This window comes from Heloderma suspectum, chromosome 2, assembly GCF_057233095.1.
Source record: "Heloderma suspectum isolate Gila_16-S chromosome 2, 16-S_ref, whole genome shotgun sequence".
Classification (NCBI taxonomy): domain Eukaryota; kingdom Metazoa; phylum Chordata; class Lepidosauria; order Squamata; family Helodermatidae; genus Heloderma; species Heloderma suspectum.
In genome coordinates, this window is record NC_139459.1 from 23,756,500 (window position 1) to 23,884,949 (window position 128,450).

Below are 128,450 nucleotides of genomic sequence, written 5' to 3' on the forward strand. Positions count from 1 at the left end.
TAAAGTGTCAGTGTAATTTAGGGCTAAAATCTTATTTGGTTTTGCCTGGCTGGGGCTGCTTTGTCAATAGCTTGGGAGCAATGACTCACTGCTAGGTTATTTTATATTTGTGTGTGTGTGTCTCCATTTTTCAGTTGTTATAAACACAAAAACTAATATTAAATGTGTTTGTTGCACAGACTACCCCGCTTTACCATTTACCAGATCAAATCAATATTCATTGACCAACCAATTTTTGTGTAGTTCAATGGTAAGCGTCACAGAGGACAGTCCTCTTATTTGAAGGTGTCCTCTGTCTGATGGGCTGTCCAAGTCCAGTATAAAGATAAAAAAAGCATGAGAAAGCAGAGCAGAGGCCTTGAAGTTACTAATCAACAGAGAGCACCTGGACAACAGACTGAGCGAGGCATACAGGCCAACAGGTCACAGTCTTGCCCACTATGGTGAAATGCATTGTGTTTCTATTTAAATTATACTCATTTTTTCTAAATTTGCATGTATACATATAAATTAGCAAATGCAAATTGTATGAAAACCTGTGGCCACTCTAGTAATAGGCTGTCCTGTCCTGGCTTCTGAGGCAAATGTTAGTAAGATGACTGTAACCATTCCTTTTTCTAAAAATTTAAGAATGTTTAATAGACCTCTTAATCCCAGAATGGATCTAATTGTACTATTACAGAATAGTTGCAACCCAGGTAGGATCTACACTGAAGACCCTTTCATTTGTAAGGCAATGCTGTACCAGTTGTTTAAGCAGTTGCTGAATGGTGGACACACGTTAATGAATACAGTGCAGTATCTGCTGTGTTTATAACACAATCAAGTGTCACACACCAATGCACAGTGTTATAATTACAGGAGAAGTAGGAGGAATTTGAAAGGCCACATGGGTAGCCATATCACTTTGTAACACGAATTTGTATCACATTAGAAATGGGAGGGAGGAATGTTGCCTCAGGGCTTTAAAAATTGATTTACATTGTTTAATGCAGGAGCCTTGGACTTCTTTCAGCCCAAGGGCTGAATTCCATTTTGGAGAAGCTCTTGAGGGCCTACACTCCAGTGGTGGGTGGGGCCTTAGGCAAAGGGGAGGGGCAAAACCACCAGCATATTGTAGCTTGAAGCTCTTCCTGCCAGTCACTAAGCCTTAGGAGAGGCATTTCAACCTTTTAGAATGGGAGAAAAACTGCACAAAAGCTGGGAACCCCACCCCCCAATGATTGGTAGATTGGCATTCTCTAGCCTCCTCTGCAAAACAGCACAAAAGCCAATACACCCATCCCCAGTGTGACCCCTATCGCTATGTCTCAAGCACAGTTTCCTCTTGCCTGGCTTGCAGCCCTCCTTGCCCAGGAGTAAAGAGCAGTAAAATCAATGTGACTTACTTCTGAGTAGACATGTATATCATTGTGTTGTCAGGTAGCAGTTTTTTTGAAGCAAAGGAATAAAAAGAAAAAGGGGGATAACTGCAAAGGCTAGAAAAGACATTCCAGACATTCCAGACATTTCCAGGGGCATGGGGTACAGCAGCACTGATTTCACTCCTAATTTCACTGAGCAAGGTGCAGAGAGAGAGAGAGTGCGCATGCGAGCGGGAGCCTTTAAGAGTGAGGGAGGTGGGAAAGCTGTCAAGAAAGGCTGATCTCTACAATTCTCCTTTTCAGAGCTGCTGCTGATTTGCTTGTGGGACTGCAGAGGTGCATGGTCAGTCTTTTAAATATATATATATATATATATATATATATATATATTTCAATGCATACAAAGCTCTGTAGCTGCGCAAAAATGATTTAATAGGAAAAGTTTATTATTTGTAGCTGCAAAGTTCTGTAGGTGTCCATTGGCAAATACTGTTAAAAATAATTAAATGACTGATGATGTTCCCCTGTTGATAATGGTCAGCAAATGGAGCACAGACCCCCTGCTACTTCCTGCCCACAGAGCCACTTCCTCCCACCAAAGGTGAAAGTGGGAAGAAAGGTTGCTGAAGCCACTGCCATCAGGATAAGTTACAGTACTACGAGGTTAGCACGCACTGGAAGTTACACCACACAGAAACTGCAAGACATTAAAAAAATCTTAGAAGTAGTCTGAAGAAATCCAGGATATAAGAGCAGAAACAGCATAAGGAGAATGGTCTGGGAAGTGTGTGGTGTGCTGCATGAGTGAGCCAGACATTACAGTGATGGGGAAAAACCCTCATGTAGATTGGCCCCCAAACACATTCAGCAACTAGTGATGCAGCTAGGGCTGGGCCAGGTCTTCCAAGTGACCACCCAGAGAGCAGCAGGTGATGGGGGCAGTGGTAAACAGGCCCAGCAACAGTATCTAAGCCAACATGGGCATGCCAGGGACCACAGAGGGTGATGGTGCTTGCTGAAGCATCCTTTCTTCTTTTAAAAAAAAAATTCATAGCCAGGGAGTGGTAAGATGGGTATGCACATAGTTATACTCATTTTATTATTTTTACTTTAAACATATGTTATGCTTTTCTACAACCAAATGGTGCTTATTCCCACATAAATATGTTTAGCAGCAGGGCAGCAGAAACAAACTCCATTTTATTCCGGTAGTCCTGATGGTGCTATAATTTAAGTTAGTTTACAGTGCTTAACTGCACATGCTCAGAATACTTCTCTTTTTTATATCAGGATTGGCAAACAGTTTTTTGGTTTTGCTCTAACGGATCAGGAATGTAGAAGCAGTTGTAAAGCATGGAAAGGCAGGGGATATGTGGGCAGGGGAAGAAGAGAAATATTAATTGTATGCTTAAGAATGAGGTAATACCCCACCCCCCAATGACCATTAAATCCAAGGTCTAAAACTACCTAGCAGCTGCACTGCTGCCAGCAACGTGTGCTGTCTTGAGAGGCAATTATGGAGTGTGTTTTGTAGTAATGGTAGGGAAGCTAGTGCTTATGTACACACTGACAAAAAAGCACCTTCAAAATATTCCAGAGAAGCAAAACAAAAAATAGGGTCTGTCCCTGATAAATAGGAAAATTTGGAGGCGCAAATGAAGTGTAGCTTTGCTCAGCCTTTAAAAACCTTATAGCAAGTGAGCAGGACTTTAAAACAAAGTCCTCCACCCGCAGCAAACAGCCAAGGAATTCCTTCGTAGAATTTCCTGCTAAGATTTTGGCCAGGGCTGGAAGACGAAAACTGGTGAACTTCCCATTGCCGGTTGCAAAGTAAATTGTTTTGAGGCACTCCCTATTTCCCCAAACAGCAGAACTTTTCAGGGCGGCAGAAGGGTCACAAAACTAGTTCTTTACACACAAAGAAGCTTTGGGCTTGTTGGTTTTGTATAGGTGCTCCCCCCTTCCCCCACCACATACAAATACATATATGTCAATTGGCAAGCCACTTGTGAAAGTACATTGTGTTTGATAGCAGTGTGTGATACATGGCAGCTGTTCAAACAAAATATAATCCCTCTGGATGTGCAAACCTCTGGGGTACCTCTAAAGTAGCTCTTTGGAACCTAGCCACAAGGACAGCTCTGGAGGAAATGGACTGCAGAGCTGCAGCTTCAGAGCCTTAAGGGCTTCAATTTGTAGTGAAGTTGTGCCCGTTCATATCCCATTTGTGGTGTCAGATTTTAAAAGCTGCAAGCATAAACCTCTGTTCTTCACATGCAGATGGGAACTCTGCAGGACTAGTTAGAATGTTCCTCATCTCTCCCAGGACACCCCTCTGTGTATGCGTTGCTACTGTGTCAAGTGTGTTGCGATGAATGTGGATATTCACAGGGAATGGAGCCCCACTGTGCCTCATTTAGCTGCATCACAAAGCATGCTGCTCTCCAGCACTCTCCTGTTTAATTCCAGTTTTAAGATAATGAACCATAAGAACTATTGCCCATCAAGAGTTAGCACCTGGACAGCAGACTGAACAGGCAGGCAGGCACACAGGTCACCTGGTCAGTCTTCCACAGTATGGTGAGATGTACTGTATTTCTACTTAAGTTATAATAATACGTTCTGAATTTGCCTCTACACATATGAATTAGCATTTGTAAATTTTATACAAATAATTGTCTTCTTTTTTTGATGATGCATTTCCTGGCAATTCATAAATGGCCACCCTAAGCTACTTACAACAGGAGCATTAATGGTATATGCGCCAAAGGTCTAAAAATAAGTGGGACCTTGAATATAGCAAGGTAAGGGACTCTGTTCCCCATGAACAGCCAGGGACATTGCTATAGGACTGGCAGAGCAGCAGCAAATGCACACAGCGGGGGCCAAGTAAGGGATATGACTGTTCTAATATTCTCCAGAGGCACTCCTGGTGAGTACTCCTTTCCGTGCACGGAGTGGAGACAATTGTGCTCGTTTTTAAAATGTACCACTTTGTGTACAGAAACCTTGATGAAGGCATAGTATGAAGTGTTGTCCAGAGAATAGAGAAATCTCAGCAACAATTTAAAAAAATCTATCTGTGTTCAGACGCTGATTAGTCCTTTTTGTTGGAGAATCCTATAATAAGGCTTATTATACAAATGAACAGCAACATTGGCAATGATAAAAAAGGCAATGATAAAAACCCCTTATAATTTTTAACAAAGTGATAACTCTTTTAAAATAAATTAACATTTGCTCCAGAGTATTTTCCTAGAGATGAATGAACAAACAGGTAAATTAAGTGCATAGATATAATTATTCTACTTTGCATGAAGAAGCATTCAGACTTGATTGCAAAAGGCTGAGGGTAGTTTTTCTCTGCTTTTTCCTCTGCTGCAAACAAAAGGCAATCAAAACAGCTACTTGCATTTAAATTGCTCTGGTTATTTTCTTCTTAAAGGCACTTCAGTTGTTATCTAATCTTTTAAAATATCACATAACCTCTCAAAATACTAAGGACTAGGCTAGGGTTGTGGGAAAGTGGCATTTAGAAGTTGCAGCTGTCAGAGGGTCATTTGGGGCCCTCCCAGACTTCAGAGCCCCAGACTGGTGCCCCGTGGTCCAGGCCTGGCAGCACCACAGAGCAGTCCCTGAGCTCCCCTGGCTGCAAAGTCTCCCACTCCTCTGCCTTGCCATCTCCATAGTGCCACTTTCTGCTCATTTACCAAACGTGAATTCCTCCAAACCTTTTCTTTCTCTCTCTGTGTGTTAGGCCTACTGGAACTAGTATACTGGTCCATGTGCCAGGGGGCTGCTTTACTAACCAAGATGTTTTTGCAGATGAAAGGAAGGGAGGGGGAAAAGAGGCAAGACACAAGTATATGATATAATACTCGGGCCACATTTATTGAAATCTGCAAAGGGCGAAGACCTGGGCGGGCAGCTCATCGATGCTGGCAACTTGTTGTTGTTCAGTCGTTAAGTCGTGTCCGACTCTTCGTGACCCCATGGACCACAGCACACCAGGCCTTCCTGTCCTCCGCTCTCTACCGGAGCAATATATCAGGCAAAATATTCTGTGCCTGCTGAGTGGCATCTGCATGACTGCCACCCCTCAGGGAGGCCTTCCCCTGTCACCCCCTCCCAGGCTGCAAAACACTGAGAGGGTGAGGTGAGTTGGCCTCACAGGTAATCCTTGTCTCCCCACTGGGGCTGCAAAACCCTGAGCAGCAAGCCTCAGGCATCACCTGTCACCAAAAGGGTGCCTCAGGATGCTCACCATCCCTGTCCCCACTAACGATGGCCGCCCATACCTGCCTACCTGCCAAACGAAATGTGACCAAATTGACCTAACTGTCGAATTGTAACTGGATTTACCTATACAACACTCCTGCCCCACTTACAGTATGAACAAGGCAAAAAGACACATAGCCTTGGCCAATCAGACTATGAGCCAAAAAATCCTACTCGGCCCTCAAAAGGGCAACCAGCAGAGCCCACACGGCATCCAGGGAGGGAGGGAGCCGCACCTCAAAGAGGCTGAAGGGAGGGGCCCCATAGGCTAAAACATCTCGTAAGCCCCTCCTCCAGCAGGTGGCACCATACAGCAAACGCCCATGGCATCATTCTCGCTCCTTTCTTCCCCCACCCCCCAATGACTTCCACATGGCCTGGCAAGCCGGATGCGGGGTAAGGCATTTCTCTTCTGTAATGCGGGTCTTTGTCTGTTAAGGACAAAATCTGTAAAAAAAAAAATAAAGTCTATGCTTTTGGATTTCAATGAGTGTTTGAGCTAATTTCCCCAGTTTAGAAGTAGCTGTTACCCATTCTGTTGGAGCATAGTGCACCACACCTATGGTAAAGGTCTCCTTCGCCTTGCACCTGTTGTTACACATGAAAACATGCAATTTCACATGTGCATATAAACTGGGACATGCAGCAACACCACAATAGCAACTTCATATTCAGGGGCAGTACATCTCTGAATGATAGAGATGGACAACAGGGGAGAGCTATTGTCTTCATGTCCTGTATGTGAGCTTCTCAGAGGCACCTTGCTGACCCCTGTTGGAAACAGGATGCTGGATTAGCTGGGCCTCTGGTCTGATCCAGCAGAGCGATTCTTTGGTTTGTATCCAACAGTGTCTTTCCATTCACAGAAAGCTCTTTGATCCAGTGGAGGCTTCAGTGAATGGAAGGTGGTATGATTTCATTGATTCCCCCTTTCCTCTGCTGCTGCTGCTGCACTCACACACCTAAAAATCGGTTCCAGGGTGTTGGGAGGCCCTCTGGAACTCTGTGTGAGGTACCACTAGTGGGATGCAAGAGAAAGGAGGAATCTGTGGAAATCGACTTTCTCCCATTTCCATTCAAGAAGCTTCTGCAGGATCAAAGAACAAAAGGACACATTGGATACAATCAGAAATGTTCTAATAGACAAGGATTGCTGCATCATCTAATGATTTGTGGGATTTTACTGGTCATGAGCTACCGAAGGCTGTGCACCTCTGCATCAGTGTAAGTCAATGCTGCTATTGAATCAGGAGTAGCCATTATCATAATCAGGTCCATGTTAATAATAGGGAGTAGCACACAGACCTCTGTGTGGCAGAAGAATGTATTAAAAGCAGTACAGGGCAGGGGTGAACTGATATCAACAGTAGCATTTTCCAAACAAACAGAGGCAACATCCCATGTAACAGAATTATTGTGATCACAGCAGGGAAAAGATGTGAGGAGAAATGATGTGGGATAAATAACCACCTTTGAAAAGATATTTGAATTAAGTATTACGCCTCATAAGGAACGTGGATATGGTCTCTGGAGTAAAGAAAGTAATTTCCAAAATATAAGAAAATGCAAGGATAGGATGAAGATGGTCAACAATTGAGCTGAATTAGATTTTGTTGAAGAAATTAAAAAGAAAAAGTGAATGCAGAATAAGGATGTTTTAAAAGGGCTAACTATACACGCAATGTGCAATGAAACCCCAAGAGTTTTTAAAAAATGAAAACTGCCAAGGTAGGCTGCAATTTTGAGTGCAGCAGCAGCAAAGCACTCTGACTTGGGAGGGTTTTACCCTTAAAGGCAGCATAAAAATAATATAAATAAATAAAAGATGCACAGGGAGAAGAGTGGTTGCTTAGCCTTTTCCCTGCCATCCCTTTTTTGTTCAAAAGACCCTACACCTAGGGTGGCCACGTGTGAAGAATAAAAAAAGGAAATGCATCACCAAAAAAGAGGACAAAAGAAGACACCTATTTGCATATGCTAATTCATATGTATAGATGCAAATTTAGAATTATAATTTACAGTACATCTTACCATACTGTGGAAGACCAGGCGACTTGTATTTCATGCTCAGTTGACTGTCCAGGTGCTGTTGATGGGCAACTTCAGGGCCCAACTTTTCCTTCTGATAGTTCTTCATCTTTAAACCAGACTTGGACTGGACAGCCCTTCAAACAGAGGACACCTTCAAAATAGAGGACAGTCCTCTGGCAGCCATTCAAATAGAGGACTGTCCTCTGTAAAAGAGGACACATGACCACACTCCCCCCACCCACTCCAGGCTTTCTGATGCATAGTTAACCTTAAAAACATGCTTAGGGAATGCTGGGTGGGGAGTGAGAAGGTATGTGGTGAAAATCTTGAGCAAAAAAGACAGCAGGGAAAGGATTAAGTATTCACCCACATGCACTCTTCCGCACAAAATAACTGCCTCCCTAGATTGCTTTTCATTTAAAAACTACTACTAGTAGTACTAATCACCTAATGCGAAGAGAAAACTCCCTGGAAAAGACCCTGATGCTGGGAAAGACTGAAGGCAAAAGGAGAAGGGGACGGCAGAGGATGAGATGGCTAGATAGCACCACGGATGCAATGAATATGAACTTGAGCACGCTTCGGGAGAGAGCGCAGGACAGGAAGGCCTGGCGTGCTACGGTCCATGGGGTCACGAAGAGTCGGACACGACTGAACGACTGAACAACAACTAGTAGTACTACTACAACTACATCTGCCAGGCCTTTGTACATAATGTGTAGCTGGTTTCAGTAATAACTCAGGCCCAATTATGCAGTTTTTCAGTATGGTGATGGATGGTATTAGGAAAGCCATGAAGATCAAATTGAATGGCTAGTGCAAATGAATGCATTGCAGTAAAAATGACCACATTTGGGATTGAAGGAATTTTCAAATCAGTGAATGTTTCCATGTGGGAACACTAAGGAACAGTCACATTCAGATACGAAAAGAATAGCTCTCTCTCTTCACTCTGCGATGACAGTTCTTGCATCAGAATGGCTAACACCATATTTAAGAAGGGGGAAAATGACAGTAACCCAGGCAACCACAGTCCTTAGCAGAAGGACACAGGGGCTGTTATAACACAGCTATGTAATGACTTTAATCCATGCAGGTGGTGCACAGAAAGCAGGGCCCAATTGGATTCTGGAGCCCAGGAAACAAAGAGAAAAGAGAGTGACATCATGCATGATATTTGTCCTAGTTTCTACCACCTGCTGTTTTAAGCTCTGGCAGCTGCACCCAATCATTTAAATGTATTTTACATGCTCACTGGTGCTGGGGATGGGTGCTTTGCATATATTCTAGTCTCTCACGGACATGAGCTTGGAAGAGAGGAGCCTGACCCAAAGGCTGAGAAAAGGGGTATGACAGTTTTCCTTCTGAGTACAACTTCCACAGCAATTCATAATGATACATTAGGGTTGGATCCAATGCTTCCATCAGCAGAACCAGGGAGCAATTCCCCCTCCCCACAACTTCTGGTGTTCCCTCAAAAATTGCTCCGGAGGTCTGTGAAACCCTCTGGAGCAGTTTTTTGGGTAGTGTAGAGGGCTGTAGGGTGGAGGAGAGAAGGAGAAAGCCCCACTGCGCTAGCAGACTTCCACGAGCACGATGCTGGATTTAACCCTTAGTATTTATGTATTGTTCTTCTTTTGTGCTCAGAGCTCATCTCATGCAGAATCTCAGTAATTTTCAACAGCCTGTAAAATATGTCAGTATGATTACCACCCCCTCCCATGTTACAGATGGGGGGTGGGGAGTATTAAGAACCTGAGGCTGGGAGATAGTGGCTTGCCCAAGAAGACCACCTAATGAGTTCATGTCTGGGTGAAATTTGAATCATGGATGTCTTGGTGCATAGCTCAGCCTGGTGCCCTCCAGATGTTTTGAATGAAAACTCCCAGGATTCCTGACCACTGGCCATGCTGACTGAGGCTGATGTGAGTTAAAGTCCAAAACTTCTGGAGAGTACCTGGTTGGGAAAGTCTGCATTATACTTTTGGTCCCAGCAGTATGGCTTCTAAAAGGTCAATCATGCTTACTTGCAAGTTCTCTTTTTCTCCAGATACTTTAGTTTGGTGCATGGAAGCAGCTGCATACTATGGTTGTATGTGAGTCAGGATATAACTGAATGAAAACCAGCAAAGTCAGCTGGAGAAGCATCACATAGCAGGAAACGACCAGTTTTAATATTATAATACGTTTAAAAGAAAAGACACTCCACATGGGCTCTCCCTCACCCAAGTTAGAGTACGTTGGGTGTGTATGCCAGGAAGGCTCATACCCAATGGAGCAGTAATTCTGGCTTGTAAAGGAAAATTGGGTAATGTTGTTCTCAACATAATAAAAAAATTCTGTTTGCATACAGATGATCATTTCTGAAAGGGAATGAAAATGATTTCCCCTAGGGTGGCCACTTATGAATCACCAAAAAAGAGGACAGAAGAGTATAATGATTTGAATATTTGCATATGCTAATTTGTATGTATAGATGCAAAGTTAGAATTTGTTATAAGTAGAAATACAGTACATACCACTATACTATGGAAGACTGTGACCAGATGCCCTGTGTGTTTGCTTGTTCAGCCTGCTGTCCAGGTGCTAACTCTGGATGAACAACAGCTTTTATGGCTCATTAACTTAAAACTGGAATTAGATAGGTTGGCCCTTCAAAGACAGGACACCTTCAAAGAGAGGATGGCCCTCTGTAAAGGAGGGCACCTGGCCACTCTAAGTCCCCTTCAAGTTATGATAGCACTGGCCCTAATTCCACATCAGTAGTTTGAAAACTGTCAAATGTAATGGAGGCTAATGAGCCTACAAACGCCCATCATAATCCCTAATTGCAGGCATTTCCTCTAATCCTGTAGAAGCAGTGGTGAAGTGGATCCAAGGCTCTCAGGCATGCAGTTCTGACTGTTTTTGATCATCGGCTATCCCCCTCAGGATTCCCTGTTCCCTCTGAGCTTAGCTGCAATCCTCTGAGTAGCTGAGGGGAAATGAAGTTTCCCATCAACAATACATTATTCCCTGGGGTAATGTAGTGGCTTAGTCCTGAATGGGCAATTAAGGCCCATTGACCTGGTTCATACCTAACAACAATCCATTGGTTTAAAAACTGATGGGTTGTCGGGGATGAGCAGGGACAAGTGGGTATGCTGCCTGTTACTTGCTCGCCTCTTCTGCTTTTACTGGGCAACCCATCATCAGCACTTTCGAAGATTGTGGAGTGTGACATGTGGAGTGTGACATGTGAACCTGGACCGCTGGGTTCTTTTGGGGCTAAACAACCCAGCAGTTAACCCAACAACAAACCATGGGTTCACATGTCATGCTCCACAACCTACAAAGGAGCCAAAAAGGGGAAGAAGGAGGTGCACTGCAGGCATTGTCCATTTGTGCATGACAACCCATCAGTTTTTAAACCAATAGGTTGTCGTTACATGTGAACAGCGATACAAAAGACTGGTGGAGATGATAACTACTAGAACTGCTTTATTGATATGGATCAAGATAGTTGCCTACATTTTTTAACCCTCCTTGCAGTGTGTCTATGGAGACTGTAATGATGAGCACCTGCACTTCAAAATTTACCACTCCACCACTGTATAGTGCATGCATGCTATTATGGGCACCTTCGAAGGAGGCTGGGATGAAAACCTAGACATATGCATGCATAACAGTGCTGGATGCAGAGAAAATGTAGGTGGAAGAGTGACTTCCCCATCCTTCCTTCCTCTTGGCAGCTCACCCCTGCAAAAGCCTGTCCTGAGGGTTGAGAGACCATGCTGAATCACCACCCCTCAACCCCCATGCCAACAGCAACTCCCATTCAGTAGGGTCCCCAACCTTCAGGAGAGGCATTTGGGGGGCTGCTGGGAAGAGGGGCACCTCTTGCCCACCCCCTTCCAGCAGCATTTCTCTTCACCCAACCTAACTATTTGCAGGACAGGAATTACAATATATTACTTATTTATTTCATTTCTATACCGCCCAATAGCCGAAGCTGTCTGGGCAGTTCACAAAAATTCTATATAAATCAGGAAATACATTTCCAATGAGCTACTATTTCTTTCATTATCACTGTAATTCTGTAAGCAGTTTGGGCCAAGCTAGGTTAGACACAAGAGACTCAGGAGCTGAAATGCAACTTCAGGGGCTGTGAATTTAATGTAACAATGGTGGGGAGGGGGGCTTATGGGAAGGGGAGATTAATCCTTTCCTCATAGGCCATTTCCCCAATCAAAATTATCCGGAGCAACATTTCTCTATGTAGGGGAAAAGATGCAGGGATCAAACTGGGAGAACCACAACTATATTTCACCATATAAATAGATGAACTGGTAAACTGCTTTAACGTTTTCCTCATCTCATCTAGTTTGGCCCTTACTATGGACAGAAATGGGACATATTTAGGACTCGTGTCTTAATTAATCAAGTCAATGGTCCCTTTTGAGCAAACCTTTACTATAGCATCTAGTTTAAACTTCGTATTTTCCTCCCAAACATCTTGGTAAATTATCATAATTGCGGATCATTCTAAACAGGAGAAATCTTGCCTATGCATATTTTAATTTAAGAGGAGCTAATTAAATCCAATCAATCATGACACATGCTGATCCTGTCTTAATCTATTATTAACCGTTCATGACGTAACTGTATCTGATATATTCAACATGTGCAGTTTCTTTGACCTACATTTTCAATATGTATACATTCTATATATTAGACATGTGTACACACACACTAAGAAAGATCCATGTTAATTCCTCAGATATTTCATATATATAAATATAAAGTATGTTTTCAATGTTATTATGAATACTTATAATTATAGAGATTGTAGTCATTGTTCATGCATGAACAAGGTCTGATGATTTTATTTCAATCTTCCTTTCCTACAGAAATCTGGCACTCAACCTAAGTAAACACTTAAGGGATATTATTTGAGGACACCTTAGAATATTCCAAACCCCCCACCCCCGATGAGCAGACAGTAAAGCCTAGTAAGGCAAATGTGAATTATTTATCACGGGTATATAATGAATAGCAGTGCTGGTTAATCATGAGGTTTAGGGTGCTCCAGAAATATGAAAAGGGAAAGTTTGAGCCATTTGAGTTTTCTTGTAGTAAAACAGAGAAAGAAAATACAACTGTAAAATGGACTACAATCACTCTGCTAAGTGAAATGGTAAACGTGCACACTTACATTGGAATGTTCTTTATGGAAGGGCTTGTGTGACACGGAAAGACAGGTGATTTGTTCCTCTGCTGTACTGGTTCTCTTTGACAAAACCAGATTGTAAGTAATTCCCGCTTGTGGCAAGGGAGGCTGAAAATATCGATGTTGTTTTGCTGAGTCTGATCATATCACAGTGTATCTGTTAAGGGTGGAATATTTCATTACATGGAAGCAGGTGACTCTTGGTGGGAGAGCATGGGCCAGGCCCTTCAGGTCACATCTTCCCCTTGTTAGCATATATAAAAAGAATCCCTTTGCTTTTTCATGGAAAGACAGACGGGCATTAGGTTTATTAACTTTTTGAGCCAAGTAACCTAGGATTAGTTCATAGACATGTTCTTCATTACACATCTGCTTTCCTGAGTAGAAATTAAAAGCCATTAATCCCCTTAGCGTCTCCAGTTGCTTGTTACAGGTTCAATGGAGGCTTTGGCAAAAATTTGAGACAGGTGGGAATAAATGAGAAACATGATTAACTCAGGATATTAGGGAGACTTAACTGTAACCAGTAGTGGAAGACAGTACACTTTGTAAAAGTTTATAAAGATTAACATGAAAATCAATGCAAGTGCCTGGAGAATACAATGAGCATTGAAGAAGACATTAAGGGCGCAATCCTATCAAGATGGGCGGCCGCCTCTGAACTTGGGAGGTGACCACCTATCCAAAGCACGGCAGGAGAGGCACAGGGGGGATTGTTCCCTCCACACCTCTCCTTCCCTGCTATTTTCCACTAGACAGCCGTTTCCAGCTGTCTAGCCACGGGGGTGCTGACCAGGAGAAGAGGATGTGTCATACACGCAGCTCTGCTCTTCCAACCCCAGAACGCCCCCAGCCCCACCCCTTTTCAGTTGCTCCGCGCTCCTCTTCCACGTGCAGAGGACGGGGCTTCTCCGCGCTGCCTCGGAGTCAGCACGGACGTGCGGGGAGGTCGGTTACCGGAAAAGAGCATATCCTATGGCCATCTAGACAGTGTCAGTGGCCATAGGATTGCTCCCTAAGCCATTCTAGTGAAATCAGGTATGAGAGGTATAAAAGATAGAGAGAAAGAGAGAATGTATATAACAACACAGCTACTCATGAGGATGGAAGCCAAAATGTTCAGTTCTAAATATATTTTGAAACTACTCTGTTGTTAATCTATCTTTATAATGGGACAAATGAAATGAATTATTTTGTTTTTTTAATTGTTAACTTTGCATTGAAACTTGCACACTTGGAGCCAGACCCATCCTGAAATGGGAGATGACAGTTTCAGTTTTGCTAATTAGCAGCCCCAGCAGACTGTTTTAAAAATGAGGAAGCAGTGCTCTGGGAGAAGGTGTTTAGCTCATTCTTACCATGCCCTCTGTCTGAAGTTGCTATTACAGGGATGTTTAACCTCTTTTTGCCCATGGGCCGATTTCCATTTCAGAGAAGCTATCGGGGGCGGGGGGCACAGACAAAAGAGGGCTGGGCCAAAAGGACCAATAACACCAGAATATTTTAGCTAAAGGAAGCAATCCTATGGCCCTTATACAACATCCAAGGGGCCATAGGGTCTTTTCAGATTCCCAGGTCTGAGGTCAGAGTCAGTGCTTCTTTCCCCTCTCAGTTGCAGCTGGCACAGAAAGCACAGAAAGAATCGTGCCTGCTGAGGTCAGGAACCCAACCTCGGATGAGGAAAGGGGGCGTTTCAGTAGGCGGGGAGGGGAGGGGAGGGGAAGAGACGGGAGAGGCCAGGATACGGCTATCCTGAGGCCTCTCCAGTCTCTTTTCTTCCCCCTCTGAAACCACACAGCTAGACAGGCAAAAAAACCCATCTAGCGAAAATGCAGAGCAGGAAGATGGGGAGGTGAAGAACACCTCCATCGCACCTTCCACTCTGCACTGGATGATTGTAAACTTTCGAGTTCAGAGGCTTATCATCATCAAGTGCAAAAACAACAGGATTGCATCCTAAAGCTCTTACTGACAGTAACTAAGCCTTAGGAGACAGATTTGAACCTTTCAAAATGGGCAAAATTACACAAAAGCTACAAAACCACTAAACAATCAACCGTCAGGGGAAAGAACTCTGGCCATCTGGGGAACTGCCTGGAGGGCCAGACACAGGCAGGCCAGATTTGGTCTCCAGGCCTGAGGTTCTGCACCCCCGTGCTATTAGCTTTGTTGGGGGTGGGGGTGGATGGGAAAAGCATCTGTAGCTGCCTCTTCCCTCACACTGAGAGACCTGATAGTATCTTCAGTGTGTGCGTGTGCATGGGAGGCAACATAGGGAAAAGTCATGGGAGAGAAGGGTTAAACACCACCTCATAGAGCCCTGCTTCTCCAGTCTTCAAATCAGCCCCATGGGGTTTGTAATTAGCAAAATAAAAACCCTGAGAGATCCTAATCACTGAGGAACTGGTTTGGACACCAGTTGCATACTCAGACTACTACGCAGATTGACAATGATCCATCCATCCAAAGTTATGAACTTTTAAAACCCATTTAAAAACCTATTCGTGTAACCCCTCCAACTGAAATCAAGACAGCCCAGTGTCTGCAAACTATACTTTCTATGAGTAAGTAATACACGTGAATGCACGTGTCACCCCCCCCCCCCCAGTCCCATAAACTCAAAGCTAGATTTTGGAATCTTACCATTCACAGGTCTGTATTACTCATTCATATCTAAGGAATGTCTAGTTGGACTCATTATCTGCAAAAAAAGAGAAAACAGTGACCCTTTATTGCCCATGCAATTGTGAAAACTCAGTTGTGTAATAAAGAAACCTACTCTCCTGAAGAGCCCAATCTCTAACCTTATAACAATTTTGCATGTTATGAAAGTCTCAGCCCACATATAGTTAGTTAATTGCAAGACTAAGTGCCAGTTTGGGAAAGATATGTTGCAGGGCACCTGCAGCACTGCCAAGAAAACTCCTACCCACACAGAAGCTCTATGCAGAAGCTCCATCATCCTATTGAAAAGATTTTACCCTATGCGTTCACTCATACACATTCATTGTTTGCCTGCCAGCAATTCTTTGTCCAAGTGGATGCTGCACTGGTCGTAGTAGGTGCAGGTGTAAAAACCTTTAAAGCGTGAAGGAACTCCTACATGAGAAAGGACTTTTTGGCAGCACTGCAGCCAGCATCGTATCTAACTCAATCCTTTCCTCTCTCTTTATCCCTCCCTCCCTACAAGGAAGCATAACATAAGAGTCCCCAGCTTATAGAAGGAAGAAAACCAAATAGGGATTAATTGCTTTAATTACAGTATGTGGATAAATCAGAACCCAAGTGCTTCCCAGGGATATATCACTTGGCACAGGATCAGATTTAAGTACTTCTGTGAGTATGTGTGTGGGAGGATAAACACCAGGGTAGCTAACCTTATTTTTCCCTGGCACGGCTCTTGTGCCTTTAATGGCTGCATCATTGGCAGAAATCAACATATGAACTCTCCCCATGCAGGGAAAGGTGGTCCTTCCTTCCCTGGGCCAATTCAGTTAGGGACTGGAAAGAAAGTCCAGTATTGCATCTTGTATTGCAGCTTTCCCCAACCTGATGTGCTCCTGTTTTGGACTAGAACTGCCAACATTCCTGACCGCTGGCCTTGCTAGCTGATGGGAGTTGAAGTCCAAACTATCTGGAGGGCACCAGGTTAGGGTAGGCTGGCATAATGGTTAACCACATGAGCTCAGTTGCAAGGCCTCAGTACAAATCAGTACTGGCTCCAGATTTCTGAGGGCCCTTGGGCAAGGCAAGATACCCTCAATCAGTCCCTCCCCTCTCTGTGAGTCTACCTTCTTGCTGTCACTGTCACCAGCTGCTATTGCTCTTTCCCATCATTGCTACCACTTGCTCCCTTCTCTCCCCCACTTCCCCTTATACAAATCTATGGCGAGACCACACTTAGAATACTGTGTACAATTCTGGTCACTGCACCTAAAAAGGATATTGTAGAGTTGGAAAAAGGGCAGAAAAGGGCAACTAAAATGATAAAGGGGATGGAGCAACTCCCCTGTGAGGAAATGTTACAGCAGCTGGAATTGTTATACAAAACTATGCTAGGTACATTAAAAAAACAAAGGAAGCTGTGCTGGTCCATGAGAAAAAAAATCCAAAATCCACAGTTGGGCAATATCTTTATTAGGATCCACCAAACTTCCACAAAATTGTGCAAGCTTCTGAATTCCCTAGACCTCTTCATCAGGCAAAAACAACAACGGGGGAATAAACAAAGTCCCCCAAATTGGCCAGGTGTTATGGCCGTGAGGTCTGCAGTTTAGATAGACGTAGTCTCAAAATGGAGATTTGCAGTCTGAATGAATTAACCAGTGCTAGGTGTTGCAGGTGTCAGATTACATCTAGCAATGCATTTTGGGAAGCAGTAGCAATGGTTGATCTCTGTTTCTAAAAACACAAAGGCTGGCTGCAACTCTGAGCTTCCTCTTTCCTTGGGCAGGGGATGCTGGGAGTTGTAGTGGAGGGTGCCAGGTTGGGGAAAGCTCTCCAAGTGGAACACCATCTTCCACTTTTAGCCTGGAATCAAAAGTCTCTAAAGCCCCCTTCACAGTCACATGAAGGGGTCTTCTTGAGAACAAGGAACTGTGTGGCGTGCCATTGGCCCCACTCCTGATGGCATGCGGCTTCCCTGGTACCACATCTGGTGTACACACACTGAATATAGGGAAAGCCTACACATCTGCATGTAAGTGGCTGAGTTATAAACCAAAGACTGAGGTTTTATTGAAAGGGTTTGGAACGCCACCCAGCCCATTTCCGGTCAGTGAGCTCTGAGTGGCATAATTCTCCCTTATGCCTGGAATACACATGAGTAGTAAATTCAGAGGAGGGAGAGCACTCCCCATTAAGACATGGCAGAAACAAAGTACAATGCTGTAAGAATTACCATATACAAAATGTTTTGGAGGCGCAACTAGAACACTAGTCCTGTGACTGTGGGCCCTGGGCTGCAGCCCAGTTAGGACATGCCTTAATCTAGCCTTGGGAGGCAGGGGAATATTACACCCTCTGTCTCTATGAAGGGAGGGGAGATGGATAAAGGGGGGACCAGAGCGATTTCGTCTTGTGGAGCTAGGACATTTGGAGGGAAAGCAGGTAACAGAGCAGAACAGGTTATAATATGGTGTGTGAAAAATAGGTGTGTGACTCCCACAAACGTGACAGTTAAGCTCTGTAGATGGAGAGATGAAGTAGTGCATAGAGCAGGAGTAGGCAACATGGTGCCTTCTGGCACAAGTGTGTCCCTGGATACCTTTCTTGGCACCTGGCAAAGCACCCAACCCCTCCCACTTTTAAAAACAAATTTAACTCATTTTCCTACTAGCAGCTGGGATTGCTATGAAATTGATTTCTGTTGATGCTGAAAACTACAGGTTTAAAGGAGTTTAGCGTATTGGGGCTCAGACCACACTTCTCCCTTGTACTCAGTCTTTTTGACAGGTTACTTGTCCTTTGCCATGCCTCCCATGGCAGCCATTTTGTGGTGGTGTCCAGCACAGTTTATCAAATTGCCAAATGTGCCCATGCCCCCAAAAGGTTGCCTAGCCATAGAGGGTTAAAATTAATCTGGGAACCCTCAAGGTAGCACATAAGAATCAACTGAGGCATGGGCAAGGTTTAACATGAGCAAGGACTCACAGGGATTGAGTCCAGTAATACATTTCCCCCTGCTTTGTTGTTGTTCAGTCGTTCAGTCGTGTCCGACTCTTCGTGACCCCATGGACCATAGCACGCCAGGCCTTCCTGTCCTGCCCTCTCTCCCGGAGCGTGCTCAAGTTCATATTCATTGCATCGGTGATGCTATCTAGCCATCTCATCCTCTGCCGTCCCCTTCTCCTTTTGCCTTCAGTCTTTCCCAGCATCAGGGTCTTTTCCAGAGAGTTTTCTCTTCGCATTAGGTGGCCAAAATATTGGAGCTTCAGCTTCAGTATCTGTCCTTCCAATGAGCACTACTACATGTTAATTTGGTCCTGTTTAACTTCAGAACCCCAAAAGGGACCTAAGCAACACTGCAGTGCAGTACTGGGACATACTAAGTAACAGAAGAGAACCTCTGAGCATGTGAAATGTACATTTCCTTTGCAACTGAGTAACTTCAGCTAGTCCCCTCACTTCTAGGATACCTAAAAGGGATTCCAGGCCAGAAAGCTGGGCCCAGGCCAGTTTAAGCTGCAGCACATCTAATTTTAGAATGAAGTATTGGATAGGGAGTGAAGCTGGAACAGGTTGTGAGGAAAATAGCAGAGTTACAACTGTATGTCTTTTTCAATGTGATATTTGAAAAACAGATGGCAAGCAGTAGACAAAGCTTCTATTTGCACTGAACAAGTGAGATGGAATGAGAGCCTGGGCAGGAGAACCTACCAAGGTCCTGAGCAGTGGTGGTGGCATGTATAATTTTGAGCAGGTGAACAGAGTCATTCTGTGGTCTGAGAGACCTTATGAAGATGGGGAAGGACACTGAGGAGGAGAAGAACATAAGAAGAGCCATGCTGGATCAGACCAAGGGTCTATCTAGTCCAGCATTCTGTTCACACAATGGCCAACCAGCTGTCAACCAGGAATCCACAAGCAGGACATGAGCACAACAGCACCCTCCCACCCATATTCCCACGCATAATTTTGTAGACCTCTATCATGTCTCCCCTTACCCTCCTAAACAATCCCAGTTGTTGTAACCTTCTCTCATAGGGGAGATGCTCCAGCCCCTTGATCATTTTAGTTGCCCTTCTCTACACTTTTTCCAGCTCCACAATACCTTTTTTTGGGTGTGGTAACTGTACACAGTATTCCAAGTGTGGTCGCACCATAGATTTGTATAAGAGCAGTATGATGTTGGCAGTTTTATTCTCAATTCCTTTTCTAATTATACCTAACATGGAGTATGCCTTTTTTTTTTTACAGCAGCTGCACACTGGGTTGACATTTTCATTGAGCTGTTCACCACAACTCCAAGATCTCTTCCTTGGTCAGTCACTGCTAGCTCAGATCCCATCAGCTTGAAGTTAGGATTCTTTGTCCCACTGTATGTCACTTTACACTTGCTTACACTGAACCGCATATGCCATTTGGATGCCCATTATCTCAGTTTGGTGAGATCCTCTGGAGCGCCTCACAATCCCCTTTTGTTTTAACTACCCTAAATAATTTGGTATCATCAACAAACTTGGCCACTTCCCTGCTCACTCCTAATTACAGATCATTTATGAACAGGTTGAAAAGCAAAGGAGATCCCTGTGGGACCCCACTATTTACTTCCCTTGACTGGGAGAATTTACCATTTATTCCTCTCTGCTTTCTGTTCTTTAACCAGTTACTGATCATTAATAGGGCCTCTCCTCTTGTTCCATGACTGCTACATTTGCTCAGGAGTCTTTGGTGACAGACTTTGTCAAAAGCCTTTTGGAAGTCCAAGTAAACAATGTCTACCGGATCACCCTTGTCTGCATGTTTATTGACACTCTCAAACAACTCTAAAAGGTTAGTGAGACAGGACTTACCTCTGCAGAAGCTGTGTTGATTCTTTTTCAGCCGGGCTTGTCCTTCTATATGTTTACTAATTTTATCTTTAACAATGCCTTCAACCAATTTATCCAGGACAGATGTTAAACTAACCAGCCTGTAATTTCCCGGGTCCCCCCGGATCCCTTTTTGAAAATTGGTGCTACATTTGGAAACAGGGCATCTAAATCCTACAAGGGTCCGCAGTGTTGAGAGAAGAAATGTATGACGGGAAAGTTCTGACCATAGTGAAACACTCAGGATGCTCTGAGAGCTGCTTCATGTATTGCATTTTAGAGCAGGGCTGTCAAACCTCAAGCTCACCGGCCAAATCCAGCCTGCCTAGGGTCCTAATCTGGCCTTCCAAGATGGCCATGCCCCCTTCCCCCAACGGTTTGGTGGTTTCCTTGTTTTTCTCTGTTTTCCCCCTCCCTTTATTGTAAAAGGTTGAAATGCTTTTCCTAAGGCTTACTGGCAGTAAGAGCTTTCAACTTAAACATGCCGTTATTTCCCCCTCACCCCCCACCCCCCTTGCTCTGCCACTACTGGAATTCAACCCCTGAGAGCTTCTCCAAAACTGAATACCGCCCTCAGGTTGGAAGAGGTTTGACACCCTTATTTTAGTGGGTACATCTGAAGTATACTAAAATGAATGACAAGAATGCCCATCTGGGAACAACTAGGGATGGACGAAAGTCTCTTACCTGATCCCGAAGCTTGCTTTGCGGTGAAGGGGAGGCGCTCCGTTTCTCCCCCCGAAATTCTGGGCGGGGGGGAGGCGCCCCGTCCCTCCCCGCCAAAATTCTGGCCGGGGGGAGGCGCCCCATCCCTCCCCGCCAAAATTCTGGCCGGGGGGGGGAGTGCCCCGCCTCTCCGGCTGCGAACCTCGTCTCTTGCTGGGACGCAAATGGCGGCGGCCGTAGCCGCCGCCCTTTGCATCCCTGGCCTGCAGTCAGCCGTGATAGGCTACGTAAATGTTTACATAGCCTATCACAGCTGACTTTGGGGGGGGGGAAGCGTGTATGCAAATGGCGGCGCCCATGGGCGCCGCCATTTGCGTTCCTTATTTTGGCACGGGTAGTCTACGTAAATATTTACGTAGACTACAGCGAAAATAAGGGCAACGCAAATAGTAAGATTGATGGTGAGCGAGATGGCAGGAAAATTGAACAGAGGATTTGGACCCAGAAGATCTGTGCTCAAGCCCCACCCAGCCACAATGTTCACTGGGTGATCTTGAGCAACCACTCTCCTTCAGCCTAACCTACCTCACTAGGTTGTAAGGATTAAATAAGAACTTCATGCAAGTCCCTTGGGGAATTAAAATGTAATAAATGAATCCTGAGCGGGATAGGTATGACACTGATGAGAAACTAAGAAAAGGATATAAAAACCGCACTGCTGGATCAGGCCAAAATCCATGGCTAGCCCAAGACATTTGTGTGACGAACATCCCTGCCCCTGTATATGGATCTGCCCATTATCTTACAATATACATTTGACCTGTTGCCAACATGCCCTTCATTCAACATCACCTGCATCTGACTTTTTAAGTCAGTGAAAACTACCTACTTGATAGGAATCTAGGCATCTTGAATTTAGGATTTTAGAGTGCTGCTGCAAGGTTGCCTCAGGCAAACAGGAGCTGTAATGCAGTTTGTGACCTGTGGATCAAACGACAGTAGTTACACATTTTATGGCTCATAAAGCAAAGCACTGTGTAACTTCAAAAACCGACCTGAGCGCTTTTGCAATATTGTGGGATATATTTATCTGTAAGGAATGACTGATCATTATTTCATTTATGTTCTCTAGATGAAGCCATCGGAATCAAGCGAACAGAGATGTTTGTTTCAAAACATCTGTCTCTACCTTTCTGTCTGCCTGTATATTTTATCTTCCAAAGAGGGAGTTTGGTGTTATATCGGTAGTCCCCCATCCAAGACTGTACAATTTGAAAATTGCATCTGAAAACGTTCCAATGCAAACTGAAAAATTTCCAATGCAAATTGCCCTATGCAAATGTTCACTTTAAAATTTTCCAGAAAACACGCATCACTTGTATGATTTACTCCTAAGTAAATGTTCCAAGTAAATCCCACTAGGATTTATGTCCCATTAAACTTCATGGCATTAACTGTAAATAGAATGGTATAAACAAGGTAACTGAGCGTCCATTGGTCTTCAAAGGGTTAGGTTGTAACTTGACTTAAGATGGTTTGCAAAGTTGTGCTACTATTTTTTTTAAACCTTCCCCCTTCTTTTTTTGAGAGAAGACACAAAGGTGCAAACACTTTTAGCCATGCTAGTGGCCATACAAGACTTGAAGGCGGGGGGGGGGGGGCAGAAAGATAACCCAATGAGGACTGACCATGATACAGAACTGTCTGCGTTTTTTTTATACCTTGTCTTCCTTTCTCTTCAGCAAAGGAGATCATTACCTTGTCGTGGTGCTGGAGCTTGAGCACCTCAATGACGTCGTGAGCTAAACCGTGAAGGGACACCCAAGATGGGAAGGTCATGGCAGAGAGGTCAGACTAAATACGATCCCTGGGGAAGGAAATGGCAACCCACCCCAGTATTCTTGCCATGAAAACTAAATGGATCAGTACAACCAGAGATATGTTGGTATACCATCGGAAGATGGGACTCCTAGGTCGGAAGATGGTCAAAAAGCTACTGGGGAGGAACAGAGGATAAGTTCAACTAGCCCCAGATGTGATGACGCAGCTAGCTCAAAGCCGAAAGGACGGCTAGCAGCTGATGGTGCTGGTGGTGAACAATGAATCCGATGTTCTAAAGATCAACACGCCATAGGAACCTGGAATGTAAGATCTATGAGTCAGGGCAAATTATGTCAAGTTTAAATATAGACATTTTGGGTGTCAGTGAACTGAAATGGGCTGGAATGGGCCACTTCACATCAAATGGTCACCAGATCTACTACTGTCGACAAGAGGACCACAGAAGAAATGGAGTAGCCTTCATAATTAATAATAAAGTGGCTAAAGCAGTGCTTGGATACAATCCAAAAAATGACAGAATGATCTCAATTCAAATTCAGGGTAAGCCATTTAACATCACAGTGATCCAAATATACACCCCAACCACAGATGCTGAAGAAGCAAAAGTAGATCAGTTCTATGAGGATCTGCAGCACCTACTGGATAGTACACCAAAAAAAGATGTTATTTTCATTACAGGAGACTGGAATGCTCAGGTGGGTAGTCAAACGACACCTGGAATTACAGGCAAGCATGGTCTGGGAGAACAAAATGAAGCAGGACATAGGCTGACAGAATTTTGCCAAGACAACTCACTGTGCATAACAAACACTCTCTTCCAACAACCTAAGAGACGACTTTATACATGGACTTCACCAGATGGTCGACACTGAAATCAGATTGACTACATCCTTTGTAGCCAAAGGTGGCGGACATCTATGCGGTCAGTAAAAACAAGACCTGGAGCTGATTGTAGTTCAGATCGCGACCTTCTTATTGCACAATTTAGAATCCGACTAAAGAGAATAGGGAAGACCCACAGATCAGTTAGATATGAGCTCATGAATATTCCTCATGAATATGCAGTGGAGGTGAATAATAGATTTAAGGGACTAGATTTAGTAGATAGGGTCCCGGAAGAACTATGGACAGAAGTTCGCAACATTGTTCAGGAGGCGGCAACAAAAAAGTCCCAAAGAAAAAGAAAACCAAGAAGGCAAGACGGCTGTCTGCTGAGACACTGGAAGCAGCCCAAGAAAGAAGGAAAGCAAAAGGCAACAGCGATAGGGGGAGATATGCCCCATTAAATGCAAAATTCCAGAGGTTAGCCAGAAGAGATAAGGAATTATTTTTAAACAAGCAATGTGCGGAAGCGGAAGAAGATAACAGAATAGGAAGGACAAGAGACCTCTTCCAGAAAATTAGAAACATGGGAGGTAAATTCCAGGCAAAAATGGGTATGATCAAAAACAAAGATGGCAAGGACCTAACAGAAGCAGAAGAGAGCAAGAAAAGGTGGCAAGAATATACGGAAGATCTGTATAGGAAGGATAATAATATCGAGGATAGATTTGACGGTGTGGTCAGTGAGCTAGAGCCAGACATCCTGAAGAGTGAGGTTGAATGGGCCTTAAGAAGCATTGCTAATAACAAGGCAGCAGGAGATGATGGTATCCCAGTTGAACTGTTCAAAATCTTGCAAGATGATGCTGTCAAGGTGATGCATGCCATATGCCAGCAAATTTGGAAAACACAAGAATGGCCAACAGATTAGAAAAAATCAACCTATATCCCCATACCAAAAAAGGGAAGCACCAAAGAATGTTCAAACTATCGAACAGTGGCACTTATTTCACATGCCAGTAAGGCAATGCTCAAGGTCTTGCAAGGTAGACTCCAGCAATTAATGGAACGAGAATTGCCAGATGTACAAGCTGGGTTTCGAAAAGGCAGAGGAACTAGAGACTAAATTGCCAATATCTGCTGGATAATGGAGAAAGCCAGGGAGTTTCAGAAAAACATCTATTTCTGTTTTATTGACTATTCTAAAGCCTTTGACTATGTGGATCATAACAAATTGTGGCAAATTCTTGGTGGTATGGGGATACCAAGTCATCTTGTCTGCCTCCTGAGGAATCTGTATAACAACCAAGTAGCAACGGTAAGAACAGACCACGGAACAACGGACTGGTTTAATATTGGGGAAGGAGTACAGCAGGGTTGTATACTCTCACCCTACCTATTCAACCTGTATGCAGAACACATCATGCGACGTGCTGGGCTTGATGAAGCCAAGGCTGGAGTTAAAATCGCTGGAAGAAACATTAACAGTCTCAGATATGCAGATGATACCACTTTGATGGCTGAAAGCGAGGAGGAGCTGAGGAACCTCATGACGAAGGTGAAAGAAGAAAGTGCAAAAGCTGGGTTGCAGTTAAACCTCAAAAAAACCAAGATTATGGCAACCAGCTTGATTGATAACTGGCAAACAGAGGGAGAAAATGTGGAGGCAGTGACAGACTTTGTCTTTCTAAGCACAAAGATTACTGCAGACGCTGACTGCAGCCAGGAAATCAGAAGACGTTTACTCCTTGGGAGGACAGCAATGACAGATCTTGATAAAATAGTGAAGAGCAGAGACATCACACTGACAACAAAGGTCTGCATAGTTCAAGCAATGGTATTCCCCGTAGTAACCTGTGGCTGCGAGAGCTGGACCATAAGGAAGGCTGAGCGAAGGAAGATAGATGCTTTTGAACTGTGGTGCTGGAGGAAAATGCTGACAGTGCCTTGGACTGCAAGAAGATCAAACCAGTCCATACTCCAGGAAATAAAGCCAGACTGCTCACTTGAGGGAATGATATTCAAGGCAAAACTGAAGTACTTTGGCCACATAATGAGAAGACAGGATACCCTGGAGAAGATGCTGATGCTAGGGAAAGTGGAAGGCCAAAGGAAGAGGGGCCGACCAAGAGCAAGGTGGATGGATGATATTCTGGAGGTGATGGGCTCGACTTTGGGGGATCTGGGGGCGGCGACAGCTGACAGGAAGCTCTGGCGTGGGCTGGTCCATGAAGTCATGAAGAGTCGGAAGCCACTGACTGAATAAACAACAACAACTTCCTTTCTACACATTCCTATTCTATACATTCTCTATGTGACTACCCCTCCATCCTTTGTTACACTTGCCTCTCCCACCTCTACTGTTGAAACTTTGACTGTAGTCTCCTTAAGACACATGCCTTTACTTATGGTGAACACGCACATGGTATATATGCTGCATTGTATGCCTCTGGCAATTCCATGTTCCAGGCCCAGTCTTTCTCATTTGGAGAGAGAAAAAAATCTGGCCTGCCCTTAATTCCACCTTGCCCCACCCGCTGGTGGAAAGGGCTAAGGAATCAAGAGAGGGCAAACAAATCATTTTGTAGGGTTGGCTCTCTCTTCTTCATTTCCCAGACCTGAGGGCTTTGATACCTCTTGAAGCAGCACCGGTTTACTCAGGTTTTCCCTGTCGTGTGATTGCACTGCTCTGTTTTACTGTTTCTGTAATGTTTTACTGTTTATTTTATATTGACTTATATTTTTATCTTATGCATGTCATCTGTAAATCACTTAGCAAGCTTATGACATCGAGCGGTATATAAGTCATTTAAACAAATAAATAATAAATAACGGTCAGCTGGCTGGCCCACTACGCAGGAGCACCGGGTGCCACACTGCTAAATGTAGCAACGGCAGTAATGACAATGACTACTGCACATGTAGTGTTGTTGTTGTTTATTCAGTCAGTCGCTTCCGACTCTTCGTGACTTCATGGACCAGCCCACGCCACAGCTTCCTCTCGGCCGTCGCCACCTCCAGCTCCCCCAAGGCCGAGTCCGTCACCTCCAGAATATCATCCATCCACCTTGCCCTTGGTCGGCCCCTCTTCCTTCGGCCTTCCACTGTCCCTAGCACCAGCATCTTCTCCAGGGTATCCTGCCTTCTCATTACGTGGCCAAAGTACTTCAGTTTTGCCTTTAAGATCATTCCCTCAAGCGAGCAGTCTGGCTTTATTTCCTGGAGGATGGACTGATTTGATCCTCATGCAGTCCGAGGCACTCTCAGCATTTTCCTCCAGCACTTGTACGATGAGCACTTGTAGTAGTAATGACAAAACCCTCCAGCCACAGCCCTGAGAAGGTTACATATTGGAGACAACCCACCGCTATGGGAGGGCCCAGGCTGAGTCTGGAAAACATGGGTAGTATCCAGTGTTATCCCCTTCATGGATCACTGCCTTGTTGTGGCGAAGGGGCTTGCGTAACTCAGTGAAGCCATAAGCTATGCCGTGCAGGGCCACCCAAGACGGACAGGTCATGGCAGAGAGTTCTGACAAAATGTGGTCCACTGGAGAAGGAAATGGCAACCCACTCCAGTATTCTTGCCAAGAAAACCCCATGGAACATATCACAAGGCTAAAAGATATGATGCTGGAAGATGAGCCCCTCAGGTCGGAAGGTGTCCAAGATACTACTGGGGAAGAGCAGAGGGTATTTCCAAGTAGCGCCAGAAAGAGTGAAGCGGCTGGGCCAAAGCCGAAAGGACACTCAGCTGTGGATGTGTCTGGTGGTGAAAAGAAAATCCGATGCTGTAAAGAACAATATTGTTTAGGAACCTGGAATGTCAGATCAATGAATCAAGGTAAGCTGGAGGTGGTCAAACATGAGATGGCAAGATTGAACATCGACATCTTGGGAATCAGTGAACTAAAATGGACAGGAATGGGCGAATTTAATTCAGGTGACCATCATATCTACTATTGTGGGCAAGAATCCCTTAGAAGAAATGGAGTAGCACTCATAGTCAACAAAAGGGTGGGAAAAGCAGTACTGGGGTACAATCTTAAAAATGATAGAATGATCTCAGTACGAATCCAAGGCAAACCATTCCACATCACAGTAATTGAAGTCTATGCCCCAACCACTGAGGCCGAAGAAGCTGAGGTTGATCGGTTCTATGAAGACCTACAACACCTTCTAGAACTAACACCAAAAAAAGATGTCCTCTTCATCATAGGGGATTGGAATGCTAAAGTAGGAAGTCAAGAAATCACTGGGATAACAGGCAGGCATGGCCTTGGTGTACAAAATGAAGCAGGACAAAAGCTAATAGAGTTTTGCCAAGAGAACACGCTGATCATAGCAAACACTCTTTTCCAACAGCACAAGAGACGACTCTACACATGGACATCACCAGATGGTCAATATCGAAATCAGATTGATTATGTACTTTGCAGCCAATGATGGAGAAGCTCTATACAGTCAGTCAAAACAAGACCTGGAGCTGACTGTGGCTCAGATCATGAGCTTCTTGTTGCAAAATTTCGGCTTAAATTGAAGAACGTAGGGAAAACCACTAAACCATTCAGGTATGACCTAAATCATATCCCTTATGAATATACAGTGGAGGTGAGGAATAGATTTCAGGGATTAGACCTGATAGACAGAGTGCCTGAGGAACTATGGATGGAGGTCCGTAACATTGTTCAGCAGGCAGCAACTCAATCCATCCCAAAGAAAAAGAAATGCAAGAAAGCCAAGTGGCTGTCTGATGAGGCTTTACAAGTAGCTGAGGAAAGAAGGGAAGTGAAAAGCAAGGGAGAAAGGGGAAGATATATCCAACTGAATGCAGATTTCCAGAAAATAGCAAGGAGAGACAAGAAGGCCTTCTTAAATGAACAATGCAAAGAAATCGAGGAAAACAACAGAATGGGAAAGACTAGAGATCTCTTCAAGAAAATTGGAGATCTCAAGGGAACGTTTTGTGCAAAGACGGGCATGATAAAGGACAAAGAAGGCAGGGACCTAACAGATGCAGATGAGATTAAGAAGAGGTGGAAAGAATACACAGAAGAACTATACAGGAAAGATCTTAATGTCCCTGATAGCCATGATAGTGTGGTCACTGAACTTGAGCCGGACATCCTCAAGAGTGAAGTCAAGTGGGCCTTAGGAAGCATTACTAACAACAAAGCTAGCGGAGATGACAGTATTCCAGCTGAGCTATTTAAAATCCTAAAAGATGATGCTGTTAAAGTGCTGCATTCAATATGCCAACAAATCTGAAACACTCAACAGTGGCCACAAGACTGGAAAAGGTCAGTTTACATTCCAATTCCAAAGAAGGGCAATGCCAAAGAGTGTTCAAACTACCGCACAATTGCGCTCATTTCACATGCCAGCAAGGTGATGCTCAAAATCCTACAAGCTAGGCTTCAGCAGTATGTGAACCGAGAACTACCGGAAGTACAAGCTGGGTTTTGAAGAGGCAGAGGAACTAGAGATCAAATCGCCAACATTCGCTGCATCATGGAGAAAGCAAGAGAATTCCAGAAAAACGTCTATTTCTGCTTCATTGACTACGCTAAAGCCTTTGATTGTGTGGATCACAACAAACTGTGGCAAATTCTTAAAGTGATGGGAGTACCAGACCACCTTACCTGTCTCCTGAGAAACCTGTACGAGGGTCAAGAAGCAACAGTAAGAACCAGACATGGAACAACCGAGTGGTTCAAAATTGGGAAAGGAGTACGACAAGGCTGCATATTGTCACCCTGCTTATTTAACTTATATGCAGAGTACATCATGAGAAATGCTGGGTTGGATGAATCGGAGGTTGGAATTAAGATTGCTGGGAGAATTATCAACAACCTCCGATATGCAGACGATACCACCCTAATGGCAGAAAGCGAAGAGGATCTCAAGAGCCTCTTGTTGAGGGTGAAAGAGGAGAGTGCAAAAGCTGGTTTGAAACTCAACATTAAGAAAACTAAGATCATGGCATCTGGCCCTATCACTTCCTGGCATATAGAAGGGGAAGTAATGGAAGCAGTGACAGATTTTACTTTCTTGGGCTCCAAGATCACCGCAGACGGTGACTGTAGCCATGAAATTAAGACACTTGCTCCTTGGGAGGAAAGCTATGGCAAACCTAGACAGCATAGTAAGAAGCAGAGACATCACCTTACTGACAAAGGTCCGTCTAATCAAAGTTATGGTTTTCCCAGTAGTAATGTATGGCTGTGAGAGCTGGACTATAAGGAAGGCTGAGTGCCGAAGAATTGATGCTTTCGAACTGTGGTGCTGGAGAAGACTCTTACGAGTGCCCTGGACTGCAAGGAGGTCAAATCAGTCCATCCTAAAGGAAATCAACCCTGACTGCTCATTGGAAGGACAGATACTGAAGCTGAAGCTCCAATATTTTGGCCACCTAATGCGAAGAGAAAACTCTCTGGAAAAGACCCTGATGCTGGGAAAGACTGAAGGCAAAAGGAGAAGGGGACGGCAGAGGATGAGATGGCTAGATAGCATCACGGATGCAATGAATATGAACTTGAGCACGCTCCGGGAGAGAGCGCAGGACAGGAAGGCCTGGCGTGCTATGGTCCATGGGGTCACGAAGAGTCGGACACGACTGAACAACAACAATAACAACATCCAGTGTTATTCCTACTTAGAGTAGACCCACTGAAATGAACAGAGCCTCCGTTCCTCACGGCTACCTTAAATCCCATTCATTTCAACGGGTCTACTCTAAGTAGGAATAACACTGGCGACGGCTCCAGGAAGCCCCGTGGAGGCGGTGGGTTCGGCGGAGTTCCTGCAGCGGCGGCCGCGACGGGAAGCCTCGGCCTTCGCCCGCCATTTCGGCAGGCCGGCCTGCCGCCTCCCTCGCCGGCTGAGGCGAAGCAAGGCGGGGCGCCGCCGAGCCCCTCCTGGCTTCCTGCCACGAAGGGGATTCCCCGCCTGGCTCCTCTTCCTGAGCCCAGCGCGGCCGCGACGCCTCCCCGCGGCCCGCCCTCGACGCGGCCGGCGGAGCTTCTTCCTTTCAGTTTCTCCGCGGTCTCGTTGGCGCTGGAACAGCTCGGCAAATCCGAGCGCGGCGGGGGGCGTTTTCGGCGAGGGAAGCCTCCTTCCCGCGGGATGGCGGGGCCGCTGCCGGCCGCCCCCCTGCCCATAAGCCGCCTGGCCGAGCCCCTGCTGAGGAAACTCAGCGACTCGCTGGACCGGGCGGCTCCAGGCAAAGGCTGGAGGGACTTGGCGCAGCTAGCTGGAAGCCAAGGCGGGGTCAGGCTGAGGTGAGGGGCTACCTACGGGTGGGCCGGAGGGGGGTGGGGGGTATGTTTGTGAAGTTGTTTCGCCTCAAGTTGGGGAAGGGGATCGCTCTGCCTTCTTTGAGGAGCGGGGGGGCGTGTTGTTGAGCCATCTGGGGGCAGCCTCGAGGGATAGTGGGAATCTTTCAGGCGCCACAGGGCTCCTCGATGTTTGGGCCGCAGCAGAGACTGCACATGGCGTTTGTAGGAGCGATGGCCTAGCAAGCTGGGTGGGGGGAGTCACCTAGGGTGGCCACTTAGGAATCTCCCCAAAAGAGGAACTGCTTCACCCCCAAATGCATATTTCAGTTGTAATTTTATATCCCATCGGTCCGCCCCCAAAACGGCAATCAAGGTGTCCAAAAAAGAGGACAGTGACTTGCGTAACATTTGCACACACTAATTTATATGCATAGATACGCATTTAGAAGTATTATAATTTAATAGAAGTAGAGTACATCTCACTAGGAGTGTGGAAGACTTGCTACCCGTGGATGGGCAGCAGTTCTTATGGTCATGATCTTTAAACTGATCATTTGAAGGGAGAGGACAGCCCTTCAAATAGAGGATGACTTCAAAATAGAGGGCTGTCTCGGGCAGCCCTTCATCTAGGGGACAGGCCTCTGTAAATGAGGACACCTGGCAACCCTGGTTCATTGGATGAAGTTAAATGGTGGAAAATTCAGGACGGACAATATGAACTACTTGATAGCCCAGCACATAGTTAGATTGTGGAATTCGCTGCCACAAGAAGTGGTGTTGGCCACCAGTTTAGGGTGGCTTTGGGCGGGGAGGGATAGACAAATTCATGGAAGACAAGGCTATCAGTGGCTGCTAGTCGTGATGGCAATATGCTTTCTTAGTGCTGATACACAGCATTTATTTTGTGTGTGGTGAAGATTCCATAAGTTGAGTTGACAAACCATCAAGTTTGGCTTGTCCTCAGATTGCTAGAGGTCTTCCACTGTTAGCTGCGTGATTCTGTCCCACACTGTACTTCTCAGTTTGTGTTGAAATATATTTATTTACTCATTCATTCATTCATTCATTTCATTTCTATACCGCCCAATAGCCGAAGCTTTAATATTCATTAAAGGCTCCTGTGAATCCCAAATTGCAGAGCTCTGTGCTCTGGCCTTGCCTCTCCTGGGGATGAGTAATCTTGCTATGTTTTTGCATTGAGTAAGATCTAATTATACAATCACTCCTAACTGGTACAGGCAGATAGCAAAATTACCTGCCATTAGAGGAAGCTCCCCTTCGTGTGTTGGCATGAGTCGCTACTCTGGGCATGTCCATGTAAGTGACTCATGCAGAAACACAGGAGGTGGGCTTCTCCAAGAACTGCTTAATTATTTCTTTTCCACACTCTAAAAGTAAAACTTTTCAGATGTAAGAGTGAAATGTCTCCAATTTTAATTTGGGGGTGGGGTGGGGAAGTGTATTGCAGGTATTAGAAGTCTGGGGAACCCTGGCCTAACTGGCACATAGTGCTAAAGAACAAGGTCTTCCCATTATGCCCCCATGATGAATGCGTGTGCAGTTTTGAATATACCTCCACACATCCTGTTTATCTTATTTTATTACACAGTGATCTCTAAAGTGGGTTTAAGGTGCTCTCTTCTGTTTTGTCAGAGGTGGAGCCAGCAGACAGATTAGGCTCCTCATCAGGAGGGGCCAAGGGCCAAAACTAGCGATGCAAGGCGAAAACCTTTTGGAACTTGAACATTTTCTGCAAAATTTTCCACTCCTATATTTTCACTCCTATATTTTTTCCTGTGGAAAAATTTCCCTGTTTGTAAATGCATTGTTCCATAAAATTAATTTGTAACAATGAACGGACACAACAATACAAGTCAATGTGAGCAACTGGAATGGATGTGCTTCGGGCACTTTTTGTGGAAAAACAGGGTATAAATTAGATGATGATGTAACACTAGTCAAATCTAAAATCAAACCTATAATTAGCTATTTTTCAGGTGAGTATACCTAGGAAACTATATATTTATATGCACAGCTCTTCAGGCACGCTAAAATTAGTATGTTAATAGCTTTCATTGCCTTCATTTCCCCTTCAAAATCTAAATAATGCAAGAGAAGTATGTGTTATTGAATTGTTATGTTTTCAAATATTTACAAGTATTCCTGTAGAAATTTCCAAGTAAAGCTTTGAATTTGGTTGAATAAACCACATGAAATGTGTTTTATTGATTCCCCCCACCCTCCATATAAAATATTCCAGGTTCACACTTAATTTTGGCTATTGGGAGGGTGGAATCAGATATTGAAACAGCAGGTAAAATTAATACTTTATACTTTTTAAGCTATGTTTACAAAATTTAAGTCAAGTAGCCATGCTAAATTGTATATCCACTGAGTTAGGGCAACAGCAAATTTCCTGGATTTTTTTCTTATTCAGTGTTTTCAAGAAAACCCACATTACTGGGCAAAGCCTCTACAGATCAGACTTAGCCCAATACTGGGCCAGATCAGTATCCCTGTAGGTTCTCTGGACAGCCATTCCAAGAGCATGGAGATTGCTCTGTGGTCTTTCCAACCTCATAATATTATTTTATATTTGTATGCCACTTTTCATCTGGTTATAAAATCAGATGTATAGACAGATCATATTGCCCTCACAATGATAGATCTGGAGTACCAGGTGCAGTCGATGGTGTCATGTGGCTCCTTGCTTTGCTGCCTTCAGAGATGTGGCAAGTCTGTACTGCTTCTGCTTGTTCCAAAACACTAACATAGTATGAGATCCCCTCTGTCATCAATCCTGAGTCCCCTACAGGGCGAGCATCAAGGGTAGGCATAATTGGGCACCTGCCAAGGGCCCACTGACAAGAGACTCCTGGACTTGCTCCTCTTCTTCATCACTGCAGCCTGCTTGTTCACCTATCTCTCACTCTGGCCCAGACAATGGTGGTGGTGAGGAAGAGCAGCAGATGACGCTGCCTACTTGCTCACTGGCTCTCTGCCTGTCAACTAAGCAAGCAGGTGGTAGCAATGATGAGAGAGGAGGAGGAGCGATAGTAGCTGGTGACACTGGCAGTGAGAAGGTAGACTTATTCAGGAAGGGAACTCATTGAGGAAGTCTTGCCCGGGGGCCCTCAGAAATCTGGAGCTGGCATTGGTCCTCTACTATGTGCAGAGGACTTGGCTGAGACAAAGGAGTCAATGGCAACCACCAATCATGGATGGCTAGTAATCCAATCCAAATTTTGTAGATGCCTCCTGAACTGGTACTTTGTGTTATGTGTCGGCTAATGACAGTTGCCCACTTTATTTTTTCTATTGTCTAAGAAGAAAACATTGATCTGGTGCTGAGCAATCAGCTGACATCAGAATTTTGCATGAAGGCTTGGCCTGGTGAGGAATCCATCACTTGGTTGAGCCGTTACAGTAAATCTACCCTGTGTAGAAAGGTGGCTAAAGGTAAGCCAGAATGGCCGGATTCACATGTCACAACGGAGCACTGTGCTGGTGCATGCTAAACAACCAGTGACTCTGTGTCCCTGGGTTGTTTAGCGTGACATGAACCAGGGACTCTGGCTTGTCAGGGAAGAGACAAGCCTGAGTTCCAACTCTGGCTTGCCTCTCTCCTAACATGCCAGAGTTCCTGGTTCGCACATAACACTAAACAACCCAGGGATGGAGTGTCCCTCTTGTAGCAGGAGTGATAGCACGCTCGCTCATTCACAACAGTCCAGGGTTTAAAAAAACCTTGGGTTGTCATCCCATGTGAAACAGGCCATTGTTATAGACAAGGTTCTACTATTAAGCCACCTTGGGCATCACTGTAACTGGGGAGTAATATTTACTTGATCTGTCATGTGGGTATGTCTTTAGTAAAAGGAATCGAGAAGTAATACTGAGGAAGTACTTTGCACTGATAGCGGTGAAGTCCACATTCATATACCGGGTTCTAGTGGCATTTCTTGGGAAGAGTACCATTTTGGTACTAGAGGGTTATTTTTATTCCCTATGCATATATAGGCGTATTTTCCAGCATGATTTATTTTTTTACATGTTGCAATTCTTTGCAGTTCTTTGGAATTGGAACAGTGTTCTCTCCAAGTACTGGAGCCTGAAGGAAGTCCAAGCAGGAGTCTTCTTCAACTAATGGGCGAAAGAGGCTGTACTGTGCAGGAACTGACAGAATTGCTACAGACCCTAGAACATAGTGAGGCATTACAGTGTCTCAATCCTCCAAGTGAGTTTTGGTTCTCAAAATATATTGCCTCCCTGTGATTTTTGCTGAACGCTCTCTTGAAGATGGTTTACACCATATGCTTAAAGCATGAAAAGCCACTTGGCTCTGCCTGTTAAGAACTTTCAAGACTTCCTTCCAACAGGGGAAAAAATCCAAAGGAGCTTGAAATCATAGTGGCAGGGATGGAGGAGACGCTGGCCAATTTTTTCCTTCTCTTGTTCATCTCCAGTTGTCTGTTTTGTTTGCATTTGTCCATGCCTCTTCAGTTTTCTCTGGAGAGAGTCCTTAAAGCAGGGGTACACAACCTTTTTGGCCCCAAGGGCTGTGTGTGATACTGGGTTGGGGTTCGGGGGTGCAGATACACGTACATACACATATACATGCACACACACATATTCCAGCAATCCTGATACAGATTGTTCTTTTCCTACTGCTGACAGGGGCAAGAAAAAGCAATCTATATCAGGATCTCTGGGGGAGGGAGTGTAGAGTACAGGCAACAGGAAATTGGCACAGTGGGATTTGGCGGTGGTCAGGGTACTCTAGTGGAGCAAAGTAAAGGCCTTGAAGGGCCACATGCGGCCCCCAGGCTGCAGGTTGTGCACCCCTGTTTTAAAGTTCTGAATGTGCCGAGTCAGGCTGCTTTTCATGTATGACATGTAATATGTAGCCTAGCTCTTACTGACCATATGTAGTTACAGTTATAGATAGCCCAAAGATAAAATATAACGAGGCTTTCAAAAATCGGGCTGTTATGCAGTGGGCAGCTGAACAGGCAAATAAGTATTTAGGGTGGATTGGAACAACAGCTACACCAGCGTATAGTCTTGTCTTAATGTGCTGGGCTGGCATTGCAAGCAGTCAGTCGTGTAGCCTGGATCTCTTGTGTGGGTTCCAGTCATCCTGATTAGAGGCACTGTGCAAACCTCTTGTTTTAGTACCAAATTACTACGGGCAGTCATGATGGGCTGAAGGACTTGAGAGAGCTCTTTTCTTTCCTCTTTGCACGCCTGTTTGGTATTAACCTTTTACATTTGGAAGTAGCCTCTTAGAAAGGAATTGTGACTGACAACAGAATAAGTGCCTGACGTGCCATGCAGGATGGCTGTAACTATGGCAGCACATCTATGGATACACAACGGTAGGGGTTACTTATCAGCCAGAGACCATTCAGGTGAATGTGGCTGACATGTTGCCAGTTGCCACCTTGTTTGTGATGGTGCTGTACAAGAATAGGTATTTTCTTTTGCTTGATATTTATGAGAATTGTGCAGAATAAAAATTCTATCAAAGCAATTAGCTAGTTGATGTGTGTGAGAACTGTAACTAATACCAGACCATGTGAGTTCTGAGAGAGCAAAGGGAGCTGAATTACCACCTGCTAATGCAGACTAAATGTAGAGGGTCAAAGTCTTTATTATTGTAATGTTGCTGTGTTGGCTTAAGGTACAGGCAATGTTCTCTCACAGGATTTATAATGGCATCTAAAGAGGAATAACATAGTTATTTTCCATTGGTTCTTGAGTTTATAGGTAGTTTATATGGATGTTTTAATGAAATTGTGTCAAAGCTCCAATATTTTTACAACGGGAACTGACTTTTGTAAATAGTGACTGCAGCCGTCTGTATTAAATAAATGCACAATAATAAAAGCTTAGCGATATAAAAGATATAAGAACAGCGTTACTGGGACTACTGTGAAGTCAGGCAAATCCCATGTAAAATTATATACAGGACAGCCAGGTTTGAATGTTGTGGGGGGGGGGGGGGGAGGCTGTGCCCAAGATATGCTTCTGTTGTTACCCCATTTATTGTGTTCTTAGCAAAACAACATCTGATTTTGTTTTGTTGGTTACTTAATGTTTGTGGTAGTGTTTGATTTTTACTATGCTGGACTATTGAAGGGGAACTTGCTTGCACATTTCTGAATAATTTCCAATAATAGTGCTTCTGTTTACATCCTGCTGCTTGGAGAAGCTAGTTAAATTATTATTGTGTTCCTGTCTTGAGGCATGCTCCTTATCGTTTGGATGTGGGAGGAGAGGGGGTTTGAATTTGGCTTAATGTGCATGCAGTCAGGCATAATGTGCCCTGGAATAAAATATTCATCCCCTAAATTAACATGAATATTGAGTTATAAATATTGAAAATAACTTGCTGAATGAGAGGGAGGTAGAAATTTTTTTCCCATGATTGACTTTGTGTATTCAAAATTCGTAAATTAACATTTTTTTAATGTTTACGTCTTAATCTTCCAGTATTGTAAACATCTGTGCTCTTGAACATATGAAGCTGCCTTATACTGAGTCAGGCGCTTGGTCCATCTACTCTAGTATTTTTTACTACTCTGACTGGCAGCTCCTTTCCAAGGTCTCAGACATGCAAAATATTATTTAGAGCATGTAGTGATTTGTTTTGAAAAAATAAGTTGATGTGTTGCATTCCGTCATCTGGATCATTGTAAAACTTCCTGATAACTTTTGATGTAGATGGTTATTCTGTATTGATTTTGATTTTAAAAATTCAGATTAAATGTCTAGATTTGCATTATTATTAATGAACAAGTGGCAGAGCCCATGTGTTTTTGTTGTGCATATTTTGTACTTTATTCTCAATATTTATGTTCTCTTAGTTTTATTATGGTTTATGAGTGAAATAAATCACGCTGAACTTTTAGATAAGTTGATGTGTTATGTTTACTTTATAAAGACACATCAAGTGTAAATGACATAATATTCTACATTAATCATGACTTGTGCAATGCTTTCTCTTTTTTACAGGTATAAAGATAGTTGTAGAACCAGAATCTCAGGCAGTGTTATCTGGCCAGATGGTGATGCTGAGCTGCTGGGCAGCTGGTTACCCACTTCTATATTATCAGTGGTTTAAAGGGGGCAAAATGGTAAATAAACATACTAAGAATACTGGGAGTAGTGATAGGTACAGTATGAAGCAAAGTAGTACCTTCCAAAGTGGGGAAGATCCTGAGAATGGACTGAAGATGCAGTTTATTCCTCTTCAAATGTACACCAGGGGTAGACAGTGTAAGACTCGTGGACATTTCTGTGATCTCCATGTGGGATTGTTGGGCTCCTCAGAATCCCAGCTTTCACTTAAAAATAACTTCCCAGTCCTTATGGTTGCAATTATTTTGAAACTGTGATGATGGTAAAATAAGTATTAGAAACAGACATGTTTCTTAAGGCCATAGAGATTATTTCTGAGTTCCTATAGTTTTTAAAATAAGTTTTGATTCCCATTTTGAGGGTCGTAATTACAGAATAGCAGCAGCGAAAAAAATGTAGAATTTGTTAGTAGCATGCAACTAAAATATGAATATTAATTGTTGCCTTCCAGCCCAAGATATTTCCATTATGACAAGTAGTGCTGTATCACTGCTTTATGATCTTATTGCTGACAACCATTTATTTCAGACAAAACTTTAAATGATTTATTATTGATGTCAGTGACTAAGTACTCTTCATTTTTAATGTTGAGACCTTATTTTGATTGATACAAATGTGTGTATAAATAGCGCACTATACAATTTTTCCCTTTTTATGTTTACTCTGTTTTTGGGAAACACTCAGAATTGCCTGCTCTAAATTGCCTGCAGCCTAGAATTTAATAATCATTTCACCCATGTTGCATGGAGACTTATGACCACCTTTAGGCTGCAATCCTATGCATTCAAGTCCCAGTAGAAATTTTAAATTTTATTTATTTATTTATTTATTTATTATTGTTTATACACTGGCTTATTTGCTAAAGAGCCATCAAGGCAGTGAATAACAATTTAAAACAATATAATCCTTCAACAATAAAACAAGAACATTGAAAACAAGTTCAGATTTTAAAAGGCTAAATTAAAAAGATGTGTCATTATACCCTTTCTAAAGACTAAGGGAATGGGGGCCAATCATAATTCTTGAGGAACACATTCCATATTTTGGGGGTAACCCAGGGTAAAGCTCTTCCAGACGTGCCAGACAAACAGGCCTGTGTGGGTAATGGTGCCTTCAAAAGTGCCTCTCCTGCAGATCTTAATACTTGAGCAGGTTCATAGCAAAACAGATGGTTCCTTAGATAGCCAGGTAAAACAGTGCAGTTTTAACATGAAGTATATCTGCTTATTAAGTGACTGAGCCTGCCACCCCAAGCCCCTAAGTCCACCAAGGAGTGGTTACAAGGTACTGGGGTCCAGTTGCTGTGGTAGTTCCACAAATTGTAATGTGTCATTCAGTAAGTTAAGGCTTAAAGAAAGCAGTCACATTATATTCAGCATGACCGAAAAAATCTGATTGTTTGATTTTTTGGGGTCATTGTCAATGTCTGAGGTACCACTATTCTGTTTTGGGTGCTGCTGTGTCCATTTCCTCCTCCTTTTATCCAAGGGCTATTGTTCTGTAATATGACTGCCCTTTTTTTCATAGATGACAGCAATTTTAAAGGAAATTGTGAAATGAGTTTAAATCAGTGTTGATCTTAAGGTGATATGCTAAATTACCTTTTTACCTAGTTTCTGAAAAATTTGTAGGAAATGTTGATGGGTATCATGCAAAAATACCGTTTTCTGAATTAATGTGGGGTCTTTCACAAGTAATAGATAATTACCAATGTTTCATGTCTGATTCACTTTATTGATCATGGTTAGTATAAATCCTTGGGAATGTTAGAAAACACCAAGAATATCCTGAAATAGTTTGAGGCCAAGTTAAAAATGAGTGTAGAGATTATTATTTCTATAGCACTCTTTAAATCTGATGCCAGGACTGGTTAAACCAGCACATAATTGCTTAGAGTGAAGCATATAGATCAGTGATCAGCAACGTTGTGCCCGCCAGGACCCCCACATACACCCACCAGACTCCTGCTACCACCACTGCCAATGGCCTCTTCCCCTGCTGTTGATTTCCTCCCCACACTGCTGCCACCGCCAATTTCCTCCCCTGTCTCCACCTACCTCCACACTCAGATCAGCAACCCTAACAAGGATGGAGGAAGCAGAAGGAGGTGAGTGTGGTGGCAGCGGGGAAGGAAATCACAGGAGGAAGAGGAGGAGGAAATGAGTGCAGCAGCAGGGAAAGAAATCAATCGGACAGGTGGAATAGAAACAGCGTGGGGGCAGAGGAGGAGGAGGTGAGTACAACAGAGAGGAGAAAAGAAGAAAGAGGTGTGGGAAGGAAATCCCTAGTGGGGAGGAGGAGGGGTGGGCAGAAAAGAGTGAATCCATGGAGGGGGCAGAAAAGAGAGACTCCGGGGGAGGGGTGGAAATGACAGATATGCTCACGGGCCCAAAAAGGTTGCCTGCCCCTGATACAGATGGTACAACCTCAATAGACATGTTGTTAAGCTGGTGACTCATGGAAGATAGGCCTGGGTTATAGGTAAATACACCGTTGCAAATGTTTGGTAGTAAAGTAAAAATGTGAAAAGTGACTCTAATACCACCTATAAACTCAGCTATGCCATTTTACTGATGGGAAACTTATCGTGATTTGCTTGTGGCTAACAAATTTTTGCCTGACCAGGAATATAACTTCTCATCCATTCAAAGCCCCAGCACCTATTTAGCAGTAAAATGGCAAAGCTATGAGGATGAATGATGTTACTGTTACTTCTAACATGCTTGCTTTGTTGAACACTTGTGCGTTTGCCTATAATTCTGTCCTAATATTCCTATCTCACCACATTAAATCTTAAGAGTTTTTTAGAGTTGCATCTCTTCATTCTTAACCATTGTGATGTAGTGAATAGAATGTTGTACCTGAACTGGAAAGACTTTGACGTGGTTCGCAAGATCGCAGAGGGGTTAATAATCCATGATGGCTTGTTAACCTCTGTGCATGTGCCGGTTGCATGCTGGGGGATTAGCATAATTACCCTAAGCAGCACGTCATGTTGTGCAAACCTGGCCAGGGTGGCTTGTTGCTGTGGGTAACAAGCCATCCAGAACCTTACAACAGCCCATGGGCGTTCCACTTTATAATTACTCTAATCCCCCTGGCATGTGACTGACACGTGTAGAGCAGGAAATAAGCCACTGTGGTTTATTTCCCAAGCTGTGATCATACGAACCAGGGGCTTCTTTCAAATCCCTGCTCCTTGGAAGATGGATGAAATACAAATGTATTAAATTAATTTGAAAATCTTGAGAGTTTCAAGGTGTTATTTTTCTTAGCTGGCTAGTTCAAATAGGTAATGTATTTGATTGTAGTTCTTACATGGAAAACAAACACTCTTGTGTTTTATCCTCCACTGTTGCAATTTGTGCTAAGCTATTTTTTTTAATCCAACTCAACTCAGGTTCCACATGGGAATTCCCCAGAACTGGTGATCAACCAAGTGAGTGCAGATGATGCTGGGTTTTACATATGTCGAGTGAACAGTGACTCTTCCTATGAGTTCAGTCAGTGGGCACAACTAGATGTTTGTGATATCCAAGGAGCTTGCCAGGGTGAGTTACAAAAGCTTTGCAAAGTGGGAACGATCAGTGGGCAGATCTTGGAAAATAATAACGATAAGCTTCAAATGTACACAGTACAATAAATGTAATCTGTTGTGATGATAATGCTTGTATCTCTGCAGCAGAGTGTTCATGGATGTTCTACATGATATGTCATTATAATGAGTGTCATGATTGTGAAGAATGGCTCAGACCACAGAGCCGTAAGCCATTGATGATATAATTTCCCCCTTTTCTATGTTTCTGCTCCCACCAAGTACAGGTACTTCTGGCCCTTTGTTCTGCATGCTTCCATGTCTAGGACAAAATTGTTACCACCAGAGCACCTGCCTTTCCTTTTTTTTGAGTTGATCCAAAGTTGGTCGTATTAGACCCATTGAAATCATTGGGACTTAAGTTGGTGATTAACTTAAGCCCACTGATGTCAATGGGTCTATTTCAAGCCTATCTTAGCCTTTGTTTTGGCTTACAGACTCTTCAAAATAGAATGAAATGGTGATGTTTTTTCTTGAAGCATATCCTGTAGGTGCAGGATAATATATTTCCCCTCAAATAAATATCCTGCACAATAAAAAGTCACATGTCATGAGCCTAGCTTTCCCTTGATGTCCTCCTAGCTTTCTCTGTGGAAGGGGTTGAGTGTTTTTTAGTTCACTTTTCACTTAAAAAAAAAAACAAAACTAACACGCAGGGTAAATGCGTGCTCCAATTCTGAATGAACGGGTTCAGAAATTTTCTCTCCCTGAATTGGTACCTGTATATGTGGATGACATGGTATTAATATCCTTAACTCATATAGAATTAAGAAGATTTTTGTCAAGGCATAGTGAATATTGTCTTCAAGAAAAATCAGAGACTTCAACAATGTTGATGGTCAATTCGTGGCCATCAAATAGAACAATGTAAATAATTTAAATATCTTGGGGTACTTTTTGGGGAGGCACTTTCCTGGAATGCCCAACGAGTTGCTGTTAGATCCATGGCCCTATGTACAGTGGGTGCCATTTTGAATTCTACTATATGAAGGGGAGCTTTCTGACTGATCCAGTTTTAAAATAATTTCAAGGTACAGCTATTGCTGATATCTAATAATGGTATTTTAGGTTGGGGCTGGGATTATTTTCAAGACGCCAGATTGGAAACAATTCAAAATGATTTCCTTCGGAAAATATTGGCACTACTTTCAGGCACCCCTGCAGCATTGGTCTAGATGGAAGTGGGTCCAGATGGAAGAAGAAGTCACCTGATAAGTTTTTAAAAAAAATCTAAGTTATGTTTTAGCCTTCAGTCTTGCATGCTATGGGTATCTAGATTCAAAGATCTTCAATCATACTCCATTTCTGAGGACCTCTTGTTTGAATTTCTTACAGAGAGCTGTGGAAATGGGGTTTTGATCAAAAGATTATGTTGGATCAGCAGTTCATTTTATCTTCTAAATTTTTGAATTTTTATGGATTTTATAAAAGTAACCATTTGAGAGCCTCATAGATTTGACCTTTTCCAGACTTAGACAAGCTTTTCAAGCTTTACAGTTTTGAACCATGCTGATGGCAGCATCCCTTATTTTATTTATTTATTCGTTTATTTTCTATACTGCCCAACAGCTGAAATGACCAATGCCAATGTATTTGGAGATCCTCAGAAACTGAAGTTCTGCTACACTATGTATGGGTGCGTCCTTTATATGCATTACTACATTCAAAATTTCTTGGTAATACTATATATGGGTTGCAACCTGAATCTACCTTAAGAAATACCTGTTACCTCTTTGTCTGATCAAGATAGTAGATGGTGCAATCCAATGGGGATAGTCAGCCACCTCTGAACTTGGAGACGATTGACTATCCAGTGCAGTGGGGGGTGCGCCCTACATTAGTGGCTAGATGGCCGATTTCGGCTGTCTAGCCAGAGCAGGGCAGGGAGGCCGGATGCACATAGGAAGTGTCAGAATGATGCTTCTGCCATCCCCACCCCAGAACGCCCCCTTTACCCCTGCTCTGACGAGCGCGGAGCTGGGGATGGATCGCACCTCTTATGAGACGGCAGGGGCGGGGAGGCGGTTTTCTGGGAACCAACTTCGGAGCACTAGCTCCAAGGTCGTTTCCCATAAACCAAAAAATCCTGTGGCCATCTAGCCACTGTCCAGCAGCCATAGGATTGTGCCCTATGTGACTCAGCAGGTTGTGCTTCTTGGCTTAGTGATTTCAAAAATTTGTGCTAAAGCTCTAACTGCTAACAGTAGGTATGATTCTTTGGTGTAAAGGTCTAGGTGTAGTTTAGCTCAGATTCACTGAGCTCTCCTTGAATTGTTTAATTTCTCCATGGTTTTATTTTTGTTACTCATTTTGTAATGTTGTACAGGTTGTACAATGACCTTTGACTTGCAAATAAATGACTGGGAGGAAGGAGAGGTGGAGAGAAACTTGCTCCTAGTGACAAAATCATAGCTGAGTGGGGATTTGAGCCTGGATTTTTCACGTGCAAATGCAACAACTGCATTTATTGCTCCAAAAGCTGCTTGTTTGTAGAGGCCCCTAGAATGGCTTTCTGTGACTAATATCTCTGTATTTCTAAAGCTTGTAGGAACATCAATAACCGTAGCATACATTTTCTTTGGCCAGCTTCTCCTTTTTCACCAAAACCAGACTGTATTTCTATTTTTTTCTGTCAAGCTACTTCCCAGTTTAAAGTACTTTGGAAATGTTATGTTGAATTTGTTGGCATACCATAATGTCTAATGTGAAATGTCAAGTGTTTTGTAACTCCTGACTTAGTGAGACATGAAATTCTGATGGTGTGTAATGGAGTTTCCAGTGGCCAAAGGTCACTAAGCCATCTTGAAATCCACAAAAGAAGAATATTTATTACATTAGAAGTTAGTACATTATGGTATTTTTGTAGAAGACTGCAGTAGCCTGAAATTTGACCGAGGAAGTAAGCATACAGGAAAAACAGACTGATATGTGCAATAACAAGGAAAAACAGACTGATATGTGCAATAACAAGGACAAAGACTATGACACTTGAAATATTCTGTTATGCCTGCACCTATGTTTCCATTAGCAAAAAAAGATATTTATATTATTGTCTTCGCTCCTCTTGTACTACTAGCTATACAAGAAATTCTCCCTAGTCTTAAGCTGCTGTGACTGGAACACTAGTTCTTAAAAGTGGATATTATAACCTTGCCTGAATATACTATCTCATATAGTATTCATACTATCTGAATATAACATCTCACTGATTTGCATTTATGCATGTTCAAATGTTAATGTTGCCCCACTATTCCCTGATTTTTAGTATAAGACAGAGTATGTTCCAGGAGAATTCACATGCTATAAGGTTTCCCTTTTCTCTCTGTCACTTTGGCAAAAAGTGATGTGCATCTTTATAAACTGTCTCTATTAACTTTACATTTCTGTCTGATAATTTAAATTAAATACTTACATTTCCAGAGGCTCATTTCAATTGAAAGAGGTCGCTTTAGTGTTATATGTTACATTAGCCATATTCACAAGGTTGTTTGGCTTTCTTAAGCAGGAAACCAAAATGCATTTGTAGACTGGGTTTGGACATGACGATAACCCACGGTGGGTTAAAATAAGCCACAATGGCATATTTAACCCATGGTGGTTTATCATGTCATCTGTCAGGGATTTTTTAACCCACGATGACTTATTTAGCCAAAATTACCTACTCTGGGTTATTTTGTGACCATGTCTGCAGTGTCGGGGGGGGGGGGGGATTTCCTATTGGGAACAAGTTAAAGCAACTAAGGCAGCACGTGGGATTGTTGCTCTTTTCAGAGTTAGTATGCAGGGTTTTGATGGTGCATCGGGTGCCCCCTTACTAGAGGAGGCAGGGTATAAGGTTTGGTCCCGATCCTTCTAACCCCCAAGGTGTTATAGTTGCTGTTGTATAGTGACAACAAAGCACAAGACTAGCTAACAATAACCAGACTTTAATAATTGTCCAACAAATAAACAGTAGTTAACCTTAAGTCCTTAGGAGACATCTAGGCCTTGCTGAGGCCTGGTCCTGCCTGTCAGGAGGAAAGCTGTTGTCTGCTTAGCTGCTTGCTCTGAACTGAACCCTACCCCAGAAGTCATGTGATAAGCCTCTAACAACTGTAGGAGGGGAAAATCATTTAAAGGGGCAGTACACACTCAAATACACAACAGTCGCCATCCCCTTTTTGATGCACCTGGGATTTTCTCTCCTTTCAGAATTAGTGCGCAGGCTTTTGTCAATGGGTAAAATGGTGCCACTGCTTGGGTGGGAGGACTGCAGAGGGACAAGGGGTCAGGGGATGACTCAGATGATGCACAGTAGCTTAATGAGCTACTCACAGCTTATTAGCCTGCTCGTGTGGCAGGGGATCATGGATTATTAAAAAAAATAAGCTACTGTGAGTAGCTTATTAAGCCACCATGGTTTAAAGTGATGTCCGAGCATGTTCTTAGACTGATGCAGACATAACATTATCCAGACTCTTAAGGAGATCAAAGCCCAGCTCTAAATCTCTCCTGTATGAATTCTTCCCACATGCTGTTTCCGTGTTAACCAAGGCTAGCTTTAACATCAGCACCAAGATTAATGCTAGGTATGGTTAGCTTTTAAGCTGGGTTTGTAAACCTGCTTATAACCCTGGTTCTACAGTGGAAGGAGTGGATGGAGGTATGCAGGCCTTGAGGGTTAAAAGACTGGGAAATGTTACATCTGCACCAGACCTTAGGGTTACACGTGAAAGTTGGTTTAGTTGAGTGATCAGTGAATTAAAGTGGTAAAGATATAACTAGTATAGAAGTGAATGACTAATGGATATCCATCTAGGAAGCAACACATTATACCTAGGAACCCAGTATCTTGGCTACCTGGCTATTCAGTACACTTGCAGCAGAAAGAGGTGGGCATGGAATTTCTGTTTCTAATATTTCTGATTTCTAATATTTAAATATATCATGTCAAATCATTACATATACAGTGCAAATAAATTATTTAGGTGTCTCATATGAAAGCAGCCTGGGTGTTGAATACATCAGCTGTTCTTTGACCCTATTAAACATTGTCTGCTGGTCCTACATGACCTATAAAATGAGAGTCTGGGACAGTGGAAAGACCAAAGGGCTTCAAGGCATGCAATACATGTTGTTGTTGAACATTTAATCACAAGTCAAGACAGATTAGGTGGCACTTGCAGTAGTGTCTGCATTGTCCAGATCTTTTAACTGATGCACACTGACATGATTGGCCACAACAACTGAGTTAAAAACTTCTGAAGATCTTTTCCAGAGAACCTGCTTTAACTGTACTATCTGTGCATTTAGTAGTGCCACACATTCCATGCATGCCTGAAAACTTTCTGGCATATGAATGTACATATGAACTATTTAGCCTCAGTGGCTCAGTATTTTTATTGTTATTATTTAAAGACTCTTAGGAACATGCAGTCATTGATTTCAAGAATTAGTTAGCAGGAGGGGAAAACACTGCTCTGGTACTGAGCATTCCTTCAGCTCATTGTCCCTTGTAAAATGGAGATCTTTTCAAACAAATATGTAGTGTGGGAGTTATGTATCGGACGCGACTTAACGACTGAACAACAACAAATCTAGGTAGGCCCACTTTATGCAGTCCTCCTCAAAAACGAGGGAAGAAAATTGAGCAGATTGAGGGAATAAATGCATATATCATATATCTCTTCATGTGTGCAAGGACCTGCTTCATTTTCGTGCATGCCTGCTCCTTCATTTTTGTGATAATCCCTCTCTAGATTTCAACCCTTCAGAGTTCTCTCAGCCTCGTTACACCAGAGGGCAGGGGTGGAACTAGGGCTGTGCAGGGACCTCCCGATCTGACTTGGAAGCCGCTTCATGGCTTCGAAGGAAGGCCTGATTTGGCTTGGGCTGATGTGGGGGGCCTGACCCGACTCAGCCCCAAGCCTGAAGCGGGATTCAGCCATCCGAATCCCACCTCAGGCACCCCTGACGCCCCCGTGCAAATTCCCAGGTCCTTACCTGGGCTGCTGCCTCTGCCTCCTCCGCCAGCTCCGCCGCCACTATCACTGCCAGCTCCTGAGCCCTGGACGCACATTAGCTCTTGTTGCAGGGAGTTGCCATTTTAAAAATGGCGACTCCCGCCAAAAAGAGCTGGCACACGTCCAGGGCTCAGGAGCTGGTGGCGATGGCGGAGGAGGAGGCGGAAGCAGCGGCCCAGGTAAGGAGATAGGGAACTGCTCAGGGGCATCGGGGGGGGGGGGGGCACAGCTGGGCCAGGATGACGAAGCTCCGAAGCACACCGAACACTTCGGAGAACCCCCAAGCTGCTTCGAGTCACTTCATGCCCCCCCACTTCACCTCGAAAGGGGCCCGAAATGGTCCGAAGTATCCTGCTTCAACTCGGAGTTTGGGCCGAAGCGGTGCACAGCCCTACTGGAACTGCTCCAGGTCTCAGTTCTTGGACCTAGGAGCCCCATCTCATCATAGGGGAGGATTGTGGATTGACCGTCCCATCTACAAAACAGTTAATTATAGCCAGGAGTCCAACAGTTCCTTTGATGCTTCCTTGCTGTCTTCTTTTGTTTTGTCAGTCCTCTTCCTTTTCTCTCCCATCCTCCAACTTTTCTGGAGTTTATAAAGTTGCTTTCTTTCCTTTGACTTTTCTGATTTCACAGCTCCAGTGGTTCTTGATTTCAGCCAGCTCGTATGAGCAGGAAGCCCCTTTTCAAATCACCCCTTTTCCTGGGCACATCACAATTTTATTTATTAAAATATTTATAGACCACCTTTCAGCCATAAGGGTCTCAAGGCAACATATAGAACAAATGTTAAAACAATTTAGATAATAGTGAAGATTAAGAACAGAGTAATGAAACCCTTCTGAAAAGTAAAAGCAGCTGCAGCACCTCTTTAAAAACCAGCATATGCTGAGCAGAAAAGAAAAGTATTTATAGTTCACTGGAAACTGAGCAATGAAGGGGCTAATTTAGCCTCTCTAGGGTGTGAGTTCCACTGTCAGGGTCCTGCCAAAGAAAAGGCCCTGTCTCATGTTCTTACCAGCCTAACCTCGTTCAGTGCTGGACATACAACAGGGCCTCCAGTGAAGATTCTAAATTACAGCCAGTTTCCAATGAAGATTTTAAATTTCATATGGGAGGAACCGGTCTTTCAGATATCCTGGGCCAATGCTGCTTAGGGCTTTATAGGTAAGAACCAGCATCTTAAATTGGAGCCAGAAACAAATTGAGAGCCAATGCAGTTGATAGAAAACCAAAGTAATATGGTCTGTAAAGTGCATACCAGAAAGCAATCTGGCTACTGCATTTTATACTAGCTGCAGTTTCTGAGCACTCTTCAATGGCAACCCTATATAGAGAAAGTTGCAACCATCTAAATGGCAAGTGACTAAAAGAGCAATCCTATTGTCCCTAGAGAGTGTCCTAGGGACCATAGGATTGTGTTCTGTCCCCCCCCCCAGCTGTAGATACTGCTACGACTTCACGAGCGAGGACTTAAAGTCCAATCCTTCCCTCCGCCTCCTTGCAGCCACCATGGAAAGAACCATGGCACCTGCTTTCTGAAATCATGAAAGCCTCCTCAGATGACCTCATACCCGTTTAAAAAAAAAAAAAGGTGTTCTGGTGGGCAACGTGGGGAGAGGCCAGGATACAAAAAATCCTATGGCCTCTCCAGCCCCCAGCCCTGCCCCTGCTAGATGGGCTCAGAGGCCCATCTAGAGGAAAACTTACAAAAAGAGGATGGAGAGGTGAAAATCATCTCTGTCACTCCTCCTGCCCTGCTGGCAGCAGCTGAGCAGGGCATTAAATACTCGGAGGCCTCCAAGATTGGAGGCTTCCTTCTAACGGGTGGCAGTCCAATAGGGTTGCACCTTAAGACATTACACAAATTAGATCCCAGTGAGGGAGCACGTGAATCAATCCTGAGTCTTTGGCAATTCTTCTGAGAACTTGCTTGATCAGCAACATGCACTTGACCCTTTCTGTTGCAGTTATGGTAATGTTAATTAACATTAGGAAGGTTTATATGACCAAGCCTTACAACGGTTACTAACACTTTTTGTTAACTATTGTAGTACATGAAATAGCATTGTAGCCTGGTTTGTAATGCAGTAGCAGCATATATACAATTACATCCCTCTGGAAATAACCCCAGTAAGGGAGAGTGATCACATCCTGTGATAAATCTCATTCCTGTGTCTCAAATGGAACTCTTTCAATGTGCTCCTCTGGAAATTCATACACTGCAGTGGAGAAAAAGCAATGCTGGTACTATTTCCTTATTGTCAATGGTATTCAGTTGTGTATAAAGAGCCAGAGTCTGCATATTTATGAGGGTTACTTTTGGTAATACTTCAGCTTTAATGGGGAGCAAAATGCAATAACCCAAAGAGAATCTCCCAGAATACCTTGGAGAAAGGTGGGATACAAATATGACAAATATCATAAACTTGGATCAAACCACTTGCTGTATGATGTCATGTTCAGAACATTAAAAAAAGTAAACCTTAAGGTGGGCTTACCTATTAGTGTGAGATATTCAGTGGCAAACACAGGAGGGGCTGTAGCTCAGTGGTAGAGCACATGCTTTGTATGCAAAACGTTCCAGGTTCAATCCCTGGCATCTCCAGATAGGGCCTGGAAAAATTTGTGTCTGAAACCCTGGACAGATGGGTGTCAAGGGATGGGTGTCAGGAGATGTCAACAATACTGGGCTAGATGGGTCTGACTCGGTGTAAGGCAGTTTCCTACGTCCATAACCTAGGCTGTTGCTTTTCTTCAGCAAAATAGCAGAAGACCCCTTCTCTTATCTGCTGCTTTCTCCTGAAAACCCACCCACCCCAACCTCTTTTCCACACTTACTATGGCAAGTAGATATTTGGGAACCCAGGCTATTGGAAAAGTGGCTGGGGAGAAGGGAAGTGTGTGCGCATGGAGGAAAGGCAGTGAGTAGGGGAAGGATGAAGCGCTCACCTGCTTGCTGCTTCTCCTCTGTAAATCTTGCATTTCTCCCCTTGTGGGTTTGCTGCAGAGAAGAGGCAGCCTGGACTTCAAACTTTCGTTTGCTATAGAATGTCTACTTTCACCAGCAGCTAAAACATCTCAAATTCTTTTTTTTTTTAATCTTCAATTTAAGGAAACTCTCTGGAAGTGCCTGAAAAGAAAATACACATTTGCATCCATCCACAGTCTCAAAACCTGATAGTAGGAGAAATCTTGGTTCTACAGTGTGGAGCTATAGGAATCCCTATGCCCCAGTACCAGTGGTACAGAAATGGGTCTCCGCTGATGAATGGGGATAAAAAGGTCTATATGGTGAGTGTTATTTTTCTTTTCTTTTTCTTTAGCTATACTGATGATGATTTGAGTCGTAAATAATATCAAATTTAAATTCAAAACCTCCTGGAAATAAGTTCTTTTTTAAAGTGGAACTTTGAAATTCTATATATAAAGTAACATGTTCTTTAGCTTCCTAGTGCTCTGTCATTAGCATGTTGATAATGTTTGCATGATTCTCTTTGGAGTACTGAACTCTGAAGTGAGTTTAATTGCTTGTATCCTATTTCCAAAAGTATTAACTTGGTGGGCAGAGAGACAGTACACAAGGGCTTTAAGTGTCTGTAGTTATAGCTAGATACATACAACCCTCCAACGCAATGACCTCTGTTCCTTTATTACTAGCTTCATGAAATTTTTGCAACAGTTTTGTTCTCAGACACTGTCTTATTTTTGAACATTCTTTCCCCCTTAAATTCATGTAACATGTAGAGCAGCTTTTTCCTTTTGCACCTGTACAGTGAACTCGGCAGTCCTGGTGAGAGGACATTTCAGGAAAGGTGGATTCAAAATCTGCAGCTATGATTATAGTTAAGATGGACAAAGCCTGGTTTTTGAACTTATGAGTGTGGGGGACATAGAAATAAATGCCAATTTTCTATGTTCAGGGATAAGAGTAGGCTAGAACCCTTCTTCCTGGCCTCTTGTTTTTTATGTGAAAAGATTTGTTTTGTATGGAGGAGCATCCCAATCATGGCAGCATCCCACCTGCATTCTGAAATAGTACAGCCCAGACACTGGCTTACCATCTCAGGAAGAACTATGTTATAGATTTTAGGCTGGAGAATTTGGGACTTCAAATTCATTCTTCTGGAGCACTTTGGTGGGCTGTGGTGTTGCTAGTCTTAATCTTTATTCAAATGCGTGCCATACTATTGATGGAATGACTGAGGATGCACTTTTAAGTATATCTTATTAGAAGATGTTCTGATATTCTTTAAGGTATCTTGTGTGGACACTGAACATCAAGGCATGTATTGGTGCCGTGTTTACAATGATCAAGACAATCAAGAAAGCAAGAAGGTAAAAGTCATTATAGGTAAGAAGTCTGTTAATGAGTGTAATAGTAAACTAGACCTGGCATATAGTTCAGTTCAGCATATAAACATCAAGTTGGAATAAATATGGTTCAGATGACACTTTTTATGGGACTTCCTGTGTTACTTTTTGTGCATCTCAAGAACTTGACTAAAAGGAAGTTACCATCGGAACCTTTTTAGATTTTACCTCTTGATGCTGGACACCAGTATCCCCCCAGCAGCCATTCTTGTAACTATAATAGTGATTTGTGGCATAGACCAGGGGTGGGCAAGATCTGCTTCAGGCTTGTGGGATCTACTTCATTTTTTACTTGAACTCCAAGACCCACCAACCAAAGCCAGGTACAAAAAGACATACACTTGAAAGTACACAGAGGATACATTATTTGAGCCTAGGAAATTGTTTTCAGTACCAGAACTGAACTGAGCTCACAACCCTTTCATGCAAAGACCACTCCTGGTTACCCCAATCTTTCTTTAGCCTAATTTAGGTGGGAAAAGTCATTTTGTTGTTGCTATTGTTAAACATGTAGGAGTCAAAAACACTTGCCTATCTATCGTAAATCACCCAGAGAACTACCAGGACATCCCAGTCTACCTTCTGCCCATCCCTAGCATAGATCTCTTTCACTTGCATAAGTTTATGACCTTGTCTAAATGGTTTAACCTCTGTGTTCCCCTGAGCTTAGTCATTTCTGGAACAGACTTGCCAACAACATCATGTGCATGTGAGAAACTTGACACTTTAGATTAGCTGATAGGATCGCTTCACCACTAATCAAGTTTCTAAACATGCTACCATAAAATGGAAGCTAACGAGTTCCTAAGGCTTACTCACATACAGGAAGGGGGGGGGGTCGGTCCCCATGGTGTTACTTCCTCTTTGGCATTTTTTGGCAATAAATTATCCAAATAGGGACATTCTTAAAAACTAGTTTGTAGTTTGTTGAATTAAAACCATTTTGCCATTTTTGTTTTCATTTACCATTAACCATGAAGGAATACATATAGTGCAGTGTAATGTGTGTCTGAGTGCAATGTGCATGCAAAATGTACATGGAATATTACTCCTGGGGTTAGGAGTAAGTGGTTATGAACAAGAACTTTAAATCAAGGTAGTGTCAAGGGCTCCTTGGAGGCCTCTCTCAGTCTAATCCAGTAGCCAAGTCCAGACACAGACAAAGGGATTCCTTTCAAAGCTTTATTCTTCTTTTACAACTTAACAACTCTACCGTTTGCAACTAGATCTGAGCAGCACAGTACCTATGCCCTAAGTTGGAACAGTTGGTCCCCATTTGAAAGGGAATTACTGGCAGACCCCTGAACTTAAGGACTAGGGAGAGTCCCTCCCCTTTTCCCTTGGATCCCTTGGGCGCAGCCGTTGTTCGCGCGCCAACCGGGCACTACACCTCCTTTCTGCGCCCTCCATTTGGCGCCGCTCTCTGCGTCGGCATCGCGCGTCCACCAAGTCTGCTATCTGCGCTGTGTCACTCCCTGGACTGCTATCTAAGCTAGGAATGCTGGTGGGAGGAATCTCCGTCAGCTGTTGGCCCTGGGAAAGAGGAGCGTGCTCCTCTCCCAGGAGCGACTGCTCTTCCTCAGAATCAGAACTACTCTGGGATTCTATGGGCTCAGTGTCCACCCTGACAGGTAGAGCAGATTGATGCAGCTTTTGTATTGTGTCATCTATTGTAATTTGCCCCTAGCAGTGCAAAGGAGGCTGGAAACACAAGGCCCTGAGCAGCGTAAAGTGGACTGGAATTCCAGTAGGGGATGAGTAATGCATTTGCTATAAACAAGTTGTTTTGTCCTCCCCTGCAGCAAGTGTCTGGCCTGTCTTGCATCATCTGTGGTTAATTGCTCTGCAGGTTCCTTTCTGCTTGTGGCATGTGGTGGGCTGAACTAATCATCTGTAGGGTACCAGTGGGTTGTATCCAATGTTAGTCTAACTTACTTCCTATTCATTTCGATGAGTCTACTCTAAGTAGGACTAACATTGGATACAATCCAGCGGATGGCTGTTTCTGCCTTTTGACAGAGGTTTTAGAGCACATCACTTTTAAAATTGACCAATTATATGATTCCATACAGCATACTTTGGCAGCATAGTGTCTTGTGTATGATGATGACAAGGTTCAGAATGCTGTACAGCAACAACCATAAAAATAGAAAACATCCGCTGTCAACTACAGGCACTACACACACTACACATTTGTAGGTGTATGCCGAAGGAACGATAATGTTACCATAACATTATGTTACACACTACACATTTGTAGGTGTATGCCGAAGGAACGATAATGTTACCATAACTACAGTGCTACAATACTGGAATTCTGTGTTGGTTGGGGGCACTTACTATGGGTAACCCCCCTCTCACCACATACACATTTTCAAAGCTGAATGTCCAGGTAGCTACTGTACCCTATAGGAAAAGTTTCTATGGTTCTGTGGCTAAGCTAAACCACTAGCCTAGTTGATCTGGCTAAAGTTGGGCACTTTCAAGTCCCATTAATATCAATGGAAGATATAATATCCCCTTCCTGTGAAAAGCAGTGGCACTTGGACAGAGTTTAATTTTGGCTGAATCATGCGTAAGACGTTTGACACTCACACCTAGAAATGCCAATACAGCAAATGTAAATCAGTATGGTACACGTGTCAAACAGCTATGATTGGCTGCAGCCCCCTTTTGAGTTTATGCTTGCTGGCATACCTGGGTTTGCTTTTGTATAATGTGTAAATGGGCCTGGTACCAAATCTTTGGAAAAATAAAACTCTCTTGATAGCAATCTCTCAAATTTTTATTCCTCATGTGTTTTGGCTGAAAAGTCTTTTCTCCAGTAATTCATGAATTTCAGATGTAAAAATCACACAAATAGCTTTTCAATGTGGTGGTTCTGATTCCCAAATTTGAGATTTTAAACACACTCATGAGACTACTAAATAGCATCAGACCCAAGATGTTTTCTTATGAGAAAATCAATTTGGTGTCTTTTGTCAGTTTGACAATGGCCCAGGTTGCACATCACAACAATCCATGGTTTGTTAAACCGTGGGTAGCTGTGAATGAAGCAGGAGCAAGCGTGCTAGCTCCTGGCCAGCTGACGGCTTCTGTTGAGCCAAACAATGCAGAGATGCTCCGTTCCTGGGTTGTTGTCTACGATATCACAGAGAACAACCCAGGAACAGAGCATGCCTGGGTTGTTTAGCTCAGCAGGGGTGGCCAGGTGGCTGGGAGCAAGCATGCTTACTCACTCCCACGCATTCATGGCTACCCAGGATTTATTTAAACCCTGGGTAGCCATGATAGGTTAACCAGGTCAATACCAAACTGAATGGAGGGCTGGATGTTAATGTACTGGCACATCATAGGTTCTCCACTCAGTGCCTAAACCAGGTGTGGGCAACTGCAGGAGGTCTGGGAATCATTTTCGTCATCACAGACACCCTTCTTTGTGGGTTGTGCTGTTTCCCTGTCAGGTACTGAATTTATGTATATGGTTACCCCATTATATCCTGTTGTGCTCATTTAACGGAAACCATTAATTCCCCACCATGCATCACGTTCAGAAAACCATCCAATCTGCGTAAATTGTTGGTTAAAGCTGCACTTAAACAAGTTACTTGCAACCCAGGATCATACCACTGTAAATCAACGCAGTGTATTACCTACAGTTACCTCCAAGAAACCACTTCTTTCAGGATCACAATTACTAACAAAACTTATTGCATTAGGCAGTCGTTAACATGCACTTCTACTAATGTAGTTTATTTAATAGAATGTTAAAAAAAAGGCTGTCGTATGCAATATGTAGGGAAAACGACAATGGACATAAGAACGAGATTCCGTAACCACGTATCTGCAATTCTTACCAAAAACTGTAGCAGCCTGTTGCAAGACATTTCAGCTCACCTTCACATAGTCTCTCAGATTTACAGTTGCTTCCAACAGAGCAAACAAAAGACAATGACATGCTTGACAAAAGGGACAATTTCCAGATCTATAGTCTGAGAACTCTTAGTCCCAGTGGCCTTAATCTGGAGGCAATTCGTAGGCATTACACCAATCATACCCTTTTTCTCCTAAGGAACTTTCATCTCCAGGCATTCCAAACTGCCAACTCCTGATATCCATTATTTTTTTAATACTCTGTTGTTAGTCTTTCTATCTTTCATATATAATAGTGTCCATAGTGGTTACAGAGCATCCCAAAGTGTCAAATTTAGCTTGCAAATGAACTAATGTTGACCCTTCGGGTGCTCTGTACCCGCTACTGACCCCATTTCCCCGTGAAAAACATTTTTCCCGATTTGTGGAGGTGGTGGGCCACATGCAGGCTGCGTGTTGCCCACCCCTGACCTAAACTGTGTTGTTGAATCATAATGAATTATGCTGTACTGCTTACTTCCAACCTTTTAAATCTATGCTTATAAAACATGAGCAGCAGTCTTACTTCCCACTTGTATTCATTACCTGCCACTTCATTCCAGCATTCTTTCTTTTTCTTGAAACCCAAGGTGGAAAATCTATTGCAGTAGAGTGCACTGAAGGTAATGTCAGCTGGATGCTGTAGAGCTTTAAAATGGATCCTGCATGCTGGGAATTTGTGTGATTCTGGGATCTGTCGCTAAAATAGAATTTTGTGCTATGTTAAGCCATTGTGCTATATAGCATGCTTATTTTATATTTATGCATGAGCCTTTCATTTCTTTTTTACATCTTCCAGTAATGATACAAAAGAAGTCCTTTTCTGCAAAGTGGAGCTGCTTTATCTGTGTATCATATTTAAGAGAGCATCATAAAACGTAACCACTAAACATGATCTTCCTCTCACCTTTAGCTTTCTTTTAGATACAGAAAAATCCTGCTCGTGAATCCCTTTAGTTTGTTTCTCTAATAGATGTGTGTTTATTTTTCTGTATTCTGTTTTAGAGGACTTAAGTGGCCTTGGAAGGCCTGGTAAGTATCATTTACTTTTTAATTCTGTATATTGGATAGTATACATTATAAGCTATGAAGGGTCTTTGCTGCTGAAGAAACAATTTGCCGCCATTCTTTTTTTTCTCAGACAAGGTCTTTTTTCCAGTCTATAAAAGTACCAAACATTTGCAAAGCAATTTTCTATATCATCCACATGTCTTAATCAAGACTGTCCTGTACCATTCTGCATATTGTAGGAACATAAAATTAAAAAGCACTTCAGAGCTAAAGAGGGACAGGCCAAGCAACCAAATATGTATTTGGATTATACTAACTGTTGCCCAGTCAGAATGTTATTAGCAGCCATTGTAATGCACATTAGCCATACTTTGTTCATTCATAAGACTATCCAGCAAATAACTGGGAAAGATGGAATGGAACGGAATCTATCTCTTTGCTGGTTATCCTAGAGCCAGCATGGAGTTACAATTTAGCTTTGACTGGACAACTGTAAAATAGTTACAAAGATAATTCCAACACCTATCAGGTGTTTGGTAAATCTGTGGTATCAAAGTCCATTAGGGATTGTGCCAAGCACTTGGTTACCTAAAATGTCCATTTGAAAGTCATGTCAATCCTTCGCTGGCTACAGGGAGTACATATTTGCTTTTGGCCAGATGCTACTGTAGGTTCCAAAGTAGTCTATCATGCCTTTCCCAACCTGGTGCTCTCCAGATATGCTGGCTGGGGATGCTGGGACTTGTAGTCCAACACATTTGAAAAGTACCAGGTTGGGGAAGGCTGATATATATAAAAAAATGCGTTGGATCCAGATTTAGGCATACTCAGAACAGACCCATTGAAATCATTGGACTATATTTACTCTTGAGTGATCTGTTTTTACAGCAGATGTCTTATAGAAATGGCCCAGTCATAGGAAAAGCAACTCCAGCAAGGCTCTCCTCCTGTGGGGTGGGCATTATTATGCTAGAAAATTGCAAGGATGGTTTGAATTGGAGAGTGAAAACATTGCTTTATAATCTGCATAATGCAGACCTGGTGGGACATTCTTGTTGATATGCCAGAAATTTGAATTGTATTGAATCATCTGAGCAAGTGTCATAAGTGGTGCTGAGCCTCAGTGGCATAGTTACCTAGCCCAGTGCTTTACCTGGATAAGAGGGTGGTATCTTGGGTGAGAAAGGCGTGATTTGCCTTGCAGGAGCTGGGAAAGGAACAAGTTGTTGACTATTGCTTGTGTCTGTGTCATTGTTATGAAACCTACATTGTTTTATACCTTTGCTGGTTTGCCTGTTGAAAGTGTACCTATTTTATTAATCTCCAGGTTGGACGTTGAATAGCCTCTTAATAACCTATTGCAATCTATTTTTATGTAGGCCATCAAAATCTTGAGAGCTAATAACTTTTAACCTTAAAATTGTGTTTCCTAACTTTCTTTACAACATTACATTAACTAGAGGCAGTGTGTTTTTAGAATTAGTGAAAATATTGAGGGTGGTATCCAACTAGTATCTACCTCTGATGGAACAGCATCAGTCAGTGGAACAGATTCCCCCTCCTCCTTGCCGCCTCTGAAAATCTGCTCTGGAGGATTGGAGGACTGACCCTCTGCAGTAAGATGGAGGGAGGCTTCACAGGGAGGAGAGGAAGGGAAAGTTCTGTTCCATGAGTGGGCATCCACTCATCCAGTGTTGGATGTCACCCTTAGGCCATAGCATTTACAACTGCTCTTGAACACTATATTTGGTTTTAATTTTTATTTTTTACTCCCGGTATTTTGAACATAACCTATTTTAGGGTGCATCCGAAGGCTTCCATATGCCTAGCAAGCCTTCTCATTTCCACCGCCCCACCCCCCCTTTGAACAGAAGCCGTCCTTCCTCCCCAGTGTTAAATTCCAAACTAACTACCTTTTGAAAGTCCCCATAATTTTAAAAGCATTATACTATAATGATTACACCCTGCAACATTGGTGGACGTAGGAGGATTCCATGTTCTAGGGATTATAGCCTCCTTAGTTTTAAATTGTCTTAGAAATGGGAATAAATGTCCTCCTACATACAAAAAAAGCTGCAAACTATGTTGTAGATGGGGGGAAGATCCAAAGACATTTAAAATGTAAACAAAAGCTGGAGGATCCAAGTTGGAGAATTTTTTAATGTCTCTAATGTTTGTAAATTATATTGAGAGTATTGAATTCAGAACTTTTCTCATTCTTTCTTTAAAAAAACAACAGATTTTAAAGAACAGTCAACTGAAAGGCAATTTGGTGAGTAGTTTAATGCTTCTTTAGAAACATGGATACAGTTTAAAGAAAGCTGGCCACAACCAAGGCCATTTGAAATCAACAGGTTTTTCAGTATTTAACGGTATAAATACACCGATGGCAACAAGATGACTCACCAACATTTTGTTTGGATTGCTCCCTATATTTCTTAACACATACTCCAATGTTCTCTTAACACATACTCTAATGTACTGTGTACTAGGGCTAGAAAGTTCTGTGAACAAAAAGAGAAAACAATACTGCAAACTGTAAAAATTCTTGAATACCACTTTGATACTGGATATTGTTCAGATCTGCATTTCTGCACACTTAGCCAGTATCTACTGTACCCCAACCAAAATCTCTGTTGTCACTGCCTGTTTTTTTGTGATGCTGCAGGAACCTTTATATCCCCATACTTTGGACTGTCCCCTCTTCTCCCCCCACCCCTTTTCCACTTGTATGCAGACACTTGCTTAACAATAGTAAATAGTAATCCAATAATGTCGTGTTATTGACCAGTTAAAATAGTGTTGCCCCATTGAGCAATGCATTAATGTCTTATTATGCTGATACCTTCATAATTCTTTGAAGGCATCTATAAAGACATTGGAAATTAGGTTTAAATATACCAGTGAGTTTTTACTGCTTTGTTTTAACTGTAGAACTCATAATGGCTAAATTAAGTAATGTTTCTTAAGTTTCTTTCAGACAAGGTTAATTTCTTACTTCATTGCCCATTGTGAAATTTGGCCTTCTGCAGAGGGTGTTTGAACTCATTCTGGGAAAGGTTCCACTGGAATTAGATTATTTCTTTGGCAAAGCACATTCTTTATCAAAGGGATTAAAGTATAGACCTAAACAACAAAAGGTCAGTGCATTCTGTTAGCACAGCAAAATGCAAACCATTTGCATTTTGACAGGATTTTCATGCTATATGAAAGGTCAGTGCAGTGGGAAGTATATTGAACTTCTTACTGGGCTTCTTCAATTCTTCTAAACAAGGTTGACTAGGTTGTTACTACAGATTAAATATTAGTACCTCATCAATTGCCTGTGTTCTTCTTGTTAACATACCTTCAACACTTTCGTCTGGGCTGGTCCACTTTGTAGATAAATGGGAACATTCAACTTGGGTTTTGGTTCTGCAAGGGTCACCCAGCAAGTCCACCTGCTGAGTACCCAACTTGCATGATTGACATCTTAATTTTTAGACTGGCCATTTTTCTGATGTGGAACAAGGGGGACGAGAATACCTGCTGGGCAACTGTGTTAACTTCTTCCCTCCACCTTCCCCACTCTCCTCCCTCCAGTTAAGCCCTGGGATGAAAGGAATAAGGTATGCTGGGAAGAGACAGTTGCACAGAGATTGTGGAATAACTAAGACCAGTCTACACAGACTAGCGGTTCATGTGATAAAGGACCGTATCATTTTAGTCTGGTGGGAATGCTGGTCTCATAATTACATGCTGCTGTGTATTAAAGCACAGAGAGAGAGGGAGAGAACACTAGCATGCTGTGAAGAAATGTTCTAACATAGTCTGGGTGTTGTTTTTTCATGAGGACCATACAAGTGGAAGAGTCCAGGAAATATTTATATACTGCCTTTCATAATATTTATGCTAAGATGATTTACAATGTAATTTTAGGTAAAACAATAATAAAATATACAATAAATAAGAAGGGGCTGTATCCAAGGCTGCCCAAGTGCCAGTAGGACTCACAGTTTGTGCAATGGGAATTTAGCGCTTTGGATAGGAACAGGAAACAAATGAAACTCTCATTTCCAGAACAGAGCAGGTCAGTAGAGTTTGCATAATGGAACTCTGCTGACCTGTCCCTCTGCTGACCTGTCCACTCATTTCAGGGCTCATTTTGAGACTTGCTTTATGAAGAGCTAAGTCCCTGTTGCACAAGTGGTGAGTCTCACTTGAATACTACCCATGGTTGGCACAATACACAGTTAAAACTGTAAATAAAATAGTAAAATGAAAGCTTCAATCCCAGTGATTTAAACTATGGTATCCTCCCAATACTGTTTTAAAGGACAAACCATGAAAATGCTGGAGAGAATAAAAATGTCTTACCCGGCGTCTTAAAAATCATGAGGTAGGCACCAGGTGAGCCTCCTTGGGGAGGGAGTTCCAAAACCTTGAATTGAGTTTCCAGGTCAGAGTCCATCAGTTTACTGGCATCTACTGTACTGAAACTGTATCTATCAACATTGTTATTAAAAAGTGTTTGAGAAGGCAAGGCCTTAATGCTTCCTAGTCTAAAGTGGAGCTTAGAGTTTGGAATTTGAGTTCAAGATTTTGATAAACAATGCAAGAATTAAAGCATAGTATGTTTCAGTAACAAGATTAGTTTGTACGTTCTCAAATGGAAGTATAATTCACGCTCCCTTTTGTTTATATTAAGCCTGGCAGTTTGCAGATTGTTTTATTAATTTACAGTTTCTCTTGGGATAAGAGCAGCTCGAAGATACTATGCTGTCACTGTAAATAGGCATGTATTAATGACTCAGTGTTCTACTAATCCCACAAACAGGTGGTCATTGAAACCTTGAGAGTGTCTAATCATTTGTAAATGTCTCTCTAAAACGGCTTTCATTGTGATGAAGCCTGACAGATTGTATGTCATCTATAAATGATACGTTTATCTCTAAAGCTGCAAGTATAAACAGTTAATTAAGTCCAAGGCAAAGAAATCAACTCATGATTGTTCCAGGAAAACTGTCAGATATTATTGTTATACTGGAATAAAGTAGGTGGTTCTTTTTAAAGAAAAAAAATCTTTATTTCAAACCGAATAGCTAGATGTACAATGTTAAAGGAGCTACAGTTATGAAATGTCAAAAAACACACACAACCCACTATATATCTCAGTTCAGATAACATGGTAGACCATAGTGGAGGAAGCTTAGCTATCATTTAGTGTGCTATTTTAATTGGCAAACCATAGTTTAGAAACCATGGTTTCAAGTGGGTTTGCAAACTATGGTTTGTGCTAATCATGATGTGGCATGATGTCTGAATTGACAAACCATAGCTATGGCCATTGCTTCATCTTTAGGAGCCATTGCACTTAGAGTGTGCTAAGCAGCTCTAAACCATGGTTTGCCTATACATTTGGAAGCTCAAATCATGAGCTGGACACTAAATTACGGTTAATGCAAACCATTATTTGGTGTGATGACTGAATGTAATCTAAAACTCCTTGCCTTCCACTAGTCCTGTACATCCCATAATTTTCACTAATGAAAACAACAAGGTACTAAAGCAGTGCAGAGGGCTAGTGCAGATGTAATGCTCCCACAGTTAAGAGATTGCCGCACAAAGCTAGGTACAGGGACTGTTGGCTCCTTCCTTCTACCTACTCTATTCCAGGGTTCCTGTTTAACCAGGATTCAAATCCTGGTTAATGAGAATGCTGTGTGGGTAACTAGGAAGTAGCATTACATCTGCACTGGCCCTAAGTGAAGAAAAGATGAGAGGGAGGGTCGAGAATCCGTACATATTCTGTGATTTTAAAAAACCCTGCCAGTTTAAGACAGAGTAAAGCTATTTCATGTTAGCTCAAGCTCTACAAAAGCTTCCAGAAAACTGAAAGCTAAGACTCATGCCTTAACAGACATACTCCGTGATCAGTAATGATGTTGTGCAATATCAGAAATTGTGCTTGCTTACAACATACCCCCCTTGCACCCACACTTTTCTTTGGTCTTTCAGGCCCAAATCCAGATGGGAAGGATGGAGTCCGTGGGACCAGGGAAGGTGACCCACTGGTCCTGTATTGCCTTATGAAGCATCTGAGCCTTACTTTGTTGCAGAAGGCACTAGGTTCAGGAAGACTGGATTAGCCCATCCTGCCAGCTGCTGATTGAAGCAACAAGCAGGCATGGGTCAATTCACAGGAGAATTCCTCTAGCGATACTGTAAGGCTCAGATGCTTCATAAGGCAAAACAGGACCAGGACAATGTGAGGCAGAGGAAGAAGAAAGACCAGAAATAAGTCTGAAAAGTACCCATTGGCCTGTTTTGCACATAATGCTAAGCCATGGTGTAATTTGTTGAAATCTGGCCTGTTGTTGTATCTGAGCCCCCGCTAGAAAGAAACCATGCCTTGCTAACCAGCTACAAACCACAAATAGAAGTCATGTTTCTTTATGGACTTACAAAGTCTGACTTGTTTAAACCATGGCTTGTTGTGATGTCTGAACCCAGAAGCGTGGCTCATCCCTGGTTTGTTTGTTTGTGCTGCTGTCTGCCCTGAAACAGAGGTGCCCAGCAAAAGTAGCCTGAAAACTAAGCCGCTATAATGGCTGGCAAATGGGTGGGAGAGAAACAAACTAGAAATTGGGAAAACAAGCCATGTTTTGTTTGCTTGTCTGCAAGACAATTCATGGCTGGAAAAAAACATGGTTAACATAAACCATGGCTTACCATTGCATCCAAATGCAGCCATTATGGTTAAATAGGTAGGAGGGGGGAGCCATGTCCAGATCTCTTTAAAAAGATTTCGCTTTACCCAACTGTTCCAAATACAGTTTTCTCTCTTATGACTAATACTGACAGTTCTTCTAACCAAACGTGCACACCTGGGAAAGAGTGCAATTTCCATTTGTGTCGCACAATACCATCCATGTTGTTAAAACAGTGGCAAAGTGCAGGAATAAAAAAACCTGGATACTACGTAGGTCAGTACTGTCTGCTCTAACCAGCAGCAGCTCTCTGCAGTCTCGGACAAAGGTCTTCCTTCCAAAAGTTCTTCCTTACAAAAAGTTTCTGCTATACAGCGATCAAATAAGGAATGAGTTACTTTGAGGAGAATGGGGGGTGAGTGGTGGTCATTATGGAAAGTTGATAATAAGTAGTCACCCATAGCTAAAAGCCCCTGAATGGTTACAGTGTAACTTTCATAGTGTTTGCTAGGATGTTACTGGAGAAAAAGTAGGCTACATGAGCATAAGAGGTGGATTGCTGGTATTACCTGCCCACAGCTACCATTTGAGAAATTTCCTTCTGTTACCCTGTATCCTCAGGTGTACCAAGGTAACTTGCTACTGTGAAAGCTGCTAGCACTAACCATGCAGGAACTGACATTGTCCAAGCCACACTTTATATCATCTCATTTCATATTTCTCTAACAGTGCAATCCGATACATATCTCCTCATTGACCGATTCAGGTCAATGAGGCTTACGTCCAGGTTAATGTGTATAGGATTGCACCCTAAGTGTGTGTGTGTGTGTGTGTGTGTGTCCAGAGAGAGAGAGTGAGTGAGTAAGAGTATAGCACAACAATATTCCATTTCACCACAGACTGCATAACAGGACTTTCTTCAGAATATTTTATGTCTTTTGTTGTTGTTGTTAAAATATGCAGTCTTAGAAGATTAAAATAACTTTATGACTATATGGACTGAAAATGGATTTAAACAAAACTGGAGCAACTATGGTTTGTAGCTCTTGGGATTTCAGGAGCCCAAGGACAGCTGTCATTGATAGCCTTCCCTCTTTACCTGTGTTTGTAGACCTAAGATGTTCCTAGGCCTGTTGCTGTGCCTAGGAACTTTTAGATATATTTTTCAGCATCAGTGAGAAGACTGGAGTGCTTTTCTCTCTGATGTATATAATGTTTCATTTGTTTGTAACCTCAGTGATAGGACTTTTATCATGCCCTCCAAGGACTGCGTCACAGGCTATATGTTTCCCGCATGGGAAGTACTGAGTATGGACGATCATGTGTGTGACTTGCTGTGCACATGCTTGTGAAAATGCTGCCCTACACAAAAATGCACCATGTGTTGTTCTTGTCTTTGCAGCGGTGGACAAAGTGGCGCTGCTGATGGGCAACATGAGCTATGGTAACCACCCCAAGCTCAAGGCTCCATTGGTGGATGTTTATGAACTGACCAACTTGCTGAGGCAGCTGGACTTCAAAGTGGTTTCCTTGCTGGATCTTACTGAACCTGAGATGCGGAATGCAGTAGACGAATTCTTACTGCTCCTGGACAAAGGAGTGTACGGTAAGAGCTAGTAGAATGACTGTTGATCAAGTTGAACATCTGTTTGATTGGGAGAATGCAGCTTGTTAATCACCTGTTCCAGATGACCTTGTCCTATACAATTGCCCTGTTCACACATCACGACAAGCCACCATGGGCTTATCCACAGGGCTTGTCTTCATACACCGGCCGACATTTTTAAAATGGGGCATGCGAACCTGGCCAGAGTGGGTTGTTGGAGTGGTTAACAAACCACCCGCAACCCTAAAACTACCCATGGGTTCTAGGGGGCTTGTTAACCATGCCAACAACCCACCGTGGCTGGGTTCACACGACACAGCAAGCCACAGCATGGTGGCCTGGTGTGATATGTGAACAAGTTCAATGAGTAGACCAGGGGTGGGGAACCTCTTTCAGCCGAAGGGCCGAATTCAGTTTCAGAGAAGCTCTGTGGAGCCACATTCCAGTGATGGGCTGGGCTAAAGGCAAAAGGGATGGGGCCAAAAATACCATCATATTGGAACTCTCACTGCCAGTAACTAAGCCTTAGGAGAGGCATTTCAGCCTTTTAGAATGGGGAAAACTGCACAAAAGCTGTTTAAAGACACCAAAATACTGGTGATTGGGGGAAGGGGGCATGGGCATCTGGGGAACCTTAGAGGGCCAGATTGGACCCCAGGAGGGCCAGATGTGGTCTCCAACCCTGGGGTTCCCCACCCATGGAGAAGACCAAAGCTCACACATATAAAGATTACTTTTCTTGGGTTTCAGGGCCCTAAAGTCTGAGAAATTCATGTTACATTAATTTTAGTTGCAATCATCATTTTTTAAAAAACACAGTTCCTGGGGGATTCAGGAAGCTGCCATATACTGAGTCAGATCACTGGGCCATCTAGCCCAGTGCTGTCTACTCCAACAGGCTCTCCATAGTTTCAGGAGGGGGTCTTTCCCAGTCCTATCTGAGATTAAACTACATGGCCTCTAATATGAAGCTGATTTATACAGAATCCATGTAGCCAAATATTGTCTATTTTGATTCATAGCAGTTCTCTGCGTTTCTTTCCCATCACTTGATACTTGTAACTGTAGATGCTGTGGATTGATTCTGGGACTTCTATGTGCATTCTCAGTCACTGATCTCCGCACCTTGACCTGTCAATCATCTTTTTCTCTAAGCTAAAAAACTGTGTTTTAATTCGCACAGTATTTATTTTTCATAAGCTCTCATTCCAGGTATGGGTAGGGGTGCCCTGCTCCCGATGCTCCTATTGAAGTGGATAAGTAGGGGCAAGCGATGGTTGTAATTGGATGTGTCCCTGCAACAGGTGCCAGCGCAAGGTGAAGTTATTGCATAGTGCAACTTTCCCTTTGATTGGATACCTGATGTTTGATTCATTTAGTGCTCGCTGATCTGGCATTCAGAATGCCTTTTGCCCTGTATATGCCTGAGCCAAGGGTCACAATGACAGAAAGATTTATTGGAACAGCAAAAGCTCCCACAGACTTTCTGACGGCAGTGTACTTTGCCATTCCCTTTTCTTTGCAGTAGCTTGTCAGGCACATTTGGGTCAGCTGCAGTTGTACACTTGCGGCTGCTCACGTATCAGGCTTTGAAAAGTATGTGGCATTTACCTTTGTTTTATTGATTTCTTTTTCCATTGTAACAAAATATTTTAAAAGTTCCTAATGATGACACATGAGAATCCACACATTCTTTCCACATCTAAAACTGCAGTGACATATCCATTTATGGACTCTTTGGAGTCAATAAAATGCTGCCATCTTTCCCTGGGAGTGACAGAAAATAGCCTTGTATTGCCCCTGCAGTAGGCTTCGAACTCTTAATTTAGAGGTGCCAAGATAGTGATAAATCAGATCCAGGTTTACTTACAAGGAGTACTTTATTGAGTACAATCAGCACACAGGCGTACCCAATGGTTGGATCAGACAGCTTCTCTGAACCCAGAGCCATGGGGTAAAATGGGTTTTATACCATACATGTCAGCAGTGAGGCAGCATGACAGCAGCAAGCATTAATTCGCGTTCATTCCTAGCATAGACTAACAGTGCTTGTTCAGAAGGAAAACAGTCGGCGCTTTCTCAGCATAGACACCTGCAGCTTGGCATAAACATAGCCTCACTTCCCAGGCACATACTAGGCCCTGATAAGATACTAGCCTTCGTTAGTATGGAATGTGCTGAGGCCGCACTATCGACCTTTGACTCATCTCACATGCTCAGAGGCCCACTAGCAAGGAAATTGCACCAATAATGCACTAAAGCAAAGCATTATGGGTCTCTAGGCCCCTCTAGAACTACAGTTGACTTGGTTACAGGCCTGGGGCCAATACAAGCCTTCACCTGTTAAAAAAAAATGATTAAGGGTCTAATCCTATGCATGATTAGACAGAAAAAAGTCCCATAACTCCCAACATTCCCCAGCCAGCATGCTGGGAAATTATAGGACTTTTTTGCAGGGGGAATGCTGGGAGTTATAGGACTTTTTTCTGTGTAAACATGCATGGGATTGCACCCTAAAGAGCTTTCTTATCAGTTGCTTCAAAGTTATATTGTTCAGTGGAGAAGCAGAGACACACTGGCTGGATTCAGACAACACAATAACGTGAGTTATCGTGTTGTCTGAACCCAGCCGCCCTAACAAACCATGGTTTTATACCATACATGTCAGCAACTAACAAACCATGGTTTGTTAACTACAAACAACCCATATTTCACAACCAAACCACAAACTATGGGTTCTCTTCATTGGTTGTTCGTGGTTAACAAACCATGGTTTGTTAGCGCAGCTGGGTTCAGACAACACGATAACCCATGGTTCAGCAACAATCCATAGTTCAACAACAACCCATACTCAACCCTTGAGGGTGGGTTATTGTGTTGTGTGAGCCCAGCAGTATGTCTGTGTGTGTGGTTGTGCTTCCTTTACTTGTTTAAATAGATGAACATCAGTGCAGAAGACTGAAGGGCATCAAGGGGAGAAAGAGTAGCCTTCCCCAACCTGGTGCTCTCCAGATGTTTTGGACCAACTCCCATCAGCCTCAGCCAGCATGGCCAATGGTCAGGAATGCTGGGAGTTGTGATCTAGATAAAACATCTGGGGTGCACCACGTTGGGCCAGACTACATTAGAGCAGGGAATACTTTGCCACCTGCAGAGGTAGTGCTAGCTGCTCATCCTGAGCCTCTGTGATGGCATTTTTGGAGCAGGACTCGATTATCTATGGGTATATATAACCTGTATCTTCAGGCCTGAGTCTGTGCTGTAACACTGGGAATGATGCTCATTCACAGTGCTAGAACTCCCCAGTTGCATTCTTATAGCCCAAAATGGACCAGCTCTTAGTTGTTTTACATTGTCTTATCTTGAAATTTCATTTGTTGCTTGTTACTATATTGTATATTTTTCTTTTTATTATATTTTTCTTTTTATCAATATAATTACGGGAATTCGTTGTGGCTGAAGGGTGGTTTATACATTTTAAAAATAAATAAAATTGTCAGTTTCTGGGTAGCACCTTGTGAATGTTGGTGGAATGTGTAGAAGATGCTATTTGTGTACAAATCACTAGCGATTTATAACATTTTGTGGGCTCAGTTCCAAATCCAAGAGGGCTTGCAGCAGTCCCTGTTCCAGATACTCATGATGCTTAGCATGATGTTGTGTAAGCTTGTTGCTGCCAGGAAAATAATATTTCAAATACAAAGTGCAAAATAACAAATTTGCTGCTGTCTCTGTCTCTTCATTTTAGTGTGTACAGAAAGAGTGTAGCTAAGGCACCAGGCTTTCCCCACTTGTGACAAGTGTGGTTATAAAAACATAGGAAACTGCCTTATACCAAGCCAGACTATTGGTCCATCTGACTCAGTATTGTATACTCTGACTGACTGCTTGTTAGTTTTGTAACTTAGATTATTGATTTGGCTTAGTATCATTGCTAAATTCTGTTTTAAATGTGTGTTTTATTTCCTCCCCAGGCTTATTATATTATGCTGGCCATGGCTATGAAAACTATGGTAACAGTTTTATGGTTCCTATTGATGCCCCAAATCCTTACCGAGCTGCAAACTGTCTGTGTGTACAAAACATTCTCAAACTGATGCAAGAAAAGGATACTGGCCTAAATGTGTTTTTACTGGATATGTGCAGGAAAAGGTATGAAACTGCTCTCATCACTTTAAAGAATCACTCCCTGGTAGATCAAAGCTCAAGATACACAGCTCTATTGGCGCTACAAAAATAAACCCATTGAACAGCTGAAAGATGATCTTTTATTAAGTCAACTCGATGTACGCAAGTGTCACACAACCTTTCAGTCTTTTTAGGATTCTTCTCCAGATTTGGGAGTTCAAAGCAAAAGCAAAATAATATGGAATGAAATAAACTTGCTGCGTAGTCATGTTTGACTGTTGAATCAATCTGCAGGAGCTGTGAGAGGAAAGGAGAATGTCCCTGTCCAGACAATGTTGATTCAAATAAGAATTATTTTCTTCCTGCCCAGGGATTTGTGCCTCTTACTTCAAAATTATGCAGCAAATATAATACTGTTTTGATTACCATACACAACCAGAGCTGGGCTGCTTGTGCAGAACATTGAAAGCCCCCTTTCAACAGATGAAAGCTTGAGATCATATTGACAGGGAAGGCAGAGTGACAGGCTGACATTTTTTGTAGGTGATCTCTTGTCTCAACTAATTTTCCCTCGGCCCCCCACCCCCAATTGCTAGGGAAGTCTAGCTGCAAAGAGAGGAGACGTTTTCTCCTTATTTATTTATTACATTTATATCCTGCCTTTTCCTCTGTTTGTGTGTGACTTCCACTACCACTTCCACCACCCCAGCTTTCCTTGCCTATGGGTCTAGTCTTTAAAATTGTGAGCAGGCAGAGCCCAGCTTCTTTTCATGTGATAAGTATAAGATGTAGTCCAGTTCTGACTTGTTCTACAGGATAGATAGGCCACAACAAACAGTTTTAAAGACCTTGTGTGCCAGAGTCCAAGCCATCTGGCTTTGAGTGATTTGTAATAGCATCACCACTTTTAGCCTAATTTAGATTAACTCCAAAATCCATAGCCCAACCATAATCTTAACATTCATGTTGCTGTATCCAAGTCTCACAAAAAAAACTGGATTTTTTCTCATGGTTAACATGGTTACCTTTGCTTTTTTAAAGACTAACAAATCTATTGTGGCATAAGCTTTTCAGTGGGTCTACTCTAAGCATAGCTAAGCTGGGATCCAACCCCCTGAGTACCAAGAGGAGGAGGAGAAAAAAAGTGTGTTACACGAAGTGAGTTGAAATATCAAGCAATGCAAGAGATAGCAGCAGGCATGTTACAATACCATTACAGGCACAAATGAAATAAACCACTTACTTAATGTCAGTGCTATGACTCAGTATTGGGAAACTCCCTTCTGCACTAGCTTGAAGAGGGCTTTGGATCTTCATACCAAGCGGCTCTCATGACTGGGTCTCAGGTTCTAGTCCTGCATCCCTGACAATGTTTTAGGATAGTGATGGGGAGTGTGTGGCCCTCCGATTTTGCTGAGCTGCAGCTCCCACCATCCCTCACCATTGGCTATGCTAACTTGGTTAATTGAAGTTGCAGTCCAGCAACATCTGGAGGTCCACGTGTTCCCCACCAGTGCTTTAGGACTAGACTCTTCGTCTCCCTCTGTCCTTTCATAGAAATGTGGTGTGTAAGTGGCTCATGAATGTGATAGAATCAGTTTGCAATTCTGTTTAACTATCCATTGATGGGTTGTGTCAAGGAAGTGACAGAATAAATAGAAGGATTTTGAAAATAAATAATGTTTGGATATTTAAAAACACTGATTTTTAATCAGTATCTTCGTCTTGCCCCAGATTCACACTATTCTTCTGATTTTGATTCTTGTGTTTATTGAAGGAATGAATACGACAATACTGTTCTCATCTTGGATGCCCTGAAGGTTACAGCTAACATTGTTTTTGGATATGCCACGTAAGAATAATAATTTTAAATGTGTAGATTTGAATTATTTGTCTTTAAAACACACACTGAAAAAATGTAGTAACTTCTAATGAACTAATCCATTGTCCATGTATTATCTCTTTTTCTAAGGACAACAACTGCTTGTGGCTCCAGCCACATGTAGCTTCAAGGGTTCGTTAGACTCATGAATATCCATACTTTCATTTTTTTTTATAAAATAACTTTCTTTCTTCACCATGATCATTTCAGTCTTGTACACAGACAATAGGTATTTTTTTCAGGCACTGACCCTGGATAGGACTTTCAGCCTGGTATGAGTCTCAGGTATATGTGCGTCTCTCTGCTTACTTTTCACCACAGGAGAAAGTAAAAGAATTGAGCTGTGTCATGTTTATCTGAGTGCAGTGATCTCCTTGGCCACCTATTCAAAAACCCAATTCTAAAGGCAGATTGGGTGATGAGGAAAATACTGCACTTAGATAAATTTGGTATGCCTCACTTCATTAGTTGTCTTCTCCCTCTTGTGCAGAGAAGAGCACATGCTAGGTTGATAATTCTCACTTGAGTATAACCCTTGAACAGGGCCTATCATTCCTATTTTACAGAAGGAAAATTGAGGAGAAAGAATGGGGATTTTTCTCAAGGCCACACAGTGAATCCACAGCAGAGACAGAACCGGCAACTAGGCCAAACTCTATCCGCTGAAGCTACTGGTTCTCAAAACCCTCATTGTTCCACCTCTGCTGTCGACACACTCTGCACCCATGCCCCCTGCTGTCTGTGCCTTTGGCACACATACCATCCTACACATATAGAGCTCCTCCATGCGAGGGGGAATCCTGATTGGCCCAGGATTCCTCTGTGGGGATAAGCTCTATGCATGTACGTTGGCACACACATAAAGACCCTTTTCACGTGCACAGCCACCAGAAGTGGCAGGGGTGCACACCCCAGCAACCCTTCACGCGTTCGTTGAATGCATGAGGGGTTGTGTGTGAGCCCCTTTATGTATTTTCTGACCACATGCTTTCTAAGACTCACTGATAACATTGAGCACTTGTGATCAGTTGCGCCGATATTCTTGCAGCACGGTCCTAAGCGTGCGCTCAAAAGCAAAACCTCTGGTTTCAGTGAGCCTGACTGCCACGTAAGCGTACACAGGATTTCAGCCACATTTACTCTACTGACTGGAAGTGTCACTTTGGGAAATGTAAGGAGTTTCCTTTAACAATCTGTAAAGATTTGCTTCCAGACAAATTGAGTTTCCTGGCAAACTGACCTTATTTTAGATTTGTGAATGAACATTAATATTTCTAGACCTCAAATGTATGTAAATAGAGACCTTGAATTATAATGGTAACACTTACCAAATGGGTAAAAAAATCTTGTATACATATACTTTATGTGTACACTTTACTGTGAAGTCTGAACTGAATTTTCAGTGTCTTCTAACTAAAAAAAAATACAGCAGCTTTTTCATATTTGTATTTATTCTGGTGAGCTATAATGATACTTCTCCACCCACCTTACACTTCTGTTCTGTTGTTGTTTATGTATTTTAAAGGTGCCAAGGAGCAGAAGCTTTTGAAATTCAACAGTCTGGATTAGCCAATGGGATTTTCATGAAGTTTTTGAAGGAACGTTTATTAGAGGACAAGAAGATTACTGTGCTGCTTGATGGTGTAGCTGAAGGTAAGAGAGCCCCTGGTTCACACATAATGTAGCTCATGGTTTATTTAACCCATGATTTGTTGCCCAACCCAGAGTTTGTCTGGCAGACGACTATGGTTTGTTTTCTCTATCCCTGGGTTGTTCATTTCCCTCCTCCTTCACCCTCTCCCTTCCTGTACCCCAAATGCCTTTGTAGCGCTGTAGTACTCACATGTAGAGAGGCTGGATTTTTTGACTGCTCTTGCCTGCCGCCTCTGTAGCCTGACAAAACAACCCATGTTTGGGGTTCATATGTAATGACAACCCATGGTGTAAACAACCCAGAGTGCACAACCCAACAACAAACCATGGGTTCTCTTTCTGTTGTTCATGGTTAACAAACCAGGGTTTCTTAGCAAGGCCATGTTCAGACACTGCAGCAACCCAGAATTCAACCACCCATACTGTGGGTTAGTGATATGTGCGAACCAGGCCTATGAGAAGTAAAATATCTGCTCCTTGGCATAAACATACCTGAGCCACTGGGGAACTGCAATTGATAAGGGACAGTAGCTCAATGTAGAATACTCACTTTGCACTGCTCTGCTTGCTGTTTCATTTTAAGCAACTGAAAAGCAGCCCTGGCAAGCTGAGATTTTGAAGAGCAGCTGTACAGAAGGGGTATATGTGTCCATGTGTGCTTAACCCTTTCTTTACCAGTTATTTTCCTGCTGAGAATTGCCCCCCAAGCTGCTTTTTACCACATGGGCATACAGATACACATTTTAAATAAGCATCTGGAACCCCAGGGGTGAAAACTGAACTGACTGAACAAGGAAATTGCAGTGGGAAAATGCTGGTGGGGAGAGGATTAAATGGGCATGTCACAACCTGTCACTCCTGCTCAAAATCACAGCCAATTTTTCAGGTTAAAAAACCAAAACAGTTGGGGCATTATTATTATTAGTGCCATGTTGGATTTTTATGAGCTTCCATTTTTTGACACCAAGGTTGCTGTTTCGGAGGGAGGAAGGGTTTATGTGGGGGTGGGGGAACCCTACATTTGGTATTTTGTGCATTTTTTGCACCCATTCACAGCCTTTGCTTCCCCTGGTCTGCTGCTACTTCGGTGCCATTTCTTCTTTCCTTTTTTATTTGCTTGAAAGGGCTTCTTCACTGCATAATCTCAGAAAATCGGTGATTGTGTAGAGAACATGATGTCAGTGTCATGTCACCAGTCAGATCTGGAGCCGAGTCAAAGCTCTCCCAGTGCTCTTCCTCTGAAGAGGAAATGCACCCCCTCAGTCATCCCCATGCACTGTGTTTCTTTCAGCGGAAGTTGCATTTAGCTGCACATCTGTTTTCTGTTGCAACTAGTTAAGTATGCATGACTGAATCAGGTGAGAAAGCCTCTGCTACGGGGACATATTCTCTCTTCTCCCCTGTAACCCTGGGAACTGGAGCGTTCTGGTGGAATGCTTCGAGTTCAACCCTTTTGGACCCTGAGGAGCTGTGGTAGAAGGGTTGGTTCTGAGAGGAGAGAGTGATTCTGTGAGGACTGTGAAAAGAGAGGAGAAAAAGGTTCTGAGGATACTTCTGAGGAGAGAAGAGGAGAAAGATCTGTTGAAGAAAGGTTCTAAAGCAACTGAAGAGAGACAGAAAAGGGAGGTCCTGAGGAGGCTGAGAAAAGACCAGGAAAGAGAGCAACAGTCACAGGATTCTGCTCTCGACCCCCCAGTTACCAGTCAGCAGCAGCCCCATAAGCAACTGTCAGTAAGTCAGTGAGGCCTACAGTTAACTCTGCATCCTGAACTGCACAGCTAGAGACTGGTCTTAAAAAACAATCTATATACTGTAGGTGATATATAACTATAATTATTGGACTTCATTTTTATTGTTTTAGAGACTTTAAATTGTTTATTCATTTGAAAGTTTGCTTTCATTTGTGCAGTCACTTGGGGATGGGACTGTGCTTTCTGGGAAATGGTGATGTTTCTTGGATTCCCTCCCCACTCCACCGACTGTCAGATATAGTGCAGCCTGATCAGGTAGCCTCAGTACATCCTTATTCCCTCGAAGTGGGGCAGAGAGTGTGGATCGATGCATCATGTTGGCTCCAGTTTCCACAGCATGATGGGTGCATCCAAAATGGTGGCATTTTCTTTCAAGGTGCACTTCATTTCCTTCCACAACCCTAGAAAGCTGCTTCCACTCAGGACAGATGGAACTAGAGAAGGTGGACCATTGGTCTAACTAAGGCAGTGTCTTATATAGTAGCCAAGTATATCTTTTTTTTTAAAGTCGTTATAGCAGGAACCATGCTTAAGAAATACCTACTGCCGCAGAATTTCCTTACAAAAAAGACAGCTATGTAAAAAGGAAGGTGCTTGTTCCGAAAACACTGAAACTAAATTTTAAAAGCATCTGGAATACAAAACTTCACAAAAATGCATTGGTACTATTTAACAATATCAGTTCTGAGGCTGAAGATATATGGATAATCTAAAGAAAAAGAAAAAAGACTACTATTGTAAAAGAATACCCGTAAAATTTAGCTGTGGAGTAAAACAGTGGAAATGTACAGTCTTGCAAATAAAATGTGGGGCTAAAAATACATGTCTGTGCAAGGGCAGGATTTTGATGAACAGAGAAGGTGGGCTGGTTTGCATGAACAGCGCAGCCCACCGTGGCAAAAACCATGGCTTATTTGAGGTTTGTTTATTGCTCAAACAACTCCTGCCACCCAGGTTCAGATGACGCAATAAACCATGGCAACCCCTGCCATGGGTTGAATATTTAAAATGGCCGCCAGCACGCACCACAACCCACCATGGCTTAAATGAATACGTTACAGTGGGCTGCAGTGATTGTGCAAACCTGGTGAGTTTGTCTGTGTGCATATGGGAGAAAAATGATGAAAAATATTGAGCAAGAAACTTGTCGTGATGCTTAAGAAATGTTTAAGCCATACTGAGTGCTAAGGGTGTGTGTGTGTTGGCGGTGGGGAGTGGGGGTAGTTCTCATGCAAAAGAACTTGCACAGTATGTTCCAGACTGTACTGAATTTTGAACAGCCAGGCTTAAATGCTCCTTTGAAATTGAGTTTGTCATGGAAACACTGACACAGTTATAACCATAGCAACGTGATAGCACTGCTAGAATGTAGGTGCTTTAATTAGAATTTTCAGCAGCTTTGATTCCTAGAAAATGATTTGTATCTTTTATTTTTAGATATGGGCAAGTGTCACCTTACCAAAGGCAAGCAGGCTTTGGAGATTCGCAGCAGTTTATCTGAGAAGAGAGCATTAACTGATCCTATTCAGCAAACAGTAACCTCAGCAGAGTCATTGGCACGGAATCTACAGTGGGCAAAAGCTCATGGTACAGTAAATACAGAATTACCTTGTTGTAGTTAATTAATCTGTAGCCCCTCATGACCCACGATGCATATATTGAAATAATAGAGCTAGCTGTCTCAAATGTATCTGAATCTAAACTGCCCAGAGGGAATGTGGGTAGAACGGGGGCAAAACAAAGTAAATTGGATGAACGGAAACATGCTACCACCTCTCCAGGCAATTCGTTTCCCTAGCTTATTGAGAGGCCAGTCATATGTTATCCTATAGCTAGACCCTTCTAATTCTACTCTCTGTTTCCAGATCAATTGCCACATGAATATTTCACATTTCTTAACAAACTTTTGTGTAAAAAAAGTTCTTTTAAAATGTAGGACAAGATTTTTCAAAGGCAACTAGAAGATTGACATTTGCTCATTTTTATAGTTGTATTATGATTTTTTTCCCTGGCAAAACAACTGTCTGCGCTGTGTATTTATTGCCTATCCATCAGAGAAAATGCATGCAAAATTGTCTTCATTCTGCTTTAGCCTGGCTTAAGCAAGGCTTAGGAGAATTGCACTCGATTGATAATAATTAATATAACACATTGTTTTTAATATTTAAGGGCAAAACTAAATGAGATGGAGGTAGGCACATTTTAATTTTTATATGGAAAAATATGGGAGGTGAGAAGAGTTGAACCCTCCCCCACCCCTTTTACCTGCCCATGCTCTGTCGCTTTTTGGTTAGCCAGCTTGGGTCCTGTCAGTTCTAATGCCAGAGATCAGCCACTGGAGCAAACCCAGGAATTGCTGGGGGTGAGTAATGCAACGAGTGTGCTGCCTCCTGCCTGCTTCTTGTTTCTGCTTTCAGTTAACAACCCCTTTCAATTAACAGCCCATTCTTGAGTTGTTTTGTGATATGCAAACCCAGAAACTCTGGGTTGAATAATCCAGAGTTAACCCAACAATTGCCCATTTTAGGTTAAGTCTCATCGCTTTGCTAATCTAATCTCTGGGATTATAATTTAAAGAACCCAGGAATTGCAGTGCAACATGTGAACCACCTGGTAGTGTTGCAGCGAATGACGTACTTTAGTGCTTTTGCTTAGTGACAACAACAACAAAAGTGAGAGACAACTTCCCACCCTCTTTAATTCTCTTGATTTTTGCTCTGCTAACGATCTCTTGCAATTCATTTAGGGGGTTGCTTGAGAAGTGAAGCAAGAAGGGGGCATTTTTCAGTGAGTAACTTCATATTTTGTGAGCGAAAGGAGAACAGTGTGTAGATGCTAGGAGGTGAAGATCTATTGCAAGATATATGAGGAAGTCCTGAAGACTGATTTCAATCTGTTTCCATGTAACAGCTGTAAATATGCATAGTAGTTCTGGCTACTAAAATAAATTCTGAAATTGTAGGGTAGATAATGACTAATAAGTATGAGGAAAGATACAGTTTGCATAGCTAACTTTAAAGGAGAGCAGGTAAATTCTTGTTGTTGTTGTTGTTGTTCAGTCGTTCAGTCGTGTCCGACTCTTCGTGACCCCATGGACCATAGCACGCCAGGCCTTCCTGTCCTGTGCTCTCTCCCGGAGCGTGCTCAAGTTCATATTCATTGCATCCGTGATGCTATCTAGCCATCTCATCCTCTGCCGTCCCCTTCTCCTTTTGCCTTCAGTCTTTCCCAGCATCAGGGTCTTTTCCAGGGAGTTTTCTCTTCGCATTTGGTGGCCAAAATATTGGAGCTTCAGCTTCATTATCTGTCCTTCCAATGAGCAGTCAGGGTTGATTTCCTTTAGGATGGACTGATTTGACCTCCTTGCAGTCCAGGGCACTCGTAAGAGTCTTCTCCAGCACCACAGTTCGAAAGCATCAATTCTTCGGCGCTCAGCCTTCCTTATAGTCCAGCTCTCACAGCCATACATTACTACTGGGAAAACCATAGCTTTGATTAGACGGACCTTTGTCGGCAAGGTGATGTCTCTGCTTCTTACTATGCTGTCTAGGTTTGCCATAGCTTTCCTCCCAAGGAGCAAGCGTCTTTTAATTTCATGGCTACAGTCACCATCTGCGGTGATCTTGGAGCCCAAGAAAGTAAAATCTGTCACTGCTTCCATTTCTTCCCCTTCTATATGCCAGGAAGTGATAGGGCCAGATGACATGATCTTAGTTTTTTTAATGTTGAGTTTCAAACCAGCTTTTGCACTCTCCTCTTTCACCCTCAACAAGAGGCTCTTGAGATCCTCTTCGCTTTCTGCCATTAGGGTGGTATCGTCTGCATATCGGAGGTTGTTGATAATTCTCCCGGCAATCTTAATTCCGACCTCTGATTCATCCAATCCGGCATTTCTCATGATGTACTCTGCATATAAGTTAAATAAGCAGGGCGACAATATGCAGCCTTGTCGTACTCCTTTCCCAATTTTGAACCACTCGGTTGTTCCATGTCTGGTTCTTACTGTTGCTTCTTGACCCTCGTACAGGTTTCTCAGGAGACAGGTAAGGTGGTCTGGTACTCCCATCACTTTAAGAATTTGCCACAGTTTGTTGTGATCCACACAATCAAAGGCTTTAGCGTAGTCAATGAAGCAGAAATAGACGTTTCTCTGGAATTCTCTTGCTTTCTCCATGATGCAGCGAATTTTGGCGATTTGATCTCTAGTTCCTCTGCCTCTTCGAAACCCAGCTTGTACTTCCGGTAGTTCTCGGTTCGCATACCGCTGAAGCCTAGCTTGTAGGATTTTGAGCATCACCTTGCTGGCATGTGAAATGAGCGCAATTGTGCGGTAGTTTGAACACTCTTTGGCGTTGCCCTTCTTTGGAATTGGAATGTAAACTGACCTTTTCCAGTCTTGTGGCCACTGTTGAGTGTTCCAGATTTGTTGGCATATTGAGTGCAGCACTTTAACAGCATCATCTTTTAGGATTTTAAATAGCTCAGCTGGGAGACTGTCATCTCCGCTAGCTTTGTTGTTACTAATGCTTCCTAAGGCCCACTTGACTTCACTCTCGAGGATGTCCGGCTCAAGTTCAGTGACCGCACTATCATGGCTATCAGGGACATTCAGATCTTTCCTGTATAGTTCTTCTGTGTATTCTTGCCACCTCTTCTTAATCTCATCTGCTTCTGTTAGGTCCCTGCCTTCTTTGTCCTTTATCATGCCCGTCTTTGCACAAAACGTACCCTTGAGATCTCCAATTTTCTTGAAGAGATCTCTAGTCTTTCCCATTCTGTTGTTTTCCTCGATTTCTTTGCATTGTTCACTTAAGAAGGCCTTCTTGTCTCTCCTTGCTATTCTCTGGAACTCTGCATTCAGTTGGGTATATCTTCCCCTTTCTCCCTTGCTTTTCGCTTCCCTTCTTTCGTGAGCTACTTGTAAAGCCTCATCAGACAGCCACTTTGCTTTCTTGCATTTTTTTTTCTTTGGGACGGATTTCGTTGCTGCCTGCTGAACAATGTTACGGACCTCCATCCATAGTTCCTCAGGCACTCTGTCTATCAGGTCTAATCCCTGAAATCTATTCCTCACCTCCACTGTATATTCATCAGGGATATGATTTAGGTCATACCTGAACGGTTTAGTGGTTTTCCCGACGTTCTTCAATTTAAGCCGAAATTTTGCAAGAAGCAGCTCATGATCTGAGCCACAGTCAGCTCCAGGTCTTGTTTTTACTGACTGTATGGAGCTTCTCCATCTTTGGCTGCAAAGGACATAATCAGTCTGATTTCGATATTGACCATCTGGTGATGTCCATGTGTAGAGTGGCCTCTTGTGCTGTTGGAAAAGAGTGTTTGCTATGATCAGCATGTTCTCTTGGCAAAACTCTATTAGCTTTTGTCCTGCTTCATTTTGTACACCAAGGCCATGCCTGCCTGTTATCCCGGTGATTTCTTGACTTCCTACTTTAGCATTCCAATCCCCTATGATGAAGAGGACATCTTTTTTTGGTGTTAGTTCTAGAAGGTGTTGTAGGTCTTCATAGAACCGATCAACCTCAGCTTCTTCGGCCTCAGTGGTTGGGGCATAGACTTGAATTACTGTGATGTTGAATGGTTTGCCTTGGATTCGTACTGAGATCATTCTATCATTTTTAAGATTGTACCCCAGTACTGCTTTTCCCACCCTTTTGTTGACTATGAGTGCTACTCCATTTCTTCTAAGGGATTCTTGCCCACAATAGTAGATATGATGGTCACCTGAATTAAATTCGCCCATGCCTGTCCATTTTAGTTCGCTGATTCCCAAGATGTCGATGTTCAATCTTGCCATCTCATGTTTGACCACCTCCAGCTTACCTTGATTCATTGATCTGACATTCCAGGTTCCTAAACAATATTGTTCTTTACAGCATCGGATTTTCTTTTCACCGCCAGACACATCCACAGCTGAGTGTCCTTTCGGGTTTGGCCCAGCCGCTTCACTCTTTCTGGCGCTACTTGGAAATACTCTCTGCTCTTCCCCAGTAGCATATTGGACACCTTCCGACCTGAGGGGCTCATCTTCCGGCGTCATATCTTTTAGCCTTGTGATACGTTCCATGGGGTTTTCTTGGCAAGAATACTGGAGTGGGTTGCCATTTCCTTCTCCAGTGGACCACATTTTGTCAGAACTCTCTGCCATGACCTGTCCGTCTTGGGTGGCCCTGCACGGCATAGCTTATGGCTTCACTGAGTTACGCAAGCCCCTTCGCCACAACAAGGCAGTGATCCATGAAGGGGAGGTAAATTCTACTACTAATCAAAATGTGTTTATTTCTAGAACTTCCAGAAAGTATGTGCCTTCGGTTTAAATAATCAAAATGTGTTTATTTCTAGAACTTCCAGAAAGTATGTGCCTTCGGTTTAAATGTGGCGTTCAAATTCAGCTTGGGTTTGCAGCAGAATTCTCTAATGTCATGATCGTCTACACAAGGATAGTAAAGAAACCAGAGGAAATAACTGTTTGCAAAGCTTACGTCACAGATTTTCCCCTTGTAAGTTAATGTCAGAAGTTTGCATGGATTTGTTCTTTAGAAGTTGATAAAAAAATCTTTAAAAGATGATAAAAATACATATATTGAACATAAAACACTAATTGTGTGATTTGGTGTCTGGAGATTGTGGATAAAAACAGCCCTATTACTGTTAAACTAGGGTTGGACAGACCTCAGACTTGTGGGATCTACTTTTTGTTTATTAGAACCTTGAGATCCATCAACCAAAGCCCGATGCAAATGACATACACTTAAGATAAAGGAATTTCCATCCAGTCTAAGGAAACATCCATCATAGGTTAACTCCTCCTACTGCCCAGAACAGACAAGGAACATGTGAACATGCTTTTTGCCTTGGCCTCCATGGGTGCTCCCATCCAATTCATTCCTTGCCCTTGCCTGGGACAGAGCATGTTCTCTCTTCAACGATCTCTTATTTCAGGCCTCGTCTTCCTTTCAATCCTTCTTCTATTTTTTACCTTAGCAAACCTTTTTCTCTTACAGTTCTTCTTCCTTTCAAAAAGAGAAAAGAAGAAGAAAAACCCGTTCTCTGTCCTTCTTTGGCTCTTCTGTTTTCTCACCATAAGATGGCCCCAACTAGCAAGAAGAGCTCCAAGCCTGGAAAAGGAAAAGAATCATCAGTGAGGTATATCAGAGTCATCCAGACTCCAGCTGCCCCCAAAGCCGCCATTGCAACTGCTGATCATCCCACAGCACAGCAAACAGAGGTGGATTGAAGAGAAGCTTTTGCGTAACTGGATGACATGGAATCATGTCCCTCTCCACAGTTCCTGCCTTGGATGAGGCTGATCCAGAAGAGTGTGTAAGGGCACGTAAGCGACTTTGGAGAGGCCAGGAGGAGGAGGAGGCTGCAAGCCGCCCATTTGTTTCCCACCAACAATCACTTTCATTTTGCCAGGATTGCACAGCCTGCATTCTGCAGCCATTTCCAAGGGATGATATGGGGCTGCATTAGCCCCTCCCACTTGCTCCTTCCTCTTCCACAGGGAATTCAGCTAAACCACAGCCCTCTCCCCACCAAGATCAGGCCTCGTTTAAAACTATGGAACAGGCCGTTAGACTGGAATTGGCTCTGCTCCCTGATCAGAGAAGGGGACGAAATGCAGAGAAAAAACGCTGTCCTCCAGTCCTTCTTCCACTGCCTCCCCACAGTGAAAGAAAAAATAAAAGAAGGTACTTAAAGCCAAACAATCTAAAACTTCTAGTAAAACTAAGTTGCCCATTTCTTCTGCTGAATCCGCTCCTGATTCTCCCGATCCTTGTCTCACTGCTAAGGGCAAACATCATAAGTCAAAGAGAGTCCCTCCAGAGCAACTTTTTACTCTCATTCTGCTAGATAAAGCACCATGGTTAGAGAGCAAATGGTTAGATCATGGGACAGTAGAGGAACCTTCCAATGTAAGGTTATTTAACAATGATATTTCCTTCCTATCCTATCTAAAGCTATATCCTACATTAATTCCTCTCAGGAACCAACCAAGCAGCCTTCAAGAAGTGAAGCACTGTTTCTAGAGCCTAAGCCAGCTAACCATGAGATACCCTTTCCTTTCTCCTTTGAGAAACTGGTTACAGTTGAATGTGGGGCTTCTCTTCAAAACAAAAGGGCTTCCAACTTGGTACAAATATATTACCCCTTACCACAAAAGGTTATGGAAGGACTTAAGGTTCCCTTACTTGATCTCCCCCTTAAATATCCTAGCAAAAAACATACTGAAGGAGCGCAGAAAAAAGCTCATGAGTCTACTGCCTTGGTCCTTAGAGATTCTCCTACAACTTTCTTTTTCTCTCAAGCCACTCGCCTGTGGTTTGAAGATATTGTCAATAATAAGTTGCTGGATTGCCTCTCCTTGCTTCAGGGCTTTTCTCAGCTATACAAAAAATAAACCTTTGTTTCAGAAATTTGTGCAGATTTGGAAATAGTTTGACCAACTTTCATAGCTGTTTGTTTTGCACAATTTTCTTGTGCATAAAACGAACAGCAATCACAAATGGAAGCATACATCGAGGAGAGATGAGCAGTGAGCTGATGTTTGGAGAATCTTGGTGAGCTTGAACATCAGTCGTTCGCCCATCCCTAGTGGTAGCTCACCTCAGACTCAAGGCTGTTCATATTTACCCCTATCTGGACGACCTCCTTCTGAGGTCCTCATCACTGACAAAGGCCCGTGCAGATCTGTGAATCACCCTGTCTTGTCTCCAAAACCACAGGTACTTGATAAACTTCAAAAAGAGCTACCCCCAACCTTCCCAATCAATCATCCATTTGGGAGTTTTAGACACCTCCAAGGGAATTATCTCCTTGGCCTCAGACAGGATATCCAAGATTCATCAGGTAGCAAAGTTCCTCCTTCAAGCTCCCTCAGCAGACCTCATGTTCTTTGCTTAAGCTCTGGGTCTCATGCTATCCTGCTTAAGGATCCTACCATGGGCCAGGTTATATTCCAGACCCCTACAAGCAGCTTTTTCCTTTTCAGTCTGAAATAATCCACAAACGTCACATCAAAGTCATTCTGTCTCAGCCTGTCAGAACATCTTTCCTCTGGTGGAGAACACCACACAACATAGCAAAGGGCATACCCATTCAGGAACCTAGTTACACTATTGTGACAACAGATGCCAGCCTGGAGGGGGGAGGGGCTAACTGCCAGGGCCATCCCATTCAGGGGATCTTGTCTCCTGATGTAAACCACCACAGTATCAGTGTGTAGTTGGAGTTACAAGCAATCCACCTTGCCATTAAACACTTTGTTCAACGCACTGGTCCTGGTAATTTCCTAGTCAGAACAGACAGCCCCACAGCCTTCGCCCACACAAATCCAAATCCCTACACAAGGAGATCTCTTTCTTCCTCCTCTGGGCAGAACACAACATCTTGTACATCACTGCAGAGCACATCCAGGGGACCCTCAACGCAGAAGCCAGCTTTCTAAGTCAACAATGACTCGATCCAGGCAAGTGGGCTCTCAATCCGACAGAATTCCAGAGGCTTTGTTGTCACTTCGGCCTGCTCCAGGTGGACCTCTTCACCTTACTCCTGAACAATCAACTATCTCACTTCTTCTCCAGACACCTAGCTCAACCAGCAGAAGCCACAAGACGCTTTCCATTCCCCCTGGCCTAGGGGCAGACTGTGTGTTTCTGTCATTCCCACTTCTGGCCAAGGAAGATGAAGGAGAAACAGCCAGCCATTGTACTCATAGCATCCTTATGGTTCCAGAGACTGTGGCTCTCCAAAATTCTGCAACTGGCAGAGTCAGACACCAAACCTTCTCACATGAGGCTGTGTGTGGCATCCAGACGCTGAATGGCTACATCTAGCTGCCTGACAACAGCACCTTCCTCTCCCTAGGCTATTAAGTCGAGGTAATAAACACTAGGCAATCTTCCAGGAGACCATCTACCAATAGAACATATGAAACAACCTGGAAGGTGTTTATTTGTGCAAGAAGAAATGTTTGGTCACGAGATGGCAGGAATCAAGGAGTTGCTCCTGCTCCTACAAGCAGGACTAGATATGGGTCTCAAGGTAAGTACACTTTGCAGGCAAGCCATAGCTCTTTCTTTTGTCCTTTCCAAGTCCTGCTATGAGCCACTTGGTTCTCACCTGCACCTTAAGTAGTTTCTCAGAGGAGTGTCACTGATTTGTCCTCCAGTTATGTACTGCTTCCCTAACTGGAACCTGCATCTCTCACCTCTCCACCCTTTGAGTCCCTTACAACTGTGACTCTGCGTTTCCTCTCCCTTAAGGTTTTCTTTGTATCTGCAAGGGAGTTCAAAGTTGTCTGTTCTCTCCATGAGATCACTTCTCTACATTCGGTGAGGACGCCGTTACACTCTGTTTGGATCCCTCCTTTATTCCCCAAATTAACACCCTTTTTCACAGAGTGCAAGAAATTGTTCTTCCTTTCTTCTGTCCTAACCCTTCTCACCCCTCTGAGCGGGTCTGGCACACAATGGAGGTTAGAAGGGCCATCAGGATCTACTTTAAGAGGACTGAGGAACTCAGATGTTCCAATTCCTTATTTGTTTCCTTTCATCCAACAGCCTTAGGGCAGAAAGCTTCCTGTGCTACCCTTGCCAAATGGCTCGAAGCGTGTATTTTTGTGGCCTATGAAATTTAAAAAAACAACCCCCCGAAATCCACACATTACAGCATGCTCCACCAGAGCCATGACCCTCTCCGCAGCTTTTTCTACTAATGCCCCCTTTGTGGAGATCTGTAAGGCAGCAACATGGTCCTCACATCACATGTTTGTAAGGCATTACAAAATGGACAAATCTGCTTTTGCTGAAGCAGCCTTTGGATGTAGGGTGTTACAACAGGCACTGCCTCAACCATACAGTCAACCTGCACACATGCACCCCACATGGGAATAGAAGCTTTTGTACATCCCATGATGGATGTCTCCTCACACTGGATGGGAGTTGAAAGATGGGTACTTACCATAAAGTTCCATTCGAATTCGATGCACAGGAGACATCCATACTGCATCCTCTGGCAGGTTGACCACCTCTGTTGGTATTACTATTTATTATAGTTTTTCTCACAGAGTGTGCCAGGCCTCATAGAAGAGTTCTCCCATTTTCTTCTATATCTTCTGTTTTTCTCCATTTTTTTCTTTATTACAATTTCCTTATTACAATCCTCAATAACTACTCTGTCTAAATGCTCGGCTAGAAATGAACTGGCTGGGAGAACCCACAGAGGCCAAGACCAAGGCAGAAATCATGGTCACATGTTCTGTGCCTGTCGTGGGAGGAGTTAACCCATGATGGATGTCTCCTGTGCACTGAATCGAAATGGAACTTCACGGGGAGTGCCCAGCTTTCCATTCTAGGCCCAGGAATTATTCTGAGTGCCAGAACTGAGTGGAGCTCACAGTACTTCCATACAAAAATCCACTCCTGGTTACCCCAACCTTTCTTCATTTCAGCACTATAATTTGGAGGGTGGCAGAGTGATTTTCTTGCTACTGTTGATAAATGATTGGGAGTCAGAAATCCATGCCGATGATCCATGCTCTGGGTGCAAATCACCCAGAGATCTATCCATAGAACCAACTCTACCATCTGCCTACCCTTGTGTTCAACCTATAGGTTAATTTTTGCTTTTTAAAATTTCAACAGGACTTGGATGTGGACCCCAAAGAGGCAAATAGGGGGACTCCTGAGGAAACTGGCAGCTATTTGCTTTCAAAGGACTTGCCCAAACATTGTCTCTACACTAGAATAAGTTCACTACAGAAGCTAAAGGTCATTTCACATTACTTTTATCTTGCAAGTTCACTTTGTGTTGTTTTTACATCAGCCACATGAATAAGTTGAAACACCTTGCAAGCCCACATCAGTATTGGTAGTGCAGTTACTACTTGCTCTCTGAAATACCTCAAGAAATGTACAATCGTCCTATGGATGCAGCCGTAGAGGCTAAGCCAGCAGAGTATCAGAGGTGTGAGCTGAAGGCCTTGAATCTGCAGGCATTCTGAGTTGCAGTTTCTGAAAGGGAGTTCGTTGGGCCTTGGGAAAGTGCATGAGGAGCAATGCACTGTGATAGCTGGGGGGAAATTACAGCTACCCTGCCCTCTTGCTACACCACAAAGCTACCTGAAATAAAATAAGTTGAGCAGGTCCAGCAACAACACTAAGATGTGAGGTAGGGGACCAGGAGTAGAAGCTGACTAGATGATGAGAATGTGCTGTGGGGTTAAGTAATATTCTGGTGAAGAAACTGTTATCTGTAAAAAACTGCAGTACATAGGAAAAAACATGAGATAATGAAGAACACCTGGCATCCCTTGGTTTATTATTATTATTATTATTATTATTATTATTATTATTATTATTATTTGATTGATTGACTGACTGACTGATTGATTGATTGCATTTATATCCCGCCTTTTTCCTCTTACAAGGAACCCAACGTGGCTTACATTATCCTCCTCCTCTCCATTTTATCCTCACAACAACAACCCTGTGAGGTAGGTTGGGCAGAGAGTCTGTGACTGGCCCAAAGTCACCCAGTGAGCTTCCACGGCTGAGTGGGGACTAGAACCCAGATCTCCCGGCTCCCAGTCCAACACTCTCACCACTACACCACATTGGCTAGATCATCATCATTATTACATGATGATGATCTATCCCTTAGGTGGGCAACTTGTGACCATACAGATGCTGGACTGCAACCGCCATCATCCTTCACTGTTGGCTATGCTAGCTAAGGCTGACAGGAGTTCCAGTCCAACAACATCTGGACAGCCACAAGTTGCCCACCCCTGCTCTAGCATGCACTAAAAATGGATATATTGGGGGAAGACATGCTCCACTTTTGCTTTTATTTCCTATGAAGTGGATGGTTCTGTCAGCTCAGTCAGCATACAAAACAAATTAGTTTTGTGGAATTTTTTGGTTCTCTATGATGCAAACAGTTTGTAAGTTTGCATCATAGATACATATCTTGAAGACAAACTCCTACGGTAAATGGGGACTATTATTGCCTATGGATGTAACAGCAGCTTCTAATACCTATATATTCTAATACCTAGAATCTAATATGGTGTAACAAAATGATGGTGCCTCCACCTCACCAGGAGGACTCATGGGTGAAAATTATTGAGCAACTTCTTTGGATATAAAAACAAGAACTTTAACAGGGAAGGGGAAAAGCGGGGGGTGGGGGGAGGAAGCAAGCAAACTTTCAAATGAATAAGGTTTTGTGTGTCCATCTTGTGAATTCGTGCAATGAAAAGATAAACACTTTGATTGCAGTAATCATACTGTGTTTGATCTGAACTGTTTAGTTTAAGCAATAAGACCTGCCAGTCTACTATTATTATTAATAATAATAATCTCTTTTTAATTCATAGGAAGACTTAACCTTCATGGTTTGCCTGCACTATGAATACACGGGAGTAGATGATGTCGTGGATGAAAGGAAGGTGGTTAACATTGGCAAGCCGCTCATTGCTAAATTGCGCATTCATCAAGGATTCAGGAAGAACAGCTGTTTCCAGAGCTGTTGTGGGCCTAACGGGCCTTGTTTTACCCAGTTGCCTGGTGCAGGGGCAGCTGGATATTGCCCCTGTCATCATCATCAGCCACATTCCTACGCAGGCTTTCCCCAGCCAGGCCCTGCTTGCTCGGGGAGTGTTTTGCAGCCAGCAAAATGCCATTGCGGTATGACTACAAATAGTTTAATTGCGTGGCAGTCAACATGGCCATATCCATCCGATTCAACCCAGAGCAATATTCCTGTGGAGACAACAGATGAACTGGAATCTGATTTCTCAGGAAGCTTAAGACTGTCTCAACAGTAGCCAAAGTCTTTACGTGGCAGTTTGGCGGTAACATTCCTCAGGCAGTGAATTGCAACACTGTGTATCTTAGATTTTGAGACAAGGGCATTACCATCTATAGATAACATGGGGTTGGATCCAGAGTCAGTCACACTTAGGTCCAATTGAAATTAATGTGACCTGGATGACTTAGTATTGTCTTCCCACTATATTCCCAATGGATCTAACCCATTGGGAATACAGGTTCACATATACTTTAAAAAACACACACACACACACATTTTAGACAACAGGAAAGACTTGCTGCTCTAATCCAAGGTATTTTCCCTTGTTAAACTAGGGATGAGGAAACTGCAGGTCATGTGGGAATACAGTAGTAAGGAAGAGTTTGGTTAAGGTGGATTTTTGCCTGACTGCAAGTCTGAAGTATGGGTCATGGAAGAGCAGGGGTGCAGAACCTCAGGCCTGGGGGCCAGAAACAGCCTCCCGGGGTTCTAATCTGTCCCTCCTCCAAGTTCCCCAGATGGCCACGATGCTTTCCTCCGACCACTGATTATTTGGTACTTTACTGGCTTCACTGATATAAACCACAGTGGATGTTTATAATTCACTGACATAAACCTCAGTGAATGTTGCTTATACCAATAATTTTGTATAATTATTAAGCTTTCAAATTTTAAGATTTTAGGAAGCTGGCAGGAAATGTCAGAATTTGGACACCAGCAAATTTCAAGGGCAAATGTGAATGCCTTTGGTAAATGTAGGTTATAGCCATTTCTATTGTTTACTGGTAAATGACAGGACCATGGCACAGGTGTAAATGTTGAAAACAAGCCTTTTGACACAATTGTCTATTATACTTACCAGCTCTTGCACTTGAATACCATTTGGTGGAAAGGCTACACAGTAAATAACAAATGTGTCTTAATTACCAAGTTGCCTTCAGTAAGCTTTATTCATATTATGTTTGCATCATTTACTGGTAAATGCTGGAATTTACTAAAGTAGGCCAAGAAATATCCAGTAAAGAAATTAATGGCTTTTCAGACATTTTCTTGCACGTGCTGTGATTTTACCTAACAACGTCAAATGATTATTTGGTTGTCTCGAAAGATATTATACTCCAAATATAAGAGAGTCTATAAGATTTCCTTTAACTTGGATTCTTCTCATTCTCCCCAACCCCCACCACACATGCACACACAGCTTTCCTTTTTGATCCTTGTTCTCTGCATTCCACAGTCGCAGACTGCTTTTTCTTTTCTTAGATTACCGTGTAGATGGTGTTGGAGACAAGGATGGGAAGGGAAGTGGTGGAGCAGGGTGCAGTGAGGAAAGCTCATGGAGGGTGAAGCTGTTGGGAGAATGAGGAAGCTGAAGGAGAGGCTGGATGTTGAAACAATATTGGCTGTGGTCCGGGAGTGTGATTGACAGTCTGGCTGATAAATATTAGAGTTGCAACTTGCAATTCACAGAAAACCATGAGTCATAATAAGGCGGCATTGAGCAACTTCAGAGGGTTGCCTCACATTTCCCCCTTCAGAACCCCCTGGGGACTGCACCCCGCCGTTGGCAGAAGTGGTGCCAGAATCCCAGCAATTCTGCTGAGAAACCAGGCTCGCGAGGAGAGCGTAGCTTGTTTCCCAGCAGAATCAGGCTCTCCACAGTTGTTTGGAAGGATGTGGGAAGGCCCATTCTGCTGAGAAAGCGGGTGTGCGATCCCCACATGCCCTGTTTCTCTGCAGAAAAGGCTATTCTTCTGGGAAGCAAGGCATGCGGGGAACCTTCTTTCGCAGCAGCAAGGCACTCCTGGCAGCTCACCAAGCAGCTGTTTATCAGTCTGGGGGGTGTCCAGTTCTGATAGGAAACAAGGTGTGCTTGGCAGCAGCGATTTTCAGCCGCAGAGCAGCAGTGCCAACCAAGGGGTGGGGGTTGCACAAACAGCCTTTGCAGACCACATGCGGGCCTCATGTTGCCCACCCTTGTGATAAGAGAAGCACAATCCTATGCATGTCTACTCAGAAATAAATTCTGTTGAGTTCAGTGACACTTACTCACAGGTAAATGTGCATAGGATTGCTGTTTGATTTGGTATTGATAGCACCTGTTTTAAACACTGCCTAGTTTAGTAGGCATGGGGGCAGAGTAGAGTTACCAGTTTCTGAACTGGCCCCATGAAATATCTTTATATCTTTAATCAGACTAGGGCTGTGGTTGTTATCAACTATGAGCCTTTGGCCCTTCCCAGTAGCTCTTCTGTCTAACCATTGATTTCTGGCCCTCTCTTCTCATCTTTACTTTAGATTTTCTAATCGCTTGTATAAAACCTTGTCCTTGTCATTAATTTAAATTGTAATCCTATCCACCAAAATGCCTGCAACCATCTCCGGTTTCACATTAACGACAAACTTGAAAAGTATTGCCAAGCTCTCCATCCATTATTGAAACCTTGTTTTACTCCTAGGCACTGTGCTTGTTTTGCAATTCAAACTTCGTAAGTATGGCATAGAAAACAAAGATGTTACGAATTTCCAGAGGGGATATGCTGTAAAATCCTGATAGGATGAAGGATAATATATAAAACTTGTAAATAAATAAATGAATTGTAAAAACATTTTAGTTGTGTTTTACATCCATTGAGCCGCCACATCACTTTCCATGTGTTGCAAAGGGACATGCATAGGATATGTTCACAGGTTATTCTTTCCTTATGTGTTAGCAAACTTTCAAGCTCTACAGAAATAGCTGTCAGCCAGTTGTGAGTCATGGTTACAGCTGCTGAGGTCAAGAATATGGTATTTGGTTATATTATAGACTGGATATTTTCACCTTAAATCTCAGGACAACTTTGTCATCACACTTGGAAGGCACAATCTCTTGCACCAACCATCACTCTGGCAGTGTTCGTAATGTGTAATCCATAGAGTTCAGAAGTAAACCAATTTTATGTATCTAGATTTATAGCTAGCCTTACCCCCAGTGGCTCAAAGCAGGTAACAAAGTTTGCTTCTATCATACATCCTTACAACAGAACTTTGGCTGTCTTCAGAGCTCTTCCTCAGGAAGAAGGAACCACAAGTCAGTCACCAGAGCTTCCTGTTCCCCCATATCTGCAAACCTTTTTTATGCTAGCAAATTTATGGGAGCACTTTTTATTGTGAGCTGTTGGGCGAAAGAAAGAAAAACAGGAAATTTGTTTCAATGTAATTCTAATTGGCTGTTTTCCCTCTCTTGCTGGATGTTGTAATGATGAATTTTAATGTTTTTATATTTGCCGTATTGTAAGCTCACATCCCTGGAATGTGAGAGCTATTTGGGGAAACTAACTTCTCTCCCCCCACCACATACACCCACACCCACAGTAAGGGTGAGTCTTGAGGTTTGCGTGTAAAATAGACTGCAGTTTGGAAGAGACACTGGAAGAGAGAGAGAGAAGAGCTGTGAGCTCTGAAGGTTCCTTGGGATGCAGGTACCTCTCTCTGGAGATCTGACAGGAGACATTGGATCTACTGCCTTTTATTTATTTATTTATTATTGCATTTATATCCCACCTTTTTTTCCTCTTGCAAGGAACCCAAGGCGGCTTACATTATCCTCCTCCTCCTCTCCATTTTATCCTCACAACAACAACCCTGTGAGGTAGGTTGGGCTGAGAGTGTGTGACTGGCCCAAAGTCACCCAGTGAGCTTCCATGGCCGAGTGGGGACTAGAACCCAGATCTCCCAGCTCCCAAGTCCAACACTCTTGCCACTACACCACCCTGGCTCGCACTTTTAGCAGTGCTCATGCTGACTGCATCTGTCTACCGTCTACTTGTATATGGGTAACTCAAATGTTACAAGGATGCCATAAGTATCCAGTGATCGTTACTACAGAAGGAAGCCAAACTTCCAGGGGTAGCACTCCCCCTGGAAAGTCTTGCCAATGAAGGAAGTGAAGAGTGCATTGTTGTTGTTCAGTCGTTCAGTCGTGTCCGACTCTTCGTGACCCCATGGACCATAGCACACCAGGCCTTCCTGTCCTGCGCACTCTCCCGGAGTGTGCTCAGGTTCATATTCATTGCATCGGTGATGCTATCTAGCCATCTCATCCTCTGCCGTCCCCTTCTCCTTTTGCCTTCAGTCTTTCCCAGCATCAGGGTCTTTTCCAGAGAGTTTTCTCTTCGCATTAGGTGGCCAAAATATTTCAGCTTCAGTATCTGTCCTTCCAATGAGCACTCAGGGTTGATTTCCTTTAGGATGGACTGATTTGACCTCCTTGCAGTCCAGGGGACTCGTACGAATCTTCTCCAGCACCACAGTTCGAAAGCATCAATTCTTCGGCGCTCAGCCTTCCTTATAGTCCAGCTCTCACAGCCATACATTACTACTGGGAAAACCATAGCTTTGATTAGACGGACCTTTGTTGGCAAGGTGATGTCTCTGCTTCTTACTATGCTGTCTAGGTTTGCCATAGCTTTCCTCCCAAGGAGCAAGCGTCTTTTAATTTCATGGCTACAGTCACCGTCTGCGGTGATCTTGGAGCCCAAGAAAGTAAAATCTGTCACTGCTTCCATTTCTTTCCCTTCTATATGCCAGGAGGTGATAGGGCCAGATGCCATGATCTTAGTTTCTTTAATGTTGAGTTTCAAACCAGCTTTTGCACTCTCCTCTTTCACCCTCAACAAGAGGCTCTTTAGATCCTCTTCACTTTCTGCCATTAGGGTGGTATCGTCTGCATATCGGAGGTTGTTGATAATTCTCCCGGCAATCTTAATTCCGACCTCTGATTCATCCAACCCGGCATTTCTCATGATGTACTCTACATATAAGTTAAATAAGCAGGGTGACAATATGCAGCCTTGTCGTACTCCTTTCCCAATTTTGAACCACTCGGTTGTTCCATGTCCGGTTCTTACTGTTGCTTCTTGACCCTCGTACAGGTTTCTCAGGAGACAGGTAAGGTGGTCTGGTACTCCCATCACTTTAAGAATTTGCCACAGTTTGTTGTGATCCACACAATCAAAGGCTTTAGCATAGTCAATGAAGCAGAAATAGACGTTTTTCTGGAATTCTCTTGCTTTCTCCATGATGCAGCAAATGTTGGCGATTTGATCTCTAGTTCCTCTGCCTCTTCGAAACCCAGCTTGTACTTCCGGTAGTTCTCGGTTCGTATACTGCTGAAGCCTAGCTTGTAGGATTTTGAGCATCACCTTGCTGGCATGTGAAATGAGCGCAATTGTGCGGTAGTTTGAACACTCTTTGGCGTTGCCCTTCTTTGGAATTGGAATGTAAACTGACCTTTTCCAGTCTTGTGGCCATTGTTGAGTGTTCCAAATTTGTTGGCATATTGAATGCAGCACTTTAACAGCATCATCTTTTAGGATCTTAAATAGCTCAGCTGGAATACTGTCACCTCCACTAGCTTTGTTGTTACTAATGCTTCCTAAGGCCCACTTGACTTCACTCTCGAGGATGTCCGGCTCAAGTTCAGTGACCGCACTATCATGGCTATCAAGGACATTACTATCATGGCTATCAGGGACATTCAGATCTTTCCTGTATAGTTCTTCTGTGTATTCTTGCCACCTCTTCTTAATCTCATCTGCTTCTGTTAGGTCCCTGCCTTCTTTGTCCTTTATCATGCCCGTCTTTGTACAAAACGTTCACTTGAGGTCTCCAATTTTCTTGAAGAGATCTCTAGTCTTTCCCATTCTGTTGTTTTCCTCGATTTCCTTGCATTGTTCATTTAAGAAGGCCTTCTTGTCTCTCCTTGCTATTCTCTGGAACTCTGCATTCAGTTGGATATATCTTCCCCTTTCTCCCTTGCTTTTTGCTTCCCTTCTTTCCTCAGCTACTTCTAAAGCCTCATCAGACAGCCACTTGGCTTTCTTGCATTTCTTTTTCTTTGGGATGGATTTCGTTGCTGCCTCCTGAACAATGTTACGGACCTCCGTCCATAGTTCCTCAGGCACTCTGTCTATCAGGTCTAATCCCTGAAATCTATTCCTCACCTCCACTGTATATTCATAAGGGATATGATTTAGGTCATACCTGAATGGTTTAGTGGTTTTCCCTACGTTCTTCAATTTCAGCCAAAATTTTGCAAGAAGCAGCTCATGATCTGAGCCACAGTCAGCTCCAGGTCTTGTTTTGACTGACTGTATGGAGCTTCTCCATCTTTGGCTGCAAAGGACATAATCAATCTGATTTCGATATTGACCATCTGGTGACGTCCATGTGTAGAGTCGTCTCTTGTGCTGTTGGAAAAGAGTGTTTGCTGTGATCAGCGTGTTCTCTTGGCAAAACTCTATTAGCTTTTGTCCTGCTTCATTTTGTACACCAAGGCCATGCCTGCCTGTTATCCCGGTGATTTCTTGACTTCCTACTTTAGCATTCCAGCCCCCTATGATGAAGAGGACATCTTTTTTTGGTGTTAGTTCTAGAAGGTGTTGGAGGTCTTCATAGAACCGATCAACCTCAGCTTCTTCGGCATCAGTGGTTGGGGCATAGACTTGAATTACTGTGATGTTGAATGGTTTGCCTTGGATTCGTACTGAGATCATTCTATCGTTTTTGAGATTGTACCCCAGTACTGCTTTTCCCACCTTTTTGTTGACTATGAGTGCTACTCCATTTCTTCTAAGGGATTCTTGCCCACAATAGTAGATATGATGGTCACCTGAATTAAATTCGCCCATTCCTGTCCATTTTAGTTCGCTGATTCCCAAGATGTCGATGTTCAATCTTGCCATCTCATGTTTGACCACCTCCAGCTTACCTTGATTCATTGATCTAACATTCCAGGTTCCTAAACAATATCGTTCTTTACAGCATCGGATTTTCTTTTCACCACCAGACACATCCACAGCTGAGTGTCCTTTCGGCTTTGGCCCAGCTGCTTCACTCTTTCTGGCGCTACTTGGAAATACCCTCTGCTCTTCCCCAGTAGTATATTGGACACCTTCCGACCTGAGGGGCTCATCTTCCGGCGTCATATCTTTTAGCCTTGTGATACGTTCCATGGGGTTTTCTTGGCAAGAATACTGGAGTGGGTTGCCATTTCCTTCTCCAGTGGACCACATTTTGTCAGAACTCTCTGCCATGACCTGTCCGTCTTGGGTGGCCCTGCATGGCATAGCTTATGGCTTCACTGAGTTACGCAAGCCCCTTCGCCACAACAAGGCAGTGATCCATGAAGGGGAAGAGTGCATACCAGTTCCTTTTTCTGGATTGTGCTGAAAATGATCAAGGCTCACCAGTCACAAAATGGTAGTACAGGGATGGAGCCAGTAACGAAGTGGTTGAGATGGAGGTGGAGTTTGGCATCAGGTAGTGATTACTGATGTAATTTTATATTGATACCTAATCCCTTTTTGGAGGTGGCTAAATTCTTTGCCACAGTGATTTCCTTGTAGCAGGGTGTTCTGTAATTCAGCTTTCTTCAAGTTAAGACATTGGCTCTGGAGGTGTCATTACTCAGCCTCCCCATTTTCAGGCAGAATTCATTGATGCATAGGTTCTACGTGGAGGACTTTTTTTATTTAATACTGTGTTCTTCATTTTATTTATTTCATTTCTATACCGCTCCATAGCCTAAGCTCTCTGGGCGGTTCACAACAATTGATAAAAAAATACAAGTACAGGAATATACAACAATACAACATTATGATAAAAACATTGTCTACTTTAACATACAAAATTTTAAAACAATTTAAACAACTAAAAACAATAATGTTAATAGACCTGTTCAAACAGCAGACATACATACCCTATCATATAGCATTAAGTGCCTGGGAGAAGAGGGCAGCCTTAACCTGGCACCGAAATATGACAGTGTCAGCACCAGGTGGGCTTCAGTGGGGAGCTTGTTCCACCATTGGAGGGCCACCACTGAGAAGGTCCTCTCCCTTGTTGCCATCTTCCAAGCCTCCCTTGGAGGTGGCACTCGGAGTAAGGCCCCAGATGTTGATCACAGTGTCCAGGTACATTCAGGACAGGAGAGGTGTTACATCAGGTATTGCAGGCCTGAGCCATGTAAGGCTTTATAAGTTAAAACCAGCACCTTGAATCGGGCCCGGAAACATACAAGCAGCCAATGCAAGCAGGCCAGAATTGGTCTTGTACACTCAGACCTTCTGGTCCCAGTTATTAATATGGCTGCCATATTTTGCACAAGCTGCAGTTTCTGAACAGTCTTAAAGGGCAGCCCCACCTAGAGTGCATTGCAGTGATCTAATCTGGAGATTACCAGAGCATGGATTACTGAGACCAAGTTATCTCTGCCCAGATAGGGGCATATCTTCCACCCGCACATGTCTCTCAAAGGTATTCTTACTCATCTGTCATTTCTTCTCCCCTTCTCCTTTCACACTCAACTTGTAGCCTACCCTGCACAGGCGCGCATGCGTACGCGCACACACACACACACACACTGTTAGCTTCTTGCATCTCTCCTTTCTGCTGGGGGAGCTCAATGTAGCTCATCACTGAGGCCTACCTGAAAGTGGGCTGAGCCCCACAAGATGTCCCCAGCCCATAGTTTGAGAAACCCTGTTGTAGAGAATCACATGGAAATGTGGAAGTTGTTCATCCAGGAGTTAGTGTGGGATCAGATGAAGAAATCAAGTGTCAATATGTGGTCTGCTGTGAAAGTTATGCCCAGTGCTTTCTGTTTTTCACTCTGGTATGCTTCACTGGTATATTCACTCTGGTAGGCTTCATTTTAAAGACTTCATTTCCATTCACAGTGTCTAAGTGAACACGAACAGCCTCTCTCTTTCATTTACTATATTGGGGTGGGGATTTCTATTTCTCTATAGAGTCAGTGTGTATTTTTCATGCATCTGTAGCAAATAATTTAGAGAGTCCCCTGAAAATTAATATCCATATTAATTTTAGCACTTGCAACAGACTGGAGTGGAGACACAAGTATGATTTTTGACACAACACTGCCTCCCACTTTCATTGCTTTAATTTTTCCCAGTGACTAAAACTGACAAGCATTTTTGGAAATTCTGTAATGAAATTAGAGAACTCTTAAGTAAATATTAAATCTTAACAAAAAAACCCATTTGTTCACGTATCAGTTGGACTACTCCTAGAGTTCAGCTCAGATGCTGGAGATCAGAGAGATAATTTTTGCCCCTTGTGCCATGCTGCAAAGCAGCTTAATAGGACCTGTCTAATCTGTAGTGGCACATGACAAATATGTGCATTAACCTTGTTATGGACAGCTTCATCTGTGATACTATAAAATATTTTCTCCTCCACCTTTTTTTTGCTTTTGCATTGAGGTTTCTAGAACAATGTAGCTGACAATGAAGAGAAATGAGATCATAGAATGGTATACAACATTTACAACAGTAAAATACATCAAACAATACCATTACAACTCTGAAGGAACTAAAAAGAGTAAGAGAGCAAAACTGTGGCCGCTAGACAGTGTCTAAACGGGCATAGGACTTTTCAGTTCCTGGAAACCACACCCTTGCCCCCTCGTAGGCAGGGCGGTTCTCTTCCATCTCTGTGCTTGTAAACACAGGATGGAGCAGGTGAAAAGGGGGTGTTCCCAGGGGCAGGGAGGGGAGGAGACCACAGAAGCATCATTACGACGTTTCTTATGCACTGTCTGGCCTCCCCCCCCCCCATGTCCCTAGCTAGACAGCCAAAATTGGCTGTCTAGCCAAAAATACAGGGCTAGGCACAGCCCATCTGCTTAGGCAGCAAGCCTGGAGAATTGCCAAGAAGAGAAAGAGGAGAGATGCTAGACTTGAAGCCAGAGGCTTGCTCCTTTAAGGCCTTACACTCCTCAAGGAAGGGGCGAAGCCTGTAAGGATTGATCTGGCTCTGGAGGATTAAAAGTCTTCAGTCCAGTTCTAGATTTTGTCAGAGCAAATTTTTCACTGGGAGTTCTCTGTAGGGCCCTGTGGACTTCTTGGACATGACTTCTCCTGCCCTCCTTAAATGGTGCTTTTGCCCCTTATCGCATCATGGACCTGCCAACCAAGTAATGGGTTTCAAATGAGAATCAGGTGAGGTCCTCTGTCTCTAAACCTAAATCAACTTTCCCACCCTGACATCTTGAATCTGTATTCAGGGATACGGAGGACAGTTCCCTCCTGTTTTCTCCAGTGCAACTCTTAAATTTTTGAAAATATTGTTCTGTCCTTTAAGCTAAATGCACCCAGATCCTCTAGGGGTTTTTTTGTAGTATGTATGATTCAGCTTTTGTTAGCCATTTTATGTTACAATGATTTCAGTGGGAAAATGGGGCATGCATGTAAATATCTGGAACATGCCTAACTTTATAAGTACTCTAATTTTGCTCTAATTTTTGGACTCTCTCGCTCCCTCCCCCCCCTTTACCACATAGTTTAAACATCACAATTTTTCAGTATTTGTGGGTACATTGGTTTGTATCTATGTACAATGAATATCCTTCTCAGAGAAGGAAGCACCAATGTGGTTGCTAATAGATGCATTCCAAAGCTGTTCCACGAGAGGGCACTCATTACATGCTGGTTATACCAGAAAGTGATAATATGTTCAGAATTTTTAAAATCCAACCTTCCCCAACCTGGTGTTCTCCAGGTGTGTTGGACTGCAACTCCCAACTTTCCCAGCCAGCCTAGTTTTAAACTATGGGGGCCTGCAAAGGCTTGTACCAAGTCTGTTTTCGGAGCTATGCTATTGGGCTCTTCTGACCCTCACTCTATCAGAGATGGGCCATGAGCGGCATGCAGAGAAAGTCAGGAGCTGGAAACTGGGAGTGAGGACCAAAGAGCAATTAGGATCCCAGAGTAAACCAGAAGGCAGGGCTAGAGAACAAGTCAGGAGTCGGAACAGAGAGCAAGACCAGAAATGCAAGGCACACCAGAACTCAGGTGTTGCTCAAGCAAGTCTAAGCAGAGCCGGCCCTACCATTAGCAGAGTGTTGAAGTAAGGCTCAGCTGTCAGTCCTGTCAGCTTCTGGCACAGAATGGAGGGTGCCATCTTGACTGCCTCAGACAACAAAAGTCTTGGGACAGCTCTGTGGCTCAGCTGGAAAAGGAAGTTTCATATTTGTATTGTATTTTATCCTTTTAAATAGTTGCACTGTATTTTATATGTTCATCTGTTTGAATTGCATTTTAGTCTTTCAACTCTTTGCAATCTGCCCAGAGAATGTTTATTTATTTAATCTGCCCATAAATAAACAAACAAATAAATAATAAATGTCCTTTATACTCTTCCTGCCCAGGAGGAGCCAATGCCCATCCTGGGTGGGTGAAGCCAAGCTAGATCTGGAAGGTTCTTCCCTGAGAGGCTACAGTTCCCTGAGAGGCTGCAGACCACTCCCACCACATGGGGCAGTGGTCCAAAATTCCTGATACCCTCTGAGCCTCCTTCATGACTGTGTTGCACACTCCTGCTCACAAGACCCACAAGCAGTGAGTTTCCTTTTTCTTTTACTGAGTGATCTTGGAAGTGATTCTTTTTCCGTTTTGTTCCCTGCATTTTTAGCTTAACTTCAAAATAAAATCCACAGGTTTTGTTGCTTTTTTAAAGAGAGAATATGTGTGGTTTCCTCTTATCTACAGTAGCTCAAGCTACACAGTAGCATTTTATTTCTTACAATCCTTTTGATGTTACACCAGTTGTTTAAGAGAGGTGTGCATTTACCTCCTGCCTTGACTTGGACCCTGATTTGATGCTTCAGAAAACAGCCCGCTTCTGCTCGGACCAGTTCAGAGTCATCCTGCTTCAACTCGGTATGGAACTTGAGGTTTGGGAAACCAAGGCTTCACGCTTCCTAGTGACTATCATGGGAAATTTAAAAAATGGCTACACCTTTATTTCTCTTGGTCAGAACTGCATGATAGTTGCAGGCATAGTAACATCTTTGGAGGGGATTACGCCTGCCCAGTTTCAGAAAAATAGGTGCAGGGAAGTTTGTGTTATGCCTATTATATTTTCATGTAAAACAAAATATCTAACCTTGTCCCTAGAGTGTTTAGAAAACCAAAAACAAAAGACGCTTTTTGTAGACATAAAGTCTGCGGGCACATATTGCATCTGAAACATGATTCTGTAAATAAGCCTCTTACTGGAGCAGCTTCACTTCTATTGGCTTTGGAGGAAAGCCCACTTTGCCTCGGGACCCAACAGTACTAGACCAACGTGAGCTGATTCTGCTTGACCTTCATAGTTTGTCCGAGTCCAATGCAAGTCCCTATTGTTTAGTATCTATGATTTCATGCTCCAGGGAATACGGATTTGAACAAGTGAACCACCCCCAGCCCTGCACAAGTTTGTATGGTAGAAGACTATACCTGCAACAGAATTCAGTGAAAGGGAATATGTTCCACTGTTGTCCAGTAAGAAAGATTAAGGGTGCAATCCTATGGTGCCCGGGAGGGTGTCCCAGGTGCCACAGACTACTGCAGACTTCCAGCCCCATAGGTAGAGAGGAAGTTCACTGTGGAGGCTCTCCCTTGACCGGCGGTGGCAAGTTCCATTGCTGCCCTGCAGCTACGCTCTGCCGGTGGGTAAGGGCAAAAAGGGGGTGTTCCAGAGGCATGTCAGGCAGACTGGGGGAGACTTTGGATCCTCTGGATCCAGAGGTCCCTTGTTCCCCAGATACGTCTCCAGAACAGGGGGAAAAGTATGCCAACTCTGGAGCTGGTATTATTTCCTCTTCCCACTGGAACCAATGGGAGGGAAAATTTAATAATAGTAATAATAATCCCTTCATGGATCACTGTCTTGTTGTGGCAAAGGGGCTTGCATAACTCAGTGAAGCCATAAGCTATGCCGTGCAGGGCCACCCAAGACGGACAGGTCATGGCGCAGAGTTCTGACAAAATCCACTCCACTCCAGTATTCTTGCCAAGAAAACCCCATGGAATGTATCACAAGGCTGAAAGAGATGACGCCGGAAGATGAGCCCCTCAGGTCGGAAGGTGTCCAATATACTACTGGGGAAGAGCAGAGGGAATTTCCAAGTAGCGCCAGAAAGAGTGAAGCGGCTGGGCCAAAGCCGGAAGGACACTCAGCTGTGGATGTGTCTGGTGGTGAAAAGAAAATCCGATGCTGTAAAGAATAATATTGTTTAGGAACCTGGAATGTAAGATCAATGAATCAAGGTAAGCTGGAGGTGGTCAAACATGAGATGGCAAGATTGAACATTGACACCTTGGGAATCAGCGAATAAAAATGGACAGGCATGGGCGAATTTAACTCAGGTGACCATCATATCTACTACTGTGGGAAGAATCCCTTAGAAGAAATGGAGTAGCACTCATAGTCAATAAAAGGGTGGGAAAAGCAGTACTGGGATACAATCTCAAAAACGACAGAATGATCTCATTACGAATCCAAGGCAAACCATTCAACATCACAGTAATTCAAGTCTATGCCCCAACCACTGAGGCCGAAGAAGCTGAGGTTGATCGGTTCTAGGAAGACCTACAACACCTTCTAGAACTAACACCAAAAAAAGATGTCCTCTTCATCATAGGGGATTGGAATGCTAAAGTAGGAAGTCAAGAAATCACCGGGATAACAGGCAAGCATGGCCTTGGTGTACAAAATGAAGCAGGACAAAGGCTAATAGAGTTTTGCCAAGAGAACATGCTGATCATAGCAAACACTCTTTTCCAACAGCACAAGAGGCAACTCTACACATGGACATCACCAGATGGTCAATATCAAAATCAGATTGATTATGTACTTTGCAGCCAAAGATGGAGAAGCTCTATACAGTCAGTAAAAACAAGACCTGGAGCTGACTGTGGCTCAGATCATGAGCTGCTTCTTGCAAAATTTTGGCTTAAATTGAAGAACGTAGGGAAAACCACTAAACCATTCATGAATATACAGTGGAGGTGAGGAATAGATTGAAGGGATTAGACCTGATAGACAGAGTGCCTGAGGAACTATGGACCTAGGTCCGTAGCACTGTTCAGGAGGCAGCAACTAAATCCATCCCAAAGAAAAAGAAATGCAAGAAAGCCAAGTGGCTGTCTGATGAGGCTTTACAAGTAGCTGAGGAAAGAAGGGAAGTGAAAAGCAAGGGAGAAAGGGGAAGATATATCCAACTGAATGCAGAGTTCCAGAGAATAGCAAGGAGAGACAAGAAGGCCTTCTTAAATGAACAATGCAAAGAAATCGAAGAAAACAACAGAATGGGAAAGAAAATCGGAGATCTCAAGGGAACGTTTTGTGCAAAGACGGGCATGATAAAGGACAAAGAAGGCAGGGACCTCACAGAAGCAGATGAGATTAAGAAGAGGTGGAAAGAATACACAGAAGAACTATACAGGAAAGATCTTAATGTCCTTGATAGCCAAGATAGTGCAGTCACTGAACTTGAGCCGGACATCCTAGAGAGTGAAGTCAAGTGGGCCTTAGGAAGCATTAGTAACAACAAAGCTAGCGGAGATGACAGTATTCCAGCCGAGCTATTTAAAATCCTAAACGATGATGCTGTTAAAGTGCTGCACTCAATATGCCAACAAATTTGGAACACTCCACAGTGGCCACAAGACTGGAAAAGGTCAGTTTACATTCCAATTCCAAAGAAGGGCAACGCCAAAGAGTGTTCAAACTACCGCACAATTGCGCTCATTTCACATGCCAGCAAGGTGATGCTCAAAATCCTACAAGCTTGGCTTCAGCAGCATGTGAACCGAGAACTACCAGAAGTACAAGCTGGGTTTCAAAGAGGCAGAGGAACTAGAGATCAAATCGCCAACATTCGCTGCATCATGGAGAAAGCAAGAGAATTCCAAAGAAACGTCTATTTCTGCTTCGTTGACTACGCTAAAACCTTTGTGTGGATCACAACAAACTGTGGCAAATTCTTAAAGAGATGGGAGTACCAGACCACCTCACCTGTCTCCTGAGAAACCTGTACGAGGGACAAGAAGCAACAGTAAGAACCAGACATGGAATAACCGATTGGTTCAAAATTGGGAAAGGAGTACGACAAGGCTGCATATTGTCACCCTGCTTATTTAACTTATATGAAGAGTACATCATGAGAAACGCCGGGTTGGATGCATCACAGGTCAGAATTAAGATTGCCGGGAGAATTGTCAACAACCTCAGATACGCAGACGATACCACCCTAATGGCAGAAAGCGAAGAAGATCTAAAGAGCCTCTTGTTGAGGGTAAAAGTGGAGAGTGCAAAAGCTGGTCTGAAACTCAACATTAAAAAAACGAAGATCATGGCATCTGGCCCCATCACTTCCTGGCATATAGAAGGGGAAGAAACGGAAGCAGTGACAGATTTTATTTTCTTGGGCTCCAAGATCACCGCAGACAGTGACTGTAGCCATGAAATTAAAAGACGCTTGCTCCTTGGGAGGAAAGCTATGGCAAACCTAGACAGCATAGTAAGAAGCAGAGACATCACCTTGCCAACAAAGGTCCGTCTAATCAAAGCTATGGTTTTCTCAGTAGTAACGTATAGCTGTGAGAGCTAGACTATTATGAAGGCTGAGAGCCAAAGAATTGATGCTTTCGAACTGTGGTGCTGGAGAAGACTCTTACGAGTCCCCTGGACTGCAAGGAGGTCAAATCAGTCAATCCTAAAGGAAATCAACCCTGACTGCTCATTGGAAAGACAGATACTGAAGCTGAAGCTCAAATATTTTGGCCACCTAATGCGAAAACTCCCTGGAAAAGACCCTGATGCTGGGAAAGATTGAAGGCAAAAGGAGAAGGGGACAGCAGAGGATGAGATGGCTAGATAGCATCACTGATGCAATGAATATGAACCTGAGCACACTCCGGGAGAGTGCGGAGGACAGGAAGGCCTGGCGTACTATGGTCCATGGGGTCACAAAGAGTCGGACATGACTTAACGACTGAACAACAACAATAATAATAATAGAAAAACTGGTGAGGAAGAAAGGGGGAAATGTAAACACACACACAAATCTTTTACTCTGGGTGTTGCAAGCCCAGCTGGGCTTAGGAAGCGGTGGTTCCTCTGCTATGAACTCCCCCCCCCCCTTTCAGAACCTCCATAGGATTTCTATGTTAGGCTGTAACTTATCTGGGAGAAAGCCCCAAAGAACTCAGTGGGACTTACTCGTAAGTAGACAGGCACAGGATTATTTTCCTTGCATGCTAATATCTATCTGACTAAATGTTCCTTGTGCATTTAAGATGCATATTGAACCACTGTGCAATTAATTCTCTGGCTCCTAGATGTCGCTGTTCTACACAGTTCTGGAGCCTTTTTCAGTCAGCTGTGTGTGATAAAAGTTATTACTGTGTTTAGTTAAACTTGCCCTTTTTTTCTTGGCTCTCCTACCTCACCAAGGATAAAAATGGAATTCTCTCATATTTACATGCTACAGGCTTTTACAGGAGTTTGGAGAGAAATGCCCCAATAGTTCACACAGAGTCAATTCCCAGGTTCCCAAAGGGCAAGTCGTTTCTAAGACTTTCTGTGGTTAAATAATGAGTCACCTCATGGGGGTCCATTCAAAAGAAATCTTTCCTCTGGGGAAAATGGTGAAGAAGCATCACCTCATGATAATGTTTCCTGGTTAGGGGAAGGGGAGGGGGAGAAAGTGAAAAGGAAAAAAAGAAAGTAGGAAGTATTCTTAAGCCAGGGGTAGCTGTCATGGTGCCCAGTCACCAATTTGCATCCAAACACCTTCTTTGGCACCCACGAAGGCACCCTATCCCTCCCATTTTGTAAAAAAAAAGTTAACAAATGTTCTTACCAGCAGCTGGGATAACCATGCAATAGGTTTCTGTTGGTGCTGTTGTTTAGTGTGCTGGGGTTCAGACCCCATCTCTGCCTTGTACTCAGTCATTTGGGCAGGTTGCTTGTCTTTAGCCATGCCTCCCATGGCAGACATTTTATGGTGGTGCCCAGGACAGTTTCTCAAATGGTCAAATGTGCCTACAGCCCTGCCTTAAGCAAACCAGTTTGCTGGGGCTCACCCCAGCTTTTCATTATTTGAATGATGATTTCATGCAGATTCCCCTAAAATTTGGATGTATGAATGAACGTATGCATGAATGAGCACACTCCTCTTCATTTCACAATGTATAGACTGCGACTTCACTTTGTTCAAAGTTGCATACAAATATGATTTTGTAAATGCCTGAATAGGCCTTCTCTCTTTCACTTTCTGAAGATGGAAGGAAATGGATCATGCACAGGCAGGAATGGGATGGGGCAGTTCCATATGTCCATCTCTTCCCCCCACTCCTTCTCCTTCCATATTCAACTCCTTGGTAGGGAAGAGGTGAAGAAGTTTTAAAATCTATGCCTGGGATCCCTGGGGCTGGTTCACACATGTGCATACGCTACTTTATTCCTCTCCACTTGGTGACATCATTTGGGGACTCAATTTGATGTGTGAATTAACTCCACTGAAAAGCAATGTGTTTGCTCTGATGGGAGGTGATGCATGAATGTTTTGTTATGGCCCAGACTCATTCACACATGCATATTCATCATTTCATGATGGCAACCCTGAGACCTGACTGCATGTGTGAATGAGCCTGGAAATTAAGGAATTCTTCCCACCTCCTTTGCCCTTTCAGGGGCTCTGTGTTCCCTTGAATGTGAGGGAACTCATTAAAAAAGGAACATCTCTTGAATTAAGGGACATCTGGAAGTAAGACCTAGTTCATATCCAAATTAGAGCTTGCACCCTGATGACCAAACCATCTTAACCGCACATATCATTGTCACTTAGCTGTTACAGCCTCACACCTGCCCATAAAAGGGAAACTGAAAAGCTTCATAGTTTGTTGACATCTTGACTGTTTTCAGGTCCAATCCCCCAAGCCCTCGCTTGGCATGGGCTGCCTGAGGTAAAGCAGCAAATGCCACCCCAACATCAAGGTGCATCGTACCCAAGGCCAGCCAAGTTATTTTGGCACCTGTGAAGAAATACTGTATTTTCATCTGTTTTTTATTGTTTTGTAATGTTTATATTCTTTGAGTAACCCCTGAGGGAAGTTATGAGAGCGCTTTGGCTATTGGGCAGTATAGAAATGAAGTAAATAAAATAAATAATGTAACTGAGTAGGCCAGAAGCCTGACTTTGCTACTCCGTATTGGGCCTAAAACAGTTGTGACTACCTTGATTACGGTTGATATGAAGAGAGGCTTCAAGCAGAGTTTGAAAATGTCCAGGGGGAAAAGCTACCTTTGTTTGGATTGGTCAAGATTGGGAGATGTCAACAAATGTGATGGACAGACGTTCTATAAGGAATGCAACTGGTCAGAGGTTCAGGCCAGGAGGTTTGAAAAAGGTCAGTTGGTCTCAGGACAGAAAAAGTCAATGGGAGACAGTTGGCGGATTTGTTGGCTAAAGTGCTCAGAGCTGGAGAAGGAGAAGGCCCCGCCTGAAGGAACAGACTGGTGGCTGAGGGAGCAGGAAACTGTGCTGTGAGTTTGTGGAGAAGCTTCAAGCAGGCTGCAGAGACCCGCACCAGAAGGATTCAGGCTGAGGTCTGATCAGAGGGGGCTTCAGCATGTAGTCCCTGCAACAGTACCATCCTAGAAACCAGAGGCAACAGGAAGAGCTGGAAGCAGAGGAAGACATCTATACAGCATCTGGGGGGTTTCTTCATGACAACAGAAGGAGATGGAAGGAGAAGCCAATCATGGCTTACCCAAATGTTTCAAGGAGCTGGCTTTGCTCCACGCAGGGCTCCACGAGCAAGTGTATCACACCAGTAAAAGTTGCTTCACATAACATATGTCTGGCTGGGTGGGGGTTGGAGTGAACGTCATCTGACAGGGCTGCTCAGCCAATAAGAGAGGCTCTCCCCCTCAAGGCTCCCCCCCCTTTCACCTTTGATAAAATCCCAGGAGGTTTCCTCTTGTGTCGCTACATAAATCACTCTCCTTCTCTCTCTCTCTCTCTGTCTCCCCTGCCCCAGCATTATTTACTCCATTAAAGAACAATCACTAAAAGAACACAATGTTCTTTCTGTCCTGATCAGCCAATGATGTGATCAATTGAAGCCTCAAAGTTTCGACATTATGGCTCTTAAATGCATTATTTTGATTCACGGGGATCTAGTAACTCCAGAAGTGCACATTTCGGGGACAGGCCTCATTGACCACAATGGGAGTTATTTCTGAGTTACAAACTAATTGGTTTGTGCAGGGATGGGAAACACATGGAAAACACACAGGAAACACCCCTTGACTGGGGTCACAGTGAAAGGCACACCCCTGGGCACGGCTAGCATACCCGAGCTAAATGCAGGAGTTGGGGCACACAGCAACTGTACCGAGGAGAACCCAACTTAAGGAAAAGAATCAGACTTTCAGCAGTCTCAGGAAATGTTTTTTCCATGATAAGCTCCAGGGTGGCTGCGGGATGGACACGACGTCATTGATCCCTAACGACCTCAACACGCAGCCAGCTCGGAGTAAATCGCTGGTGGAGACACCCCCCTGGTCAGCAAAGATGTCCCCCGTTGTCCTGGTCCTGTATTGCCTTATGAAGCATCTAGCCTTACTGCTAGGAGAGGACCCCCTCTCACTGTTTAACCCATCCTGCCAGCCACTGACATAAGCAACAAACTGGCAGGGATCAACTCACAGGATTCCTCTAGCAAAACAGTAATGCTCACATGCTTCATTAGACAATGCAGGACCAGGACAATGGGGGGGCATCTTTGCTGGTCCCAGACACTCCATCCTCCCCATCTGGGTTTGGGCCTTAAAGAACAGGGAAGTGTGCATGGAGGGTAAGTTCTAAGCAAGCACAATTTCTGACACTGCACAACATCATGAGTGATCATGGGGCACATCTGTTAAGGCATGAGTCTTAGCTTCCAATTTCCTGGCCTTGTGGAGCTTGAGCCAACATGAGATAGTCTCAACTCTGGTCTTAAACTGGCAGATTGTTTTGAACAATGAATAGTTTAGTTTATTCATCTTGTCTCAAGTGGTGGTGTCAGTCCATGCCTATTCCTTAGGAACCAGGCTACATGGTTTCTAAAAGAGGAAGTTGCCTTATTCCAAGTTGGACCACTGCTCCACCTAGCTCAGTATTGTCTACTCTGACTGGCAGTGGATCTCCAGGGTTTCAGATAGGAGACTTTGCCAGCCCTACATGGAGATGTCAGGAACTGAACTTGGGACCTAGTGCATGCAACATATGTGCTCTTCCAATGAGCTGTGGGCCCTCCCCTATACTAGACTATTGTGAGCAGATGATGTAGCAATGGGTTCAGGGACTGTACCACTTCAGGCTGCAGGTCTGAAAGGGCTGTGTACTTTGGAAGCACTCCAGGGCTTCACATACTTCGTTTCTCTCAGAAAGCAGGTGGTCTGGGGGTTTAGAGCATGCCTATGAAAGACTAGCTTAGCTTGACCCATAAAGGAAGGAGAGGTCAGCAGACAAGAACAAGGAGGACCTAGCTGAGGCTTCTTCTCTGGGCTGGTGTCTCTGGGGTTCCCTGGCTTTTATGCAGTTTTTCTCCTATTCTAAAAGGCTGAAGTGCCCCTCCTAAGGCTTAGCTACTGGCAGTAACAGCTTTAAGCTAAAATAGTCTGGTATTTTGGATCATGCCCATTTTGCCTTTGGCCCTGCCCACCACTGGAATGTGGCCCCTGAGACTTTATTCAAAATGGTATTTGGCCCTTGGGCTGAAAGAGGTTCTGCATCCCTGGTCTATATGCATACAAACAAAAGACTGTTCTTTCTTTCTTACTGATATGCTTTGATCAGATGTGTGTTTCTATTTGATGTGTTTCTGTTTGATGAGTTTTAGGGCACACTCCTATCAGGAAAGTCGGCCGCCACCAAACTCAGAGGCAGCCAACTATCCAATGAAGGATGGGCAGAGCACGGACAGGATCCTCTCCCCCATGCTCTAGCTACCCTGTATTTGTGGCTAGTCACCCGATTTTGGCTGTCTAGCTGGGGATGTCGGAGCGGAATATGGGGAGGCTGGACGACACATTGGAAATGTCATGAGACTTCTGCAGTCTCCTCCCCTCCCTACCCCCTTTTTGCCTGCTCTGTGCTGTGGTTACGAGCACGGAGATGGGGGGGAAACCGTGCTGCCTATGAGGTGGCAGGGGAGGGGGCGGGGAGTGCGGTTTCTGGGAATGGAGCTCGGAGTCCTGGCTCTGGTTCCCAGAAACTGAAAAATCCTATGGCAGTCTAGTCACTGTCTAGTGGCCATAAGAATACCCTCCCCATGTCTGAATTATAACTTTGTTATTTTGTTGTTGAACATTATTGTTGCTGAGCATTATTTTTAGTGGAAAGGCAGGATATAAATTTAATAAATAATAAATGAATAAATAAAAGATCAAGCACTGGATGACTTAGAGGTAAACCACTACACATTATGACGGAGAAGCATAAATGCATCTCTGTTGCCTTAAAGGTTTTGCAAATAGCAGCATGTTGGGGCCCATGCTTCTGATGGGCTTTTGAGAAGTATCTGGTTGGCCACTGCGCTGTGTGAAAGAGGATACTGAACTAGACGGATGTTCAGTCTGATCCAGCAGGGCTGCTCTGATGGTTTTTAAGAGAAGGCTATTTCATCCATCAATCCAGCTCTTTGCTTTGGGAAATGTATCCATGTAGAGCTGTCAGCCACCCTCCATCCAACTGTGAATTCAGCCCATCACTGTCACTTTTTCCGCCTTAATACCCCCTCTCCCATTTTGGAACATTGGAATATAATGCTCCAAAAGTCTGTTTCACAGCTGCTGTGATAAAAGGCCAAGGACAATAATGGGGAGGTTGTACTCTTGCATGAAACCTTAGAATCAGCAGACATTCGTTCTTTTTGCAGTGCTTCTATTATTTTTCTTTCTGCCCTTAAAATGATGAGCACTCACAGCACTTAGGAAACCCTAGTTGGGATTTTGAGTGTTCACAGCACTTATATGAAAGGCCAGTTCTGCACAGGCAATTCCTCCCTCTTTGGTTTCAGATCACATGTGATTATTCCTGAGGAGCTAAGTCGGTGGTTCTACACATTGAATGACTAGGCTTTTTGTTGGTGGTGTTCTTGTAAACTGTATTTTATTTAATTTGTAAAAATACCTGTCCGAAACCAGGAGAACTGCTGCCAGTCAGTGTATAGAATCATAGAATAGTAGGGTTGGAAAGGTCCTACAAGACCATCGAGTCCAACCCCCTGCTCAATGCAAGAATCCAAGTCAGAGCATCCCTGACAAGCTGTCCAGCCTCATCCTGAATGTCTCCAGCGTGGGAGAGCCCACTACCTCCCTAGGTAATTGGTTCCATTGTCGTATTGCTCTAACAGTCAGGAAGTTTCTCCTGATGTTCAGCCGGAATCTGGTTTCCTGTCACTTGAGCCCATTCTTCCATGTCCTGCATTCTGGGATGATCGAGAAGAGATCCTGATCTTCCTCTCTGTGACAACCTTTCAAGTACTTGAAGAGTGCTATCCTATCTCCCCTCAGTCTTCTCTTCTCAAGGACAAACATGCCTAGTTCTTTCAGTCTCTCTTAATAGGGCTTTGTTTCCAGTCCCTTGATCATCTTTGTTGCCCTCCTCTGAACCCTCTCCAGCTTGACTGCATCCTTCTTATAGTGCGGTGCCCAGAACTGGACACAGTACTCCAGAGGAAGCCTAACCAGTGCTGAGTAGAGGGGAACTAGTACTTCCTGGGATTTGGAAGCTATGCTTCTAGTAATGCAGCCCAAAATAGCATTTGCCTTTTTTGCAGACACCACACTGTTGGCTCATATTCAGCTTGCGATTGACAACAATTCCAAGATCCTTCTCGCTTATAGTGTTGTCGAGCCACGTATCCCCCATCTTGTAACTGTGCGTTTGGTTTTTTTTTCCTAGGTGCAGAACTTGGCATTTATCCCTATTAAATGTCATTCTCTTGTTTTCTGCCCAGCATTCCAGTCTATCAAGATCACTTTGAATTTTGTTTCTGTCTTTGACAGTATTAGCTATCCTGCCCCATTTTGTGTCATCTGCAAATTTGATCAGCATTCCCTGCATCTCCGCCTCCAAGTCATTAATAAAAATGTTGAAGAGCACTGGGCCCAGGACTGAGCCCTGAAGTACCCCGCTCGTTACCTCTCCCCAGTTTGAGAAGATCCCATTGATCAGCACTCTTTGAGTCCAATTCTGTAGCCAACTGTGGATCCACCTGATCCTTGTTTCATCTAGCCCACGTTGAGCTAGTTTGTTCATCAGGATATCATGGCGCACTTTGTCTAAAGCTTTGCTGAAGTCGAGGTATATGATGTCCACAGCATTCCCACAGTCCACAAGGGAGGTTACTTGATCAAAAAATGAGATCAGATTCATCTGGCAGGATTTGTTCTTGACAAATTCATGTTAGCTTCGAGTAATCACTGCATTATTTTCAAGGTGCTTACAGATGGATTGCTTTATCATCTGCTCCAGAAGTTTCCCAGAGATTGATGTCAGACTGACTGGTCTGTAGTTCCCAGGCTCCTCCTTTTTATCCTTTTTGAAAATAGGGACAACATTAGCCCTCCTCCAGTCATCTGGCACTTCACCCGTCCTCCATGATTTCTCAATGAGAATAGACAGCGGTTCTGAGAGTTCTTCTGCCAGTTCCTTTATTACTCTAGGGTGCAGTTCATCTGGCCCTGGAGATTTGAACTCATTCAAAGTTATTAGGTGTTCCTTGACCATATGCCTATCAATCTCAAGCTTCAATCCTGCCCCTTCAGCCTGTACTTCACCTTTGCCAGGGGGTCATAGACCCTCTTTTGGGAGAAGACTGAGCCAAAGTAGGAATTGAGCACCTCTGCCTTTTCTTTGTCATCTGTTATCATTTTGCCATCCTTACTTAATAGCTGAACCACCATTTCTTTCCTCTGTCTTTTACTATGCACGTAGCTGAAGAAAGCTTTTTTGTTGTTTTTAGCATCCCTCACTAACCTCAGCTCGTTCTCAGCTTTAGCCTTCCTGACGCCATCCCGGCAATTCTGTGCTACCTGCCTGTACTCTTCCTTTGTTGCTTGGCCTTCTCTCCACTTCCTATATGTGTATTTTTTTGTTTTCAGGTCATCCCTAAGCTTTTTGTGAAGCCACATTAGCTTCTTCTGTTGTCTTCCACCTTTTGTTCTTGTTGGAATTGTTTGTAATTGTGCCTTGAGAATTTCCTTTTTTAAAAACTCTCACCCATCTTGGACTCCTTTTCTCGTTAGAGTCGCTTGCCATGGGACCTTACTTATCATTGTTCTGAGTTTATTAAAATCAGCTTTCCTAAAATCTAGGGTACGCGTTTGGCTACACTTGGCTTTTGCTTCCTTTAGAACCAAGAACTGAAGTATAACATGAGTTACCAGAGTTTACCCCAGAGTTCCCATAACTGCTACTTTATCCACTAAGTCATCTCTGTTGATTAGGATCAAGTCAAGGATAGCCAGTCCTCTAGTTCCTTCCTCTACTTTCTGTAGGAGGAAGTTATCCACCACACAAGTCAAGAATTTCTTGGAGGGCCCATGTTTTGCAGAATTTGTCTCCCAACAAGTATCGGGGAAATTGAAGTCCCCCGTTACTACTACATCATGCTTCCTTGAAACATTGGCTATTTGCTTTTCAAAAGTTTCATCTTCTTCTTCTCCTTGATTGGGTGGCCGGTAGTAGACTCCGACCACCAGGTTCTTTTTATTCTTTGCTCCATTTATTTTGATTAGATGCTCTCGATGGGGCTACCAAGCTCATCCTCCTGTATTTCTGTGCAGAGATATGTATTTTTCACATATAGTGCAACCCCATCTCCCTTTCTGTTCCTCCTGTTCTTTTTGAACAAGTTCTATCCTTCAATTGATGTACTCCAGTCATGAGAGTCATCCCACCAAGTCTGTTACACCTATCAAGTCATAATTTCCCTCCTGTATTAAGAGTTCAAGTTTGTTCTGTTTGTTTCCCATACTCTGGGCAGTAGTATATAGACATCGAAGACCATGTGCTTCATAGTCTGGCTTTCTTCCTACATGTTTATGAAGACTATTATTGGGTGTTATTAGAGCTGTTCTCTCTGTTGTGGTGCACGAGCCTACGTCCATTGTTACCCCCAACTTTACGTCTCCCTTCCCAGTAGCATTCAGTTTAAAGCCCTCCTGATAAAGTTCTTCATGCTGTGGCCAAATCCATTCTTCCCAGCCTTCATGAGGTGCAACCCGTCCCTTGCCAACAGTCCATCTTCCAGGAAATATAGCCCGTGGTCCCAGAATCCAAATCTCTCTCATCGGCACCACCTTCGTAGCCAGTCATTCACCCAGAGTATTTCCCCCCCCCTTTCTATCCCTCTTCTGACTACTGGAAGGATGGATGAGAAAACTATCTGGGCCCCAAAATTCTTGAGTTTCCTTCCCAAAGCTTTAAAGTCTGACGTGATTTCTTCGTAGCTCTGCTTGGCGGTATCATTTGTTCCCACATGGATGAGAAGAAAGGGATACCTGTCAGAGGGCTTTATGAGTGCAGGCAACCCTTCAGTCTCTAATCCGTCCTCCTGGGAGACAGCATACCTGGCGAGTCCATGGGTCTTTGTGACATACTTGGGTTTCAATCCCATGCAGCAAGGAGTCTCCCACTACTACTATTCTTCTCTTCTCCTTGTTGTAGGCCTGGGTTTCATCGCCTCTGTTTGACTGACCTTCAGCCTCTTGCTCGCTCTCATGCAGGTTCCCCTGTAACTCTTCCTCTGCAGGCTGTCCTCCAGTCTCATCCTCAAGTACCTGGAATCGGTTCCATAGCTCCACTGCTTCCACTGGTGCAGAGTGGCTTCTTGTTCTTCTGCTCCTGTCACCCTTTTCCAAGGAGTATCCTCTACTTCATTTTTCCTCACCTCAGCATTTCCCTCTTCTGCCTCAGGTTGCTGTTCTAGCCCTTGTACTTCACTTTGCTGCTGTAGTTCCACTGTTCTGTCCAAGAACTCTTTGTGTTCTCTTATTCCCTGGAGGGTCGACAGTCGCCGCTCCAGTCCTCTTACTTTTTCTTCCAGCAGTGTGATCAACTTGCACTTGTTGCAGGTGTAGGCCATGTTGATCTCAGGCAAGAAAACAAACATTGCACACACCCTGAAGGTCACCACCACTGGAGAGTCTTGTCCTTCCATAGTCTGTTTTCCTTTTTGTGTTTAGCTTTCTGATTGTTCCAGAGTAGCCTGTGCCTGGCCCTTACTCACTGGAGGAGAAAAACAGAGTCCCACTGGTATGGAAGTGTGTGTTACAAGACAAATAAATGGGGGGGGGAGTTTTTTAAAAAGAAAAAATGTTAGGGCCTCCCCCTTGACCTCCCCTGGCCAACTCCTGTTTGCTCACCCTGTCCGTTCGGTCTGATCGCTCGCTCTCTGGGAGCTTGCTTGCTTCTGTAGTCCCTGGACCAGCTGGAGCAGCTTCCTCTGCTCTGCTGAGAGGCAGGAAACAGACTGAAGCTTCCTGCCCACACAGCTGCTTGGAGTACTCAGGCCACACGCCCCCAATTCAGTTGGAGCTCTCAGGAGCATCTGGTGAGCTCACAGCCACTCAGAAGGACAAAGGACAGCCCTCTGGGCTTCCTCCAGCTCAGTTACCTCTTTGCCTTTGTCTCCTTTGTCTCTTCTGCCACTGCAGCTCCCCTGGCCAACTCCTATTTGCTCACTCTGATCGCTCACTCTCTGGGAGCCTGCTTGCTTCTGTAGTCCCTGGAGCAGCTGGAGCACCTTCCTTTGCTCTGCTCAGCTGGGAGGTGGGAAACAGACTGAAGCTTCTTGCCCACACAGCTGCTGGGAATAGTCAGGCCACACACACCCAATTCAGTTGGGGCTCTCAGGAGCACCTCGTGAGCTCACAGCCACTCAGGTCAAAGGACAGCCCTCTGGGCTTCCTCCAGCCCAGTTACCTCTTTTTCTTTATCTCCTTTGTCTCTTCTGCCACTGCAAATCTCATGGCCAACTCCTGTTTGCTCCCTCTGATCGCTCGCTTTCTGGGAGCTTGCTTGCTTCTGTAGTCCCTGGACTGATGTAGATGATGTGTGTGTGTGTGTGTGTGTGTGTGTGCGCGCGCGCGCACACACATACACACACACTCACACATGCATATATGTGCAAGCACTCATATGCATTCTCACACATACCACACACATGCCAGAACCTGTTTAAACAGTAGATGGGCTAGTATAAGGCAGGTTTATTTATTTATTTATTAGATTTATTCGCCGCCCATCTGGCTGGCTACCCGGCCACTCTAGGAGGCGTACAATACAAATAACACAAAATACAACAAATTTACATAATCAACTGAACAAAACAACATTGCTCTAAAAAAAAACCCCTAACCCACCCCAAATGCCCACCTGAACAGCCAGGTTTTCAAAGCCCAGCAGAAGCTCATCAAAGAGGGGGAATGGCGGAGGTCACTATGGAGGGAATTCCACAGAGTGAGGGCCCCCACAGAAAAGGCCTTCTCCCCAGTCCTCACCAGCCTAGCTGTCCTGGCTGATGGGACAGACAGAAGGCCTTCCGAAGCCCATCTCGTTAAGCGGCATCCCTGGTGTTGTTGGAGGCGCTCCTTTAGATTGGGCAGGAACCATATAGGGTTTTAAAGGTCAATGCCAACGCCTTGAATTGGGCCAGGAAAACAACTGGTAACCAGTGCAGCTCCTTCAGCACTGGAGTCCTGTGGTCTTGCCAATGGCTGCCTTTAATCAGGCGGGCCCCCGTGTTCTGCACTAGCTGCAACTTCCGAACTGTCTTCAAGGGCAACCCCACATATAGCACATTACAGTAGTCTAGGCAAGAGGAGACCAGGGCATGAACTACTGATGGTAGCAGATGGTTAGGGAGGTAGGGGCGCAGCCACCATATCAGATGGAGTTGGTACAGCGCCGCCCAGCTCACAGCTGACACTTGAGCTTCCATGAACAGCTGGGAATCTAAAATGACCCCCAGACTGTGGACCTGGTCCTTCAGGGGCAGCCACACCCCACTGAACACCAGGTCAACATCCCCCAACCTCCCCTTGTCTCCCACAAAAAGTACTTCAGTTTTGTCGAGGTTCAGTTTCAACGTAGTCCTTTCCATCCAGCCACTCATCAAGTGGCCAGAGGATGAAGTCACGCATCCCCCAGCCATCCTTCAGCTATGGACAGGCCCAGAACAGGGGATGATATTATGCATCTCTCCCCTGCTCCCCTTACCCAGCAATTATGAACAAAACCAGTTAAATAACATCAAAAAGTGATTTGTATATATTTATGTTTTTATGTACAACTTGTATGCCCCACCCTTCAATAAAAAACTCTTGGGCAGCTCATAACTGACATCCATATCGTGTGTGTCTCAGTACAGTCTTGTATGAGACTCTGCAACTGTGCAATCCCAGCTCTGAGAATATTCTAGAGCTGAAATTCCTTCCCCCTCTCCTACCGACAGTGCCTTGAGCGGCAGGAATAGCATGTTTCTGTTCAGTTCTCTGTCTCAGGCAATGTTTTCCATAATTTTTTTCCCAGTGGTGGAACTCCCTACCTGGGAAAATCTGACAGGTCCTTTCTCTTATCGTCTTGAGATGTGCAGTGAAGAACTTTTTTTCTAAGCCTTTTATGAGTAAGTCTTAGGCTATAGTTCTGTACCCATTTACCTGGGAGTAAGCTGCACTGAACTCAGTGGGACTTATTTCTGAGTAGATATATGTATAGGATGATGCTATTGCTGTCTCTTTGGTGACTCCTAGTTACTGTTTTAAAACATTTTCTGCTGATGTCTTGTCTGATATGCCTTTTTAAATATCCTTTACCACTTTCTTGACTCATATAGTAAGCTGTCTTGAAAAGACTTTTCTCTTGGAAGGCAGGCTATAAATGAACAAAAATAAATAAATAGTGAACTATAAGCATGTTTCCTCTTAATTCAGCAACTTGTGCGTGTGTGGGGGGGAGTGTTTTCTAGCGAGGGAGACTTATTACCCCGTGATTTGTTGTGGTTCTTCCTCTCCTTTTTAAGTAGTGTCTTTTGGGATTAAACACCTCACTACAGATGGCCACAACCATTGCCTTATCTATTTGGGAGAGGACCATAAGGTGGCTTCTTGTCTCCAGTATCTGTGGTCCACCAAACAAGTTCAGTATAATTGATCTTTTAGATTCCCAAGTATCAGTTTGAGATAAAACATTGGTGGCCATGTTGTTGGATCACACTATAGGTTGTCCAGGTGCTGCACCTCGGATATTTGGGTTTGATGTTTTTGGTTCCAAGCATTATGACACTACTATGTTACCTAGAGCCAAACTTCATTTGGCAGGGGCATCCAAAGGAGGACCTCTGGAAATGAGCTAAGGGTCAGGCAGATACATATGGAAGGAAACATTCCTTTAGGCACTCTGGCCCCAAGTAGCCCTGTGTCTGTGATGTTTCTGGGGGAAGCCTAGCAGAATGAACAAATCCCCAGGAAATTAATGGAGCGTGGGAGTTTTATTGGTGATCCCTGCTGTTCCCTGGTTCTCAGCAAACAGTCTGAGACACCTCACACTGAGGGTGTAGGGATAACCTCTCTCTAGGGGAAACACCCATGCTATAAAGAAATGCTACACAATAGTTATGGAACCATAAATTCTGTGCAACAAGTCAGGAAGGATCTGGGATATAGTCTTTGAGATGAGAATCACAGAATCACAGAATAGTAGGGTTGGAAGGGGCCTCCAAGGCCATCGAGTCCAACCTCCTGTTCAATGCAGGAATCCAAGTCAGAGCATCCCTGACAGATGGCTGTCCAGCCTCATCTTGAATGCCTCCAGTGTGGGAGAGCCCTCCACCTCCCTAGGTAATTCATTCCATTGTCGTATTGCTCTAACAGTCAGGAAGTTGTTCCTGATGTTCAGCCGGAATCTGGCTTCCTGTAATTTCAGCCGATTATTCCATGTCCTGCATTCTGGGATGATCAAGAAGAGATCCTGGCCCTCCTCTTTGGGACAACCTTTCAAGTACTTGAAGAGTGCTATCATATCTTCCCTCAGTCTTCTCTTCTCAAGGATAAACATGCCCAGTTCTTTCAGTCTCTCTTAATATGGCTTTGTTTCCAGTCCCCTGATCATCTTTGTTGCCCTCCTCTGAACCCTCTCCAGCTTGTCTGCATCCTTCTTAAAGTGAGGTGCCCAGAACTGGACACAGTACTCCAGATGAGGCCTAACCAGTGCTGAGTAGAGGGGAACTAGTACTTCCTGGGATTTGGAAGCTATGCTTCTAGTAATGCAGCCCAAAAGAACATTTGCCTTTTTTGCAGTCACATCACATTGTTGGCTCATATTCAGCTTGCGATTTGACAACAATTCCAAGATCCTTCTTGCTTGTAGTGTTGTTGAGCCACGTATCCCCCATCTTGTAACTGTGCATTTGGTTTCTTTTTCCTAAGTGCAAAACTTGGCATTTATCCCTATTAAATGTCATTCTGTTGTTTTCTGCCCAGCATTCCAGTCTATCAAGATCACTTTGAATTTTGTTTCTGTCTTTGAAAGTATTAGCTCTCCTGCCCAATTTTGTGTCATCTGCAAATTTGATCAGCATTCCCTGCACCTCCATTGTTGGTTCATATTCAGCTTGTGATCTACAACAATTCCAAGATCCTTCTCACTTGTAGTGTTGTTGAGCCACGTATCTCGTACATTACCAGAAAGATTCCATACATTACCAGAAAGAAAACAAAACCCGCAAGTTCTATAAAATGGAGTGGATGTATATCTTGGTTCCTGAACCCTAGCATCTTGGAGATTGCAAGCCTTTACCCTAGGACCGCCTTCCACAACCTGGTCCCCTCCAGATGTTTTGGACCACAATTCCAGGCATTTCTGACCATTGGCTATGCTGGCTCATGGGAGCTGAAGTCCACAGCATCCGGAGGGCACCAGGTAAGAAAGGAAGCAAATGTTTATTTTTATTTATTAAAACATGTCTAGCCTGCTATATATTGAATCTCAGAATATATAGTGATCTCAGAATGGGATACAATCAGTAAGAGCAATTTGACATAGAATCATAGAAAAAACCCCAGTCCAGTATAAAACTAGCAATGGTAAGTCAGAACCAAGCTATGGTCACAAAGTCCCAAAAGACTGGGTGAATAGCCAGTTTATCTTAACACTGAAATGAAATAAAACAGTACACAATAAAATGACAATGTACCATGTTTATATGGCCTCAGAAACTTCACATTAACTGACATGACCCATGGTTGTGTCAATTAATGTGAGGTTTATGGCAAAGATGATGGACCAATAGCGGTATTAGGCAAGCTAGAAATAGCCATAAAGGTTAGATATTGGAAGTTGTCATCAACCTCATCATTATCAGAATGGGAGAATAGATTATACGAAAATGCAGCAATGGGTAAACCTACAAGCCATATTTGTGTGGAAGGAAGAGACACAACAATACAATAATGTTAATAAAATTGGTCTATCTTTATAACTTATTGAGAAAAGAAACCGTATTATTCATCTGATTTGGCACATGTTTTTAAATAATTGTTGTAATGCAACAAGATATTTACTTGAAATGGTTGCGTTTTAAACCAGTTTATTTTGTTTACTTCTAAGTGCAAACTTTAAAATTTGAAGAGAAGAACCACCAGCACATAATGGGAAGGGCCTAGACAGCAATGGGGACAAGGGTTAATTTGGCCTTGGTTGAGTATCTTAGCTTCCCCATTGCTGCCCACACATTTTGAGCTAGCAAAATCACCAACAGCTTAGAATTGTGCAGGACATACTGCGGAGAGATGACATGTCATTAAAATGAACGATACGTGCAGCGACCTGCATGTAACATTCAATGCCATCACTTTCCCTTTATGTTTCCATGCAGGTGTGTATACAGGGCTTAAATAGCTGGTGACAGGGCCATCTGCAAAAGGCTAACGGTGTGCTTATTAATCAGTATGAGCCGCTATCTAATCAGGCATGTATGCAATGAATAATTCAGTGATGATTGGCATATCTTTCATACATATTAAGAGAAGCAAAACCACACATCTGGTGGAGCAGGAAAGGCATTTTGAAGTTTTCCTAAGCAGATGAGCCTGATTAGACCAGGCATTAATTGTGTACGCACTTAATACAAGTTTGAGTCATGCATTCAAAAGCCTGGTAACCGTACTACAACAATTTGCTTCTGGAAAAAGTTTGATTATACAGCTCAAACCAGTAAAGAAAGGAACCCAAATGGTACAATGTGAAACTTGGGGTGGGGGCAGGAAGGGAAATGAAGCTTTTAATTGTCAACACACTTCTAAACTCAGTTTTCCCTCAAACTCCCATTTCAGCACTAATGCCATGTCCACTTTGGAGGGCTCCTCTTCGGAAGATGACCTGGACCCCTCCCCCAAAGCCAAACTTTGTGGAGAAGCTGCCTGTCTCAAGGAACCTCTAGTCAGATCAGGGGCATCCTGGGCTCTCTGCGCAAATGGGCATCGAAGCTTCCCTCAAGATGGAGTTAGCCCCCTCTCAGACTCAGAGTGGTGCTGATAATCTGCAACTGTGCTCTGGGTGGGGCTCTGAAGGCTCAGGCTTAAAAGCCTTCAGTTCTAGGCACAAAATGCTGGAACAATATCTATGCGTTAGCTCTCTGCCCTATAGTGCCCTGATAACTTAGCTCCTCCCTGGAACTCTCTGTGTTTGGACTGCCTACTGACCTTGCCTTTGGTATTGATGTTGATTGATACCCTGGTGCTCCGACCCTGTACATCTGCAAGGAGGGCAACTAGTTTCACATTTTGTGGGTATGTTCATAAAGAGAAACAACATGGACAGGGCACTCTGTCTTCTTCAGTGGGAAGTCAAGCCAAGATGCCTGTTCCGAGCATGTTGCTGTTGTTCAGTCGCTAAGTCATGTCCGACTCTTCGTGACCCCATGGACCATAGCACGCCAGGCCTTCCTGTCCTCCGCTCTTTCCCGGAGTGTGCTCAAATTCATATTCATTGCATCGGTGATGCTATCCAGCCATCTCATCCTCTGCCGTCCCCTTCTCCTTTGGCCTTCAATCTTTCCCAGCATCAGGGTCTTTTCCAGGGAGTTTTCTCTTCGCATTAGGTGGCCAAAATACTGGAGCTTCAGCTTCAGTATTTGTCCTTCCAATGAGCACTCAGGGTTGATTTCCTTTAGGACTGACTGTTTTGACCTCTTTGCAGTCCAGGGGACTCGTAAGAGTCTTCCCAAGCACCACAGTTCGAAGGCATCAATTCCTCAGCGCTCAGCCTTCCTTATAGTCCAGCTCTCACAGCCATACGTTGCTATGGGGAAAACCATAGCTTTGATTATATGGACCTTTGTCGGCAAGGTGATGTCTCTGCTTCTTACTATGCTGTCTAGGTTGGCCATAGCTTTCCTCCCAAGGAGCAAGCGTCTTTTAATTTCATGGCTACAGTCACTGTCTGCGGTGATCTTGGAGCCCAAGAAAATAAAATCTGTCGCTGCTTCCATTTCTTCCCCTTCTATATGCCAGGAAGTGATGGGGCCAGATGCCATGATCTTAGTTTTCTTAATGTTGAGTTTCAGACCAGCTTTTGCACTCTCCACTTTCACCCTCAACAAGAGGCTCTTTAGATCCTCTTTGCTTTCTGCCATTAGGGTGGTATCATCTGCGTATCTGAGGTTGTTGATAATTCTCCCGGCAATCTTAATTACGACCTGTGATTCATCCAACCCGGCATTTATCATGATGTACTCTGATTATAAATTAAATAAGCAGGGTGACAATATACAGCCTTGTCATACTCCTTTCCCAATTTGGAACCAATCGGTTGTTCCATGTCTGGTTCTTACTGTTGCTTCTTGTCCCTTGTACAGGTTTCTCAGGAGACAGGTAAGGTGGTCTGGTACTCCCATCCCTTTAAGAATTTGCCACAGTTTGTTGTGATCCACACAATCAAAGGCTTTAGCGTAGTCAATGAAGCAGAAATAGACGTTTCTCTGGAATTCTCTTGCTTTCTCCATGATGCAGCGAATGTTGGCAATTTGATCTCTAGTTCCTCTGCCTCTTTGAAACCCAGCTTGTACTTCTGGTAGTTCTCAGTTCACATGCTGCTGAGGCCTAGCTTGTAGAATTTTGAGCATCACCTTGCTGGCATGTGAAATGAGCGCAACTGTACGGTAGTTTGAACACTCTTTGGCATTGCCCTTCTTTGGAATTGGAATGTAAACTGACCCTTTCCAGTCTTGTGACTACTGTTGAGTGTTCCAAATTTGTTGGCATATTGAGTGCAGCACTTTAACAGCATCATCTTTTAGGATTTTAAAAAGCTCAGCTGGAAGACTGTCATCTCCGCTAGCTTTGTTGTTAGTAATGCTTCCTAAGGCCCACTTGATTTCACTCTCTAGGATGTCCAGCTCAAGTTCAGTGACCGCACTATCATGGCTATCAGGGACATTCAGATCTTTCCTGTATAGTTCTTCTGTGTATTCTTTCCACCTCTTCTTAATCTTATCTGCTTCTGTGAGGTCCCTGCCTTCTTTGTCCTTTATCATGCCCATCTTTGCACAAAACGTTCTCTTTAGATCTCCGATTTTCTTGAAAAGATCTCTAGTCTTTCCCATTCTATTGTTTTCCTCGATTTCTTTGCATTGTTCATTTAAGAAGGCCTTCTTGTCTCTCCTTGCTATTCTCTGGAACTCTGCATTCAGTTGGATATATCTTCCCCTTTCTCCCTAGCTTTTCGCTTCCCTTCTTTCCTCAGCTACTTGTAAAGCCTCATCAGACAGCCACTTGGCTTTCTTGCATTTCTTTTTCTTTGGGATGGATTGAGTTGCTGCCTCCTGAACAATGTTACGGACCTCCGTCCATAGTTCCTCAGGCACTCTGTCTATCAGGTCTAATCCCTGAAATCTATTCCTCACCTCCATTGTATATTCATAAGGGATATGATTTAGGTCATACCTGAATGGTTTAGTGGTTTTCCCTACGTTCTTCAATTTAAGCTGAATTTTTTCAAGAAGCAGCTCATGATCTGAGCCACAGTCAGCTCCAGGTCTTGTTTTGACTGACTGTATGGAGCTTCTCCATCTTTGGCTGCAAAGAACATAATCAATCTGATTTCGATATTGACCATCTGGTGATGTCCATGTGTAGTCGCCTCTTGTGCTGTTGGAAAAGAGTGTTTGCTATGATCAGCGTCTTCTCTTGGCAAAACTCGATTAGCCTTTGTCCTGCTTCATTTTGTACACCAAGGCCATGCTTGCCTGTTATCCCGGTGATTTCTTGACTTCCTACTTTAGCATTCCAATCCCCTATGATGAAGAGGACAACTTTTTTTGGTGTTAGTTCTAGAAGGTGTTGTAGGTCTTCATAGAGCCAATCAACCTCAGCTTCTTCGGCCTCAGTGGTTGGGGCACAGACTTGAATTACTGTGATGTGGAATGGTTTGCCTTGGATTCGTACTGAGATCATTCTGTCGTTTTTGAGATTGTACCCCAGTACTGCTTTTCCCACCCTTTTGTTGACTATGAGTGCTACTCCATTTCTTCTAAGGGATTCTTGCCCACAATAGTAGATATGATGGTCACCTGAATTAAATTCGCCCATGCTTGTCCATTTTAGTTCGATGATTCCCAAGATGTCGATGTTCAGTCTTGCCATCTCATGTTTGACCACCTCCAGCTTACCTTAATTCACTGATCTTACATTCCAGGTTCCTAAACAATATTGTTCTTTACAGCATCGGATTTTCTTTTCACCACCAGACACATCCACAGCTGAGTGTCCTTTCGGCTTTGGCCCAGCTGCTTCACTCTTTCTGGCGCTACTTGGAAATTCCCTCTGCTCTTCCCCAGTAGTATATTGGACACCTTCCGACCTGAGGGGCTCATCTTCCGGCGTCATATCTTTTAGCCTTGTGATACGTTCCATGGGGTTTTCTTGGCAGGAATACTGGAGTGGGTTGCCATTTCCTTCTCCAGTGGACCACATTTTGTCAGAACTCTCCGCCATGACCTGTCCGTCTTGGGTGGCCCTGCACGGCATAGCTTATGGCTTCACCGAGTTACGCAAGCCCCTTCGCCACAACAAGGCAGTGATCCACGAAGGGAGTTCCGAGCATAGAGTGGCTATTTATGCCTTGCCACAAAAGAGGACACCAGTTTGCATATGTACATTTGTATTTATGTTCACTGTGCCCACCAGTCCACATGGATAGCCTATTAGGCATCTTGATACACTAGATAAGGAGTCAACTAGAAATTGTTCTGGGCAAAAAAAAAAGGGGGGGCTCAATGTAAGTTTTTGCAGAGTTGCCACTCTTGCCGCCAGAGCTCTTGGTGAGTTCCTGGCAGGGCCAATCTACTACTGCTTACACTGTATTATTTCTTTACAGTTTTATATAATATGTTCAGTGGCAACTGAGAAGCCCTGGGTGTAGATTCTTCTACTCTTTGTATTTTCTATGGGTTTTTTTTTTTTTTTAATTGTAAATAACTGAGTGTGGCTTGTGACTTCTAATTGTCAAGTTCTGAAGTTTTGGTGATCATCTTATAGTCAACCTAGAGGGAAAGGTGAAATAGGGTTGCCACCTTTTATTCTTGCCCAGCTCCTATGCCTTTAAAGTAGTTTGTCAGATAAATTAACAGGTTAGACAATACTTTTTCCTGTCATAGGAACATAGGAAGCTGTCTTACACCGAGATCAGACCATTGTTTCTTCTAGCCCAATATTGTTGGCACTGACTGGGAGGGGCTCTCCTGGGTTTCAGGAAGGATTTCTTTCCTAGAAAGAAAAAGAAAGCACCTGGGAATGCTGGGGATTGAACCTGAGACCATCTGCATGCAAAGCATGTGCTCTACCAGTGACCTATATCCCATCAGTGGTGGAAGATAAGTGGTGGAAGAAGCTACACCTGCTCAATTTCTGGGTGTTAGGCTACTATCAGAGGAGCATGGTTATGGAAAAAGGGGTGACCAAAGCAGTAAAACAAACTTGTAGGTCTTAATTTCAACTTGCTTCTAAGCTGAATTTGGTTGTATTTTGTAGAGATTAACATTCTGTGAGGGTGTTGTATTTGCTTCTCAAATACCATCATTTTTACAAATTGAAAATTAAGGAACATAGTTCCTTATAGTAGGGAATTATAGTAAGTCAGACCACTGGTGCATCTAGCTCAGAGTTGTCTATTGACCAGCAACAGCTCCCTGGAGTTTCCAACAAGAGTCTTTCCTAACCCTGCTTCAAGATGCCAGGGACTGAACATGGGACCTTTTGCATTGCTACTGCTAAGATTCTTCTGTTGGGCTGCTAATACAAAGCACTGGAGTAGTGCCAGTGTGGTGTGGTTCACTGGTTTTTAACGAGTGAATTGGTATCCACAAGTGAGTTTTGGCCTGACCTAAAGTGGGCTCCACCAGTGGCACAACAAAGTTTACTACACACTAATCTCCATCCATCCTTGGACTTGCTATACGATGATCACCAAAACGTCTGTTTGAATTTAGAAATTATACATGAAAATAATGCAAAGCACAGAAAAATTCATATGCAGGGCCTCTCAGCTAGCAGTAAATACATTGTATAAGCATGGAAATAAATAATACAATATTGGTTGCTTTCAGAACAAGCCCTGAGATAGCAATTAAATTTCCAAAGTCTGCTGCTGTTTTAATAAAAGTTTTAAAGATGCTAGATGTAAAAAAGAATTTTGACTTCCAGATAGAGGTTTAATTAAACTTATACTTTTGTTTAACTTAAACTTATACTTTCCAGCCCCCACCAATGGCCGGGGGTGGGGGGTGAAAAGGTGAAATCCAGCTAATATTGAGAAATTGCTATCACTAATAAACCAATGGGTTTATCCTACAAAGTGAAATGGGGATGTAGGGAAAACTTAAGTTTGGTTCCTTTAAAATTCAAACTTTAGAGTGTAAGTGGACAATAAAAACCCTGTGTATTCCATCATTTAAATCCTTGTATGGTCTCTCTTGGGTAAGCTTTATGGAATGTAAATCAGGGGTAGGCAACTTGGTGTCTTCCAGATGTTTTGGACTGTTGTTGTTGTTGTTGTTCAGTCGTTCAGTCGTGTCCGACTCTTCGTGACCCCATGGACCATAGCACGCCAGGCCTTCCTGTCCTGCGCTCTCTCCCGGAGCGTGCTCAAGTTCATATTCATTGCATCCGTGATGCTATCTAGCCATCTCATCCTCTGCCGTCCCCTTCTCCTTTGGCCTTCAGTCTTTCCCAGCATCAGGGTCTTTTCCAGGGAGTTTTCTCTTCGCATTAGGTGGCCAAAATATTGGAACTTCAGCTTCATTATCTGTCCTTCCAATGAGCACTCAGGGTTGATTTCCTTTAGGACTGACTGATTTGACCTCCTTGCAGTCCAGGGGACTCGTAAGAGTCTTCTCCAGCACCACAGTTCGAAAGCATCAATTCTTCGGCACTCAGCCTTCCTTATAGTCCAGCTCTCACAGCCATACATTACTACTGGGAAAACCATAGCTTTGATTAGACGGACCTTTGTCGGCAAGGTGATGTCTCTGCTTCTTACTATGCTGTCTAGGCTGGCCATAGCTTTCCTCCCAAGGAGCAAGCGTCTTTTAATTTCATGGCTACAGTCACCGTCTGCGGTGATCTTGGAGCCCAAGAAAGTAAAATCTGTCACTGCTTCCATTTCTTCCCCTTCTATATGCCAGGAAGTGATGGGGCCAGATGCCATGATCTTCGTTTTTTTAATGTCGAGTTTCAAACCAGCTTTTGCACTCTCCTCTTTCACCCTCAACAAGAGGCTCTTTAGATCCTCCTCGCTTTCTGCCATTAGGGTGGTATCATCTGCATATCGGAGGTTGTTGATAATTCTCCCAGCAATCTTAATTCTGACCTCTGATTCATCCAACCCGGCATTTCTCATGATGAACTCTGCATATAAGTTAAATAAGCAGGGTGACAATATGCAGCCTTGTCGTACTCCTTTCCCAATTTTGAACCACTCGGTTGTTCCATGTCTGGTTCTTACTGTTGCTTCTTGACCCTCGTACAGGTTTCTCAGGAGACAGGTAAGGTGGTCTGGTACTCCCATCACTTTAAGAATTTGCCACAGTTTGTTGTGATCCACACAATCAAAGGCTTTAGCGTAGTCAATGAAGCAGAAATAGACGTTTCTCTGGAATTCTCTTGCATTCTCCATGATCCAGCGAATGTTGGCTCTAGTTCCTCTGCCTCTTCTAAACCCAGCTTGTACTTCCGGTAGTTCTCGGTTCGCATACTGCTGAAGCCTAGCTTGTAGGATTTTGAGCATCACCTTGCTGGCATGTGAAATGAGCGCAATTGTGCGGTAGTTTGAACACTCTTTGGCGTTGCCCTTCTTTGGAATTGGAATGTAAACTGACCTTTTCCAGTCTTGTGGCCACTGTTGAGTGTTCCAGATTTGTTGGCATATTGAATGCAGCACTTTAACAGCATCATCTTTTAGGATTTTAAATAGCTCAGCTGGAATACTGTCATCTCCTCTAGCTTTGTTGTTACTAATGCTTCCTAAGGCCCACTTGACTTCACTCTCTAGGATGTCCGGCTCAAGTTCAGTGACCGCACTATCATGGCTATCAGGGACATTCAGATCTTTCCTGTATAGTTCTTCTGTGTATTCTTGCCACCTCTTCTTAATCTCATCTGCTTCTGTTAGGTCCCTGCCTTCTTTGTCCTTTATCATGCCCGTCTTTGCACAAAACGTTCCCTTGAGATCTCCAATTTTCTTGAAGAGATCTCTAGTCTTTCCCATTCTGTTGTTTTCCTTGATTTCTTTGCATTGTTCATTTAAGAAGGCCTTCTTGTCTCTCCTTGCTATTCTCTGGAACTCTGCATTCAGTTGGGTATATCTTCCCCTTTCTCCCTTGCTTTTCACTTCCCTTCTTTCCTCAGCTACTTGTAAAGCCTCATCAGACAGCCACTTTGCTTTCTTGCATTTCTTT

General features: G+C 43.5%; 1 protein-coding gene across 5 annotated transcripts; it reads left to right on the forward strand.

Annotated features, from left to right (window-relative positions):
• Positions 1–30,685: 30,685 nt before the first annotated feature.
• MALT1 (MALT1 paracaspase) lies at positions 30,686–92,607 on the forward strand. 5 transcript variants are annotated; one of them, XM_084832993.1, is made up of 18 exons: positions 30,686–31,023; positions 35,091–35,257; positions 38,038–38,159; positions 41,564–41,714; positions 50,876–51,054; positions 52,018–52,114; positions 56,637–56,669; positions 57,052–57,078; positions 59,297–59,329; positions 65,149–65,352; positions 69,327–69,504; positions 71,258–71,332; positions 72,888–73,015; positions 76,204–76,353; positions 81,127–81,284; positions 86,433–86,558; positions 87,218–87,283; positions 88,169–92,607. In XM_084832993.1, the coding sequence occupies exons 1-18, from the start codon at positions 30,869–30,871 to the stop codon at positions 88,616–88,618; spliced, it is 2,499 nt and encodes an 832-aa protein (XP_084689119.1). In that variant the 5' UTR covers positions 30,686–30,868; the 3' UTR covers positions 88,619–92,607. The 5 variants fall into 5 exon arrangements, 4 of the variants coding, with proteins under 4 accessions (XP_084689119.1, XP_084689121.1, XP_084689120.1 ...); XR_014787519.1 differs by lacking the exons at positions 87,218–87,283; positions 88,169–92,607 and adding an exon at positions 81,789–84,831 and having other exon boundaries at positions 86,433–86,515; XM_084832995.1 differs by lacking the exon at positions 87,218–87,283 and having other exon boundaries at positions 88,169–92,606.
• Positions 92,608–128,450: the final 35,843 nt, after the last annotated feature.

What these genes read in the sequence shown, in the direction of transcription:
- MALT1 (XM_084832993.1), top strand. Translation starts at nt 30,869, where the DNA reads ATGGCGGGGCCGCTGCCGGCCGCCCCCCTGCCCATAAGCCGCCTGGCC. An exon ending in GAAGGTAAAAGTCATTATAG is followed by an intron (nt 52,115 to 56,636) that starts GTAAGAAGTCTG and finishes TTGAAACCCAAG; the next exon opens with GTGGAAAATCTATTGCAGTA. An exon ending in AAGTGGCCTTGGAAGGCCTG is followed by an intron (nt 57,079 to 59,296) that starts GTAAGTATCATT and finishes AAAAAACAACAG; the next exon opens with ATTTTAAAGAACAGTCAACT.